Raw genomic sequence first — 125529 nt, forward strand, 5'->3', positions numbered from 1 at the left:
TTCTCCAACTTGTCGTCGCTGGTATGATTGTCATCCTCCTCGATGAGCTCCTACAGAAAGGATATGGTCTTGGCAGTGGTATCTCTCTGTTTATCGCTACCAACATCTGCGAGTCGATCATGTGGAAGGCCTTCTCTCCTACTTCCATCAACACCGGTCGTGGTCCTGAATTTGAGGGTGCTGTTATTGCCTTGTTCCACTTATTAATGACGTGGCCCAACAAGCAGCGTGCTCTACAGGAGGCTTTCTATCGCCAGAACCTCCCCAACATCATGAACCTTCTGGCTACTCTGGCTGTGTTCGCCGCCGTTATCTACCTCCAAGGTTTCCGCGTCGAGATCCCGGTCAAGTCTTCTCGCCAGCGAGGTGCACGTGGTTCCTACCCCGTTCGTCTATTCTACACCTCTAACATGCCCATCATGTTGCAATCCGCCCTTTCCTCCAACATCTTCCTGATTAGCCAAATGCTCTACTCCCGTTTCTCTGAGAACCTCCTCGTCCGCATGTTCGGTGTCTGGGAAGCGAGGGAAGGATCTGCCCAGCTTTCTGCGATCTCCGGTCTTGTTTACTACATGTCTCCCCCGCTCAATTTCCGCGACGCCGTCCTTGACCCTATCCACACCGCTGTATACATCACGTACATGCTTAGCGCCTGTGCTATCTTCTCGAAGACCTGGATTGAGGTCTCTGGTTCCAGCCCTCGCGATGTTGCCAAGCAGTTGAAGGACCAAGGACTCGTCATGGCTGGTCATCGTGATCAGAGCATGTACAAGGAGCTGAAGCGCATCATCCCTACCGCTGCTGCCTTTGGTGGTGCTTGCATTGGTGCGCTCTCCGTCGCCAGTGATCTTATGGGAGCTCTTGGCTCTGGAACCGGCACTCTTCTTGCCGTCACGTAAGTGTCGCTTACATATTCGTATATTTTCTTTACTAATTTGCTTATAGGATCATCTATGGTTACTTCGAAATCGCCGCGAAAGAGGGCGATCTCGCAGGAATGAAAGGAATGATCATGGGATAAGCCTTATGACCATTGATCTGAATTTCTAATCGACCGTTATGACGGCGCAAGGTTCAAAGGTGCTATTCTTTCACGCTGCATGTAATACCAAGGGACAACAAAAGTCATAAGGATTTCCACAAGGGCGGTGATGCTTGGAAAATGCATTAATGGCGGTCATCGGTCGTTTTCGTCGGGGATTTTCCAAACTCCTAAGACGAAAAATGTATTAGCTTACGTAACAATATTAGTCATGAAAAGTACTAAGTGTATATCTTTTATTTGACTTGTTATGGTCTTTGACGATGAATATTTCGTCTTATATTGGTATTTCCATTTGGAAGGCTAATACTACCATCTGAACTTATCCAAAACTTAGCGTATGCTTCCTACTCAGTGAAACAAAGTCACCACGAACTTGGATGGTTAGGGTGCGGAGTGCTACTTGATATTTGATCCATACTGAAAGTCCTATTCAACTACCTACAGTTAGAAGACCTATTATAAATTCTCATCTTGAACTAAAATGTGTCATAGCGAAGTATACTCTTCTGCGTAGCATTGATCAATCGCAGAATAGGTCACTTGTTCGGCCATTCACTACCTAATTAAGTTGTACAATATGTCAAGTGGGTTGTAAAAATACCCCCTTTTTTTTATTATCTATTTTATCGCTTTTCTACTTTTTTTCTTCTTTTCTACAAATTAATTGACGGCAGTGATGGACACAATGTCTCACATATCGTCGAAACTAGCCTCTATTCCAAATACCAAAGTATTTGAGTAGAACTAGACTTTTAAGTGCAGCCCGGGCATCTTGAGTGCCCGCAAAGCGCACATACGGGAATTTCCGACGGACTACGGTTCCCGCATAGACAACATCCCCAGCTGCCGCCTGCATGTAAGGGGGTAGTGGGCTCATGATGTACGAGTCCCTTACCTTGTGTCATAGCTCTACCAGCCATTGTTGATGTAAATAACGAAGTGTAGTTTATGGGAAAACGAAATATGGTTTGTAGGAAGAGGAAGTTACTATCTCTTATGGAAAATACTCTTGAACCGAATAAGTCGTGTGAGGTGTTGTAAACTAACTGCTATGGTTGTGAAGCTAAGAAGATTGTTCTTGTTGGATGATTCGATATCTCTATAGAAATCTTGAATGATTATATAGAATTAATGAGGCAGGTTATTGTTATCTAACACGGAATTTGTAACTACAATGATAGCTTGATCCCGGACAAACTCACATTTTTCTACACAACAAAGAAATTGGGTTCCCCGACTTTTCTTACAACGTTATTCAGCAAGTTCTACACGGATGGAGCTGTCCATATATCGTAAATTCACAATATCGATACGAATACATTCAACTTGTTTCAATCGGTGACCTAAACCTGAGGACACGCACGTGCAGCAAAATCTAGATTCAAACCACGGGCTACCGCCAACAACAAAATGGCCGCTCCAATACAAATTACGAACGACCCGGTGAGGCTCAGTGCAGAGAGGTTTCGTATCATATACGAAGAGAGCTTCAAACTATGGTCTAGCCTATATCATCGTGCCATCAAAGACCCCAGCTTGCCTACCTCTTATCTATCCCTTCCGGACTTATTTCGCCTACATCCCTCTTTTTCAAATAACTTAGTTTTGAAACACACCAAATATACCAGCCATAGCAGAGTATATGCTACCGGGTCTTCCATTTGGGGATCACAGCAGACGACCTGTAATTATGGACTACCATCCTTCCAGCAACAGGTGCAGGTTGATGTTATCACACAAGATCCGATATTATTATCGATCGCTAAGACGTCTAATAATGACTTTAGCTTCGCGCCGTGGTTCATTAATGGTCATCAAAGCTATATCGCCGTCCTTACTTTGGCCTGGGCTTATATTCTATCTGCTCGCTGGGTCGAAATTATGTCGGAACCTTGTTCTCTCGTATATACAAGCAGCAGTGCAGTTAACTATGATGAAGATAGTATGACAAGCTCGGAGGCTAATCAGAACGTAGTCAGTGTGGACATTGGTCATGTTAGCTCGGAGGAGTTCAGATGGTGGACTGCTATTCTGGCCCCGGGGTATGGTTGGCAAGCAACTATGACTCTGGGAGATAGTAAATTCCTGTCCCCTTGGTCAATCCGGCTTCAATCTAACCCGAGGTTTTCGTTGTTATACAAAGCGACGTCGTCAGCTCCTCCACGCCTATCACGCTCAGCCCCATCATTTCGAAGTGCCAGATGTTTTCTTCATAGCTTCTGTGTAAAACATAATATTGCAGATCAGAGCCGTGCTGCGCTCGCTGCTGTCATGCTGTTTCCTTCCATGAAAAGCAGCCAGCCACTACAACTACCAGCTCCCGCCATTAATAGCCGGAACGACCCAATAATAACCACACCGTCCCAAATTTCGCAAGAACGCTTTCACTATGAAAACCAATCAGAACATGAATGGATATACCAGGGAAACCACTTGGACAGACTTTTAACTTTGAGCTGCAATGTTAGGGGTGTACGGTCAATGTTGCTCAGTGTCTTCTATGACGCGGGCGTAGAATGTAACGCTGTAGCCCCTTGGCTTCAAGGAGCGGTAGCTTTTATTGATTCTCTGGCTTTAGACAAGCCTCTTGTTCTTGGGCGGATGTTTATGGACCGATCGCCAGAGCTCTCCTTCTTATGGCTTGGAATTACTATTCTTGGGTTACAGGAAAAAGTCCTGCAAGATGCCCGGTGGGGCCTCATTCCAATAGACCTTCATTCTTCCGTATGGTCAGGGGTAGTTCAATCATTTATGCAACAACCTGTCTCTTACCCTCTAGTGGTGAAAGGTTCTATATCCCGCGCAGATGAGTGCCGTCTGCTCTTCCTTTCTCAGTCTGGGTTTCATAGCAGGGTCCCTCTCTGTCAATGGAAGCCGTTTGGGAACACTCTGCTTGAGGATACTGATTTAGAAGTACGAATCCATGCCGAATGCAAAGGTCATGGGCTTCAATACAATGGCTTTTTCTGGGATTGTACCACTAACGAAGTACCATGTCAACCTATGAGTATTATTAGTACATACACGTCGTCAAGTCGATTGTTCTCACGGAACTATGAGGATACAAGGCACGTTGATGTTGACTACACAAAATTGGATCGTGAAAATGAGGTTATATCAGAAAACGCAACTCGTAATATCTTCGGCTGGCTACGAATTGATGGATATGCATCACATGAGAAGGATATTTGGGAAAGTGAGTGGTTTGAAATCCTAAATTCTGATGATGAAGATGACGAAGAAGATGAGAGCAGGAGCAATTCTTATAGCGTAGGTAGGGCTTCCTCACGTGTAAAGTCATGGATACTCAAGTCATCTATAAATGCACCATCCCTTAATTAATGCAAACTATTATTTTATATTCTCTCTATGCAACTTTCATGATTCCCGTAGCACCTTTCAATTTGCATACGCGATTTATCGTAAAGATAGTCAATTTTGTATTATCTATATTGATGTCTTTATAGGAGTACATATAGTGTAGGTATTATTGTAAGGGACCCTCATCACCTACCTCTGCACCCTAGATATTAGAGTGATTATCTGTCTGGCCAGGCGGGTTTCGGACTTCTTCTGGTGACCTCTAATATCTCAAGTATAATGGAAATCCATAGACTACCTAAGTATCGTCATTGATAATTATATGAGAAATGTTAATTATACCTTGAAGCACAAGCTGACACGAGTGTACTATGAAAGGGATATAGTTGTGAATAACTAGTTATTTCCCCCTCTCACAATTACGAGTACTCTCGAATACTTATAAGCTAGATGATAAATTGAAACAATCGCACTATCACTGTCAGTGCCTCACTGAGTGTATCATTGACTAACCAAGAAACTACCGAGCCTCTTAAGACCCGGGTAACCGGATAGCCCTTGTCAAAATATATGGGCGGCTACTGTCGAATATTCGTATACCACGAGAGCTTAGTGCTTCCGGGTAGGACCGAGGTCAACTCATCCATCGGAGATCTGGCTAATACCATTGGGCTCATACTCCATATTTATAAACATTGTTATTTGAAGATGCAGCAGGGGGTAAGTACGGGAAGTTTACTAACAGACACATTGACACCTGGATCTGCAGTTTGATTTGGAATTGCCGAGCCAGCCACGCAGAACATACCGAACTGCTTACAGCATATGCGAATTTATAGAAAAGCTTAATATTAATGGACTGTAATTGGTAAGATAGGAGTTTTGATGAGCCTGGGATTAGAGTGTCGTATGTGATTCGTGGAACACCGTAGTATCCGCCACCGCCTAAATCTATTAATATAGAAGCAATTCCAGATTAAACAACCAGGATAGCACGCAGCGGCATATGGAAGAAGTAGTTACAGCACCATGTATTTAGGAGTTATATCCCAGGATAACACGCAATAGATCAGCACCTTTCTACTGCAAACTTTCGATCCTCGTAGACAGCAATAACCATTTCGCCCAAGATGCAGTGGAAAGCCCTCGCTCTTGCACTCCTCGTCGAGCATGGCTCCGGCCAAATGTTGGAGATGCTGCGCTTCAGTTGCTCGCAGCTCGTTGTCGATCGTTTGGATCCTTTAGTTTCTCCCGGTTCTATTCCGTCACCGCATCTTCACCAGATCGTCGGAGGTAACTCTTTTAACGCTACCATGGAGCCGATAGCGCACGATCTGCCCTCATCATCTACGTGCACTAGCTGTACTTTCTCGGAAGACTTTTCCAACTACTGGACGGCGGTTCTGTTTTTCAAAGCCCGCAACGGAACGTACAAGCGGGTTCCTCAATTTGCCAGTGAAGGCCTCCGAGCCGACGGCGGTATTACGATTTATTATATCCCGTCGACTAACACGAAGGAAAAGGTTACCGCTTTTAAGCCCGGCTTCCGTATGCTTGTTGGAGACGCCGCATTGCGTTCCCCAGGCGAGGCACGCAAGGTGTGCCACCGCTGTATGCCGGCGACAGGAGACAACAGCAACGTAAACTGCGGAGCTCCGGACAGCCAGGAATTGCCCACAGAGTTCTGTGCCGGTGGTATACGCTCGGTTATCACCTTCCCGACCTGTTGGGATGGGAAGAACCTGGATAGCCCAGACCATAAGAGTCATGTTGCCTATCCCAGCCCGGGATCCGGTGATGTCGGCGTTGGTGCATCTGGCACTTGCCCTGATAGCCACCCTATCAAGATACCCCAAGTGATGTTTGAAGTCATGTGGGACGTAAGTGTTATTAATATATTCTCTCATATACCGTCAAGAATCGTACTTCAGCTGGGGAGTTTCGTTCTATATTGGAGTGCCTGAGTTATGCGCTCAGCTCAACCCTATCATGGATGCTGTATAAGACCCATTTGCTGACATCGTATCCGTCACAGACCCGACCCTTTAACGACAAGAGTATATGGCCAGAGGATGGCTCGCAGCCATTCGTATGGAGCACGAATGACAAGTTAGTCTCCAGCAACACTCTCGTTGGGTAAATTATTCTAATAATAAACTTGTAGGGATGGATATTCGCAACACGGAGACTACGTTTTCGGCTGGAAAGATGATTCTCTCCAACGTGCCATGGATTCCCGATGTAATGGCGCCGTCTGCAACCAGTTAAAGACCCAGTCTTCAGAGGAAGCAATGAAGTGTACCAAGCCGCGCGTTGTCGAAGAGGATGTTGACGGATGTAAGCCATGTCATCTATCTACCTCTTATATAATTTCCCAAAGTTATTGGCTAAGCTAACAACCTTATAGGGTTAACTGAAATCCCGGGCATGTCCATGTAAACTATTATTATAAAACAATAGCTTTACTTTAAATTTACGAAGGGTATACATTGAGTTTACGAACGGTTATTATTGATTTGACAAATTTTCCCATGTAAAATAACCTGACATAATAATAACCTTTTTAAAAGTTGAGCAAAGTATACCTCTATGTTTACAATAATTTAATAATATCTAACAACAACGTACAATATAGCTTCTATTTTTATAATTTAGGGCTAATACCTTACCTTTCCTAACTCTCCGGCCTTTTTTGCATACTAGGCCTTAACGTCCAACGTAAATATTATCAATTCATTAAGCAATACGGCACCGCAACACCATATTTAGAAGCCACAACTACAACTACGTATAAGTTTTCTCTTATCAATGCTAATAATATAGCCTTTTTATATACTAATCCTCGAATTCCGAAAGCGTTGTAGCTAGTATTGTGGGTGATGCAGGTGATAATGCAACCGGTAAGGCAGCCGATCTTATAGGATTGGTCAAAAGGTGGTGTGTGGTTGAAAGGGTAGTTACAACGAAACAAACAATTTCACAGCGAGGCGTAACCTTACTTACCTGGGGTGGGTGACTAAGAAAGGTCTATTAACAAACGATTAACAGGCTTATATGCTTGTTATTTTCGATTGGCCCATATCCATTAAATAATTAAAAGATACTAACCTTGAAGGGCTTATAGTTCAAAGTAGACTAAAGAACCGGTTTTAACGGAGGCCGTCTATCAAGTCGCATATATTAAGCAATGATAATTAGATATTTAAGCCATTACACAATTTCTTTCATGTCAGACACTTACGTTATTTCGACAGGGATTAAGAAGGATGCCAAGTTTGCGGGGGCACCACGTCTTACATAGTACATAAACCAGCACTGTTGGCTAAGGCGGAATGAATCTATCTTATTTCAACGTCAGTGCTACTAACCCTAGCACACAAGGCTCAAGGAACGCTTTAATAACCTTAAACCACAACCAGATCGTCAGGGATATAAGCAATAGGCCCCCCTTTATAGGATCTTGCGATTACAGGTCAGTTCTCATGCTGAAATCGGGATTTTACCCTTATTGCCAAACAATATCACATCTAATAATATCTCGAGTATTTTAGGTAACATAATTATGATTTAGACTGGTTAGTTAGTTGGTAACTGTCTAAACTTAGGGTTACGGTTAGTATAGGCTTGTAAGTAGCGTTGCTAAACAACACCTAAGATTAGTAGAGTCGCTATAGCACACCCGGGATATCAGTCAGGACTATTATTCAAATGAGTGCTGTATTGTAATGATTGTCTAGCTAGAGGAGAGGGCTCTAACGAGCTCTTAAAAGAGCGTATGACCATGACCTGAATGCTAACCCTGCGGCCAGCCCTGATGCCATCCCTGATTCAATCCCTACACTCCATGAGATGTAATGAGCATGTCTACTGAGGTAGATACCTAGTAATATACTGTTGTTAGGAAGGTCGACTTCCTCTGGATCCATGGAGTCCCAAGAAACCGTGTCAATCCCTAGTGGACATAGAATAGACAATTGTTGAGCTATGACGAAGGATCCTCACAGAAAAGTGGCAATTTTGCTCCTCACATTACATTTATCTCCCCCCTTCACGGAATAGTGGACGGGCTTTTCAAAGATCAGAACGATATCCGACCCTCCAAACTGGAAATAAGATATCTCCTGGCCTTTTTCAACTACATCGTTTTCCTTCACCGTCAGAACAACCGACGAAACCTGGGCCATGCCAATTGGCAGCACAGCAACCTTGCCGTGATTCTCCGTCTCAATCACAATCACCCCGCGAGTCTGGCACCACTGGTAGCCGGGTTCATCCGGCGCAGTAATATCATAGAAGTCGTGTCCACGGCCTGCAGTAAGGTCTCCCGGGCGTTTTTTACCTAGGAATGGCTTTTTAACTAAAAGACCACGATCAGGGGCTAAACCAGTATGATTTGGGTCATCAGTGACCTGAAGATAGACAAGCTCTTGGATCACCTTGGCCTCCACAACTCTCCCACTGACTGGTGCATGCTGCCGGTGATAGTCAGTAGGACCGAGGAAGGCATGCATGAAAGATACAACATTGAAATCTACCGATCCCTGTACCAGTTTTTTAATTGTCCAGTAAAATCCTTTGATCGTGACAGTTCCATCCTCCACTGGCAAGTCCTCGCCAAACTTGGAGTCTGCAGCGCTGACAATGACGTTTTCCTTCTGGTCTAGTGGCCGCGCAATGTCGATGTCCTTCCATTTCCGGGAGAAGAACTGATTGAACGACGCCCACTCGTTATTTGGCTCTGGCGGGTCCTGCCACAGCTTACTTTCTTGATTATAAAGAGGGTTCTCGTAGAAAGTCCAAATCTTAGAAGTGGATTCTTTGGTACTCAAGAAGGATCCGAGTGCCCGGGCGTAGACTACCTGCCAATATGAGAGCCACTTGGGATCGCTTCCAGCATTTTCGGGCTTAATACTGGTTTGGTAGTCCGCAACGCTGGGTTGATTAAACACCCAGTAGAAAACCAATAATTTCCGGAGGAGGGCGTCGTCTGTCGTGTCCACTGTCGTGTCCACTGCCGGAACCCATTTCAAGAGGTCGTCACAGAATCGAAAATAATCCTCCAATGTACTGATATTTTCCTGGGACATCTCTCCGTCTCCCCCATTCTTCGGGTCCGTAGCACTCTTGACAGCTTGAGAAAAACTTTGATTTCTATCTTCTGTACGATAGACAAAGTTCACCAAGTCCTGAACGAGTGGGTCGTATTTGGGGGTAGTCATGATTGGGAAGAAGGGTGAGGTGATGGGATGTGAAAATCCAATGTAATAAAGGAATATATCTTTCGAGATAGTATGATATTAACTCATTCTTTTTGATAGCGGGTTAGGATAGGTGCTCACTTCGAGAATGGAACTTAGAGAATATTTATAAGTTTCTGTTGGCATTGACAATGCTGATGCTCACTCCAAAGTCCCGGTCAACACTAGACAATCGCGAAATAGAGAGGGGTAACAGTGATTAGGTGTCGCCAAAAAATGAAACCAACCAACGTGAAGCCGAACGCTGCACATCATAGCTTGCTAAAAGAGCAACAAGTAATTTATCGGGGATCGACGATGCATTCTTAGGACCTCACACCGGAGGACCACCAAGTAATCCGGCACTTGTGAGTCTACTCTACTAAATAATATCAGAAAAGCAAATTTGCGACATCGCCACGATGGTTAGCATGCATTAATCTAGATTGAGACTAAAGCCTAGCTTGCCGCTTGAGCATTTTCGTATCGGCAGTAGCACACGAACGGAAACAAGCTCCGGTCGAGACTTACATAGTGAGTAAGTCAAGCTGAGATTTGCAATTTATGTAAACACGTACCTTGTTAATAGGGTATTGAAATGGCCGGGTTTGATCTGCCATGTTCAAGGTTTCCGGGGATTCATTCGTTCGATGTACGGGGTATGCTTGGTGGCTGGCGATCTAGCCCTTACGGTTACACTGTGTATCCTTGGGATTTCAACGTTCTTCTACTACTTCGAGCTCATGCCGCGATGATTTCAGCAGATAAATGAATTCTAACACATAATGAAGATGTGGGGAAGAATATGCCTCTACATAGTACGGCACACGCGTGATCACATTTTAATGAGTCCTCATTATTACGACGTTACTAGACTCAAAACAAGTTATAGCATCGCCTCACTACCTTCACCTTATGAAACTCCATAGAAATTTTGAAATATATGATGGGAAAGGCCAAGTGGCTTTACAATACCCCAGTTGAGTATATGAAGTACAATACTTAGCATACAATCCTAGTATGAGAATGAGTTTACTCCTAACTCGTAGAGCTAATGTAGGTACTTTAATGACATGGGCCAACAACGTGATGTTGTTACTCCCTTCCCTTCCTCAGCCACCTACGACATGAGTGTAATTCGACTCTTGGCTTTATGCATAAACAAGTGCATACGGCACACTGCGTAAAACTATCTGATCAATATTTCAGCAAACATACGGATACTAGATAATCTTTACTAATAAGAAAGTGCATGCATATCAGAATTGAGGCGGCAAGGAATACTAGTTCCGGATATGATAAAGCCCGTAACCTGATTAAAGATATGTTATCATTTTCAGCTGCATTTGACGACGCCACACGACGCACCCATACCACCAAGGTACATGTGTTACAACGTTTTATCATAACAATATCATCCGATTGGAGTTTTTATACGCACATTCTAGCGAGTACTATCGCTGAATAGCAGTCCCCCTCCCGCCGCCTTTACAAGCCGCCGTTGTAATACAATTATGCGGCACTAAAAGATCTCAAATCCTAGTTTTGCTATATCTACGGGCTGCCAATCTTTATATTGGGTAAGCATTATGGTTGGATTGATAAAATGTTTTAGAAAAGCCAATTCCGGGTGCCTACATAATACGTTATATGCCAACGCATTAACTATATTCGGAGGGGCAGAAGGAAATGTAGTATGACGCTTGAGGAACTTCATGGACGCCGGTCATAATCTTGTTTTGAAAAAGAAATCTTAGCTAGCTACTTGCATTAGGCGTTGCAGGCACTGACTAACTAATAGCAAGGCGCTGATGCATTGCATATGTATGAGGAATATCGAGAGTCGGCGAGCAATAGATTCATTCGACGGTATACTATATCCGTATATAATTTCTCCGATTCTTCTTATAGCCTGGTCCCGAGAGTATGTGGACGAGGGTTCGGAAAACGCAGGCATCCTATATAGAGCGAATGGCTAAATAATATGCAGCCACTCGTTCCAATGCCGCACTATTGTCAAAATGAACAGGTTTAGTATGCATAGACATAGGGCCTCTTAGGTAATGTAGAGTTCCTTGCGGAATAACGAAGTTGTTTCCATGCTGTTCAGTTCCACCTCGTGATAACTATGAAGGTGGAATACTATGAGGAAGCCACCACTCCAACATTAGATTCAAGTACGTGAGATACTAGCAAGTATTGGCAAAACTTTATGAAATAATTCCGTTTACCTCGACAAAAAAGTAGATATCGATATAATGAATGCGTTGAGCCGGAGGGTAAACAGCGAATTAATTAGCTACGCCATCTGCTATACGAGGTGCCTCTCCCGCATGTTGCTCAACATGGGATAAGTGGACAAGCTTGGACACCCTACGTTGGCAATAATAATGGCCTGAGCAGAGACGAACTACGCTTAGTAGAGAGAACCAGATATTAAGCTTGTATCATGAAAAATTTACTAACGATATTGTCATGTTGTGAGGAGCGCCTATATAAGGCGATTTACTCAAGCTCGTTACACTCGCTCCTTATATTCCTTTTAATATAACCTACTATATATTAGGTACACACGATCTTGGCACCACATGACTGAACACCTACAATACGTGATAGATATCATACGTATGAGCAACTGTTAAAATTGACCTTCGGTCCTCGTTTATCTCCTAGGTACGTTTTCCAAACCCTCATAGAAGTTCCCATGCCTCTGAAATATCAGGTATAGTCCGTTGTAACTTGTAGTGAAATTCTTAACTAATTGGAATACTTAGGATCGTTCTTTCCCCTGGCCTGCCCGTTGATCGAATGTAATGAACAATTGATCTCAGGCAGTGTCACAACGTACTATTACATAAGCTCATTGATAAATGTAATCATAAAATCGTTGACTCCTATATGAACTTGCAGTACTAACAGGTAAAGTTCCTATTTTATACTTGTCTAATGCCACTAGATGTACCTAAGTCTTGTGCCGTACCCCTTAAGATCACCAAACGACATGCAGAACTACGGTGATGGTTGTTGGAGTATGCAAAGCTACCTAGATGCTTTATACTAGATTCTATGAATTGTCTCTCTTTTCGCAACATATGCTAAAGTAAAAGCAAACCACATCAGTCCTGCTTCGTGTTGGAGTCTCGTTTGCGCTGCTGCAGGCGTTGTGAATCGGTGTGATGAACTTATACTTACCTACGTACGTTGAAGTATAGTATTTATGGTGTCTTGATTTTAGGTAAACAGTAATAATATGGGTCAATGTAGTAAATAAGTAGCACTGAAATGTTCCTCAAGAAGGCTTGGAGTCTTTCCCCCGAGTATGTGCCAAATTCTAGGCTTGGATTAATAACTGTAGAATGAGTGACTAGATACGTAAGGAGATCCTCCCTTCTTATATTCATTCTATCCTTCATACTAACTTCTTCGAGTCGATTGAATATTATTCTTGGAATGCTATTCATGCTATTGAGTCACGTGGCTCTCCTGGGCTCTAAAGAGAGGGATCGTATTTTGGGCCGTGATAATCAGCCCCGTCATACAGCCGTAAACCACAACCCTCTCCACGTCCAACCCATTCAAGTATTCTTCCAGATCTATATTGATGAAGGTATCGTAGATGTTTTTTTTATAAGATTGGCGGATCATCGCCGGGATCTTCTATCAGTTTTTTTATTAGTGCTTACAACTCCCGGTCCTCGGAGCCGAAGTGGATGCTACCGCCAGGTCTCCACTTTCGGATGAGCTGATTACGGTAGGGCGGACCGGACAGGTAAGCATTGCCGTGACCGTATTACGTGAAGATGACGGGAAGATGCTTAATAATAAATAGAAAATAACTATAATCACGTGACCATATCATATTTAGTAACCCCTTTGAGCAATACCTGTTGAGAGGAATAGTCACGTGCTATCACGTGTGTAGGACTAAGCCTAAAACCCCAATCTTTTCGGGTAACCCACATACACACAATCTTACCAATTACACCACGATAGCCTCATTTCAGTGTTTACTTGTCTTTATTTACTTTCCTTATTTGAGTGTACACCACCAACCACATACCTTGTCAACCGACAATACCACTTGTAAAACATTAAAAAAGGATAAGCAACGCAGGCTTTTGTTATAAAGAGTTGCGTTTCTGGGAGCCATTAGTCTTGTGTTCTTTTAAAGTATCCTTGCGCTATATAGTGAGCCAACCGAATAGTATTTCCCCTTTCATTGATAATGGCTAGCCCAGCACATATCGAGAGAACTAATTGAATCCCTGGGATATTGTCTTTGTCAATTTCTCAGTTACCAACTTCTGCGACAAGCGCATGTTAGATGTCGAAAGTAGTCAATGGCCATTTAGCACAGGTGATCCATGATAGAACCCGGGTCGTGAGATCCTTGAAACCCTCTTCTTGCCCATTTATTCTTTCCATCACCTTCTTATAGGTACTATTAAGAATTTCTATCCTATTTCCTCCCATTTACTGTCCGCCTTGCTTCTGAAAATACTATAGCGCGGTCATAAGCTTCTTGGAAGTTGTCTTCGAGCGAAGAGATCCAAGGTATAGTTGTGCCAATAAGAACCTAAGTAACCATCAGTACCTATCTTATCCAATGCTATTCGAAGTACACCTATATTCCATCGACTGCTTCTGAAATAGTATCTATAATTTCGTCTTTTAGTCCTAGTCTACTAGTAACCAAGGGCGGTAACTGTTTTGCCTTGCTTGTGTCGTCTTCCAACGTCGCATGGTCTTTAAATGTTGCTGTGATATCGGGAGTGAACCTTGATGTAGCTAGGAAGTTCGTCTCGTGCTTGTGTTCGATATTAAAGACATTTGAGATAAGTTTAGGTCGAGTACTACCGGACACCTGGTACTCATCGAGTGTATTATCGCTAACAAATACTCTAGAGTAAGAAGAGACGACTGTTACCAAAGCTCCCAAGACCTCATCATTTCATGGCCGCGTCCTATCCCGTTCATAAAACTTATAGAGGTCCTTTGCTGCATCTGGGAGAGATGATTTCCTTTGCGCAAGCTGCTGGAGTAAACTTAGGGTTATGTTTGTGGTTGTCTATTCAAACTATCGTCGAAATTTACAGTATATATATGCACTGTCAACCCTATTATCATCTTGGATCGAACAGTGTTTGATTCTCCGTATCTACCTATGATCGATACTCTAGCGAGTCAAGAAATCATGTACCCGTGTCTGGCTGTTTTAGGGTGATAAAATCTGCTTGCTGAGCAGCATAGTTTGTTAGTATAAGTCAGTCAAGGATTACACGGCGTTTCTAATTAGCTTGGCTTCTTGTCAGCTTATTGATAGTACGACTGGAGCATTGCTGTTGAAATGAGTCCGGCAATTGAATATTCGAAGTGATTCGGTTTCAAAAGTCGCGAATTTCCCCAGCATCCCACGTAAACCGTTCCCATGCCCTTTTGCTGTCAACACCATGTTGGTTTGATCCCAATTTATTATATTTTGACATTGCTTTTTCGATATCGTCCAGGACGTGTTGAAAGCTACTTGTAATATCATTAAGCTTGCGTTTCTGCTCGTCGCTGAGCTTGTGGTTTGATAGGTCATCGTCAACATCTTGAAGTATGATTGTGAGGCTTCCAATCCTACGAATAATCGGATGCCTTTTCATCATCGGCGCCTAATATTCCGGGAACTAACTCAACCGAAATCTCATGAAATTAACTCGGAGCTACCGCAAATTCTTTTCGGGCTTTGCTAGCTAGCTTAATGATCGCAAGGAAGTCACACCAAAACCGAAACTCATTTTTACAGTAACTTGATTGTAAGGTAGAGATAGGAGTGTAGAAAAGATACAGGTGTGGTCTTCTTAAGGGATGGGTTTTGTGAGAGAGACTGGGTTGGTGGCGGTTTAAGGGGCTTGTTCTAACACAGCCGTACTTATATTAAGTAATTACCTACCTCTTTTAATGAGTTGCAAATGGACAATTTATTTATGAGGAGATAGCCAAGGGAACTGAAGCATTGAAGGACTGTTTAATAAATTTAAATTATATTAAACTTTTAGATATCCGCATTTGTGTATTAATTAACACCAAACCTCGTAACAATACTGAAAAGAAACCCACTACAGTCAATAACTCATTTAAGCTTAGCCATCGTAGTAGAGCTTCTACTCCCCGGTGAGAGTGCTATCTAATTCTTCCCTATAATATCCATCTTCCAGAAAACTATCTCGCTAAAGAATACTTATTAAAATAGGTATTGAGTGTTTCTCTATAATAAAGGTGTACTATACGCTATATCCAATCATAGCAGTACATACGCTAAGTATCTAGTACATTACTCGAACCAATTATATTTATAATTTATTAGGGAATTATACGCGATTCTCGTACGTCGAAAGACAGCATTGGTGCTTAGGGGGTGTAAATACAAAATGAAGTATCTACCTAATTTATAAGAGTCGCATCCCGCTTTACTTCGTGCTTACGAGAGCATCATAAACATCCTTTGAGTATCTCTAATACAATGGACGATGAGATGGTGACGAAGATTACTGGTCTAGCTTATCACAAATTTCCTTTTACGTTTAAAGGCTCTAACCTTCTCATATTACTGGGTAGAAACCAGAGTCCATGTTGAGATTATCAATAGTAAAGTGCCTAGTTGACAATAATTGCTGATATTATTAACATTTTATGTGTTTAACCACTAAGACTGGTAGTATCAATAATCCGTACCTAAGGGTCGTTCTTCAACCAAAGTGAGAGGTATTAACATATGTATTGACCGGCTTAAACATAAGGTAGGGTCTGATGACGCTGGAACTCCGTATCATGCAGCCGGTCTAGATAATGGTGTGAAAAAGATAGGTGAGTATCCGTCAAACATAAGTATGTCGGGGTAGTGGTGGTAAAGAGTGCGGACGTAGATATATGATTTTTTCTTTATCTCTTGTTTCCGACCTTCGGCATAAATACCTAGGTACCTATCTTATTGGATCACCTATTGCGATACATCTATATGTTAGATATGTTAGAGATATATGTATACAAAGGCCTCGAACTTGCATACAACATAGCGAATCATGCCAGAGGAGTTTCAAATCTCAAACCGAGATAGGCAGTCATGTGTAAAGTTGGTGTCACATATCTAATAACTATACTGGAATATAATAAGTCCTCAGGTGCTATAAGTTATCTCCAACCTTTAATCAACATATAATCGACATAATTTGACAAATAAGGCCAATCAAAAGCGTCGATTGTTTAGTCTCATGCATGCAGGCAGTAAGGTAGGACCTGGACTTCATTGACCCCGCATAAATTTTAAACGCGGAACGGAACCGGTGAGGTCGACTGACACCCCCCACTTAACCTGCATATCTGATGCGGCAGGTTCAAACGTTATTTGCTTCCCCAACTCCCTAATACCCCTGTTCATTTTTTGAGTCATTAAGAACATTAATAAGTTTGTCATTGCGACAAAGTGTATATTATGACATAGGTACCCAAGTAGAAAGATTTTACTTCCCCGTTTAAGTATGTAGTTGAAACTGACTAAACCACATTAAAGAATAAGTGTCTGGGGTATTAGTATTTTATGATTTGCTACATGTCTCCCTGCTTAACCTAGGTGCCTGAGGTATTTGGTAAATATTTGGGCCAGTTAAGGCCAATAACTAATATAAGAAATAACATAGATCGAGATAGGTCGCAGATCATCTGGTCGACATAGATTTATGTTCAACGTTACACGAATGAGATAACTAGCCATTCGTAACTTGAGTCAGCACACCTCTAGTATTTACGCCTGGGCAAATTGTAAAGAATGATATCATTTCCGGCAGCGAAACGTTCGAGATCAGGTGGTGGGTACCACAAACATAAAGACATGTGACAAGCTTGAATATATACTTACAGGGCATGTGTAAATTATATTGAGCATAGGTATGTAGTATCGGGAATCTTTTATACATATCACTGCTCGGAAGTTTTAATGACTTACTTTTAATATGATCTACGGTTTCCAAGACAAGCGAATAGAAGCGTGATTACCTACTTACCTATATGCATGTACCGGTATACTGTAATGGGTATAAAATGTCAGTACAATCGTGTAACGTACCTTACCTAAGGTATCTAAGGTAGGTACTTGCATCGACATAATGTAATAAGGTGCTAACTGTATACTGCGAAGGCAACTGCATTCGGAACGTGTTTAAGGTGGGATAGTGGATCTGGTTCGCGTGCTAGCCGAGAGTTAAGGATTCTAAGCTTGGTTTAGTTAGGTCCGTTATCAGGAACGAACCAGTCCAACTCACCGAAAGTCAGTAATATCTCTTCGGATCAAGAAGTTAGATCTTGTATACATACCTACATCTACATAGTGTATCTGCCTTCCCCAGGCCAACTATCGTCACTGCATATATGTACCGGAATGCACCGCGCAAGTGAATAATCACCTGCAATTCCCCATATGCGGAGAACTATACTCACTAAATACCTGACGGATACATACTGTATTATATATGTTTAGAGGTTGCGTTCGGGTATTAGCAAGCGCACTCGGCTCCACTAATATAAAAAGCTACATTAGCTCTAGTGTTAAACTAGCTCCTGTACATTTTATCATCCGTCAATCGCAGCATCTTCTGGACTTTTTTATGCTATCTCCCGCTCCACCCCCCAAAAAGTTTCCCGATTCGCACGCAGCCATCATCTTCTTACCTCTTCATTTCTTCCCGTTCGCGACAAAAACCATAGTTACGTACCGTTGCGAGTAGCTGTGTTGACCATTCTCTTCGATAAGAAGTCAATTGATTATAGGAACCGATAATACTACCATATCAATCTGGTGATATCGTCAAAGTTATCTACCACTTTCTTGAGTGGGGCCGGGGAGACGCAGAGGAAACATGAGCTTTGCCTCGTGTACATGGCCGATATGGCGGACTGATGACTTCACGACATGTTTTCAATCCGAGTTAGTATTCCTTTGTGCTCGTTTCCAAGTTTGATGTGTATTGCGCCTACTAACGGCTTAAAAGCTATCTTCAGATTCTCTTCCCGCTTATACTAATATCTCTCTCTCTCCTTCACCTCCTAATACAGACTATCCACCGCAACGTCAGGTTAAAACGAAGACACGGTTACGACCAGATACCCGATCATCAAGACCACACCGAGGTGCCTCCGGAAGAGGAGGACTGCCTAAGCACCGATGAAGATGAAGGATTGGCTATTAATACAAATGGCGGTGGGCGTCTTGCCCTGGTTAAGACTACCTCTAAAGGCTCTATTGTACAAGCCGATACTCCCCCCGCTCAAGACCTATTAGTAATTGTCGAAGAGGTCGCAATTTGCGGACTGGTAGCTATCAATGTTATCGCCCTCATCACTAATTCTTTTAGTGGCCATGGGCAGTTGGCTGCTATCATGGGCTTGGTCACTTGGGTGTATGTCTTGGTTCTTGCGACGCTTCGATTATTTCTCAGAAACACCAAATGGCGAGTCCCGCGACTATGGAATCATACCGCTTTTATATACGGATTCCAATGGCTCTTTACTATTGTTATATTCCGTTCCGTCCTAATTCATGCCAGCTCTAAACTTGTGCAGGTCCTAATTGTTATCGAGTTTTGCCTAATAACTCTACTATTTGGGATAGCTTTGAACACTAGGAAGGGCAATAAGACAGTTGTCATGGAATGGGAAGGGAACCTCGAGCCGTCTCGCGAACCTCTAGCTTCTGTATTGTCCCTGGTGACCTTTTCTTGGATCGACTCTATGCTATGGCAAGGTTACAAGGAACCTCTCGAGATTAAACACGTGTGGAACCTCTTGCCGCGCGATAAGGCCGCTACGGTACTCGCCAATTATCGCCAAGTTAAGAAGACGACATCTCTCGCCCTACACTTACTCAGGTATTTCAAGGGCCTGGTAATTCTTCAGTGCGTCTGGGCCACGCTAGGTGGTATTCTCACATTTGCTCCGACTCTTCTTCTCAAAGCCATCCTTGAGTACGTGGAACTACCGACGATTGCCCCAAGAAATGTTCTTTGGCTTTACGTTATTTTACTACCCCTATCAGACCTCATCCGCTCCATCGCTGATAATCAGGCCTTGTGGATTGGCCGAAAGATTTGCATCCGGATCCGCGCTATCATTATCGGGGAGATCTATGCTAAAGCCCTTCGGCGCAAGGCGGCAAGCGGCAAAGATGCCGTTCTCGGTGGTAATGATGCGAATGGTGCTAAAGAGACGAAGCTGGAGAGACTAAAGCAATTCTTAAGACTAAAGAAGAAGGCAGATAAAAATAGCAATGCTCAGAATGGTGATGTCTCTAAGAAAGACGGAACTAAGGACGCAGACGAACAAGCAAATCTGGGAACCATCATCAATCTCATGTCAGTCGACAGTTTCAAGATTTCCGAGTGCACTTCCTACCTTCACTTTTTACTGGCCTCTGCTCCCTCGCAGCTTATCGTATCTGTTGCTCTTCTTTACCAGGTCATGGGTTTGAGTGCAATTCCCGGTCTTGTTGTTATGGTCTTCCTCTTGCCAATTAATATCCTGCTTGCCAAAGGTTTCAACTTGACTCAGCGTAAGATTATGGCTGCGACGGATAAGCGAATACACACCACCAACGAAATCCTCCAAAATATTCGGATCATCAAATATTTTGCTTGGGAAAAGCGGTTTAGTGACGTTGTCGACGAGAAGCGACGAAATGAGCTGCGAGCCTTGCGGAACCGTTACATGATTTGGGCACTTGCTGTTGCTATCTGGAATACTGTGCCCGTTCTCATTACGTTTTTCTCCTTTCTAGTCTACACAAAAGTCGAACGAAAGCCCCTGTATCCTTCCATCGCATTTACCGCAATCTCTCTCTTTATGCTCCTAAGAGTGCCTCTAGACCAGCTTGGAGACATGATTGCTCATGTTCAAGAGGCAAAGGTTTCAGTTGATCGAGTCGACGAGTTTTTAAACGAAGATGAGACAGACAAATATAGGCAGCTAGGGCCAGACAACGTAGACGAGAACGGCAACAAAGTCATTGGCTTCAGAAACGCAACATTTATCTGGGGTGGCAAAGACGCAGTTGCGTCAGATGGCTCGATGGCATTCCGACTTCTCGATCTTGATATCGATTTCAGAATCGGCAAGCTCAATATCATTGCCGGCCCTACGGGATCTGGGAAGACCTCAATGCTCATGGCCTTACTCGGTGAAATGACTCTGACAGAGGGAAATATTTATCTTCCCGGTGGCCGTAGTCGTGAGGACGTTCGACCGGACCCCGCGACGGGCTTAACTGAAACTTGCGCTTATGTTGCCCAGACCGCTTGGCTAGTAAATGCGAATATCAAAGAGAATATCCTGTTTTCAGCCCCGTATGACGAGAAAAGGTACAAAGATGTCTTGGTAGCCTGTGCCCTGGAGCGAGATCTCGAAATCTTAGATAACGGTGACGAGACCTTGGTTGGAGAAAATGGCATCACGCTCTCTGGTGGTCAAAAACAACGCATATCTCTCGCCCGTGCAGTATATTCAAATTCCCGACATATCCTCCTCGATGATTGCTTAAGTGCCGTTGACTCGCATACCGCCAAATGGATCTTTACCAAATGTATTAAAGGCGAGCTGATGAAGGACCGTACCTGCATTCTCGTTACCCACAATACAACTCTATGCGCTCCCCAGTCCGAGTATGTTATTCTACTCGACAACGGTAAAGTAGATGCGCAAGGAACAGCAAAAGACGTCATCGCTTCTGGAAAACTCGGCGAAGAGATACGAAATAAATCTCGCCCAGGATCTTCTGATGTTTCACGTGTCCCCTCTAGAGTCCCATCGAGTGTCGGCGATGAGAGCGACCAGACTCTCATTGACAATGGCGGGAATGGAACAGCCAACGCGAAAACTAGTACCAGACAAGAGAAGCCACAGCGGAATGCCATGCAAGAGACCAAGGCTACGGGTGCTGTCAAGTGGTCAGTCATCAGCCTCTATCTGCGAGCAATGGGTACGTGGTGGTTCTGGGCCATAGCTATTGTGGTATTTGGCAGTCAACAGCTTAGCGGTGTCGCTTCGAACCTTTGGATCAAAGAATGGGCCAACCAGTACACCGCAAGCCTCGGAACTGTATCCCTGTCTGGAATACAATCCAGCATGTCTCCTCAACATTCTTCCAGTTCATTTCCATTGCCGGCTTATTTCGCATCTGCTACCAGTTTCGTTAAGAATACATCTTTCCTTACTCCTGCAAGCTACTCACCCGGCGATGTACCGGAAGTTAACGTTGATTACTATCTCGGTGTACTTGCATTGATTGGTATCGCCGGCGCGATCCTAGCATTAATCCGCGATATCTGGCTTTTCTTCGGATCGCTTACCGCATCTTGGAAGCTTCACAACAGACTTATGTCGGCCGTGTCTAGAGCGAAGTTCAAGTTCTTTGACGTAACGCCGCTCGGCCAGCTGATGAACAGGTTTAGCAAGGATCTTGAGGCTATCGATCAAGAAGTTGCACCCGTTGCCATTGGTGTTATGACTTGCGCAGTTGCTATTCTGATTACTGTGGTGCTAATAGCAGCCATTACTCCCGGATTCTTGGTCGCAGGTGTATTCATTACTGGTCTGTATATCTTAGTCGGTATGTTTTATCTTCGAGCATCCAGGGATCTCAAAAGGCTCGAGTCAGTGAATCGGAGCCCACTCTTCCAGCAATTCGGCGAGACCCTGTCAGGTGTCACTACCATTCGTGCCTATGGCGATGAGCGACGATTTATTCGGGAGAACCTGACTAAAATCAACACGCAGTCTCGTCCGTTCATCTACCTTTGGGCTGCTAATAGATGGCTGGCGATTCGAACGGACCTCTTGGGTGACTTTGTGTCGTTCTTTGCCGGTGTCTTTGTCATCCTCAGCTTAGGGAATATTGATGCTGGCTCCGCGGGTGTATCTTTAAGCTATGCTATTGGGTTCTCCGAGAATATCCTTTGGCTCGTACGACTTTACGCCGCGAACGAGCAGAACATGAATTCCGTCGAGCGTGTCAAGGAATACCTCGATGTAGAGCAAGAGGCCGATCTGATTATTGAAAAGAACCGTCCTCCCCAGAACTGGCCCGCACACGGGGCAGTGGAATTCATCGGATATTCCACGAGGTACCGCAAGGAGCTTGACCCAGTATTAAAGAACGTTACTTTTAAGATCAACCCCCGCGAGAAGGTCGGCATTGTTGGACGTACCGGTGCTGGAAAGAGTTCTCTCACACTAGCAATTTTCCGAGCTCTAGAAGCAGAGAGCGGTAAAATACTTATCGATGATATTGATATCAGTTTGATTGGCCTACAGGACCTCCGAGAAGCTATCACTATTGTGCCCCAAGACCCGACTCTTTTTACTGGCACTATCCGAACAAATCTTGATCCATTTGACCTTTATACGGACGAGGAAATTTTTGCAGCTCTTAGAAAGGTTCGACTCGTCGGGCCAAACGAGGCTCTCCCGCCGCTGACCCAAAACGATGGGGCCCAGGACTCCCAGGCTCCAACTACTCCAACTTCTCCGACAACGGCGAACAAGAACATCTTCCTTGATTTGTCTTCATCAGTTGCGGAGTCGGGTACGAATTTGTCTCAGGGCCAGAGGCAACTACTCTGTCTTGCTCGCGCCATGCTGAAGAATCCCAAGGTGCTCGTGATGGACGAGGCCACAGCGTCAATCGACTACGCCACGGATTCTAAGATCCAAGAGACGATCCACGAATTAAAGACGACTATTATTACGATTGCGCATCGTCTCGCTACCATTGTTGATTACGACAAGGTGCTCGTTCTAGACCATGGTGCCGTTGTGGAATACGGCCACCCGTACGAGCTTTTACAAAATGAGGATGGAAACTTTAGAAGCATGTGCGAGATGAGCGGGGATATGGATACACTGGAAAAGTCGGCTAAGAAGGCCTGGGCTGAGAAGAAGCTTGTGGACGACGAGTAGGAAAAGGTCCGCAAACGTACCAACCCAGATCAAGACGGTTTGAGGGCAGTCAGGATTCCTTCCATTAGGATACACCATTAATGTGGTGAAGCGCGTGCTTCCTAGGACACCTTGATTGTTGGCATTGACAGTTGGCAGGCTGTACGACAGAGGGTCTACGCTCGGGCGTGGCGTGTCCATATATATAAGTTAGAGACCGCCAACGATATGTGTTTATATGAAATAAACCCGTTTTGGAATGCATGTATGTTTGTGATTTCATGTTTATCCTTATTGTCGCTACATATTTTTACTAGAGATTGTATATGTACTTGAAAGATATCTACTGAATATATATAATAATCATTGATGCTATGTAACCTTATTTCAGCGTTCGTGTTTCCGTAGAGATGATAGATTTATTTCTCAGTTAGCATGTGGTTATAGCAACACCTACCTACCTTATAACCTGTTATAAGGTAGTCATCGGAAGTAACCTACGTAAACAAGTGTATCAATCAGACTGATCCTGCTATAAGGCACAGGACAGTCTGGGTCATTTATAATCCCCATTCAGGTCTAACCGGTGGCTGTATGAAATATGAACTGTTCATTGAGCTACACCAACTCTATAGCACATGTTATCCCAGGGATTCATATTATAACTATATCATATACATATGTGGCTTTACATTTGCTCTACAATGAGATTATCTATCTCATTAGAAGCTACTTGGACATGCAGCTGGACACGAGTAAAAATATATTAATATTACACACCCCCTACTCATAAAAGTCAAAGAGGCAAAACTCATTACGCAAACTCGGACTTTATACAATAGCATAACACATCAGGTAAGCGGCATTTCAGGGCTCTTAAATGCCAATCCAATTCATGTACATGCAGGCAAGTGAAGACTATACAATACATAACGAGCGTCGCTATAGGCGTATTACAGTCACCAAAGGTACACCCTATATTTTGCTCTACTTTTAACCTTTTCCCAGTGCCGCAACTCGATGAATGCATTTTTTTTTTTTTTCCATTTCCAAGCCCTTGTGATGACGAATGGGTTACCTCCACCCTATTCATTTATCCTAACGCGTACCACATAAAGCCCGCTAACAGGCAGTAGACAACCTTAGTGAAAGGGTCCGCTATGCAGTCGGGTTCTACTCAGAGACCTTGGCCTTGGACTTGCTGCTGGCACCGCTCTTGACACGGCGCGCGGCAGGGCGGTTCAGGTGGTCCGAAGGGATCCAGCTCTCGTCGTAACCCTTGTCGGTACCGGTCGCAGAGCCTTCACCTCCAGATAGGGGCTCCTTCTCGACAACGGGGGCAGGAGTGCGGCCCTTCTTGCTGGGCTTGGTGCTGGGAGTGCGCTTGGCCTGGGGGAAGAGCGCCTCGATGTAGGTCTTGTACACGAAGTAGCTAGTGCCGGCGAAGGCAGCGGTAAGGACGACGTATAGGAAGATACTATACGTGATTGTGTTAGTGGATTTCGGCTATAGGTAGAACGCAGGATGCGAAACAATTGAAGAAAGAAGTTAAGGAAAGAAACTTACATCTGAGGATCGAAAATGCTGGTAGGCGCCTCGACGATGCTGACGGTCTGGTCGTAAACACCAACCTGGAAGATCTGGTTGGCAGAGTTGCTAACGACAGCAACAAGCTGTAGGCGCACATCCTGAGGCAACATATCAAGTACGAAGGAGTAAGGAAGCGACTGCTTCTCGCCGGCGGGGATAGTGGTTTCATAACGGACGGTAGTTAAGTTACGAACAACGGAGGCTGTAGGGTTGTCTTCGGGAGTCAGGGCCTTTGGGCTAAGGAGCTGACCGCCAAGGAAAGCAATCAAGATGGGCTCATCTTCGTTGTTGGTTACATCGATCACAGCTTTGGTCGGGCGGCCATTAACAAGCTTCACTCCGAAGATGTCATCGGCTTCGGGGAAGGTAGCGACAACCTCGGCCTTCAACTCGACCTCGGGAGGACTGCCGGCATTATCGGAAAGTGGCTTCAAAATAAATCATGTTAGCAGCTAGCTTTCTTATAAATTGATAGATTAGAAAGCTGGTTAACTTACCGACTCTGCACCTGCATCAGCAGCAGCGAATACAGAGACGACGCGAAGAGCCAGAGCGGCAAGGATTGAATAACGGAGGGTCACCATGTTGGGCAAAGACAGAGGTAGAATTAGCCGGATGATCAAGAAGAAAAGAAAAGGGGTTATGATGTTGTTGGAAGGAATTAGAAAGGAAAGAAGCTCGGAGGAAGAAAATTGCGAAGGAGCTTCAATTCAGCGTAGCTACCTCTGTTGCGCAATGGGGAAAATTGGTTGTGTGCAATCTGGTCAAATGCAATGTCCATTGAAGGATGGGTCCCTGAATTTGGTTTTGGGCCAATGACGTGACGTTGCGTCAAGACGGTCCTCCTCACCTCCCCTGCACGTACCGACGCATTACCTCATGCCAAATGTGGACGGAGTGGCTGATGTTCCAAATTCTGGGGGACTTGACGTGGCTGCGATTTCACTTAGAACGCATTGCGATTTATAGGTAGTGAGAAGTAATTGACTTATTTTAATTTTGAGTTTACCTAGTCGTTACCTACATGAATGGATTTAAGACTCCGAATCGGCTACCTACTTGATGTATATTCCCGTCTTCCCGTATAATTGATACCAATGGTTTTATCTTGCGAGTTCTATTTAAAGGTCATCACCCAGAAACTAAAAATTATTAATTAGGTAGCTTTAATGATAAGTAAATAAAATATCATTATAAACCTATTCATTCACGTGTATTGTTAAATGCTCTCACCGTAAGGTACCTATGTAAAATTCTGTTTATAAGTCAGGGTCTTGAGATTACAAATTGAATACCTACCTGTCTTGAAGCAGTTCATTATTGCCAATGCAAGACCAGATCCTATTTGACTAATTGATTACATCAAATACTTGTGTAACAAGTACATACCTTCATCGTACCTAGGTATGTAAATAGTTCAATGTGGCTCTCTCTGTCTCTCTCTCTAGACCCCCCCCCCCCCCCCCCCCCCCGGTGGTAGTGGATACCCTCAGTATTAACTTTTCATAATTCAAGCATTACATTATACCCAATCCTCCCACCTCAACCCGTCCCTCAAGCCTTCCCACGTCGGACCCTCAGCATCAGGTAAGAACCCATTAGCGCAATACGCATACTCAACATGAGCAGCACGAGCATGTGCCTCATAAAATTCGTCGTAGTGCGACTCTAGCGCGTCTGCGAGCGTCTGCACGCCGCCCTCGGGGTGCAATTCTGCCCACGGTCGTTGGCACGTTGGGCCTGCGCAAGTTTTGAGAACTAATACTAGGGCGTCAAGGCGTGCGGCAACTTTGTCTATTGGATATCCGGCCGCTGTGGCTGTTGAAGGACTAGTAGATTCCAAAGAGAGGAGGTTATGGAGTTGGCCTGGGTCGACCTATGTATATATAGTTAGCTCAATAACTATTTCAACATGGCAATCATAAGAACCGGGCACTTACATTCAGATCGTACAACTCGTGCTCATTATTACACCAGACAGAGTAGTATAAATTGTAACCTGGCCCTGAGACGCGAAGAGCCTTGTACGTGTTGTGCTCACGGGGATTTCCTAGATGAGAAGGCAGTGTTAGTTAGATCAGATGTCTTAAATGTATGGCTCTCTAAGTAAGTGACAGCAATCTTTTATAAAGAGCAACACGTTAACTTACGATTATAAATCCCCTCACCCATTGCCATACCCCAATACTCAATACCCGCATGTTCCCTCCTCTCCCCCCTACCTTTAACCTCCTCAATCCCCTCCTTCGTCACCGGGATCGCCGCACCGTCGAAGTCGTCCCTTCGCTTAATCCCTAGCAACTCAAAAAACGTCGGCGCGAGATCCGCATGCGTAGTCACCACCCCCTCAGCCGTATAATTAGCCGCAACGCCCGGCCCCCGTACAATGAGCGGCACATTCACGTCCTCCTCGTATCCGCAGCTCTTACCCGGTTGTAGTCGGTGCTGCCCGATGTGATACCCGTTGTCGCTGCTGTACACGAAGTACGTGTTGTCGAGGATATCGTGTGCATCGAGCTGTTGGATGAGTCCATCTACGAGCTCGTCGACGGCTTGGAGAGAGCGCAGACGCTGCCGGTAAAAGTGGTCGTTGTACTCTACATTGGTGCTATTTTGCTGAGGTAGTTGGGAGATCCAGTTTGCGCCGGAAGGCTGTGAAAATATGAGTATGCGCCTAAGAAAACGGACAGGGCTTATTCAGGAATGAAGAAATCCTGGGTGCTAATGCTGGATAAGTTATACATACCTTATTCGGATTAAAATTATCAGTCCGAGGAACCTTTTCGTCTTTGAAAAGATGCTTATGCCGTTCAGCAGGTACCGGCTCGGTGAACTCGAAAGGTAGATTATCGAGATCGCGATGACTACCCGAGGCCGAATCCTTCATCACAACATTGGCGTGAGGAGCAATCGGTGCGGCAACGAGGAAGAAAGGCTTTCCGGCATCAACAGCTTCATCCAGTAGTCCATACGCTTTCTCCGCTAACACATCAGTACTATATTGCCCTTCATAACTACGCGGCTCTTCTCCGTTCCGTTGAAACGTGCTGTTCAGATAGTTATATGTATAGGGGTCAAGTAGGAAGTCCTAAGTCTAAGTTAGCTTCAAATCGGAACACCTAAACAAGAAGTAGGCAGGGGATTATGTGGTAATACCGAGCCCGTAAACCCTCCTGGAGCTGGTGAGTTGTAGTTTTCCACCGTATGCACGTTAAACAACTTTCCCGTATAATATACATTATACCCAACCTCTTGTAGCCAGACTGGGAAATAGTTGTCATTGAAACCTTGCGATATGAATTTAGGATACCCCCCGTACGGCGGGCTCACATCCGTAACATTTGTATTATGCGCAAACTTCCCCGTCCACAACGTGACCCTTGATGGACAGCACACGGCCGTCGTTGCGTAGTGGCTACTAAACCGCGTTCCTTGGTCCAATAGATGCTTCTTGACCAATGGCATATAATCTAGCGACGATAAGTGTACATCCTGATCATCTGTTAAAACAAACACGACATTAGGTTGAGATCGTGACGGTTGTGTCTCTATCTCATGACCAGGACCAAGCGGTTTTTGGTCCGGACCTGAGTTTGACGTAGCTCCAACCAAGCCGGAGCCGGTGGCGCATAACAAAGCGGTTAGAGCTGTGGTCCACATTTCTACCCTTCTATGTATATTCAAGCCTCCCTTCACATGAAGCATGAATTTATTTCGGAAGTAGAATTTCAGTTGAAAATTAGGATTGCAGAACTACAAGAGTTATTATAGGGATAGCTACATCGTATTCCACATAATTTCCAGAATGTAGCTATGATGCTAGTTAGGTAATCGAATATCCTACTTATCTCCAATGACCGCATTACAGGGGTTGGATTGCGTGCTTGGGAATAGAGGCATTGACAAAAAGCATTGGGTTAGGTTGGGTGCTTAAATTTACTAAGAATACCTAGCTAAATTATATCATTATAGGTTGTTATAGCTATTTCTTAGCCAAATCTTACCCAAACAAGGAAGAGTTTTTCCTACTCACGTAAAACGCCTTGCTCACGCCTATGCTTAATCCAATAATAGAAAGGGTATTCATAGCACTGCTCAAGTTAAATCCCAGCTGTCAAGAAGATCAGCACCACCACTACCGCCTCCGAGACCGCTAAACATATCGTCGCTCGATCCAAAGTCGATTCCGCCATGGTGACTAGAGTCACCTGGACCACCGAGATGGCCCATATCATGGCCACCGCTTCCAAGATCTAAATTCATGCTCCCGTCGTTTGCCCCCAAGCTCTCATTTTGGGCGGCTGCAGCTAACGCATCCCCGAGCGCGTGCGCGTTCTCTCCCAGTCCCAAATTAGCCAGGTCGCCTTGCAGTATCGACTCGGTAGGTGGAGGCATGAGCATCTGCGCCTCGACTTTGCGGTACAGGCGAACGATGATCTCAGCCATGCTCGGATCCGACTTCTGAATGGTTTTGCAATCTTCCGCCTCCGCCTTCAAGGCCGCTTGAAGGGAAGTTCGTAATTGTGGAGGTACGTAGGGTCGGTTTGCCGAGTCTAAATGAAGCACCGCTTCCGTTGGTGGCGGCAGATTGGTCACATCGGGAGCGCATATGAGGGCGGTAGCGATATCATGGGCAATACTTCCGTTACCAGCCTCAGTCTGCACCTTGACTTCTTCTAGGACGATGTATAGAAATCGCTTTGCGCCAAGCATTCGTAAAGCAGTTAGAATCTGGCGATGCATATATGAAGTTGGCACCACATTTAGGCCTGGATGAACGCTCCACGATACAAAGCTTTGCACTAAATGCCGAACAAGCGCGGCAAGCCCCCCATTCGCTGTACTACACCATGCCTCGAGCTCATTATTTGCAGCGCTCGCAGTTCGTCGCGAGAGGCGGATATTTTCTCTCATCGCTTTAAGGAGAGGCTCTATCGCCTGGTTCTTGGGTTCCCATCGCTGACATGATCGCAGTGAGTAATCCAGCGGTATAGCAATGATGTTCACAACAGAAGATAGCATCGTTTGGGCCTCAGTTGAGCCTTGTTTAGTTAAGAGGATTAGCTGCAAGATCCTGATAACCGCTTTGTGTTCCTGACCATGGCTAAGCTCCACCCAAAGCAGATTAGACATGTATAGAATTGCCGGCACGAGGGATGGAAGTAGGAACGTATTCACTAAATCTAGATCCAAATTAGTACACAATCTAGGAGAATTTGCTAATTTGAAACCTACATTCGACACCGGTCTTGAGGCTTTCTTCGTCGAGATGGTTTGTGCAATATGCGAGAACAATCTGGTGGAATAGTGTGGGCACAAGTAGATAGAAATCCTGTGGAGGACACGAAGATAACAGTTCGTCTGCTAGCCCACCTGATTCAGTATCAAAAAGGCCGCGTATCCAACCATCCAAATGGCCGTTTTCTCGATCTGTTAACTCCTCTAACGGCCTGTTCAGTTGGTGCACGCTAAGTAATTTGGCTACGAACGAATCAGGTCTAATGCCGAGATCCATGGTCGAAAGATTATAGCGATGAACGAATGCCAATACCAAAAGAAGTACGGACCCGAATTCTTCATAAACTGGTTGATATTCCCCTTGATCTTCTTCGTAACGCCAGTGATTATCTAGTAGTTCGCAGAGAGGGTGTAACATAGTAATTGGCTTGCAGAATAGAAGCATTACATCTAGTAGTAGCGGCTTCTTAGCAAGTTGGCTACAGAGAAGCTTCAAGGTCATAGTTTCTTTGTTATTGCAAAGACGACCGATCACCTAGCGTTCTTCCTTTAGTACTAGAGTCTTAATGTCGGTATGGTTCAGGTGCTTACCTCTGCTAGAGCTTGACAAACTGCTCCGACGTTCCCGTCCATATTGTCCAGTTCGCCAATCAGTCGTTGAATCCTTTCGGGATCGCCCATGCATTCCTCGACTAATTGCTCCTTAACATACCGGCCTGCCTGTGGTAGGGTTTGATAAGTAATCTCCCCGAGTAAACCTTCAATGCTTGACTCTGGGATTAACCCATGTAGACAGCAAGCAAAACAGAAATCCTGACGGACGCTGTCGGTAAAGGTATTGCTGTTGTGTGTATCATCAAACATGGCAGAGAGGGTTGGGAAAGCATTAGTGTCAACATGACTGAGTGCCTCGGTGATACAGAATTGAGCTGACAGCGGAGGGTACATGGACGTCGCTAACGTTGCTAAAAGCAAAGGTAATTTGTTGATCAAGTAAGATCGAAGGAGATAGCTCGCCTGGTGGCCTTCATTACGAAATACTGCGTTTGCGAGAACATCGAAGGAAGCTAGTATTAGATCAATTGTTGTGGACTGTATATCTCCCTACCTTATGTTAACATATTTATTCGAACAGCGTGTCGAGTGTGATTCATACCTGATACCTATTATGCAAATAGTTGAAGAGAGCAGCGTCATCTATCAAGGGTCTCCCAACAAGCTAAACATGATTAGTCCTTACTTCATACAGGTGTATCTTCGGAATCCTACTGAGGCATTCAAGTAAATGTATAAGCCAGCTCGCGAGTTAACATTTGGCAGATCAGGTACGACGAAATTGTCTAGAGCCATGGTCGACTCAATATCGTCGAACCCAGAATTGGTGGTGTCCTTGTTCTTATCAGCCGGCTCGAAAGAAGCAAGAGTCTCGGTGCGGAATAGCTCGAGCCGACTGGCAATCTGCGATGCACTCTGGAGGATAGATGGAATAAAGCTTGCTAGGCTTTCCGATAGGGCCCTTCGCGCATCTATATAATGTCAGACTAATCATACTTATGTTAGGGACGAGAAATACAATGCACAAACACGTACATTTCGCAAACGGGCGGCTGAGAGCGTTTAGAAATGTTTGGCTCTCACAAATAGCTAATAGAAGCATAACAAACGCAGCTCTAGCTGCTTCCATTTCATCCCTGGATTGTGGGCTATGCAATTGGCTCATGACATCGTGCGCAAATGCTGTCGAAGCCGAAGTGAATAATGTCATCCACTGGGCTATCAATTTGCATATTTGTAAGGCATCCCCGGAACTTCCGATACCAGACCCCATAGCGACGGCTTTCGTGAGGCGATAGAAGATAACCTCTTCGGCACTATAAGAGTTACCCCATCTTAGAGGTGTCTTATTCTCTGAATTTTCTAATGAACCATTGCCGGCCTTCGAAGCCTGCGCATGTGATGTCGAATACTTGTATAAAGCCTTGAGTATAGATGGAGTATCTATGAGCTTATATTTGACTAGACCTTGAAAATATCGTGGGACGCGAGGGTCGAGGCTTTCGGGATTCGAAGGTTGGGGTTTCAAGAAAATGTCGGCGATGATAACTGGAGGCAATGGATATCTCGAATGCATCATAGGAATATAGGACTCAAAAGTATCTACGTCAAGACGAGACGACAAGCATCTATTAAGAAACTTATCCCACTCCTCTCTCGGATTGATATGATCTTGTATAAATCCATCTGTCAAGCTGTCCTCCGCCTTTATCATATCCACATCCATCTCCATTTTCAAATAGCGTGTTTAGGTCCTCGAATATCGGATATTGATTGGTACATTGACGGTGCGTGGTTAATAGATTTATGTTTGACCCTGTATTTCGTGTTTTCCTTTATAGTTATCATAGGTTTTATGCGTTGTGTGTTAAGCGTGTGTGTTGTGTTTGTATGTTGTAACTGTAGATTTTGAATTCACGAGGCTGAACTCTCAGAAATCTGGTAGTGACAAATTGACGTCGGTGGTTATCTTAGCGCTACTACCTTGCCCACTATCGGTAGGTACTCCGACTAAGCTACCTAAGTACCTATTTAGTGGCTCTTGTTGCTAATCCAGCCTGGGTTCCAGCCAAGGCCAGGGGCACAATTAGGGCTACAACGTGCTAGCTAGGATATGGAGCTTGGGCCATGCATGCTCTACAAAAGACTCTTCAATGGAATAGATGGCAAAAGCCCCCTTATCTTCATGCCGCGACAAGCGAGCCAAAGATTAAAAACGCCACATCCAATACCACGCATATATGGAATGTAAACAGATTTCGAGTTCAACTTAATGATTATACCTGCCGCCCCATTATATCCTACGCAAGACCAAAGATACATGTAGGTATCTACAAAACTAACAATTCCTAATCAGTTCGAACCAATCCAGTCTTTTATAGAAAATCGCCCGCGTTTTCCCTTCCATCCCGTGGATAAGTATAAGGCGCGCGTAGCGGTACACTCAAGTCGACCAATTATCCTGAGGGTACTTAAAATAAAACCCCTCAGCTTGATGATCTCTAGTTAATCATCTCTGGTGCCGTGAAATGAAACCCTTACGCCTGCCTGATCCCTTCCCCCAGAGCAAACCGCATCCAGTCAACCCCTATACCCTGTCTATCCCATCTAATACCCGGGCATCATGTATCTCGGTTGCCCACTGTCCTCCTAAGGTATGCAGAGACTATATTAGCGATGCCCGCTTCATATATCAGGCATCTTCGCTCTTCACAACTGCCATGTCTCTATCGACATCAGGTGATCTAGGACCGACCATCCAGTCTTGCATTGCCAGCCACTCGCTCCAATTTGCCTCTGCGCTAACAATCTCTTTCTCCGTGACGTTCTGGAGAGGACGTAGGAAAGGAATGGTCTGCTCATCCGGCATGTCGTATTGTGACTTAACCTTCAGCCAGCCGGCACTCTTAGCGGCAAAGAGGAAATTTCTCCGCTCCACTTCATGAAGGTGCCCTATCCCGGCAACCCAGTCGTCTCCAAAGAACCCATGCAATACACCCGGAAGATCTAAACCGGTTGCTACTAGCCGCCGGATGTATGGCGTCAAAGAGATAGACATTGGTGCACGATTCGGTATTGGAAGAATTGGTGACGGAGACGACACGCCCGCCGGCGATCCGGGCAATTGTGACGAGATAACAGGATGCTGCTGTTTCTGAAAAGGTAATTGTATATTTATGAATGCCGCAACGGCCTGTACAGGACCACTGTGCTGGGCGTGATCCAAAAAGTACCTGACACATGACTGAAATTGAGGGTACCACTCGAGAATATCGAACTGTGATTCTCGAAAAGGGATAAAGGGACCCGACGGATCTATCCCAGGCGCCATCCCTCGTGATGAGGAAGCCTGCGGAGGTGACCGGGACTGGGACGAGTGAAACGGCATAGGGAATCCGGGAGGCCCACCTCCCTGAGGACGAAATGGCATGCCGTCAAGCTTACGCCGGTAGCTGTGCCTAGTAGATCTAAAACCCAGAGCGGCGGCCTCTCTGTAAACGAACGAGTTCCGGGAGTGTCTAGTAACACTTAACTGAGCCTTTGAAAAGTCTAGATATAATATCCAGTTCGTACAAGTGACGAAAAGGTAAGATGTGTAGTTTATCGAGTAGTAAGAAAGGAAGCGTACCAATCTAAAGCATCGCGGATGCTCCACATCGAATTGACCCGCGGTACGCCAATCAAGAGAGAGGAAGTTAACCGGATGATAGATTTTGAGACTAGGTAAAGACGGCGGGCCGTTGAAGGTTTTAATACCACTTTCAAGACTTGTAGCTTGTCCTTGCCTTTTTCATCATCTTCGCCCTAGACCAGTCCACTTCGAGTCAAGGGGAAAGGGGAGGCTGTAAGTCACTAGGTACCCGAAATACCAAGGGAAATAAAAAAGAAATAAAAAAGTAAAAGTAAGAACAAATCAATGTGACTAGGTCACAAGAGAGGTCACAGTAACCGGTCCTCGGCAGCTGAACCATGAGAACTATACCAGAGGGTCCGCCACTTGCGGCATGTAAACTCGGTTTAACGACAGGATCTAGATGTAATCATTGTGGGGGGGCGATCACACTTGTGAGGCTTGGTGCTTGTACCGAACAGGGTTGAGCTAGTAACAAGAAGGACGAAAAGAGGCATGGTCCGAGAATAGGAACATGTCAAAGCTGCAGAAGTATACACGTAAGTAGCAAGTCAGGTATTTAACATGACTCGCAATTGGATTCCGACCCGGCCGATATTCTGTAGGTCCGTATATATTTTCCAATCCTGTCGGTCCACTTCGATGGGATCTTCCCAGAAGCAGTATAGGGCGGCTCTAACAGCGATGACGCAAGGAATTGACCTGTCGTCTTACAAAAATTTTGGGTTAGATTCGAATTGGGGGGTCTAGTTGGTGGGTTGGCGGGTTGGCGGGTTGGCGAGGAGCTATAGGCGAAGATCAAAACATAAAATCAGAACTAGACGCGACTTACATGATAGCTCTCTCATCCAACACAATCAAATGCGAGCGGGCGAACAAGGTAAAAGAGATGGATGATCTCTAAAGCTCGACGTCAGTTTGAATAAGCAGAGCAAGGTCTATAAGGATTCGCGAAGCATCTAAGCAGCAGAAAATATGGAACGATGATGACGATGATCTTGATGAATTGGTGAAGATGAGGCTGCAAGAGACATGCCATGCATATGTTCGCGCATGGCGGATAAAGGGCCCTGGCTAGCCTAACGAGGGGGTCTGCAAGGCCCTGCAAGGCCCTGCGAAGCATTCCTCAGGGCTTCCTGGGCTTTCCAAGGGGGTTTTAAGTCCCAGATTTACATAGAGGGTTGAAAAGTCAGGGTCGCTGCCGCAAGTGTCATGTAGGTAAGTAGGAATCCCTGTCCTGCTTGGTCAAAGAAAGGAAGAGATCGGAGAGTAACTAGAGCAAAAATTGAACCATTGGATAGAAAGCCTAGACAGAGTTTTGCGGCGACGACGGGGACGGAACTAAGGGTTGCGCCGGCCCCACTTCCTGCGAACGCCACCAGCTAAATATCTGTAGGTATACATAGAAGTAGGTACTTGTGTGAAAGAAAAACACCCCCTGAATTGCCCTGAATGCCCTATATTCAGGTGGGGGTTGCAGGAACTTACCGCCATATATCCTCGTAACAGCGCACCTAATCTAGTATAATATAGTACACACTTTACCATACTTCAACACACTTACCACACTTACCAATTTAGTGTCGCTAATCCTCCCGTATAGTTACAACATTCCCACATTCCCACACCTATACTCCTTTGGTACACTTATATACACCTTACCTAGGTGGGTAAATGGTGCATACATGTAGGTGCATCTACAGACAACGGAAGCTTCCAACTAAAAACTAAAGGTCATATGTGCATCTCCGACGACCGAACCACTTATGTTCAACTTCTCGACTTCAATTAATAAGTGTACATTTTACATTAAGACCTTCAGGGGAAATAAATGTTCTACTTCATATGCATTGCGTCATTCTACCTTACTCCTAATATGCACAATAGCCGATGAATTGTTTAAGATGATGTACATAGTTAGAACATTAATACTTAAGATTTATTTTATCTAGGTTAGGTAGTCTCTGATCTGATAATCTGCTTTGCCTTCCGAGAATCTGTGCTTCTCGACACCCGGGGCTAATTCTGAGACAGGGTCGTTACCCTGATGTGCATCCCATCTAGCCCTCTCTATCATGTATGGGCTTCATTATTACCTAGGTAGCCTTAGGTGTTTTTAATAGTACATACAATCTAGCCCCTCGGAGGTAACCGAGTTATCATTTAATCCTACATCGAAGATCCGATGAAAGAGGGTCACGCGACAAATACGGAAGACATTAAGCCCCGGGAGTATGGTATAACGCCTCGATAATATATGACCTCCCGAATTATTCCAGGAATATTCCAGGAAGTACCTTGATCTAGATTCCGTAGTTGGGAGCTCAAGCGGCTGCGGAACGGCTTCAATTACCCCATAAAATTGACTTACAAGGAACTCTTCCCTTAGGATATGTCCCCCCCCCCTTGTAGGAGTTTAGTATTCTTACCCTACATTGACTTATACAGGCTTTTCGGAAAAAGAAATTACAGGACGACTTAGGTAGCCAGTAACAGATCAATGTTATTTCGGCTCAGCCCTTATTTATTCTGGTAGCAAATAGAATGTGCTCCGGTCGGTCACGAACACGTTTGAAACAGTGCAGATCCGGAGCCGAGGGGGTCAGGTCCTACGAAAGAAGGGATATATTAGTTACCACCTAAAATCACCTAACCAAGCATATCAAGTTCAGCTTCAGCCAGGCCTAGACACCATTGTTGCCCCCTCTAAAAGCATTTTTAACAATAATAGTAAAAATCGACTATTAGTTCAACAAACTAACCTAGTTATTTGTAATTGTAAACACTACAGCAATCCCACAACTGTGGCGTCGGAATCGGTTTATGTCCGTAAATAGGTAATATCTGTCAGGACCCACCAAGCCACAACGTCCGGAACACAGCATCTCCATCGTCCCGGAACGTTGCAGCACCGAATACCAGGCGGATGGGGCATCGGTGATACAGCGGCCATGCTGTGTGTCAACAGCAATAATGGAGCTAGCTTCCGACTACTGGATTAGAATCAGTGTAGACAATGACTATGACCTTATTTGATACTTGACAAGTAAATTTTTTCAATCTACCTACGTCCACGATATCACCTACTAAGACTATTCGACCGGATGTGCCGTAGTGCTTAAGGCTTAGTCCTCATGCCAGCTGATAATGAGGCCGACTAACACTCTTGATACGACCTAACCTACTTACCTACTTGCCTATCAACTGTACGCATGGACACCACAAGAAAATCGCCACCGCCGCATGAACTTATTACAGAGTTTTTACGGTACCAGTTTACAATCCCTATCACAATACTATATGTGCTCTAGTCTGGTTACAACTCACCACAGCCCTCTTCAGCTACTCGGATGCTTTTAATATATAACTTTCAGCTAGGCAAGAGATTAATCGAATACGTACTGATCTTCTCGCCTAGATCATGGTTTAACCATCGGCCGCTATGTATATGAGCTTTCATTGGAACTAATCATTTTTTAAGCACCTTAGATCGCAGCACAGCCAATGATCTCGTCCGTAAGCAGATATTACTGTATAGCTTCAAAATTTCCGATCTGTAAGTGCTAAAGTGACTTGAATGATCGCTAAAACGGAGCGCCACACGATGTAACAAAAGTGAATCCGTACCTGACAATCCGAACCTACGTACTACAGCTCGCTAGCAACGATAAAAAAAACGTTCATAGTATTACGGCGCAAATCCAAGACATGGAGGAACGTACATTGTTGTGACGCGCCTCGAAATCAATTCTTCCAAGACCTAAGTGTGCTACTATTGGACGGAGCGTGCCCCGGCTCTCCGCATGAACGAGCGCAAACGTGAGCAAACAGCGAATTACGTAGCCCTGTATGCTAGTGAACTCTGTAGATTATCTCGCTAGGCATCACATCCCTGTGAGGCTCGTGAGATCTGCTACTAGGGCTACCGGGGAGCTTCATTAAGGACCATGCGCCTTGTTTCCTAATTTACGCTGAAAGGTTAGTCGGGGACGCGGGTGACACCTGCGATGACCTCTACCAGATACGTATAAGACTAGAAATACCTAGGTACACTCGACCATTCTAGGGGTCTTCGTGTTCCTACGGAAATCATCATGCAGGGACCCCCCCTCCCTCTCCGGGCTCGTCGTTTCTCTTCTGATTGGGGCGATCTGCAGACAAGCAGTTTGCAGGAGTATCGGGGCGTCAATAGCATTGGGTACTTGGTACTGACGCCTCACTTTTCTCCGGGGGGGATGGGAGCAGGGGTTAGGTTGTGGCTCTTCTTCGAAATGACCGTCGGCTCAAGCCATGCGGCCCGAGTCCTTGGACCCGATCCCGTCCGTCCCAGACGTCTGGGTTCGATGCCACAACTTGCTGCACCTGCCACCGCCCGTCGAGCTAATACGGATGTTGATCGGTCGACTGCGGCAAAATTACTTTAAAGGGAGGACGTCTAATTACCACTAGACTCAAAGAAAGTGAGGCAGCCTCAGGGGAACTACATATTAACGATATCATTCGCTTCTACGTGAAGGTTCGTAGGCGAATTGCTCACGTATAGTGGCTAACTAAACCGACAATTCTTAAACGTCTTACTTTTTACTAGCTTCTAAGTAACTACTGATTAAGTATAGGAAAATTCTCGGCATTCTCTAAGTCAGCTTCTAGATACAAATCAGCTTTCGTCACCAGAGGTACCCTGTATACGGCCAGATTACACACGCGTAGTAAGTAGCTTACAATGGTTAATATGACACAACTGTATAGCAGATATTAATATCTCTCTAGGTATCATAGGGCAACTATACAACTATCTGGTCTCAAGAAGTGCATCAAACCAACTTGAACCAAAGCTTTAATAAGTTATAGAAAGGAGAGACAATGATGGAATCACTAAAGGTTTCTTCTTGTTTGAACAATGTTACTAGGTTTATTGAATTGACCAATTGGAGCTTGTCCTGTTACGTTACTGACAGGGGCAGCTTTGAGCTCTTATACCTTGGTACGCAATTTCATTTATCTCGTCGGCCGAGACATTTTCCGTTAGCTGCCTACAATACGGAATAAATAACTACTCGGTAAACTAGATCTCTAACCTAGAAAACTGCTAGAACTCCCTTATTTGCGACCAGTGCAACTTTATGTCTGAGCTTTCACGTCTCGAACAACTAGGTAAACGACACCTTGGGGGCAAGGGGTTCCCGCGATCTGGTCAATTATGTGTTCCCCGACGATCGCAGACGGGGGTCAAGCAAACACACGTCCAGGGTCGTCGCCCATACAGACGCGTTCGAGGCACGCAAGCCCTGCCATGATGCACCCTGTTCGCTGCTGTCAACCGCCACAGCACGGGGGTCAACATGTTCTTTTCGGAGGAGGTGGAAGGCTACCCTAATAAGGCTATCGTAACTCCGACGGCGGAAACAGGACCCCCTAGACAGCCGGAGAGCGGTTCAATGCGCGCACACGCGCACGTACATTGCATTTCATTACAAGTAGCTGGACACTTACATCATCCCGTCGTATGGGGAATAGTCGTGGTAATATCCCGCCTTTCCCGCCCTGCATACGATACCCTTTCTGACTTCCACTTTGGATACTTTTACATGTGTATGTACATGTATACGAGTCTACAACCGTTTGAACCCCGGCCGGCCCCAGTTAACGGGAAGTCCACGAGGTCGCGATGCCGCAACCCGTACTACCTGTTTTGGGTACCCTGGCTACATACGACGTTCATCATACTTCTTTCGCAGCCTGCTTTTGCTAGATATTGGAGTGGGATGCGTGTGGCGTCCGCATATGTTGTGATACCACACCCCCTAGCTCCGCGGCGCGGCTTACTTTTGGAGTTTTTCTCTCTCTTTCTTTTCTTTGTCTATATCCGTCGTACCTATGTATGTATGTAGTGCGCCAAAAGCGGATTTTCCGCGCAAGGCTTACATAGGTTAGGTATCTTCTCGCGATCGCTGGTTCGACCTGCCAGGTACCTGGAACGGTTGCTGATCGACAACTATCCGTCGGTCAGAAATGACAAAGTAGATAGATCTGCGCAGCAGATGGGTACGGTTTCATTACTTCCGGAACGAAACCCATTGCATGAAGCTAAAAGAAGGGGAAGAAAAACACCCAGGTATGTGCGTAGACATCTCGATCCCCCTTCTTCACCACCCATCCTTCTTTGTAAGTGGTGAGGCTGGTGAGCTTACTTTTCGCCTCAGTGGGTCCACGATGAGAGATGCAATGCGTAGCTACCTGACACGATATCATCGCAGCCTCATCATATTGCTGTTGTTGTCAAATATTTACAGGTTTAGATAATTGCCTTCATCGTCGTTTGCATCCTGTCTCGGAATTATCGCCTCAATCGTATGAACGGGAACGTTTTTCCCTGTTCTCATCTATACATAGCAGGGCTGCGGAAAAGGTTTATCGGTATGTGGTATGGTGGTGATGCCGCGCAATGAATGGCGAGAAACAAAAGTTCTACCTCTCCGGGTCATGCCGTTTCTTCTTTCGCCTTAGTATGAGTAGTCGTGCTTGAAAACAAGCACACCCACAACTCATACCCATCATAGAAAATCTTACGTCTACGTAGTACATGATACTTATTACCTATCGCGTTGAGAAAGTGTGCGGTTACATGTCAGGTCGGCTAATCAAAATTATAGGAGTGAATCATACGCCAATCACAACTCTGCTAGTGAAGAGACTTCCTCGTCATAGTCCTCACTTCAGGGGTTGCCGTTTTATTTACATTGCGTACCTACATCGTAGACAGATTTAAGTTGCAAGTACGTGAAGTACCGGTTCTTCATAAATATTATGTAGGTACCTATATGAAAAGAACTTGGTTTCTCATTTATATAATCCCCAGAGAAATTCATATATTATGGAAGAGGAACAATTCCGACACTAGTAAAACATGTATTCATTCAATAATGGCGACAAGAACGCAGGAACTCATGTTGAAGTTCATCTAGAGATATAATGATGAACCATTAAGCGGTTTCGAATTTATCATATCAAGAGTAAGAGTAAAGGCTTAAGGATATGATATGATGTTATACCCTTAGATGGGAATAAACTACAGTATGTACCCCTTTGAACCTGACTGGCCTGGGCCGTTTAAACTGTTTCTTGAAGAATGTGCTAATTCTTCGTTGAGTCTTAATTCGTCGGTTTTAGTGGAGATTGTAAGTGTCCCTGAAGCAACTGATGAAATAGATTTTGCTTAATCATAAGAAACTACCGTAGTCTTTTAGCTGATGATTTATTAATGATGCCTACGTCTGTGATCAGTTCCTAGCTTTGGGATCAATCGGTTTTCTTTTGAAGCTTGGTAGCACTTTTTATTTCCTGCTCTATTTGAATATACCACTTGTTGGCAATCTAATACCTTACTAAACCAACTCTGACGGATGATTCTAATACAAATAGAAATCGGAATAATGGAATAAGAACCATAATAACAATTATATGTTGCACGAATAGCCACATATATCTTGAGTTAGACTGCAGGTATACTTGCGGGTTCGTTGTACTAGTTGTCATAATGATTGCAAGGTTGACATTCTAACAGCAAGTAAAGAAATGTATACTTGACAGTATCATCATATTAGACTTTTCGACCTAAATGTTCTGGCAAGAACGTCTACCACAAGTTGATTAAATATAACAGCCTTTAAAAAATATAAATATAATCAAAATATTAGATTAATATTGAATCAGTTTGACTGCATTTGATCAAACTTCGGGCTCTCGCGTTTTTGTAGTCACCCATTATTAAACCACTACCCTAGATAAAGCTTAGAAAAAAGGGGGGCAATAATTTATTTTTATTTCCCTTCTGCGATTGAATTTTTCAAGGCGCTATAGATAGACACGCCGTTATTGTATCGAGCTGCGTATGTGTTAGAGGTAATTAGGGTGTTTACAAGTACATGCCCAGAAAACATGCGAATAGGGAAACACAAAGGAATGAATATAAAAAACCAGATTAAAAAAAATCACCGTACCCCGGACTCGAACCGAGAATCTTCGGCTATTGACTTGTGCAATAGAAGGCCGACGAGTTGACCATTTCTCTAGTACGGCGTTACAACATGACCACATGTGTGGAAGTTGCAGTTGCTGTCGCAGTTGCTGTTGGTGTTTATTAAAATAGTTTTTGTACTACTTGCCGTGGGAAACTACAGAAGTCTGTATGAGGTAGAAATAAGTTTGAGGCTGTAAACAATACCTCCTAGCAAACCAGGTACCTCCTAACATACACCTGACTTACAAGTACAATGCAAAGTCAATGCATTTAATATCCCCAACAATCTCTATACTTAGAACATTAGGTATATTTAAGTCTCTATTCAAATTTCTATATTAATTGAAATATAGGTACCTCTTATCTCTATTTTATTTTCGCTGACTATTTTCTATTTTCCCCAAAGAGACAACGACATGCACAAAGGCGAGCCTGACCTGACGTCACACAAGCTATCTCCGAAAAAGTACCGGCGCAGCTGCGCAGCTGAATGGTAATTACCAATTCCCACCTGCGATCCAGTACAACCTCAATTTGACCTTTTAAGTTTGCTCCTATATCCAACTCCATATTTTATACAATTGTATTGTTATAAATTTGCTTTGTCTTTATTACATATCCTTGTTGATCAAATTATACATTTGCTACAATGGGGTTATCAAGAACCAGAAGCAAAAGTTTCAGTACCACGACACCAGTTTTCAAAACTGGCTCGGAGTTTGCTGGTGATGGATTCACAATCCCAAAATATGAAGATCACTTACTCGAGTTGGATGGTGAGCAAATATGTTATGGTCCATGGGATGACTGGAACTTGTTTGCTCGTTTGACGAATAACGACGACAACCGCGAACATATTATGGAAGAATATCTTAATTATCTAACCAGCTTGTTTAAAAAGCTCCCTGGAGTATATAAGGTACTTTCTATACTCAATTCTACTGTTTAGTTTTAGGGTAGTCTGACCCCCTATCCAGCCCCCCGGTCGTCCAACAGAACTACGATTATCAGCATGCGGAAATGAGTACGAAACCAAGTGTACATCGCCATGTCCTAGTTTAACGGATGATTCAACACTTTCAGGGACTTCTTCGTATGTTTATAGTGCACTGAATATTTTACGTTGCCACGCTAATTTCACATCTTCAGGCTTGCTAAGTGTCAGAGAAGTCTACCTCGCGATTTGTCTGTCAGGCAGAAGTCGCTGTTCCCATTGACATCAGACCGATTTCTTATACCTAAGAAGACTAAGGGATATACAAACTTCAAAGATTTGCGGGAAATCCCCTCTCAACTACCACATGCAGGCCCCAAATACTCTCTGAACTGGAAGTCAGGGTTTGAGAAATGGCCTAATCACTCCAGCCAGCCAAGACGTGTTGCAGTTAAGATGGTGGTTCCTCCTAAAGTCAGAACTAACATCCAAACACGGTTCGATGAAATGAGCGATTCTGATTCCCTTTATTCCGAAACTTCAACAGACATATCTTCTGATGATGACGAATATGATCCGTTTGAAAATTTAAACAACGCAATCAGACAGGTCTTTTCGTCCAATAAGCAATTGGCGGACAGGGTGATTGACTATTTGGTACAACTTCCACCAGATCGCCGAGCACGGGTCTACGGGTATGGGGCCCTCTCATCGTACGGCGCCGACAACTTTCAGGAGTCAAGCATCATAGTTAGCTACGGAAGCAATTCCAGGCCTACAAAGAGAAAGCGTATAGATGATGCGCCCCCAAGCAATTTGAACCGCGACCAGGCGCTCGGAAGCGACGATCATGACGACCGAGTCCTCGTCGACCGCCATCCTCCAGAAATACCGTCACCTCACAGAAGGTTTGCCTGCGGATACAATATATTCGACAGAGTAACATATAGCCCAAGGAATACTAGAGGGAGGACAGCGACACGGTATAAATCGTGTGCCGGTCCTGGATTCTCATCTCTTAACCATTATAAGTCCGTTTACCTAACTATGTGTAGACATATAAGCTGACTTTAAAAAGGCGACACTTAGAACGTGTTCACACTTTACACCAATGCCCTCGATGTGGACATGTTTTTGACATGCCCGGGAACTTACAAAATCATTTGGCCCAAGATCCGAGATGTAACCGGCTGACATTCGAACAAGAACGCGGTATGTCTCAAGCTACATGGGATAGGGTTAAGGATATTTTTAAGAGGAGACGCAAATCCCAGGGTGAGCCTTCTGACGAAGAACGATGGTTCCTTGCCTGGGATGCTCTCTTTCCCGAGGCACAGAGGCCTCCGACAGCATGTGAGTCGTACCTAGGCACCATTGAACTTTTCGCTAGGACTTATCGAAGACAATCTCCGAAGTGATGTCTACTTATTATGCTGACTATGCAAATATGTAGACTATGAAGAGCCACATATACATGATGCCTACCAGTCTAGGGTTCTGGAAGTCTTTGATTTTCTCTTAGCTGATCGACCTCAACTAGCTCCAGCCCGTAACCATAGAGATGATCTTATGGAGGCATTAAGACACGCTCTTGATGTTGCTGGCCAAGGAATACGATCAGATCAGGAAGTTGGAGAACCCATTATGACCTCACCACCAGTACAAGGGCCTTTACCAAGCACTAGTGCACAGGACCGGATGTCCAATATAGATCAGACAAACATATTAGAGCCTGGTAGGCTCGATACAACCAATACGTACATAGAAGTGCCGAGTCAATTTGAGGAGCCCGGGTATCAAGATAATGGTCCAATGGATAATTTGGATTTACTTGGTGTATCTGGCTCAATCTACCACGACGCGGGTGCCACCAGCGATGGTAAGTGTTTATGATACCTAGAGCACCATGTTGCTAGCTAAGGAAGCTTCTAACAACTCTCGTAGACTATGTCGATGATGTATTATATTTAAACTTTCCCGAATATGCAAATTGGTAGCTGGGCTCTTGTCTTCAAACGGTAACCGATATGTGCGCGAAACCAAAAGATCGCCCAAAAGACTTCGAATTGAGATTGACCTTAAAGATCGTACGTGTAAGGAATTTTAGTATTTGGCAAATCCTTAGCGTTGTGTAGTACTTTTTCGTCTGGAACGAACATAATATATATTAGTTTTTGAGGCTCCAGATCATTGAGTTGTTCGAGTCTTGCGAACAGATCCTCAACGTGGCATATAAGTTACACTGGTATCCAGTATTATATTTAACATGCATCCGACGTAACGTATTAGTGCTCTTAGGATCGAAATCGATCAACATAACGTAGAGTTATGGACGTTAGAGACTCCTTAAGATCCTCCCGGGGCTGAGGTGACGAAGATCATAAGGCGCAATGATTAAGATGTATGCTTCGCTGACGTCAAAGGAATAAACTTGACAAGTTTAAAATAAACAGGAAACTATGCCTTCTATATGGAAGCTTTCATCATATGATGATTCTAAGGACCAACGCGTCTTAAGCCCTCCGGGAAGGACGGATGTGAACCGCAATGAATCCTCAGCTATTCATACTACTCCAGGCAATGCGCATTGATACCTCTAATGGACGTGTTCGATACGAGGGCTTACTAACCTCATCCTATATACGCTGTTGTTTTGATTATGGAAATATCAATGACTTCTAGAACAACATTCTATTTTAAGAGTTGAGGCATCATATCGCGATCCTGTCACTCGTCAATCTTAACTTCGTTCCTACCAACTACCCGTCTTAAATATGATCCAGTGATTCTTTTCATACAAGTATTCCTACGCTCATAACTAATGACTTGCACCGCCGACTTTTATGTACGACGACTAGTGATGAAAGTGGTATGATTAGCTGTTGAGCTGGTTAGATGCTTGGCTCTTACGTCTTATTACACTAGTTATGTTGATCCTTAGTCTGATAGTTTCGTTCCTTATAGTGCGAAGAGATGCGCTAATGGCAGATAGTCAAACGCGACAGATATGTATTATGAAACTGGAGGAATGTTCATTGGTGAGGTTTTCCAGAAGACATGGTTGATTGATCTATGAGGATAGGTACCAAGCAGGTTTGTCATTCAAGATTTCCCACCTGTCAGCACTTGTCTCTTTTGCTATATGAGTTGACAGCTGGCCGCTGGCATCCGGTAAAAGCTGACACATGGCAATTCGGTCCCGATAGCATGGACCGTCATCCATTCCTAAATTTATTCCAAACGCCCAATTCTCAGGGAATGATTATCGGCAGATCGTGCTTTTTTTGATCCTTCAACTTGCGGGGTTGACATAAATCCTTTTTCCTAGTACATAGAATTTCACGCAACTCCACTACTACGTAAGCTATAACTGACCGCGTGGCGTTTATTCGTTATGCAAACGATGAATATTCCTAGCCTTGATCTGATCTGGTAGCTTGGCTGTAAGCCGCTATCCGGTTGAATGATATCTTTGGTTCTGCGTTGCCAGCCGTTAAGCTAAGACACGGAATATCTCCATCCTGTCCTACTATTCCTCTTCTGACAACTTTGCTTATCTCAAAAAAGAAGATGCGGAGATGTCCTTTTTATCGCATCTCCTAAGACATTGCGTACAACACTTAGAAATACTCTTATAAGATAGGAGAGAGGAAATAGAAGAAAGAAAACAACAGACGGGACGAATAACGCAAAATAATCCCATCTATTAAATATTCTTCTCAAGTCCTCGGCGATACTGCACGCGGCCGATTGGCCTATTCGGCTGAATCGATGACTAGATGGTTGGTTGGTCATATATATATGTGATATTGGCTTGCTTACTTACTTGCTTTTCAATGTACTGCCCCAATCTTACGTTGCACCGGTCACCCCCAGGGTCTCATCCAGTAATCCCAGGGTCTCATCAGCCATCTACAGAGGTGGGGATTTCGTCTCAGCTGAAGCCTTACTGGGCAGTTAGATAGCCGGTCCCGGTATGTAAGTCGCCGCACGTTGCATGTTATAAGCGGCTCGTCCGCACCCCCCTTACGGTAGCTCTAGGATTTGTTTCTGCCCTTTTTTTGCCTCTTGAATGGGCAAACCTGCACCAACATGAAATCCGCCCTCAGGCTGGCTACCTTGAGTTATGCGATCACTAATGTTGATGCTAGCTTACTATCTCCCTCTGGTCGTAATGCGGGGAGTTGGGGTCCGGCTAAAGACGTTATTGCCGCCTCTCCAATAGATCCTGTAGGATGGACGCCGAAACCGACTGCGCCGCCGGCGGCCGAGCCGTTCGATTTTGAGCTTCGGAGGAGGCAGGATAGGACTACCACCACAATTATTGCTAGTGTTGCTACATGCGGGTGGCCGGCTGATAATATTAGCGGTAGGTGATGATTTAGATTATAAGTTACTTAACAAAACTACGAAAAGCTCTTGTCTTAACTCTTAGTAGCGCCGGCAATTACGTGCGGCGGGGGAGGTTACTGTTATGAGGCACCGGGATCTTTCGCTGCAGGATGTTGTACCGAGACGATTCGTCGTAATTGCAGAATACCGACGACATGCTTAGAATCAACAAGATCGGGATCTTCTTTAACTGATACTTCTAGGACACTACTCTGGTGAGTTTCAAGACTTATCTATCCTCCCCTGATTCTTATTAACCAAGTCCGGAAAAGTGATGAACCAGCACGACCCCACTGTGTAACTTATTTATACAACGCCAATTTTTTTGAAAACTTCGATGGGGTTAGTTTTCTAGCATGCGGTAAAGAGGCAGGGTCTAGTATAATCGCAACTAGTCCACCGTCGAACTGGGCACCACCGAACGATATCACAACTACTTCTCAATCTTCGTCTGATCCATCTCCAACGGGTACCGATCCTACCAATGTCGTAACTGTCACCGTTTCCCCGAGCTCCAGCCCACCATCCCCAGATGCAGTAGTTGCGGATCAGAGTGATAACGGGTCAAATAGAACTGGGGCTATTGCTGGCGGCGTAGTCGGCGGCGTTGCTGCACTCTCATTGATAGCCGCTGCTCTCTTCTTCTGCCTACGTCGACGTCAGCGTAAGAAGAATGAGTCGGAAGGCAAGGAGATAGAAGGCTCCCCTCCGTTTCGACCGCGAGATTTTCCACGTAATAGTGTATATGGTGGAGGACTACCCGAACCTCAATACCAATCAGACTTCTACGGGGAATTACCGCCGCAGATGGCACAAGCATCAACCCAACATGTTGTAGGCTACCCGCCACCTACTCACTTTGAACCAGCCGCCATGCCTAGAGATCATAGAGATTACAGAAACCACAGGGATCATAGACATTCCCAAGTGCAGGCAATTCCGTCTACCTTTGTCCCAGGGCCACGCAAGCCGAACGAAGATGATATAGTATCACCTATCACTCCTGGTGACCAATTAAACCCTGCCGACGACCCAGCAACGTACACATGGATCTCAAACCCGACACCACCTCCACAATCAGACTACTCTCAGTTCAGCCCACCTCCACCAGCACATTTTCAATCGTACCGACCATATCCCGGAACATAAAGAAGGCTATCGCCCTTAAGCTAGAACTATAGCTATGGTGGCCGAACTTGTCGCTCATTTAAAATACATAAAGTTTTTTAATATTATATATACGTACGTACTGGGCGCGACGTTTTCTTGGATACCGGCGTCTTACAGGTGCGTAATGCATCTCGTAAGACGTAAGATACCCATGGCTTGTCTAATGGAACACAAGGAAGAGGTGAAAACAGGATCTGACTTAGAATATTATTCGGGTGGCACTGGACGGAATGGAGGTCATCTAAAAATATCTATATGACGCTAGGTACGTCAATATGTTGACGAATTTACGAGTAATATTGGAATGTATCTACGATTATTAAATCCTAGTCTAATTAGGACTCGGTCGGATTGGGCCTGGGTTGATCGAGTTCTACATATAGTATTGTATACTATTTGTATTAAAGTATGGATCAATATTTAAGATTGTCGAATTGTACTAAGAATATTGGAGTGTCTAGGTGAGTGTAGTTGTTATCTATTATTTTAGATGATATATCTGGTGTCAATGCAATATACTTAGACTAAGATATTAATGACTACCCAGTCCAATTATACCACCAGGTTTGATAATATAACTCTTATGATTAGTTGGATCTCATACTCACCCGCGGCAGTGGAAGGTTAGAAAGCATGAATGGATATCGTGGGGTACCCCAGACCCGGTCATTTCGGGAAGACATGTGGGGAAGTTGGCGGTGTTAACATGGCTTCTCCACGCCTCGGTTATCATTCCGCCGACTAGTGAAGAGGATTAAATAAAGAGGTATGCTGTTGAATATAAGACGTATTAACTGCTGAAACTATCTGCGAATCTTTGTCTCGCAGTGATACACCCAAAGTGTACAGACTAATATATATTTAAAATAAGTAAGACTAGGTGTCTTATAAACGGAGAAACAAAACAAAGCCGAACTTGGAGAAGAATCCGAATCCGAATAGATCCCCGCAGCAGCTTAATATATTTCCCCCTATCTAAACCCCCCGGAGTAGGCACAGGAAATGGGTAGTGAACAAACTCAAACTGGGAAGGCAATGCGGTCAATAAGTGTGGAGGAGATATCACGGCACAGCTCGCTAAAAGACCTCTGGGTTGTCATTGATGATGTAGTCTACGATCTTAGCAAATTTGCGCTAGAACATCCCGGTGGGATCGCCGTACTCTTGAACTACGCCGGATGCGATGCAACTATCGCCTACTCCGAGGTCCACTCACCATCGTTGATCAAGACCTCGTTGCCAGCATCATCTCGCATTGGCGTCCTGGATCAAGCCACTGTTACTGAGCAATGGGCTAAACCACCACCACGGGCCCGCGGCCCACCACAAAAAGCTTTAGAGAAGCCGCCTCTAGATAGTCTAATCAACGCTAAGGATTTCGAGGTCGCGGCTGAGACTAGTTTTACTCCTAAAGCATGGGCTTTCGTGTCGTCAGCCGCAACAGACTGTCTGACGAAAGAGCGCAATGCATCTGTGTATAGGGATATAGTACTGCGGCCGCGGGTACTAAGGAATGTTAGAGACGTCAATATAAGTACGACTATTCTAGGTAATCACGTTACTGCGCCTATATTCTGCGCCCCAACATCTATGGGCCGTATCTTCCATCCACAAGGAGAGCGTGAGCTAGGTCGGGGGTGTCAGCGCTTAGGTATTCCGCAGTGTGTATCGACGAGTTGTTCATTCCCGTTACCCGAGGTTATGGATGCAGTTGAGGAGGAATCTTTGTCCCAGGGGGAGGGGACCAATGGAACCGTCCCAGTCTTCTTCCAATTGTATGTTGATAAGGACCGCCAAAAATCGGAAGCTTTATTACGTATGGTACGTGACCGCGGTGTTAAGGGTATCTTTCTGACAGTTGACGCACCGGTCATTGGAAAGAGAGAGGCAGATGAACGAGTTAAATCAGATGAGAACTTACGGGCTCCGATGTCTGGCGCGCAGGCTAGGAATGATGCCAAAGGAGGAGCATTGGGAAGACTTATGGGTGGCTTCATAGACGCATCACTTACGTGGGAAGATGTATCATGGGTTCGGCAGCATGCCCCTGGCCTACCAATCGCACTGAAAGGGATCCAGACAGCAGCAGATGCAGTGAAGGCTATGGAAGCAGGTGTTGATGCTATATATATCTCCAATCATGGCGGGCGGAGTTTAGATACATCTCCTGCTACGATACTTGTCCTTCTTGAAATTCAGAAGTGTTGTCCGCAGGTATTTGATAAGATGGAAGTATATGTCGATGGTGGTATCACTAGGGGTACAGATATCTTCAAGGCTTTGTGTCTAGGTGCTAAGGCTGTTGGGGTTGGGCGGGGGTTCCTATTCTCGTTGAATTATGGGAAGGAGGGTATTGAGAAGTTTGTTAGTAGTAAGTTTAAACCTCCTTTATACCCATTACTTCCCGATGTGCTTTATAGCGGGGTAAGAGGCTTGTGCTAATACTATACACATGTAGTTCTTGTTGATGAATTGGTAACGACTATGCAAATGTGTGGCATTACTAGTCTTGACCAAGTCCATCCCGGGCTACTACATACAGGGGCTGTTGACCATCTTGTTCCTGGGTCTGAAGAACATCCATATGCCAGGTGGAAGCCAAGGTTGCGAAGTAGCAAACTATGAAATAGAAATCAATATTATATATGACTTACGTATCTCATGTATCTTATTTGGGTCTGCACCTGTATACTAAAAAAACACACAACACACATGAAAAAATTCAACAAGATTGTTGCCTGGATACATGTAACTACGCTTACTCACTCATTTACTACAAAGGTACAACCATATGTCTTACACTTTTGAAAGCATTGAACTTTTGACAGTCAGTGTTGTCACAATCATACATGACGTCCCTAGCAACTGTCGGCGCTACAGCCAGACAAACCCTCTTTTTCTGTCAAACGCACCTACTAAGAAGGTAGCTTCCATGACAACAAGCATTGTCATTAGACTATTTAAGTTACGTACTCCTTCTAAAACTGCTCTATCTTGAGTCATTGGGGAGGTTGCGGGCTGAAGGTCAAATGTTGGACGGTACGTATACAGTTGCCCCCCTAAGTACTCTCCCCCCTACCCGCCCTTTTTTTTTTATAAATATATATATAAACATATACCCTCCCCGTCTATTTGAGATCTTTAGAGTCGCTTTCTTGCTTCACCACAAAAGAACCCAGACTTCTTTGCTCTTCTTAACTGACTATCTTGTCATCACCCTCTTTCCTTATCTTCACATACTATATACTACACACAACTATTCACAATGGTGAAGTTTAGGGGAGACCGGAAAAGCTGGCGTGCCTATAGTCACCTAGGGGCTCTCTTTGGAATACCACAACTCTATGACCGTGAAGGGAATCGTCTGGACAGCTATACAACAGACCTTCCTCCTAAGGAAGAGCACCAAAGCACCCTCCCAGAGTTACAAATTGAAGGGGACTTCCGCAATAAGTCAATCCAGGTCTTCGATAGCCATCAAGGTAACACTATATGTATCCGATCAAGAGCCGATGCTGCTAGTGAGGTATCAGTTCATACAGAAAAGGTTGTTGTAAAGCACGCTTCAACCAAGAAACATATCCCTCACAAGCAAATTCCAGGTAAGAAATACAAAATAGCCGAGGTTATTCTCCTAATATCGAGGCTAACTTCACTCATGTAGAATCAAATACAGATGATGAAAGCTCGGATCTCGAAGATGCCATTCATGCGAAGCACGCTCGAAGCCGTAAGCCTTCGTCTAAGAAGCACGTTGCCGCTAGGCATATCCCAGGTAAGAAACCATAAAGCGTCTAAATTCGCACCTTTTCTATTCAAAGTAAGGCTAATTCTATTTAAGTTGAATCCGACTCGGAGGAATGTTCGGACCCTGAAGAGGTTGTTGCTAAGAAAAAGCACATTCGCGCCAAGCACGCCTCGGGCAAAGAGCGAAAGAAGGCAAAGAAATTTATTCCCCCTTCCGAGGAAGCTTCGGATACTCTTGTAGAGCCTGACACGGATGACGAAAGTTCTGGATCTGAAGAAGTCGCTGCTCCAAAGCGTACTAAGAACAAACATCGCACTTCGAAGAAGCACGCCCCGATCCGGAAGACGGCTAAGAGAACAGCAAAGCCCGCCCCTCCTCCTAGTAGCGATTCAGATTCTTCACAAGGGGAGTCTAGTACTGAAGAGGATGAAGTCGTTGCCCCTCAACACTCTCGCAACAAGAAGAAAGCTCCAACCAAGCATACTTCAACCAAAAAGAAGGCTTCTAGTAAAAGGATAAGGAAGATATCTAAACATGTATCTCCTCCTTCAAGCGAGTCCGATTCAACTGAAGAAGAATCTGAAGAGGCAGAAGAGGAATCAGAAGAGGATAGCTCCGATGCTGAAGAGGTCGCTGCTGGAAAGGAACTCAGGGGGGACTTGGAAACCATCCAAATGGATGGTTACAGGGACGATGATTGGACCGTCCATGAAGATGGCATAATCTGCTTCATGAAGGCGAAAGGTAGCTCGTAAGTTTTACCCCTTTACCTATTACTAAGCATAGACTGATCGATCCATCACAGTTCACGAAAGATAGCCCAAGAGCTTGAGCGGGAAGTATCAGAGGTCCAAATACGCATACAGGAGATCATGGAACTGGCCGAGGAAGGCGGGCTTACAATCGAGCGTCTTGGTGAGATCTACACTCAGGATGTGAAGAAGAACATGAAAAAGAGAAAGGAAGATGCCAAGTCAAAACATCAAGCCTACGCAGAGACTGTCGTCGATGACTCTGATGATGTGGAGCACAAGACAAATGGTAAAGACAAGGGAAAGGGGTCTGGATCTGTTCACTCTTCATCTTCCTCATCCTCCTCTGAGTCCGACCTTTCCTACGCAACGTTCCCTCCTATAGTCGTGCCAGCACGTGATCGCCCCGATATGATGCACACACTGTCACGTCTGTATCCCAATCAGAAAGTCTTCTACCCAGACAGCAACTTCAGCGTCCAGGACTGCCGCGCCCTCGCCATTGCCGAGGCGCGGTACCGCGGCCAACAGTATGGCTGCATTCAGAATGAATTCGCCAACCTTACAGGGCGGTACTTGGATACCGAGGTGCTGAGGGCCAAGCTTGCTCAGGGTATAAACCCTTACGATGAGACATACATAAACTGGGGTGGTTACCGGCATTATTAGAGGGTGGTCCTTAGATAATGGGAAGGTCCTGGAGAGGAAAGACAGCTAGAGGTTTTGTGCTTGGGTAGTGGCCTTGCTAGGGGGAGTATTGGTTGAGGGGTATAAGAGGTTCTTTAGAGGATTTTAGTTTTTCAGTCGAGGATATAAATGAATTTCATTCCTCGAGTGTACAAGCACAAGAAATGCCCCTCGACGGGCCTGGGTGATGGTGTAGGAAAAGAGGCTTTGGTTGAGCTATAGTTGAGTTAGGCTGGCTCATCTGGGCAAATGACAACCTAGTACATATATTATATTACACTTACTTCCTTTAAAAGTATGACAATATAATCCTCGTTTAATTTTCATAATAACATGGCTTGGTATATTTCTTTATTGAAAAATTCTAGGCTGAGTTTAGCAATAAATTCTTGTAATTGAACACGAGGTACGTATGATAAAAAAAAACAAGACGAATGTAAACGAAGGTGGAAGAAAGTGGAAGTAAATATAAAGGAAAAAAAACGTTAAAGCATTACAAAAAAGTATTTTAAAAATAAAGGCGAAAAACTTGCAAAAAGCTCAGTCCTAGATTCGAATCCCCTCGGATAGGGGCAGGGGATTCGAACCCAAGACCTACGAAAAACCGGCTTCGTTGGGCATCTGCTGTCAAGTCACGATCTTGGGAAGAACGGTCCAGCATAAGACACCACAGTGGGGTTTTCTCTAACCTCAAGTCGCCCGGGCGAGGGGCGTCGGTTGACAGTTGGTTTGCAATTACGATACATAACCTTAACGTCAGGTAGAAAGGTACTTATGGGATGTACTTGGTTATCTCGTTGCCTAGGTTTCTGAATAGCTGCAGGTTGACAGGTGTCTACCTACGTTACGATAAGACTTGTGCCAACCCCTCTATTTTAGGTACCTACTTACGGCGAACCACGAGGGGTTCGTCCGGAATTAAATTAAGTTACTAAAGGCCTATAGATTGTTGCGTTCCAATTATCTAGGCTCTTCTTCTACGTAGCCTTAAGCCAGCCAACACGAAAGCTATAGAGGTGGCGTTCAAAACATCTCGCCTCGCTAAGAAATTTGCAGGTAGAACAAACTCTACTTAAATGTTAAGAACTCAAACAGTTCCTTTCTTAGAAAAGGTAAAATAAATAGCATAAAATATAGTTTAAGGACTTCATATAGCTTCAAGTCCAACTAAATACACATAAGACTCAAGATCAGATCAAGGGTTCCTGGATAAACGTATTAGATCTAGAGCTTAAGGCTGCCTATGTAAAGAAAGCTCAACAATAACGCTTATTATGGAAGATTCTATCCAAGTTAGCCTATTCAAGGATATCCTACTGTATACAATAGAGTTGAACTGTTGTTGGCTTAGGAATTATGGCCGATCTACCAAAGTCTCATAAGTATACTTATTAAATGAGGTTATCATAGTAATTATATTTTAAAAGGACTATACAATGTGCCATAGTGACAGTCATGTACTATAATAATCTAAGCTTCGCATGATTCAAGGGAAAGGGGAATCATGAACGATACCCAAGATCAGGATATTCCCTTAGTCCTTTATTTATTTAACGTGCTGCCTTAACTTTAAGCTATAATCTTAGTTATATAATTTAGTCTGTAATTATTAATATTCCATCATTACATATATCACAATAGAGCAAGCCATTACTATATAAGTACTTGGGTATATAGATGTATAAACATACGCTGTGCAGATATATAGGTATACGCTATATAAGTAGTAGACATGAGGTATATATAGATATGCGCACGTATAATCAGCAGGGTCCCTTCCTTACAGCCCTTCATCACCATACACACAGCGCAAGCTGCTCAGACCAAAACTCGCAGACAACACCTCTAAATAATATGCCGCCAACCGTTATTCATTCGGAGGAGAGTCATATGCCCCACATCATGACCAGCATCAGAAATCCCCTTTTCTATCCGCTCAGCTACCCAGCGAGCCCCTCTAAAGACCAGGACCAGTGTCTATGCCTACGCCCATGGCATCTCGATGGACCCCTTATTTTTTAGTTTCGTGTGCGTGCCGTGTGAAAAAAAAGCCAACCCCTACCCCATCCATTTCTATTTACCAATAGTGGTTGCAAATAGATAAAAACGCCCGTTCCTCTAGTAAACCCTGGGTTATATGTGCGTATGTGCCTCGCGTAGACCCTAACCAGCCAGGTCGCCCTCCTATATCCATGATGCAGTCATGCCTCGTCCGAACCTAGTTATCCGTTTCGCCAATCGTAAAGTAATGATGCTTCTGTAAGAATTGAAATTATAAATATTATTCGACGCTTCATATGCCTCAGCAGTGAGCGCAAGGGACAGTGGGTTTGCCGCGAAGAGTGGAAGGTCCCTTACGCCTCCGACTTCCTAGTGCAGGCATCCCGTCCCCGGGTTGAGAATCATCGCCCGTCTCGAACCGCTCATTGCCGACCATGATGACCTTGATCACATTGCTGAGCCCTACAGCTAAGCAAGAACGACCAACTCGAACCATTGGCCCAAGATTCGTAACAAATAGATGACCGTCATCTTCGATCTTCGAACATAGTGGAAGGGCCTCCCATGTCTCCTGTTTTCCGAAATGGGAAAACATCCATACTTCCCAGTTGTCTTGAGAAATATGGCCGTTTGCAGGTTTAACGGCGTGGTGACGGCGTCTGAGGCCGCTAAGCTGTTGAAGAGGCTGGCGGTCAAGATGACCGTCCGCTCGAGATTTCTCACCATTTTTTCTCCTAACTCCAACCATTATCCCAGAGGGCAAAGCATCCCAGAGTCCGGGATTCTTAATAACCCGTCTCGACTCTTTGGCTCTTTGCCATGGACAGCACGTTTTCCTGGTAGGAGAAGCCGGGTCGCAGAAACACAGGGACTCTCCTTCGTGCTGCGGACTATAGGTTTGTACTATTAGGTCTCGCGTATATGTATTGAGATATGCCAACGTGAGGCTCCATAATGCAAGGGAACCGCATCGCATCCGCCGTGGCCTCGAATGGAAGCATTTCAAGCTTTTCGGTTGGATTGGATCCACCTTGAAAGTATAGATTGCCCTGAGCGTCTGCGCATCTACTAAATCCACAGTCTGGGACCGAACGATAAGGAAGAAGCCTAACTCCGGCAAGGCTTGAATCGAGATAGATCCGCGGTCCTTGGAATTTCCCACCTCAACTATTTCGGTAGTCCAACTGGATCCCTCTTGGGTGGCGAGGCGTACTTGACCCTCACGGGTTGAAGCCATCACTTGAGCAGGGAACCCTGCAAATGTTAGCGGATACAAGTTCATTTCACAAAATTACAAGTTTCACCTACCCTTTTCTGTAAGAAAGCCAACCGAAACGATCGAGCTCTCCTTAGCAAATATGTAGTTATTGGGTACTACTTGGTCGGTCCTAAGCTCTGTAATGACACCGTCGCGTCGGATAAGGATTAAAGGAGGAATGGCCATGGAATCGTCAGCGACAAAGAAGAAGGCTTCCGGTTTATGTCGATCCGGCTCCGCCCTAATAGGAGAGCCCCACCGTAGGTCGACGAGATCCCAGAGTAGAACTTTGTCAGAAGTTAAGAGCGCAAGCCAGTGAGACTCTTCATCGATGCACATAGCTAGGACTGGAAACGGGATGAGGTACGAATCCGCATTTTCACCCAATACATAACTATTACCTCCGGCTTTAATATCCCAGACTCTAACAACTCGGTCTAGCCCTATAGACACAAGGTGACCATCAGAGCAGGCTGAGATCAAAGCGACATCTAAGGAATGGCCTATGTTCAAAGTCTTAACCGAGAGGAGAGTATCCCCATCTGGGCCACCCTGTGAGGAATCTGCCAATTCGTCCCACAGTAGATAATTCATCAGCAGACGAACTGCCGCTGCCACAATAAGTACCGTCAGTAGAAAAGGTGCCGATTGATGGCGCACAAAATCATATACGGCGGGTGTAAACCACGGCTCGTTGGCGGAGAGGCCTCGATCTGATCCCTTAAGCACAAATACTGTCGGGTGAAAGACTCTTGCAATGTAGCTATGGGCATCGGGCTTAACAACATGAATGAGTTCTCGAGCTGTCTCGTGATCTTGAAGACCTAACCACGATGCCGGGCTCCTGCCCTGATGAACTTCAGACAGAGACGAAGCTGGTGATAGATCCTTGTATTTGGGAGAAATGCGAATGATCCGACTGAGCAACTTAACTACACCTTCATTCTCCCAAAAGTGCCATTGAGCGAGGAGTACGAAACCCACCATGACAATAGTCCCAGCAATGCGCGTTGACATAGCGATCTCGCCCTGTAGCATCGCGTCTATCCATGTCGGACGTGAGTGAGAGCCAGGAGCAGAGCGTTGATCTCGAATTGACGCCTTCGCAAGTGCATCACTAAGCTCAGTTCGTCGAACATCTACACTAAGCACTGAGAGGAAAAATGTGGATAGATAGAAGAAGTCGAACATCAATGCGATGGCTGCGAAGGTACAAAATGCCGAAACACCGGGAGACACAATTTTTGAAAAGCCGTATAAGAGGAGTACGTTCTGGGCCACACTGGCCAGTGCGACGTGGCCTGTCTCACCAAAAGCCTGACCAACCCTATTGCTGGTACTATTTTCAGACGGCGTGAGAATGACAGCGTTAATGAGCCGATGGATGTTTTCAAGACTCATACAGAAAATGACGACTGGATATCCCAAACGTGGAAGCCTCGATAGATCAATCTTAAGTATAGCGCATATGGTAAAGCTCGATAGAATGGCGAGAACGATTTGAGCCATAACCGTGACCATCAATCCCATTTTCGACTTAACAGCTCTCAAATTCGTTAAAGTTGCCAAGAAGTAAATGAGAAGGACCGAATAGGGAACTCCTAAAACGATGACGTCTTGAGACGATATGGGACGAAACTTAAATTCATATAATTCGCTGGTCTTGCCGCTCGGAGAATACTCAAAGATATCCCAATAATCAGCCATTTTATATTTAAGAGCCTTTAACCTCTCCTGCCATAGACGACCAACCGGAGAGTCTCGGAGGTGGATGAGGGTAATGACAAGAGCATCAGCAGCGACAAGCCGACGATCCTGAAAGCGCTTCCCACTGAAGACAGTCGAATGCCTCAAGGTTACATTGACCGATGTTGGTTGGGATTTTCTCTCGTTTGCCGTCTCAATGATATCGTCATCCTGTTCTATGTTCTCTGCAGAGCACGACCAATATTGTAGCGGAGACTGGAAGAACCAGGACTCGTTAGTCAGGCCATTTACGATATGATACGTGTCACGTTGACTCGGCGTAAGATCCGTAGTCGTAGCATTTTGAAAGTGAGTATCGGCAGCAATATGGCGTCGCGGATCGAAGTTGACTGTGGGACCAAGGAGTTCGTCTTGAAGTTCTAGAGCGCTAAGCAAAACGTTTCTATTAAGAGCCTGGAAATAGTCGCCATGGACCCATATCGAACGCATAATAACGTCGGGCTCAGCTCTATTCCTATCGTGTAGGGGGAGAGTGTCGGTCCAAGCATGTTCGGGGAGAGAGGACGCGCCATTGATGAAATCGGTGGTATAAAGAAAAGGAAAAGGATATACAAGGACGGCGGCCACGGCAACGGATATCAATAAGGTCGTAACGACATGACTAGCAGCGTATCTTCCGTACCGAGCGAAAGCGCGGCGTAGGGGGTGCGTATCGGTAAGCACGGGGGCTTCGGTAGTTCTAGGGTTACCTTGTCAATTGGGCTGTATGCGAAGCAGACAAACGAGATAAAACATAACATACCCTCTAAAAGGATAGAGAATATACCAAATCATTCTTTCCACACGTGGTGGGCAGTCACCAAATTGCGAGCTGCCCACGATAAATCGGCGCGCAGAAGAACGGTAGGCAAGGGCCTTTCCTGAAGTTGCAGGAGGAGGCGCATTATACTTCTCCAAGTTATGGCATAGGAGGAAAAGCGCTAGATATCTATAGAATTCGACATATACGTATAGTAAGGACAGACAGACAGGTGAGAGGTAGGCAAGTAAGTACTTGTGTCGGGATTTTAGGTATCTAATACAGTAGATGTCTCATCGTCGGGCCCGAAGTCTAAAGGATGGATCTTGGGACGAGGACGAGCGACCAAGGTAGGAATTATTCGATGGAAAAAGCAGGGACAAGTTGAAAGGCGGAAAATCGGACATGGAGGCGCTATCTCGAACTTCGTATTTCATAACAGGGAATTGATTAGTGAATGCCAATAGAAAAGTTACTATAAGAGGACTAGACTACTAGAGCGGCGCCGCCGTGTTAGAGTATTGTCTTACTGTCTCGCCCTTGACTTGACCGAGTTAAGCTCACTCCGTCTGACTTGCGTAATAAGGTGGAAAGGTGGATGCAGGAAGATCGGATCTCGATTGTTATATCTCGGGCGGGCGCTTTGAAGATTTCCAAGTTGCAGAGTTGCAGGGAAGAGGTTTGTACTTACAGTGTACTGAATAATTGTACCAATAGATTAAAAAAGCCAGGTAGGTGCTTTACGTATTGTGATTGTACAGACTGGGTTTTTTTGCTTTGCGACTTCCATCTGTTTTCTCATTGTAGGTGCCAAGTTTGGGACATAGACATGGACTTGGGACTTGGGAGGCGCGCCGGCGGGGCGGATTAGCGGGACTCGCGGACGGCCGGGTAGAGATCCTATTCCTTGGTAACCTGGGAAAACGTCGTTGTAGCCCAGTAGAGCCCCTCCAAGCAAGCCCCTCAGCAGTACAAGGTACCTGGGTACATAAGTACTTCATCATTCCCTCCCTAGAATAACCCCCTACAAGGATGTAGGTACCTAACTGGAACTCCACTCTTACCCCTCATAGCTGGAATTTCCTGCATTTTCGGTCTGGAATGGGCACCTTTGCTTTGTCCTTAGCTTTTTCTTTTTTTTTTCCAACAAAATTGGCTTTGGCTTTTAACAAACGCCTCCCAATATTAGGCAATGTGCCATGTCGAAGAATTCCCAACAAAGAAAAATACCTAAAAGATCATCCGTAAATATATATTATCAGTAGCAAACCACACGCCTATCAATATATCAAGGAAGCTAAGCTATGATGCAACTGTGGCTGTAGCTATAGTTGTAGCTATAGCTGTTTGATGCATCATCGTGACGCCAATAGCTCATGACCGAGGTATTAAAGGGCGGAAGGAAATGCAAGCAGATCTAGTAGATCTAGCAAGGTAGGATCGTGAAGAGTATGCAATAGATATATATATATGTATGTAGACGTCGCAACGGGGACCAGGGGGAGAAACTGCAAAGCTGGGCTCTCCCTATATATTTATATTTATGAAATTCTGTCACTTGTCATCAACCCATGCTGCGCGAGGTAACTGACCGCTTATATTGCTACCTAATAAGAAAATCAACTCCATCCTAATGACGACCAGCGGTCGCGGGCGGGGTTCGTCAAGTGAGAATCAGCTCACTTTTTCTCACGATGCCTTCCATTGGCGTGCCGTTATTGGTGCGTCCCGGGCAGATTAGGCAAGGGTTGGTAATTAGATCTCCCCAAACCAGATTCCCGGGAGCTACTAATCAAAGATCATAAACTGTAAACGTACATAAGGTCCAAAAAAAATTGATAAGAAACAGAGTGAGAGACTTTCCATAGGGCTGCCCGGGTGGTTTCATCCAATACCTATCTTCGTGCGCGGTACCGGTGGATGCATCCCTCAAGCCTTACCTGTAACATATCATATCATATTACCGTCACCCTGACATACCCCCTTTCAGAACGTATGATCCGGCCCCGAATAACGGACACCGCTGTAGAATAGCTCAAATCATTAGAGTCGACCCATGCGGAAAAGATGGAGAAAAACGAAGATCTGAGCGGCGACCCTATCGCGGAACTGATCACTAGCTTTAACGAGCTCAACGCCGGCACAGTCGAGGAGCTAGATGAAGAGCCGAGCCCGCTCGAGTTCATGAGGTACGTAGCGCGGAATACACCTTTCGTCGTACGCAGTGGAGCTTCCGACTGGCCGGCTGTGAAACGCTGGACTGCCTCGTATCTCCGGGAGTCGCTCACCGGCCATCATATCAATGTCGCCGTAACACCGTATGGGAACGCCGATGCTCCCACCGATCAAGACGGCCATTTGATATTTGCCAAGCCGCACGAGGAGGAGCAACTCTTCAGCTCGTTCCTCGACTACTTAACAAATCAAGAGCTATCTCCTTACTCCTCACCTGAAAGTAGAGGGGAAGTTCGATATGCTCAGACGCAAAATGATAACCTGCGCAATGAGTATTCCTCGCTCTACTCCCAAGTACCACCCTCCATCCCCTTCGCACGCATCGCTTTGCAAAATGAGCCCGACGCCGTGAACCTATGGATCGGCTCCTCTGCATCAGTAACCGCATTGCACCGCGACAACTATGAAAACGTTTATGTACAAGTCGCAGGGCGCAAACACTTCGTCTTGCTGCCCGCGCTGTGTCAACCATGCGTCAACGAGCAAGAGCTCGAGCCTGCATCTTATATCCGAGAGGCCCGAGGTTTGCGCTTACAAAAAGAGGAAGGTGATAAAGTCCCCTTTGCAACTTGGGACCCCGATAATCCAACTATACGGAGTACGAAGTATTCGCATCTGGCACGGCCCCTGAGGGTTACCCTAGAACCAGGTGATATGTTATATCTACCAGCTATGTGGTGAGTGCTAGCGTCAGCGTATAAATCCGATACGTCTTAGAGAATATTGGAGTGCTTACAGCCTATCTTAAGGTACCATAAAGTCTCGCAATCATGTTCCGAAGAAGGTATCTGCGTTGCCGTCAACTATTGGTAAGGCTTTGGTCTCTTAAGTCGCATTTTCCTATCTCCCTAAATGCTCATCTACATATATAGGTACGATATGGAGTTCAGCGGATCTCTCTATCCTTTAGTATCGTTAGTCCGGACTCTCGGTAATCAAGCAACAAGATAATATCATCTTCGTAGCCATAAGGAAATATAAAACCGACCTCCTAGCCATACATTCTTAAATTCGTAAGTTTATCTGACTAGCTTATTCTCAATTCCTATGTGTACAGCACTCACTGGAGCTGAGTGTTGAATCCCCTATTAACTAACCCCCGGCAGTTGCACTCGGGTTTACCAGTGCCCATCCAACCGGTACTCCAAACACCTTGCCATTCAGTAATACCAAGAGACATATTCTCTTTGGACCAGCCACATAGAGCATAACCTACTCCAAGCACTAAATATTCACCTTCACACCCAATGGGTGTCTTGCATCTTCGTCTAAAAACCTCCCCTTGTCATCGCCGATCTTCCTTCTAAACAATGCTAAATCCTCCAAGAGGTCGTGCATGTAATCCTGAACATCATTTGCCTTCTCCTCATACACATCGGATCCATATCCATCATCCTCGCCGTAATATGCCTCGTCAACAGGACTAGCCCGGCCCTTGTCTACATTCTCCTTATCCGCTCCATCCCCTTCATTCTTAACAACCACCTCTGGAATAGGGTTCTTAAGGCTATCAAGCGCAAGTTTAAGATGTAGCCTCAAAGCCTCGTTCTCAGTCTGTAGACTGCGGATCTTCCCTTCAGACACCATGCTACGCTCCTCCATCATGCGTTGCATGGCCGCGACACGGTTTTGGTACTCCTCTAGACGCTCTTCGCTTTCCTTGGCATCCTTCTCGCGACGGCGAGAGTCTGATACGGATAGTTGCAATACTCGGATTTCTTCGGCCATGGCTGCAATCTGTGCGTCTCGCTCCGCCGTACTGATGTGGTCCTGGTTGACCACGGCACGAGTACGGATTCTCTTCGCTTGATCCGCGTACCGTAACGTTGATAGCGTTTCCTCATAGTCGGACGGCGCAATGCACGCAATCATCGCCGTCTTACTATTACCTCCTAGGGAGTCCTTCAGTAGCCATGTTAGGATGGAGTCACGGTACGGCACGACATCTCTATGCCGCTTGCCAGGGCGTTGGGCCTTCGGGTCCGCGAGCGCCGCGATGACCCGACCTAGAGTTGTCAGGGATTTGTTGATGTTACTGCCCTCACGCAGCCGAGCGCCAGTCGCCTCGGTGGATTTGGCTCGCTCGCTGCCCGCTAGATCGACCAGCCGGATTCGCGAGCTACGTTCCGTAGTCTCGTCCGTTTCCATATCGTGGTGAATCTGCTTTAACATGATGGTAAATACTGCGTGGCTTCGACTACTCGTGTCGTTCATCTTGGTGCTCGCTGTCGTACGACTTGCATCTCCAGTCTTCATGTACCGAAGAATCTCATTCAGACTTCGCACTGGCACCTCAGTCAGATCCTTCACATACGGTCCCTCAGTTGGCGACTCGCGGATCTTCAAATAGTACGGAGGCTGGTTTGGTACCACAGGAACAAGCAAGTCGCGGACGTGCTCATTGTATACTTCGAAGTAGGAGGCTCGTACGTGATACGAAATATTAGGCGTTTCCTCCTGCGCTGCTTCAATGCGCTGGAACAAGTCTTCACAGGTCCGCGGAATAAGTCCTGGTTGGTCGGGCGTGCCCATCATTGTGTAAGACTTGCCAGAGCCGGTTTGACCATAGGCAAAGATGCAAGTATGATAACCCTCGAAGTTGTGGTCGAGGAATTCCTCGCCTAGACAATTGTATACATCTTCTTGATGTGCGTAATATCTGTCCCTCGTGTTATGACTCCAAAAGGAGTTATCAAATATAAATGACTTCTCCTCAACCACCTTGCGTGACTTGGCTCTGACATTCGCTGGGTCATGATCGTTTGGCACATGAAGTGTAGTCATCTGGGTGTGAGGATCCATGCTAATCAAGCACTCCGCACCCCTTTCGATCTCTATAATACAAGTTAATTATTCTTCAATCGACTTCGTAAATAAACAATTATAGAATTGTAAATAATACATACCTCTAGGCAAAAACGCCCGGACTCTCACGACGACTCTCACATTACCTCCCGCATCCATTCTCATTTGGGGCGGTAGTATGCCATCTCGAGCACGCAGAGACGGTGTTGAAGCAGATGAATGCATGGCTCTCATATTTAACGACGACATAAAACGTGATTCTAGCATTCCAGTTAATGTTATACAAATTTCGTTGATGAGGTCGTTAGTGCGCTGCTGATATGGATATGGAATGCCGTAGACAGGCATCTAGAGAATGGGGAAGTGGACCGGGGGGGTCTCTTTATTTACTTAGGATTGTACAGGGGCGGGCTGGTTGCCAGAGCAGCGACGCGGTAGAACGGCGCCGATTGCCCCGCGTTGTGATAGTGACGTCCACTTGTGGCTTGCGCCTACCATCCTTTGCATAAGAGAGGGGCAATTAATCAAGATTTTGTGATGTTACGTAGTTGATGTTTTCTTTAGTAAATTAGAAAATACGAAGTTGTGAAATTGACAAGCATGAGAAGTGATATGGATTAAAAGTTGCATGCATTGGGCATGTATATTCTATTGAGATATCCTCCCATGTCCATTAAAAATAAAAATAAAAGTAGTCTACATTCTATGCATCCTGACCAGGAAACCAACGCATGTTGTAAAATACCTTAGACAGCTGTCTCCAGGCTACACCAGAACAAAAAAAAGGAGCACCAAATGCCATAGCAACAAGCCTATCTTCTCGCGAGGCCTTTCCCCAGTAACTCACTTCCTACCTCAGTGATGAGAGGTTCTTTCGAGAAGACTTTCTTCTTTCCAAGAATAGTTCCTTCTGCATCCATAATTTTCAGGCAGTTTATGAGGTCGCCTTCTGTAGGTGCACAATAAACTAGGAACCCAAGCGCCAACAACATGCCGTGCAATGCCTCGTTAGAGGATTCTTCTTGAGATATGGCTTCTACTACCGACGCGGCAAGCTCTACTTGGTCATCCTCGGGGAGAACGTCCCCTGACTCCTGTCTCATCTGATAATTCGCGATAGCTACATTGAATAATAGTGATGCCGCAACTACTCGAATATTATCGCGACTGTCGTCTAGGAAGCTTGATGATATGAGCCGCGTGATTTGGCCTCGTAGCGTCTCTTGTCCGAGGATCTGTTCAGCGTATAGGTGACTTGAAAATAAATTGCAGGCCATCTGTAAAGTAACAAGTCTTAGAGCGTAAGGACAGTCGCTCTCTTTATTCACAACGTCAAGGAGGGTGACCACTGTTTTCTGATCATGTTCTTCTGCGAAGTATCCGCTAAACCGTTCGTCCACAAGGGCACAGCGGAAGAGATCCACGACTGTGAACAAGACTTCCTTAGGCAGAGATTCAACCGCAGAACATAAAAATTTAGAGAAGGCGGGCAAGTCAGGTAGTGGAGCTTCTGCAGGACCTTCAGATGACCGAGTTTCAATAAAGTTCTTCACACTCTGAACCGAAGGGTCGTCGGCTTTTGACCCTAGTTTAGACAATAGCTTCGAAAGCGGTGGGACCTTTTCGTACAATACTGGTTTCAACTCGGCGTTCGCGAAACGAGGCAGCCTGAGCATTCGGTGCGGATGGCTCGGAACCGCCATTTGAACTAGTAGTTCGACGGTACTCTTAAGCCGAGAAGCATCTGCGCCCATCCATCGTTCTCCTTCTTTACCATGGACGAACGTAATAAACGTGGGTGTTGCCCTAATGGAGTATCTCTGCGCAACATCAAAGGCTCGAGATATATCAACTTTCACCACCGCGACTTTACTCCCGTGCTCCGCTGCTAGTCCGTCGTAAAGAGGATAAAGGGCTTTACAGGGACCACATGTTGCCGAAGTAAAGAAGATGATGGCACATGATTTCCTAGCTCTTTCTAGCATATCATCGAACTCCCGGATATTAGTAATATTAATTACGCTTAGACGCTGAGGGTGAGTCGATGAACCGGCGCTGTTTGCGGTACCGTTTGTATGCGGTTGGACATTATCCTGGATACCGAGGAGTCCACCTCGCTGGGCTTTTCTCTGCTCGACTATCTGTGAGAGTTGAGGTTGCAGCATTCTTCCGAATGGAGAATCAAGAACAGCTTGTGGCATATTCGCTATGTGGCTTGGCACCCCTTTTCCTAATAGAAACATGGCAAAATCATTGCTGAAATTGTTGCAATTATGTCGAAACAGATCATAGGCCTATTTAGTCAACATATAGTACTCGTCGAGACTGTCTCTTTAACTTACTTCGGGGGTGTATATATGCTTAAGCGAATCGAGATATTCAAGGATTACCTCTATAGGCAGCTCGGTCTTCCCAAGGTGAATTCGTTCCAAAGGTTGACCCAGGTGAGAGGTTCCGGGCCGGATCACATTTATACCACTATCATAGACATATTCCTTGTTGTCTAATTCGATTGAAGTATGATAAATAGCATCAAGCTGAAAGCCTAGTAGTCCAAGGGACAGCTGCTTAGCTAGACCATTTGATAAGTCGTAGACAAGAAGATGGACGTCCATCGCAAATGTTCTTGTGGTAATGGCTAGCGTTATAATTGTTATCGCCGTCTAAATTCTTCTAAGTCCGCTTTATCTTCTCAGCGTCTATTTGTTAATTGAATAGAATAATTAAAACATTAGGTTCAGAATCAAGGATGAAGTGATCTCACGATGGGAAATTATATGGGAGATAATCAAGTGTAGGCAGTTATGACTGAAGGCAACGATATGTACGTCAACTCGATGTCAAACAAGCAGCGTCACAGTACCTTCTAGTAACAAAGCTACATATACATAGGTAGATATGTACCTTCCTACTGGGGATAAATTGCGGCTGACTCTCCCATTCCGATTCGGATGGAGTCAGGTTCGTTCCAACCTTTCCGGTACCTTAGTGTGGCGGTGGTAAGTCGAGGCTTGAAGATGCCAGATGCTAGATTTAGGTAGATGCCAAGGTCTGCCAGGGCTGCTAGGGTACATGTACAGGTCTCTGGGATGAGAGATAGTAGCGCGGCGCTAAGTGGAGACGTTTAGCCAAACATGGCTAGTAGGTATCTTTACATATAAATTTATAAGTAAGGTACAAAACCTTAATAGAAAGATCAACTTTTTATACTTAATCTTTTATCCAGACCCATATATTGATATTCAGGAGCAGCCTTTCAGTTCGAAAAGTATTGATATTCAGTACTGTTATATACAAATTTATACGTAAAGCTACCTGCTAGCCATATTTAGTTAAACATCTCCACTTAGCGCCGCGCTACTATCTCTCATCCCAGAGACCTGTACGGGTACGGGGTTACGTACAAAGATGACAGGGGTATGCAGTAACTAATCCAACCAAGTCACTAGAAATAGTTGCGAAGTGCCTTGGAGTGCCAACTAAATTCAAGTAGCCAAGTCATCTTCAGGGGTCCATCGATAAGGGAACATTAAAAACCGTTGAAATTGGAAAATCTTCGAGATTGCCATTTGCCATTTGGACAAGTTGTGTCGCCTCGTGTTCGTCGCCCCCCTTTTCCACATTATCCTATTTAACGATTCTCATATCCGGCATTGATCCTCGCTCCTGTCTGGTTTAGACTCTCGCATGTCAAGCTGATCCTTCGTTGGCTTTTTCTAGGTTTTCTTTTTTAATTTTTTTGCTCTTTCTTTCACTCTTTCACTACCAATTAAATTCCCTGATCTTCTTGGGGATGCATTGCATGTAAAGGTTATGAGGAGAACATCAGTTTCACTGCCTACGAAGCAAATTAGACACGACCCTCACGAAAAACCTGCACGTTACGACTCGGGCCACCGAGAACCCGGCATCGTGGAGAAACTACAGGCTGCGACCATGAACCAGGCCCAAAGGACGCGATGGCTAAAGACCACGGCCATCGTTGTCTTCTTGGTGTTCCTGTTCTACTACATCTCGCCAAGAGGTGTAGAAGTATATAAGGGTGGTATGTTATCTCGTAACTGAATCCTATAATTCCCTTTAAAATAGCAATCTAATTGATTTTTATAGTGTCGCATTCTGGCGGCCAGGTGCCGTCCGATTCATCATACGGAACCTCAAGATGTACGAAATCGTTTTCTAAGGACAAGCCAATCGTACAATATGTCCTCATGATCGACGCTGGTAGCACTGGATCCCGTATCCATGTTTACAAGTTCAACAACTGTGGCCCGACCCCAGAGTTGGAGAAGGAGGAATTCAAAATGACCGAGAAGAGCGTAGGCGGCTTGAGCAAGTATAAGGACGACCCTGTTGCCGCCGCGAAGACCTTGGATAGTCTCATGCAAGTCGCGATGGAGACCGTTCCCGACAAGTTGAAGGGTTGCAGCCCGGTTGCCGTAAAGGCGACCGCTGGTCTGCGAATGATTGGTCAGGAGGCCAGTGGGAAGATTCTTGAGACCGTTCGGGAGCACCTTGAGAAGGACTACCCCTTCCCCGTTGTCTCCCGAGAAGAGAATGGTGTTGCGATCATGGACGGTTCTGACGAGGGTGTATACGCCTGGATTACTACCAACTACCTTCTAGGAAAGATTGGTGGTCCTGACCAGAGCCCAACCGCTGCTATCTTTGATCTCGGTGGTGGTTCCACGCAAATTGTCTTTGAGCCCACGTTTAAGGGACTTGCTTCTGGTGGCATGCCCGAGAAGCTGGCTGAAGGCGACCACAAGTATGAGCTCTCCTTCGGCGGACGAAACTTTGAGCTCTACCAGCACTCTCACCTTGGATATGGATTGATGGCGGCTCGCAATTCTATCCATTTGAACTTGCTACATGATATCTACAAGAAGGAGAAGAGCAAGGCATTCTTAGAAAAGCCTATTCTTAACCACCCTTGTATCAACGCCGGTCAGACCGATAAGATTACGGTTAAACTTGGCGACGACAGCCCCCTAGGCACCGGCGAGTTGCAACTTAACGTGACCGGCCCCATGAACCCTGCTCCGGCGCAGTGCCGTGCTCTGGCTGAGAGGATTCTATACAAGGACGCCGAGTGCAAGCTTGCACCTTGTTCCTTCAACGGTGTCCACCAGCCCCCACTAGCCAAGACCTTCTCTAAGGAGGATGTCTATATCTTCTCTTTCTTCTACGACCGCACCAAGCCTCTTGGAATGCCCGATTCTTTCACTCTCCGGGAGCTGCACGACCTCGCTAATGCCGTTTGCGGCGGTGAGGATACGTGGGGCACATTCACTAATATTCCAGAGGCCCTAGAGGAGCTACGAGATCGTGGCGAGTACTGCTTGGATCTCAACTTTATGATAGGATTGCTGCACAGCGGTTACGAAATGCCTATTGACCGGGAGGTCAAGATCGCTAAGAAGATCAAGGGCAACGAATTGGGCTGGTGTCTAGGAGCCAGGTAAGCCTATCACGCCCCCTTTCCCTTTTAACTCGATATAAATACTAATATATATTAGTCTACCCTTATTAGCAAAGAACTCCGGCTGGTCCTGCAAGGTCACTCAGACCTTTTAATCCTACTACACGCTACCCTAACAAGATTAGAAATGTGGCTATTGGAAAGTTTAGATAATTAATGATGAGGAGGCATGGACACGGCGGATAACTTAGGTAGTTGCCCTGCGAGGCCGGCGTTTTTCGGATCTGGTTGTAAAAGTGTAGTACGAAATACGGCGCTGGCATTTCCGTCTTCGACGAAGATAAGTATAGGGAATGGGCGAACTATACTATAGGAAGATCACGAATGAAAACATTAGGAGGCAATCAATGTTTAGACCTTATTACTTCTATTATTATATACTATCGAACTATGACTTAACCCTGGGTATCATAACCTATCTATAACGGTGCCTCAACCATACTCAATACATCCTCTATCACATACTCCGCGTCCATACCCTCCAGCAGTGCCTCAATAGCCCCAAGATCACTGCCCCATTGCATGCTACGTTCCTGGCCCGGGGCAGCGATCCGGATGCGATGCGGGTATATCTTCTTAACTGCAAGCCCAACTAGAGACGGGGTAACGTAGTCGAGGCCGTGCAATGCAGCTAGACACTTGGCCAGTTGATCGAGGTGCTTGGTAGCTAAAGGTGTCGCGCCGCCTCCGCCTGGCGCAACGGCTCGATGCATACGTATAAAGGACACGATGTTCATCTGATACCGCAGCACCTCAATTTCCTGGTTGACCTGTCGCGCCTGCAACGCCAGCGTTGCGATATCGGACTCGCTGATAGATGGGAACGAGAATGAAGGTGCGCGTGAGCTAGAGAGGGATATTTGGTCCGTGGCGAGTTGATCTTCCCGGTTTACGTAGGTCGCGCTGCTACGACTTGGACCCGCCCGAGGCGTAGACGTAAGTACGGGAGCGGACATCGAGTCCACGGTGCTCCGCCGAACTACACTCGAAGCACTATCTAGACTAGCCGTCTCTCCTCCTTTTCTATCTTCTTCCTCTTCTAAATGCGCAAAGCCATCCTCGGGATCGTGCCAGTGTGAAACATAAAAGAAGTCATTCAGGTGAGACACGAGCCGTCCCGCACCCGCGGACTCGAGCACGGCCACGAACAGGAACTGCTTAGGTGCTGTCTGCACGCTGGTGCGCGTCAGGATCCGCCTGGTCCGTAGGAGTTCTAGACATTGGATTTGTACATCCTTAGGGGCTCGGTCGAGATTCTTCGCTAGGATTACGTTGGCGATCTGCGGTGATGTCCCGGTAAATGGGTTTTGGTTTCTCGGAGTAGTGGGAGTCGCAGTTCTACCGTGGAAGTAGGATGCATCGGTTCCTCGGCGTCGAAGGGGGGAGGCCGATGGAGTGCGCGGAGTTGGAGGATAGAGCTGCGGTGGTGGTGTAGCTGGGCGAAGCTGGATAGAGGCGGCGAGGTCGTCGAGAGTGGTATGTGGTGTACAATCTACGAGAGCGGATGACAGGTTGAAGGTCTGCGAAACGACGAGTCGTAGTTCTTCAACCAGAGTGTCGAGCTCTTCTGGTTCGGTGCTGACGATGCAGTGTTCGCGACTAACGAGACATAAAAGCGCTGCCAGATCCAAATCCTCCAATCCGTGAATCCTATGCAGGAGATCCTCATCCGCCATCGAATCTCTGTCTAGTATATGCCTCGCTATCCATGGGATCACATCGAAATCATATAGTGAGTTGATCGAAACGCTGTGCTGGCTGGATAAGGAGTTAGGTTAATAAAGTTTAACGAGTATCTAAGTTACCTCTAAATTCGTACAGGGGTTTTTAATTGCTGGGGATAAGCTAGCGGGGCAAGTGCGGACCATTGATGGATTTAGATCCGAGAATCCGAGTCTCAGCTCACATTTATATTTATTCTTCCAAATCAACGTATATAGGTATACATGTTTCTGTTCTCATGCATCACAGACCAACTACTTCACTTAATCACATTAGGTAGGTTCGATGGTACTATGTTAGTATCTAGGTAGATATGACAATAATCATGTCCTTAGCACAATGAGGTTTAACAATAATATAGTTAATCTATATAAAAGGTACATGTTGTACACCTCAAATAGTACATCAGAATGCCTCTCAAGCAAATATAACACGATTCATTCACCTAAGCATTCCAATCCACTCCTCCTTTTCCCTCTCCCTGTTGAAGACCGCCGCTATGTCCATTACAAATCAGTATACCATAGTATATCGAAACGCAGCACCAAACAATAACGCAGAACAGCCACACGCATTACTCACGTCCCTTTCCAGAACTTAGGGTCGACCTTGTCATCTGAGGCGGGTGCCGCCCGGTCGTGACGTTTTTCGAAGTCCTCGTTATGTCTTTCGACTTCCTGTTTTTGTTCGTCACTCAGGCCTTCCTTAACGGCGGGAATCGCCTGGTTATGGATCTTGGGACTAGGTGTGCCCTTGCCCTGAGGACCCTTCAACCCCTCACCTCCATTCTGGCTCGCCGCGTTGGCAATACTCCCGCCAGTGGGACTTCCTCCTGTCTCGGTGGCCTCTTTGGATCTGGATCCCCCGGACTGTGCGCTGGCGTCCTCGGGGGACTTCTGTCCGGATTCATGAGCGGCAGCATTTTTCATACCCTCTGACAAGGCGGCCTTCGTAGGACCGCCTCCTGTCCCCTTACCCACGTCTGGTGGGCTTGGGCCAGGGTGTTCTGATGAATGCTGCGCATCATTTGATGCTGGCTGGTTCTGAGGGTCCTGTCCAACGGGGTCTCCCTCTCCATCACCATAACCTGGTGAGAAGTAACGGGGACTGGCTGAAAAGGTACGGCAAGCTCGAGGAGCGCGTATCCGGGTAGCCCTCAAGGCATTTAAAGAGCTGCTGATACGAATAGCTACCATTGTGAATAACTATAATCCTAATGGCAATGAATACTTTCTTGAACACCAATACAACTTAGGAGAAAATAGACAGAGGTAAGCTTTTGTATAAAAACATTTAATAGCTTAAGATAATAGCAGCCGATTAAAGTAATCATAACTGTGATGCCATAAGGGAGATGATGAAGTATGACATCATGACAAGACTCTGCGATTGAAGATCTACTTGACTCTTGGTAGGGTTTCCTAGAATTTGCCTTCCATACCAGCCATAATGTAGTAGTGGTAGAAATGGAGGCTCTTCGGCTCTAGAAGACCGGGTAGATTAATGTCCATATCGATTTCTTGGGACCAGATACCAAATTCCAGATGATGTTCCGTATTGCTTTATGTATGCGATAGCTTCTAAACTCACACGTCTAACCAAGGTCTATGAAGATAACCATTTGGCTTCTATCAGCTCTTGTCATATGTACCAATGTTTACCTCCTGGTAAGAAAGTCTAGCTCTCTTAAATGTAATAGTCATTTACGATTGAAACAAACCTTAGATGCAACCCGTTAATTTAGAAGACATCATTGAACTTAAATTCATGCACCTATGTGCCTACATGTGGCTTTAATCATTGTTGTTAGGTTAGGGAATGTGGCTGCGACCAGTTAATGTACCTTATGTACCTATTAGCGCCTGATCTCGTGCTCACTAAAGTAACAAGCTACAGCGCCTTATCAGCTAGGATCTGAATCAGGTAGGTATCGGCGCAGGTCCGACCGGCCAGTCGGCCAGCCAGCGCTAATCCATCTAAGCAGCCCCAGGCCTTCAAACAGGTACAATAACATCTGCAACTACCTCGATTCCCGTCTCAACTTCAAACAATACAACACCACGGTCCTATCACGACCTACCATTAACTGTCGCACAAGTTCCGTTACCTCAATCGGAAACCCATTATTCAAACCAGCGCATAAATCCGAGATCTCCAATAATCCCAAATTAAACCCGTGAACAACTTCAATACTGAAGCAACCTACCGAGAGTCTCCAGCTTCACCTCAGATCTCTGCCATGGCTTCTAGGAAAGGGGCTATCTTGAAGGTAACAATAAATACCATTCCGATTGCATACCCATTTCTAGCATGACCTCATAAACTGACACATAATATACTTAGGTTATTGTCCTTGGCGACAGCGGTGTTGGAAAGACGAGTCTGCTGAATCAATATGTATGTTATGATTCCCAACCCGACCAGTTCCCTCCACAGTACCCCGTCTACGATGTCTAAATATCCCGAAACTAATATCCCACGCCGGACAGGTCAACAAGAAATTCAGCGCCAGTTACAAAGCTACCATCGGTGCCGACTTCTTAATTCAGAAGGTTCTCATCGACGACCAACAAGTCACAGTGCAGGTATGATATGGCGGCAAGCTCATCAAAGACGATCGCTGACGAAAAGTAGCTCTGGGATACAGCCGGTCAGGAACGTTTTCAATCTTTAGGCGTTGCGTTCTACCGAGGTGCCGACTGCTGTGTGCTGGTTTTTGATGTCAACAACTCTAAGAGTTTCGATTCGCTAGATAGCTGGAGAGATGAATTCTTAATCCAAGCTTCTCCGAGGGATCCCGAGAACTTCCCTTTCGTAAGAATAATTGTTTTCTCATGATTTAGAACCAGGCTAATCGAACTAAAGGTCGTCCTTGGAAACAAGATCGATGTCGACGAGAGCAAGCGAGTAGTAAGTTAAGATTGATCCGCCATCAGCCGGACCACCCACTCATTATCTATAGGTCTCGAGTAAGAGGGCAGCTACTTTCTGCCAGTCTAAGGGCGATATCCCATATTTTGAGACTAGTGCAAAGGAGGCGGTCAACGTTGAGCAAGCGTTTGATGGTATATCTTACTTCCCTTTTCATCCATGTGCCTATTCTAACCTATATCGTAGTCATTGCACGGCATGCCCTGGCACAAGAGGAGTCCGAAGAGTTCAGTGGAGACTTCCAAGACCCTATCAACATCCACATCGAGAACGACCGCGATGGGTGCGCATGTTAAGGACTGTCAACTAGAATATCAAGGGTATTTTGTCTATTTTATGCGACATCCCACTAATCTTAGAAGTCACTCGGGCTCGGTTGAACCTTAGTCAGCAGCCCGATGCGCTTTCTCAATCATCGTTCAGCTCTTTGTATGGAAGACTTCGGATTTTAGGGGCTTTCATGGACATGTTACAGATGCGGAACAGTGGAATTCTCAGAACCTCGTCCATAATGAGTGTATAGAGAGAGTTGATACATTGCATCTTTGGTTTTTAGTCTCAACAAGGCAGTAAGATACTGCAGAATCGAGGCTTAGGCGTCTTTTCATTATCCAGGTTTACGTATCCAAGTCTCGATTGAGGCATCTCGATATTTGTCAGGCAGCATTCAGAAGTGTTTATTTATTCATATCCTACAGTCTATTTTTCCGATATCGCCTTTAAGTTTGTGACTTTCTTTTTTTTTTTTTGTTGCTGCCTAACCGTGAGTGTTGTGATGATTCGTAGGCCTGCCAGTCACCAGCCAATCTATCATCTATCATCAATCAAGTCAAATGCATGTGCTCCAAATGCATATAGCACGTGCAATTATATGGTAAAATGATCTAATAGGTACCTGAGTACATACTAATCAGTCTTATTAGTGTCCCGCAAGACCTAAAATAACACGCTAGATATGATACGCAGAAGCTCAGGGGTCTTAGTTTTAATATCTCGGCGTCTTGAATGGCCGACGGCGCCGCATCAATAGGATTGAACCCTTCAATGTGCATGTTTCAAACCCTCGAAATTCACCCTCTTTTGGACAGTCTTCGTTCTTTTCTGCTCTCGTGTAGGTGTCTTTATGTCCTTATCGGCCCCTATGTAGACTCGATCCTTGCGACTATCAACGTCGATCCTCTCTTTTTTTTTTGTTCGGATAATAAATGCTTCCGTCTCACGCGACCGTTGTTACACCCCGGCGGGATTCATAGATCACAAAGTGTTTCTACGCCATACTACGCTTGTCAGACGACGATATGGCAGCGCCGGAATCGATAATTACTACGGATGAGAGGCAATCCGGATTTGATGCTCCTAGAAGGAGACTTTCCGAGCCACCAGTACCGTCTGAGAACATGTCCGGGTCATCCGCGTCCTGGGGAAGTATACCAAGCTTGGGAAGAAAGGGAGGGATCAGGAATATGGCCAGGAGGACTCTGGGTATTAGTCTATTACTGGTCACCGTATTCCTGTGGACGGCATCAAATTTCCTCGCCAGCGTGAGTATTCTACGAGTAGCGTTAGGGAGCGCCTCTAGCTAACATAGGTACAAGTATATCTTTTCCGACCACACCTACGATAAGCCATTCTTCCTAGTATATATCAATACGTCCGTATTTGCGCTGTCGATGATCCCTATATCCATAAAACACATAATACAGAATGGCGGCTTTACCCGTGTCAAGAACCAGGCGATGCAGGAGTGGAGAATGAGATACCAAGGGGTAGAGAGGCTAAAGACACAGGAGGAAGAAGAAGCAGTTACAGTAGGCGAGAGGCTATTATCCGATGACGAGGGAAGTTTCGAAATAGTCGATCCGCCGAGGACATCGGACAAGCTCTCGTTTCTGGAGACGGCGCGGTACAGCCTCGAATTCTGCATGATCTGGTTTCTGGGGAACTACTTTGCGTCGGCGTGCCTAGAGTACACGAGCGTGGCGAGCGTTACGATCCTCACATCTACGAGTAGCGTGTGGACGCTGGTATTCTGCGCAGTGATGCGTATCGAGCCATTCTCGATGCGCAAGCTAGTCGGCGTATTGGCTTCGCTCACGGGAATCATCCTTATCTCCACCGTCGACCTCTCGGGCGATAATGACGACAACCGAGGAAACTTCCCGCATAAGAGCCAGCAGCAGATAGCTATCGGCGACGCTATGGCCTTCTTCAGCGCGGTCGTTTATGGGCTGTATGTTGTGGTGATGAAGGTGCGCATCGGAAACGAGGAGCGCGTGAATATGCCCTTATTTTTCGGACTTGTGGGAGTGTTTAATATCCTTTTTCTGTGGCCTCTTTTTTTCATCCTGCATTTTACAGGAATCGAGCCGGTACGTATATTGCCTACAATCATGATAGGGCTTTCGAAAGTCACTAACAACGAACAGTTTGAATTACCTCCAAGCGGGAAAGTCTGGGCAATTATCATACTCAATTCGATATCTTCCTTCATCTCGGACATCTCGTGGGCTTACGCGATGTTACTCACAACGCCATTAGTTGTCACTGTTGGTCTATCCTTAACTATACCACTGTCCTTAATCGGCGAAATGATACAATACGCGCAATACTCCAGCTTCATATACTGGATCGGCGCTGCAATTGTACTAGTCTCATTCATCTTCGTCAACCACGAGAGTCATGACGAAGATGACGATGCGAAAACTAGTCCTGAAAGAGGAACTAGAACGGCAGAGCCGTAGCTTTCTACCCACTAGGTAGCCTTATTAGCCTTGTTTTGTTCTTGAATGGAATTATTAGTAGTAATGCGGCGTCATGGTTATGAGAATTGGGTTTGGCAACTGGTGCATGGATATCAGGCATAACTTAACATATCATAGACAGAATGGATATTCTCGGGCTGTATCATATACGGGACTAAGAGACGGATACCACACGTAACCAACCCACCTAATATGAAGGTTATCTCCGAGTGCGTATGAGTGTTCATAATAAATCATGAAATTCAGCATGTCAACTAAAGTCCGAATAATATATTCCTAAGGCCGTATGAATAGGTGACACTTCTCAAACATTCCCTAACCAGCCTACTTATAACTAGATGAGATTCGATTCATAAGCTAGCCCATGTGAGATATAAGATACTAGTCATAAGACATATTATTAATGAAGTATGGAAGTAGATAACAGTCACGCATCCTATTCCCGTAGGCGAGGTTAAAAGATGTTGTCATCCACTTATACGAAAGCTCTCACGATAATCCAAATTACCTATGACTAACATCCAAAATCCGCCAACAACAAACTCTAGATACCCTAGAGCATAAGGTACCTATTTAACCTATATACGTACCTAGGTAGTATTTGACTCGGCTCGGGGAAACTAACCTAGACTGCAACAGCGCTAGCCTCCGAGGTGATAGTATATTTTCTAAACCAAGCGGTGAATGACATCAGTAGGCTCCCGATCCGAACCATTCATTCGGGGTTTTTAGATCGTTCTAATTTGAAACATGAGTGTTTGTCTCTTATAGTAACCTGCTTAAAGCCAGGGATGCGCCGTAACTACCTAGGTAGGTAGAGACATACACATGTGAGTACATATATGAGGTAAGTAGCCGCTCCCTTCTACGGGATGTCGAGTTCGTTTGAACTATAGACATTGAAGCCTGATGCAAGTATCCTAGTTAGGGTATTGTGGATTGCTTGCGTGGCAACTCAGTGGTTTTTCATGCTCGCTGCCATCGGCGCTGCCACCACTCACTTGGCTTGAGGCATGATTTGTTTGACTGGTTCGGGGTTGTGAATTTTATGTGTGCACGACAGAGCCACAACGTCTCATTTTGGTTTGTCTTTCGCACCGGATTGCCCGAGTTATTTATCACCCACGGTTGCAAAAGCGCGTGGTTGCCTCTCGTTGGATCGTCTCGCCGTCTATATATCCGAGTGTTCTCACCTTGTTTAACAAGACCAGCAACCACCATTCCTACCTTATCCACTAGTCAGTATAGTAGGCACAGCCAGACACTTGCCTTGGTCATATGTAAACGTCGTTAGTTATTTCTTCGGGAAATAATCTTGGTCGTGACTGGGAGTGTGACTTGACTCTTACAAACAACAGTCACCTGCTCAACCACCGAACCAACTACCTTAAGTCAGGCTTCACTTAGTCCTACTCAGCTTTCTCCGACATACCTACATCTATTTAATCTTTAATGTTGCAACTATCAACCTACATAACCTAAAAACCAAAAGTACTATACTCTCTCTAACCTTGATTTTCCATCGCTTATCAATATGCCTTCCAAGACTGAAAACACTACTACCGCTACTCCTACTCTGGGCGAGGAGATCAATATCGCTATACGCCCATTACATACCAAGCTCAACAAGCTAGTTACCCGTCGCTTGCGTCTAGCTCTCCCTCCACATTCTGACGATGCGAAAAACTATGTCACAGGGCTACTGCACATCGCGCCCATCTACCAGGCCTTCGAGAGGGAATGGGACCATATTTTAGAGGACTCCCCTGCTATTGCAAATATAGAGCCTCGGATACGTTCGCTTTTAGCAGACATACGCGTAGAGGGCTTCGCGCGGTCGGGACCACTACAGAAGGACATCGTTACGCTACTCGGGCGGAACGATGATTTTGTACGCTCGCGAACGGAATCGGTATCTCATGCGCCTGTGCTAGTCGAATTTCAGAAGCATATCCGCGAGGCTGTTCAAGCACGTCCCCACATCCTAGTCGCTTATGCTTGGGTCATGTACATGGCGCTCTTTGCCGGGGGACGTTATATTAGAGCGTCGCTCGAGCGAATTGACCAGAGCACCGGGTTCTGGTCAAGTCTAGAATCCTCCTCCGACAAACCCGAGCCCGAGTTTAGAATGCCTGGTGCTTATGACGCCTTTTGCGTCAAAGATGTTCTCCGAAAGCAAAACATGCAACCGCCGCCTCTGAACTTCTTCCTCTTCGACACGCCGGAGAACGGCGAGGATTTAAAGAGGTTATTCAAGGAGGCGCTGGAAACGGCCACCTCGCCTCCGGAGTCAAAGTTGACGGAAGATGAACGCGCCGATGTAAAAAAGGAGGGGCTGACTATTTTCGAGTACATGGTCCGCATCGTGGGCGAGTTAGACGAGATCTGTGGCACGGAGTACGAAGAGCAAGCCGCCGCCGCCGCAGCAAAGTAGGGATCTAAAGGGAGGCCGCCGCCACCGGTGAGCTTGAAGAGTCGCGATAGCGTGGTTATGGAGAGGGAGAAGAGGATGAGGGCGGCTGCGAAGGGGAGAAGAGTTGGAAACGGTGTGAAGAGGGGAGAGACTGCACCTCCGGATTTGGGCGAAGGTAGTAGGGGTGGAAAAGGGACCGTAAGGTTTCGAGAAACCGGACGAAAGAACCAGGATACGGAGGGATACAAAGACTGATTGAATTATGGGTAGGGCTAGGGTGTCCGGGCATTAAGTTGGTGTGAGCATGAGATATCCTAAACTACATTTCCGGGGAATAGACTTGCGTTTCTTTTCATAGACACATTATACATGTTATATTCTAAGAACAACTTGTCAACCCAGCGTTTAACTACGATTTGGTAATAAGTGCAAGACAGTTACACAACGCCGCGGATAAATTTCTACTTATTAGTTGGGCCATCTCTTTCCACGAACCAGTGGATTGAAGGTTTAGTATGTATGATTTTACGAAGTATGAATCTCCTTTAGGTATTATAGAACATACACTTGACCATATGACTGGCTATTCTAAGACAAGCATAGAGAAAAGAGCATTTAATATAAATGCACCAAGAACCATTAACGATTACTCGTATCGGCCAATCTCTTGAACTAAGATATTTGCAACTCATTATTATACTTGACTTTTCTAATATAGTTACTAATTGATAGTATTATAAGTTTGGTAATAGGCAATTTTGGGGTTAAGTCATTTTACAGCATTCAAGTTAATTAGGAGTAGAAACCGTAGTTACTAACCCCTATAAGTTAGACACAAGACTCAACTATGAAGTCATTAGTTATTAAGATTTTGCAAAACTTTTTCTTCTTTAATATTTCAAAACAAGAGCTCTAGCTAAAGCTCTCAAACTACCAAACACGCTGCAGCTATCTGCAACGAGCTATGCTGTCTAATACACATGGTATGTAATGCAATGGTGGGGGCGCGTAGGCCCCCCTCTCTCTATCCGTCTGTCCGCCTCGCAGGGCGGAACTGGGTATCATCAAACGCTTTTATGAACGAGAAAATAAAGTGCTGGGAAGTGGTTATTAGCTGTCTCTTGGTGAGTATGAGACATGGTAAGGCGCGTGTATGTATGCATGAGGTATGTAGGTAGGTAGGGCAAAATCCCCTTTTTTAGTTAATAATTCCGAACACCTGGGATGTACTGGTCGTGTATGTCTTGGATAGGGTATAGCTGAGTTAATTACAAGGAATACGGCATTGGTATTAATCGTTATAAGTGTATAGGTATAAATTATGACCATTCGTGGAGGTTATTTGTGGTATGGTGTGGAAATCCTGTTTCTGGGATCCTTATTAGTTGAGATATAGTCGTGATTTGGCCGCATACGGCTTATGCTTCGGTTGGAACTTCGTTGGCACGGATCCAAAACTGTTCGCTCGTTTATATTCTGTAGGAAGTACAGACCAACAGCATGGAGCCGGGACGCGTAGCCGCCTTATCGAATATCGTCGGTACCCAAAAGTTTGTCGCACGAATTCCAAACTCGACCTTATATCGGATTCTCCATGCCGATGGGCGGAACAGGCGGTACAACCGTCGCACTACTCTCGCCGCTCTGGGAAACAGCGGTGGCTTGCGTCACGCTAGGACTTGGTCTTCCGCCGCTCCGCGAGCTTCCCGCTCCTAGGCCGCGCTTCATCATCTTGCCGAGCACAGTCACAAGTTCGCACGCGTCATCGTACATATCGTCATCCAGGCCCTCAGTCGCTTCGTACACCTCCGTGATCGTCTGCTTCGCTAATCGTCGGCTTCCCTCTCGGTCGTGAACGCAATCGTATAGGAATGCCGCATACTCTGTTTTTACAGAGAGCCGTAGCGAGTGCGATCCCCATAGTAAATTGTCTGCTAACGAGATGGCTTCTCGGAAGTACTGGTGCGCTGTTGGTAAGTAGTCTACGGATGGTAGTAGAAAAGCGGCCGCCGCTTCTGGAGTGAAGTTCGGCATCTGCACTTGTCCTTCGAAACCGGGAGGCGGTGCTGGTATGCCTTGCTCGTACGGATGAGTTGGTTGTACCGACGATCGCATGTACTCGGGCGGTAAGAATGCTGCCGGATTACTCCTATCCACGCCCTTCCCCTTATCAACTCGTAACGGTTCTGGCGTCATCTCCGCGGCAAGAGCCTGAGGTGTCGTCGCAATTCCCATTGGCGAAACCGGGGGATTATTATGGAATAGGACGAAGATGTGATAAAAGGATGCGCGTAATTTGTACGCGAGAACCTTGAGCTCAACGTAGTCACCAACCATTGGTAAAACATACTGCTCGAGCATCACGAGGCCTTCACGCGAGAGCCATAATATGTGAAAGTAGAGCTCGAGAGACTGAGTCACGCGCGTGGTATCGAGGCGGCGCTGTTTGCGCGCTTTTACTAACTGTCCGGCTACATTGATTGAAAGTCCTAATATCTTAAACAGCATCGATGCGAGTAGCGCATTATTGGGCTCGACAGATTTTGCGAGGCGTCCGAGGAACTTCTGGTCCACCTCGGAGGACGCCATCGAAAAGATCGTCGGAAAGGGGGTGGATACCGGGGTCCTATGGTTATGTGAGAAACTTGCTTAAGCCTGTTATACCATGTAAGAGGGTTGAATGATAATTGCGAGCATAGAGGTTATAGGAACGACTGAAATGAAATATGGTCTTAATATTTGCAAGGTTCTTCGTTGTACAGGTAACACAGGTGGATGAGGATATCTCCATGGATACTAGAAAACGTATGATAGAAGGACCTATAGGGGCAATGATTTTATACAGGATTAACATACCTTACAAAACCTGCTGCTTTCCAAGAAAAACTTCCTTCCCTAAGAGGCGTGCTGGTCGACAAGCCCAAACTGAATTGCTTCCACTAGCTGCAAACGACTTCGATAACGAATGACTGGCAACGCGACTCAATCCCAATATGAGCATGAGAAGCAGTCGTTGCTGGAAGAGTCGAAAACACGCGAGTGGACTTAAAGCGTCGTCCCAATTCCGTAGTTCGTGTTGGTCCTTTTTCCTGTTTAATGTAGACAAACTCCAAGTCTGATAAAGACGACTGACTTCCTACACAAAACCTGGTCCAAGAAGTACAACGCAACCAAAATTAAACATTCGAAAATATTACAGTAGACTAGCGTCGCGAAGTATTAGCTGGCGCAATCTCATCGGCCACAGCTACCCTAGTAAGGGCTGCGCTGGCACTGCTATTGGAGGGGGGGAATACTGACCAATATGATACAGCGAAAGTAATACAAGGTGACAGACCCAAGTCGCAAGTCCAGAATTGGGTCAAAATGGGCACAAAAAATAAATAAATTTAGACAGATGTAAAACAAAAAGGAGGAAATGGGTTTAGGGTAAGTGAGGACAGAGGCTGAGGTAGGGCTGCGGCGGCGGCGACGATGGTGGTGGCAGGTGTTCTAAGACTTATTCGACCGTGAAGCATTTCGACGTCAGTAGCGCGCGCACCCCTTCCGCTGATCAAGCGAGCGTGCGTGCGAGCGAATAGTACAACCACAACAACGGCTAGCCGGGATAAGTCATATACATATAGGTAGGTAGTGTATGTATGTAGGTACCTAACCTAGGAGATCTACGCCGGACAGGGGGGGCAAGTTGGCAGAAAACCTGGGAAAGCAAGCTGGTCGCCTTTTCGTGATCCCAAGGAACCAAGTGAATGGTGGCGGTGTGAGGTCAACAAGGGCCTTCCTCGATTGGCGAGTTTCCAGGCTTTTGGAACGGATGTGGAGTTTTGGTCCGCTACAAGACTGGTCTGGTATATTATAATGTCGAATAATGTCGAAAAACTCTTGGCCCCCGCGAACTTCTTTTCTAAGCGGCTCCAGAAGTCGACATTAGCGTTGGGCGTTCTCATAGGTCGTCTTTTACAGTGAGATGTGTGTAGTAAGTGGTGTGGTTGGGCGATGATGATGATAATGATAATGATGCACGAGCCTCGAGCGTTTCTCTGCTGTTCAATAGGAGGCACGCGGCGTATGTAGATAATGTTTTATGTGCTCGTGCTTATGCATGTATCTGCATATGTAGGAATATACGTCCTGGCTAAAGATTCGCGTGGGAACAGAATAATAAAATAACTAATTATTCAGGAGAACTGCAGGATGAACGAATATTCTTTGCAGCAAGCAACAGACTGAGCTTCCGAGGTCGTCTCGCCGTACGGTTGCATATACACGCGTCCGCGTCGGATCGCTATAAGCGCTCGCCTTCTGGATGCGACGCTAGACTGGGGAAGCGCGAGGCTAAGGGGCAAGGGGAAGTTAGGTAGAGGGAAAGGAGATAAAAGAAGATATCGTGTCAAGAAGCCATATCCAAATAACCACGAGCCTTGTGTAGTACTGGTTACCGGGTGCAGACAGTTTAGTTTCCGATCTCTAAATAAGAGAACGTGCTGCGGGTGACAAGCGAATGAGAGGCCGTTTATCGTGCAGCAGCTTTAATGCAAGATGAGTTGTCCACTTTGCCGGGGGACTTGCTAGTAGTAGTAGCAGAGCTTAGAGAGCCTAAAGCCTTAGAGCTGTGGTCAACAAAGACCGGACGGGAGGTCTAGTTTTGACTCCAACAAGCTTCCTAGGATTCGGGTCCGAGATGGAGTTTCGAGTCTTGGACGCTGTGGAACTTGGAAGCATATAATATAATAGTTAGGCTCTTGAGACTTTATGATACTATTATCGGCCGGCTCTATCGAAGTCCCCAAGTATGGTCTCGGTAGAGTTGATGCGAGAAAAAAGAAAAGGAGTAATTAAAAGTTCGGCTTGACGATCCTAGAAATTACATACATGAATACTTTTTTTTTTGGACTTTTATGACGGGTCCAGCCGCCACGCGCGCAAACACGTCCCAAAGAGTGATATTTTCCAGGAACGACAGGGTTCAGGGGACTTATTATCAACGTCTTTATCTCCAGCTTCCCCCATCCCAGACTTTTTTATTTTAAGTCTGGTCACTTGAGTCAACTTAACGACGATGGTTATTACGATATCAAGCCTATTGGACAGTGGCTTCGTCATCGAGACAATGGTCTATATATGACGGTTTCATTTCTCGACTTTCGAGTCTACTGTCTTTAGTGCTTAAAGTTCTTTATATATAATTCGAGTTTTAAAGCATGGGTGAAACCTCGTACCCCCGTACTAACAAGCTCTTAGGTGTCGTTACATACTACCTCGGCTCTCTACATCATCATTCGAGTTTCTTTTCTCAAGTTGTTCTCGTACTTAGAGTTACCAAGACGATATTCTTGTGCCAGTGTCCATCCCGTAGCTACGGGTTTTTAGTCTACGGGCTAATGCCACGATACACTGTCTAAGACACTTGAAGCACACTCATGTGGCATAACCCGTGGGGCGCAAAGTCAAATTAGTGGTTTGGCTTAAGGCCAAGCAACGGAGAGACTGTACGATTTCGTCTCGTAGCCCACGGCTAGCGACGACCGTGCTACGGGAACACGCTCGGGTTATCCATGTGATGTATTCCCAAGATACAACCGGCTGGGAGTTTATCGAATTCTACTCTTTTCGCCCAAGCACGACGATATTCTTCGGTTCAAAACCGTAGATAATAGCGCTGATACGCGTGCGTCGCATTACCATAGTTTGCTATGTCGCGGATGCTAACAGGGGAGCCTGGCCGGAGGAAAGCCATTGACCAATAGCCAACAAGGAGAATCAGATCCCGATCCCCCAGCCACCCGATTTTCTAATTCGGCGTAGGCTGTAGCTAATAAGTAACGCGTTACTATTAATAATGACAAGCTGGCTCTCTCGATTTACGCATATAGAAGCATGGTTAGATGACCTCACGAATCGCTATAAAACAAGAGAGTAAGAATAAGAGAATAAGAAAATAGTGTATTGGTTTGCTCCGCTTCGGGTCTTCAAATATGCGGCCTATCGAGTTATCCGTCCACTCAGCGGCGCCCGTCAATCTATTTGCCAGGCTACGGAACCTGCGGCCATCGTCACAATCCTAACTACGTAGATGCGGGAAGCTCCACAGCGACTGTCGACACGCGCAACAAACGGGTTGTATAAACTGGCGGTGAGGAATAACGCAGCAACGCGTTTTCTTCTCTCTTCCTCCTCCCTTCTCCCATGCAAGTGCTGCAGTAGGATCGTTCAGCTGCAGTTGGTAACCGGTTCTGGAATTTTGCTGTCCTCGGTAATGATGATGTGATCTCGCTGGAAGAGGAGGATCGGGTAAGCTTAGCTACATATCAAAGGGCAAAACATACCTTAGATACATACATATAGGAGGACTTGGCCAAGTTGTTTCAGTATGTCTAACCGGCAGTTCGTCAGCTGCACGCATATAATCAGCGTCGTTCTGATTCGGTAGCTGCATGTCACAGCAGCTTAAAGTATGTCTGCATGCAGCCCTACAAGCAGAATGTAATTACAAGCAGCATGCTAAGGGCTTGATTGGATCAAGTAGAGTGCCCATGATTGACCGAATTTTATTGACCTAGCCTTTGATTTGTTCATCTGATATGAGATTGCATCGTAGTTCGACGTATAAGATAAGGCATTTCTTGCTTGTAGTTTAATAACGAGAGCTTTACTCAACTGATGGAGGTAGACATACATCGACTAACCTCCAACTATAGCATGGGCGTAGGTAGGCTGATTGGGGCATACTTTTTTAGTGCAATGTGTTGACACTTAAAGGGCCGGCTTACAAAAGGGGTATACTTTAGGTAGGCTTTGGGCTTGCATTTGTGTAATCAGCCTTGAACTACTCTTCTGTAGGTATGTAGCATAACGCTTGAAGATTCTCCGACAATTTCGAGGTCAACCTATTTTCTGGAAAGGTATTTCGTTATTGTTTTAATTCCCTGATTACTATTTGAGTAATCCTAGTGTACATTACATACATTCATGACTTATATGCTCCACAGGAAATATACATTATAACGCAGACAAAGCGTTGGTCAGAAGGCTACAAGACACCAAACATCAAAATCATAAAAGCTGTACCGAGAAAACTCATTAAATCTGAACTCATGCGCAGAAGGGAGCTTATTCTCCAAGCTCTAAAGCAAATATAGGGGTATAATCCAGAGCCTGTAATGCTCAATGCTGAATACTAGTTCCGACCCGACGCCATGCTGTAACCTTAACCTTACTTTCATTTACTCGTCGTCATCGAGCTGATCCCAGTCGTCTCCAACATCTGCCCAGCCGCATCCCCAACGTCGACCACCTGTCTCGCCACCTGTCCTCAGGTCCGCCGCCTCTTCTCTCCCCTCGCTCCAGCATCGAATCAAGTAGTCGTCGCCCACCGTTACGAGTTTACCCTCGCTTGTCCAAGTCAATGCGCCAACCTCACTTTCGTGTCCTCGAACGAGTGGCGCCCCCATTCGAACAATAGGTATATCATCGTTAAGTCTGGCCGAGAGATTGGCAGTACTATTGGTCCGGAAAAGCGGCCTACGCACCGTATTCGAGTCCGTAGATGAGAAGCTTGAGTTCAATACCGTTTGTTTCTGAGAAACACCTATCGTAGAATCTTCTAGACTTAGAGAGCCCATTGCACCAAGAAGGTCATCCCTGAAATATCGCTCCTGTGTAGGGAACAACATAGCACAAGAGTCGCTGCTCCCCACAGCTAAAAGCTCGCTCTTGCCATCACGGGCTGGCCTGACGGCGGCTTTGACGTAAAAGCTAGTCGCATGAAACGACGGATGTCGGAACCCGTACAGCGGCCCTAGGCCTTGGTGAGGTACCGCATTGTGTCGTCGTCGGGGAGGTTCGCCGTTTCGTGTTGAGAGTTCCGGAGCGTGTCCTAACATGAGATGGGCAGTTGAATAAGCATATACAGTATTGTCCTTGCACACCGCATATAGTCGAGAGGCATCGGTATTGAGTGCTAGGGATGAGATCCCAAAGGGTCTCCAATGCTGATGCGAAGAGGGTGGGGCGGTTACAGACAGTGGGGAGGGAACCTTCTGGCGAGATGAATGTATGGCGCGGATATCCCAAAGTTTGATAGAAGCATCCGCCTCACATGCAGTAAGTAGCAGGTGCTCTTGTCCTGAGGGTAGAAATTGGAGTGCCGTAACAGATACATCACCTACCCGGTTTGGTAGCTCACGGTGCGATGGAATATCCCCAGGTCCAAGGTTTGATGCTTGCTGAGCTTGGCGTGATGTGCGTACATGAGCGTGATATAGACTATTGATAGCACAGCCTTGCTTGGGTGCTGGGCGCCGGTATCGTAAAGCGACTTCACGTTCCTCGGGTGCTAAGATATCCCGCACTGGTTTCCCTGCGCAACGAAGATCCCATATTTGAACACTTCCGTCGCGGGAAGACGTTGCGAGGACATTGCCATTAGATTTGCCCGGTTGGAAACGAACTTGCTTCAGGGAGGCGGTATGATGTTGAAGAATCGCAATTGGAGTCTGTGTCATCATATCTATAACTCTTCCGGTTTGATCGCCAGATGCAGTAGCCAGACGGTAATCGTCATCAGAGAAAGACAAGTCGATAATGGCATTTGTGTGGGCCTGGAAACATAGATGAATCTTGCGGAATGGTTCAGATGAACCACCAGACGACTCCAGTAGACGAACTCGACCTTCCTCATCTCCTACTGCTGTCAAACTGTTCTTGTGACAGGCGGCAGCACAAAATGGTATGCATCGGCCTTGACCGTCGTGACTATTGCAGGAATGAACATCGTCGGGCTTGCTGTAAAAGTCGGCAGCATCTATTCTCCAGTCCGAGGCTGGGCATGACATGAAAGAACGTCCGGCCTGAGGCATCCCCCCTAATTGTCTTTGCGCAAGTTGGCCGGCAAACCCGCGACTCGTCAAAGGTACGAGTCGTCTCATTGGCATTGACCATGATGGGAGTTCGTCCTCGCTAACATCATCATCCAAATCGATATCCTCCTGACTAGAACGAATAGATCTAATTGGGCTGAGCAAGGCTAGCCTAGTATCCGGTGACGCTTCAAATCCAACATGGTTCGATTGGAAGATTAAAGGGGGTCGACAAGGTGAAGAATCGGGAGTATGGTTGAACTTTCGTCTTTTAGGTGTTGGAGCATCCACGGCATTGGCATTCTCGTCTCGGATATTTTGCTCCGAACGAGGTCTTAATGGACTAGAGGGAGCGGGCGTCTGATAACGATTGTTCATCTCAGGGGCGGCGAGATCCTTTAGAGCTTTTCTTGCCGGGCTGATACGTGTAGGTACTCGAGAGCGAGGAGTGAAAAACCGTCGGAACTTCCTGGGAGTAATAGATGGGTTTCTTCTCTCCTTGCCATTCATGACCCTGGGCGGGGAGAGGAGCCTTGAGTTTGATGCATCGTCGGCCATTATAGCTTTTGCTTCTGCTTCTGCTTCTGCTTCTACTTTTGCTAGGTCCACAACTTGCCTCCACAGGAAGGACAGATGCCGCCGATGACCTTAAACCCTTGGAACCAGATATCTAACCTAGTATCAAGAGGATAGATGGGGACAATTTAACATAATAGACAATAAAGTAACTAAGATAAGCTTGAATTGACTTGAAGAGGATAACAAATTGAATAGTAATGGTGGGGAATAAGATGGTAGGTAAGGATTCTAGCCGGTTCGGAGGTAAGAAGTTTGAACAGTATCCATAGACACGCCCGCGAAAAGACGCGAGAACACGAAAAACCACTTACACGACCCAAAAAGGCAATGACGTTTTTTAGAGACCAGGGTTTAACGCGTGGGTCTTAGTATTGGTACTGTGTCAAAACCTAAAATTGAGATGATTGTGGCGGGTGCTAGGACCGTCTATTACCTAAAACCGTAACCGACAGTCCTAAGATAGCCAATAAACGCCATTTTCTTTTGCCTTGTGCATCTAGCACAGTATGAGACTAAAACTTCACACGAATAATCACTAATCAATGCGCCACTGATAAATCTGCCAAGAGTTTTTATCGACATTCCCGATCCACTGATAAGCTTATCGAAGAAATAATTCCTCGAAAATTTCCAAAGATTGATGCGGGACACATGAACTAATTGCGCCAGCGACAATTATTCACAGTCGACTCATTATAAGCCGTGTTCATTTGGTCAATTCGTGGCCACTTGAAACAAAATGGCCATTCAGAAGAAACACGGAAAGGGGCGTCTCGATAAGTGGTATAGATTAGCCAAGGAGAAAGGATATCGAGCCCGAGCTGCTTTCAAGTTAATCCAACTAAACAAGAAATATGGTTTTCTCGAAAAGAGTAAGGTCCTTCTGGATCTCTGTGCTGCTCCTGGAGTAAGTTATATCCATATATAAGACGAGATAATTATCAATTAACTGTGTGTTATAGTCATGGTGTCAGGTAGCGGCAGAGGCTATGCCAGCGAACAGTCTTATTGTTGGAGTCGATCTCTCCCCGATTAAACCTATTCCAAAGGTTATAACCTTCCAGAGCGATATTACTACCGAAAAGTGTCGTGCGACAATTAGACAACATTTGAAGACGTGGAAAGCCGATACCGTACTTCACGATGGTGCTCCCAACGTTGGAACTGCTTGGGTCCAGGACTCCTTCAACCAGGCAGAGCTTGTCCTCCAGTCTATGAAGTTAGCAACAGAGTTTCTTGTTGAGGGCGGTACATTCGTCACCAAGGTTTTTAGGTCGAAAGAGTACAATAAACTCCTTTGGGTCTTCAACCAACTATTTACCAAAGTCGAATCGACAAAACCCCCGTCTTCGAGAAATGTCTCCGCTGAAATCTTCGTCGTATGTCGTGGCTTCAAGGCTCCTAAACATCTCGACCCAAGGTTCCTCGACCCACGGGCAGTGTTCGCCGAACTGGCAGAGCAGGCCCCGAATAATGAGGCTAAGGTCTTTAAACCTGAGGTGAAGAAGCGGAAGAGAGGAGGTTATGAAGAGGGCGACTATACCCAGTTCAAGGAGATTCCTGCAAGCCAGTTCATTGAGACTATTGATCCTATAGCGATACTCGGTAGCTATAATAAGCTCTCCTTTGAGCAGCCACGCAACGGTGATGTGGCGCTCGCCGCGCTGGACAAGATGCCCGATACTACGGAAGAAATTAGAATAAGCTGTGCAGACTTGAAGGTTCTAGGCAGGAGAGAATTCAAGCTTCTACTGAAATGGAGATTAAAAGCCCGCGAGGCTTTCGGTTTGCCGACTAAGAAGACCTCGAAACCCGCCGAGTCCGAAGAGGAGGTTGCGGAAGTCGAACCTATGGACGAGGAATTAAAGATTCAGGAAGAGTTGCAGGCATTGAAAGATAAGGACAGCTCCAAGAAGAAGCGTGAACGACGGAGAGAGAATGAGAAGAAGCAGAAGGAGATCGTACGGATGCAATTGCACATGGTTGCCCCTATGGATATCGGTATGGAACAAGTTGGTCCTGCTGGTCCCGACTCTATGTTTGCTCTTAAGCCCATCGACAAACACGGAGCTGTCAATAAAATCGTAAAAGGAAAAATGGCCATCCTTAGTGAGTCAGAGGCTAGGAAAGACAGAGACAGTGGTATTGGATCTTCAGGTGAAACGGATGACGAAGAGGATGAAGAGGAAGACCGTCTGGAACGCGAACTCGATAGCATGTACGATCAATACAGGGAACGGAAATCAGAGTCAGACGCGAAATACCGGGCGAAAAAGGCCAGGCAAGAGCACGACGATGAGGAATGGGAAGGTGTGTCAGCCGATGAACAACAGTCCAGCGACGATGGCGAGCTAGATGAGGATAGCAGTGACGACTCCGACGATGATGACTCGGAGCCCTCAAAACCGCTCCTCACTGATTTAGATAACCAGCCAGAGGGATCCAGCGGGCTTTCTAAACGAGCTGCGAATTTCTTCAGTCAGGATATCTTCAAAGATATACCAGGTATCCTCGATGATGAAATGGACATAGACGAGGATGAGTCCTCCAAAGTTCAGAAACCGGTAACTATAGCAAAGGAGAAGACGAAGGCCAAAAAGGAAAAGTCAAAGAGAGCCAAGGTTGAGGTGCCATCCGAATCTGAGGATGATCAGGATGGATTTGAAGTTGTCAAACAAGATCAAGATATGGAAGAACGCTGGGAAGACGAAGACAAACGCCGAGCTGATGGGACACTGGGTAAGAATGACGTATCCTCTATACCTCGCAACATTATATGCTAATAAGTATAATAGATATCGACATCATCACCGCCGAAGCTATGACGCTCGCGCATCAACTCGCCACAGGCCAAAAGACTAACTACGACGTAATAGACGACGGCTTTAACAAACGCGCCTTCCGGGATCGCGACGGTCTACCCGACTGGTTTATAGACGACGAGGGCAAACATGACAGGCCACAGAAGCCCATCACGAAGGCCGCAGCGGCCGCCATCAAAGAGAAGACGCGTGCATTGAACGCGCGACCCATCAAGAAGGTCCGCGAAGCTAAGGCGCGCAAGAAGTTTAAGGCGGCGCAGCGCCTCGAGAAGATCAAGAAGAAGTCGGATCTGCTAGCCAGTGAGGAGGGCATGACGGAGAAGGAGAAGGCCGATAGTATCTCCAAGCTGCTGTCCAAGGCTGCCAAGAAGAAGCCTAACAGACAGCCTGCTAAGCTGGTCGTTGCTAGGGGTCTAAATAGGGGTATTAAGGGCCGGCCCAAGGGTGTTAAGGGCAGGTATAAGATTGTGGATGCTAGGATGAAGAAGGAGCTTAGGGCGCAGAAGAGGATTTCTAAGCGCAAGTAGATGGATGTCATGTAAGATCTTGGAGGACTCGTATATATTGAAAAGAGTGTCGTTCTGCGGATTACTAATTGTAACACTGGGTTTTACATATGGTATAGACTTGCAAGAGACAACATATTGAGACAGTGTATGATGCACATTCATACAGTTAATCAAGTAAAAAACAGCATCTTCAATGCAGATCAAGACATATTCTCTTTCCCTAGACATAACTCCTTGATTTGTGAGGCTACTTTGGTATCTCTACGACAATTATGCTTTTATCCCAAGTCCGAAATCTGACTGCTTTACGAACTTCTCCTTATTCCTTGCCACAGACAGCTCAACCCCTTCTATTTATACACTACCGCTTACCAGCGCCTGCGTTCCTCCGATTCTTGCCTAGACGCGGCTTAACCGGCTTTCCACCCCTTGAGCCACCGGACTTCATCTTGCGAGCGTTGAAGGAGCTCAGGTCACCGGAGCTGACGGCGTCACCAGACTTGGCGTGGCGCTTCTTGCCGCCGAAGCCGTATTTTTCGTTCTTCTTTTGGCGCTTGGGACCGGCGCGCTCACCGTCCTTACCACGCGAGAAGGCACGCTGGGCATTGTGCTTGCCTATCTCGTTGTCGACGCCGACGTCGAAGAGATCTGCTTCGGTAGTGCCGAGGTCGCCAGAGGTTTCTTGGCGTTCTAGGGGACGTTGTTAGTATAATAGAACATAACATAGTAAACAGCAATGAAATTCATAGAGGCACTTACTCCTCTTGAGCGTCTTGATCTTCTCAAGCGTCTCGCGCTTTTCCTTCTGCCGTTCCTGGAGCTTGGCGACTTGGACCTGCTTGCCGAACTTCTTGAGGTCGCGCTGCTTGCGGGCCTCGGCGGAGGCCTTCTTGGCGCTCGCATCTTCGACTAATTTTGCCTTGACCTTCTCCATGTGTCCGTCGTCCTTGACCATCTCGGCGAAGTAGTCGGTTGGTCGCGAGAACGGGACCCCTTCGGCCTTGAGTAGTGCGCGCGCACGCTTTGCGGCGTCGAGACTTTGCGCGTAGAAGGCGAGTTCGCGTTTTAGGTCATCCTGGATGTCCTCGATGCTGCCGGCGGTGGGCTCAGCGCTGACTATGCATTGATGTGTTGCGAAGGGGACTGATTTGTCGGTGGGTATGGATATGCGGCTTAGAGAGGCGAGGAGTGCGGTGGTGTTGTTGATGGTGAGGCGTGAGTGTGGGACTAGGTCTTCCTTCTCGTCGTCAGGTAAATCTTCCAGATCGGACATTGGTATATCTTCGTCATCTTCTTCTTCTTCATCCTCTTCTTCATCTTCGTCGACATTTTTCTTTCCATTTGCCTTTGCGTTCTTCGCTTTTAATACAGATTTTCGCGGGCGCTCTATCTTGTCCTCGAGATCTATCGACGAGTCGGAGCTATCGCTTTCATCCAAGGCGGCGAGGTCGATATGTTCGTCCTCATCATCATCTTCTTCGGCCTCGTCATCTATGAGTCCTGCGCCACCTTCAATCTCATCCTCATCTTCATTGACACCCTCCCAGTCGCTATCGTCTTCATCGGCAGCCCCACCATTCTTAGGTTCTTTCTCCTGTCTCTTCTTAACTCTTTCCTTATGCTTCTTCTTTTCCTTCAATTTCTTGAAGTCAACTCCTTTCTCTGCCGCAAGGGCAACTTTCAGCTTGCTTTTACCCATAGTTGTGGTTTCAATTGGGAATTGTTGTATTTTGGTTGGTTGATGGCTGATTGCGATTGAACGTGAACTTTTCCGACTGATAACTTTAATCTTCAGAACTTTTTTTTTCTGCCGATAAGCTAGGAAGCTGTGGCTAATCTAACCGGTGGCTAATGAAGGCGGTGTGGTGGACTGGAGACTGCCCCGTAATTTAAAAATGGGACCAGTTCACCTCACTTCAACCTTGAGGCTCAACTCAAAAGTCTACCGCCTAACACTTACAATATGTGCTTCTAGCAATTATAAATTTAAAATCTACCTATTATGTGACTCTAGTATTTAAGAAACTACTATGCAATTGGAAGTTCTACTCAAGTTTATTTGATTAGGCCTATTTATGTGCTATTAAATTTCCTGCGACGATTTACCCGCCACGATTACGTAAGATAGGGGCATACACAATATTATCGAAGCAAGACGAGTTGTAGAGATATAGTTATTAAAATATTAGGTATGTTAAGTATGAAGAAGGGTGAGTAGGGGGGGATACTCTATATAACAGGGGCGTTACGTCAAACTAAGGGACTATCACCCGCAGCCAGTGAGCCCACGCTAAAAAAAAATTGTTCTAATGACGAAGGATATCCAAAGGAAGCTCTTAACAGGTATCTTATACGTAATAATTCTACAATATAACCTACATTAATACATGTCACTTCACATTGGATCACACAGTGTTTATGGAATAGGACTGTATAATGAGAGGGGAGTTGATTTATATGGTGAGGATTGTCTGATGTGTAAAGTAACACGAAAATAACCTCAACCACCAAGGAAGGAAATATAGTATCGGAGTGCCACAGTCAAGAACATAGCAGTGATGTCCGACTTATCCCGATTTCTGTCTCCGCACAGCCTTCATGCCCTCGATCCGCCGCCAAGAAAACAAAGCACCGTAATACCACTGACCACCGATTCCTGCCGATAGTTGGGTTGAGCCAACTAGTCCCAAGGTTCATCTGTAGAGTTAGTATTTGAATTATTAATAAGTATTGTATGGTTAATTGCTTACCTGTTGAGATGTCCCGCATCACCTGAAGACCTTGCGTCTCAAGGCCCTTCATTACATCCACTTTGACCACATGGACTTTCCCTTCTTCTTAGCGGGCTTCTCAAGTTCAGACTCAGAGTCTGTAGCCCGAGAATGGTGCTTGCTACCCTTCTTCTTCTTCGAAGGTCTCTCGACTTCGGAGTCTTCAGCCTGAGCAAACTGTTTCATAGCCTCCCGATGTGCCTTTGCCTCCCGACGCTCGAGTCTCTCCAGAGCCTGTTTGTTGGCCTCTTCTTCCATGGCCTTCTTAGCCTTCTTGGCTTTCTTGACCTTGTCGGAGTCTGATTCGGATTCATCCTTGATGCTGACTCCTGCTACGTTCACCATAAGGTGATCCATGGCGCGAGGTTTGTACTTGAGTACGCCGTTATCTCTAAGCTCTCGTTGGGTAGGTTTGTAGAACTCGGAGTCGGAATCAGACTCATCCGAGTCATAGTCCTGTGCGGACTTCTTGGAGTACTTCCGTGACTTTCCTACACCCTCTGTAAAATATTATTAGAAACCCGACAATTCGAATCGTGGGGAACAAATGTACATACTTCGGCTCCCCTGTGAAGGGGCAAAGACGTCGTCGCCATCTGGCGAAATCGGTTTCACCGATGAGCCCTTCTTAAGATCGCGAGGCATGATGATGGGTGCTCGTTGATCTCTTGGGAGATAGTGAGAGTAATAGAGTAGAAAGGGTTACTGGATAGGTAGGCGTGGCTTTGTGATGATGGAGTAGTATGTCAGTTGGATGGTTGAGGCACCAGTGAAGAAGAAGCAGGTTGTCCTTGTTCTGTGATGAGAGAGAAAGATTGGAATTAAGCTACTGGTTGGGAGATGCCCCATGTTTATATAGATTTCTAATGGCCTGTACGTACCACCTATCAGTATGATTGTACCGTACGTGCCTACATAGATACGTACGAACCTAACACCTAGGCTAGTGGATACCATGACATGTATACTACCCATTGCTATGACAAGCAAGAAGTTTGTTACGAGTTATCCAGCTCAATGCATGTGCATGGACCAGACCAGCTGTTGACTCGACAACAAAATCGTATATAGAGGGGGCAAACATAATGAATCAGGAAACTTATTAGAAGACTATTAGATGTAGTGGGTCAGGAAGGTCTCTAGGAGGTGGCACTGACCATATCAAACGATTGTCAGAAGGCGAAAATGAGTTTGGTAAAGGGGTATGTACCTAAGTACTATATTGGTACGTCATGAGCTTGCAAATATAAGTTTTTAGGTGGCTATAATGAAGGTTCGTACCTATGGTACTATCGTCAGTGATTCTATGCAATCAATACTAGTAGCTATCCGACTTAAACAACTCACGATCACGAACGTCGTACCTAAGTACCTACTTCTCTAGAATATTTTAGACGCGTACAGGATTCCAAGGGATCATTTAGCTGACTATGAATAAGATGACTTGTTCAGTATACAGTAGTGATAATACGTACTAGGCACTGTTATTCATACGAAGGTGGTTATATCTAAGCGGCTGTACCTAAGTCTAAGCTACAGTACTCAGGTACGTAAAGTAAAATATCACCTTACGGATGTTGAGTTGACTACCTAAGTAGCGCAGTAAGCCAGGCCACTTATTAGGGATAGACCTGTGATTAAAGAGTAGGAGTTGCCGTGAGTAATAAAAAAAGAAAATACCGAAATGCCAAAACTTAGTAATAGTCAATGCTGTTATTCAGTGTTTGACCCTTGTAGGAGTGTGATTATTCCCTATTCTCGTGCTATCGACAAGCTCAGCACGTGGTAATATATCGGCGAAAATAAATTGCAGTCTACAAGTAGGTACCTCTTTCTCTAGTAATATACTGAGCAACGGTCACTCTATATGGAGTCGGTTTCGATACCATTTATCTTGTGCTATTTGGGAGTGCAGAATGATATCTTTGATATTTTATATTGACCGTAGTTTGGAAGATTGGATCAAATTTAGTTTCTTTGGTTAGATATGTACAGGGGGTTGTTCAGGACATAGTTTATAGGATAAGCCTTAGACCTAGGGTTATAATTATCGGCGATATCCGAGTTGAAGAAAAGAATGAAGTTAGAACGGAACTTTCGTTAGTAAATGTCCCAAAAAGGCACTTGGACTTGGAACCTTTTAAACCTGAAAAGTATACCTCTTGGCTTAATAGTCATATTGCTAGACCAGTGGTGTATTTGTCTCAAGTTTATACCTGTTTGCCGGTGAAGGATTGTTTATACATTGGATAGTAGTAATATGCGAAAGGGATAAATCTTACTGAGGTTCTTGAGTAAAGGTATTGAAAGAGCAACTTCTGACACCTATCATATTATTAATTACCATATGTCGAAAAATAGCTATTATTTATTGCTACATTATTTAATATGTCGTCAATAGTCAAGTGGGCATAGGTTTAGTGGTATAGGCTCTTTCTTCCAGGTTCGTGTAAGCGAGATTTACTTAACATGTAAGTATTTTATTCCGCAAGCATGATTTTCGTAAAATCGTTTGTTTAAGGTATGGCATTTTTACTATCTAAATAGTTGTCTGTTTGTAGAGGGGGGATTTAAAAGTAAGTGTAACCAATTGGTAAAAAAACATGACTTAACTCCTTCTCATGGTTTTAGTCTGAATTTGTGACATGCTATTGTGATAGTCCCAACAGGGAGGTTCATTATGGGAATAAATCAGTTGTTTGAGTTAGCAAATGATCTCTGATCACCCAATCACGATATACGGTCATTAAACTCCTGTATGAGAAGCCTGGCAACCTATGGGAATATCATTGTTCCTCATAGCGTTTGCTAGAATTGAAAAATCTTTGAAATTAGCATTAAAAAACCTCACCCGGACGGAAACAGGTGCATCGTGCTACCTTAGCTCTATAGCTACCTAGGTATACTACGTCAACGGTCCAAGGATTCGAAAGACTTAGGAGGACTTGTGTAGAAAATCTTCGACACCTTAGTGAGCTGGTCAGCGATCTCCAAATCTCCCACTACTACCAGTGGGTCCATAATAGGTCGCATGTCTATGAACATTAGAGGAAGTCGACCTGGAGCTTGATTCATAGCCACCATAGCTAGGTCTTCATGAGAATTAGGCTTATTACGTTTGACAAAGTCTCCAAGTACTTTGAGCATCAGTGCTGAGGAAAATGCGCATAATGATGAACCCGAATGAATCTTAGCCTGCTGTAGGAGAAGGCAAGCATAAATAGAAGCATCTTCAGTTAAGGTTTTAGAGGTTCCCATTAGTTTCATGCTCAACTATGAGAAACTTGCTGCATTGAGAATTTCTTAGATCCTAAGACTACAAAGCCCTATTAACTATCGTCACTACGATAGGCTGTCAGAATAGGGGTTAGAATAGGGGGCGCGGTACCAGGAGGGGGGTGTAGTAATAGCGTGTGGGTATAATGCTGGTTGTTCAAATATTACCTACTTCAATTTCTAGTGATTATATACTTTGAAACCTGGTTTTATCACATACAGAACTGCTTAAATTAGTAAATATAATTATTACGAACTTTAAAAGGTACAAATTTCACTTTTGAATAGTGACATTTGAAGCTTATCGATTGTCATAATTATCATAGCTACCTAGGTACCTAAGCTACGCCTATCTAATTGTATCATCTCCATTCGCGTCTAGTCTTCGAATATTTTCTGCAACGTCTATTTTTGTCTTCCTCCGTGCGATCGTCTCTATCCTAAATATGTCATGTTCTAGATATCTTGTCTAGAATTCTAACAGTTTGTTCGTAATTAACTGCATTGTTATGGAATAAACCATAGTTTGTAGTGACAGGGTCATATTGCTTTGATAATTCATGCCTAGCAACACGTCTTTTCCGTGGTTCACTATTGTGGCGTTTGGTGGTGATAATGGCTTTGAAGGAAAGGTAACCAACCATGGTGTTAACGATAGAACCCATGATAACCTGGTGCTGACACAACAATAGATTGAGTTGCAACTATTTTCTTGATCGTTCCAGACATGATATTAACAGCACCCCTAGTAAGATTGAATCCAAGATCTGTTATGTAGTAGTCCCCTAAAAGTAAGCAAATTGTTAGCCGGCAACCTATACACAGATAGCAATAGTATAGTAACTTGCCTAGGTTAATAGACATACCTTAATCCATAATAGAAAATAAATTTAGGATAAAATGGATTATAAAAGTAGTTGCAATAGTGATAAGCAGTATTTGTTGATTGAATAGAATAATGATGGTTTTAAAGGTGGAGGAGGAAAGGAGTCAACTGGATGAAATAAAGCTTCTATAACCCGTCTTGATGTGTAGAAGTTAAAATCTAGACCATTCTTGTATAATACTGTAGGACTTCGGCTTGAACGTGGTCGTGAACAATAGGATATTTGGGAAGGTGGCGTAAATATTGGCTTGTTCAAGAGAACGTCATTCTTTTGGATAGGCTGGTTGTGGGTTATAATATTAATGTTTTGATTGAATTAAAATTCGGTATTTAGCTGTTGCTATCATTTGTCAATATAAATTAGGGTTTGATGTATTGCTTTCACTAGGTGTAGTACGTACTGTTCACCTCTCAGTCGCGACGACCGCCGTGGCTCGAGGTGGGGATAGAGAAGGCCTCGCCTATAGAGACATTGAGGGCTGTCAGGTTGGGATTAAGCCTTATGAAGGACTTCAAATGATGATAGAAACTAATTGATGTAAGTTTATTTGCCGGTTGTAATGTATTTAGGATGTGTTTGGTTGTTAGTGAAGCCTTAAGGATTCTTGTATGAGGCTGTCGGGTGCTTTGACTGTTTGAATAATGTGATACATTATACTAAGGGAGTAGAAATAAACTTGAAATGAAATATATAATGTTAGAAGTAGAAGTCATTTAGTAGAGGACATGTTGATGTTTTATGTTAATGTTGGTTATGTGATGAAGAAATAAAAAAGAAATTAAGAAGACGGAAGTCTGAAAAGATCAGGAGGGCTAGATATTTATACGGGAGTAAAGTAAAGGTTTGATACAAATTCAAAGGAAGGAACGCTCTTCAGCGGTGCACGCGCCAGCACGGTTCAAAATATTGTCCTAGTAACAAACATATTTTGTACTGTTAAAACAGGTGATTAAGGCAGTTACGGGAAGGTAACTACGTAGAGGTAGTTGCGACAAGGTAGTCACGGTGACTTTCCGAGGAAAGTACGCGTAATAAGATAAACATCCCCGGCCTATTCGCCCTCCTTATAGACTAGAAAGGCCTACGGGGCAGTTTTGTTAGGAATTAGATAACAGGTAGGTGCCTGTTTATTAAATGGAACAGCTAGGAGATGTAATTCTAGATGACACGCGTTATCTTTCTAAGCAATAATCAATGTTTCCTTACCCAGGTACCTTAGGTAGGTATGTAAGGTGGTGTAGAAAGAGCCCCCTTAACAGTATTCACATTGCTTTGGGTACCTAAATCATTATGACATTTTTATGGTATGAACAATTTATATTGTACCACGACTCCTTTGTCGGGTATTGCTTATAGCTCTACTAACAATATGTAGACCCATGCCTAATGCTCACACCTCTATGACTCTCCGAGATATTCTCAAAGCCCCTCTTTTCACTTGCTTGAACCATCCCGTTGGCTCTTATCCGTCACTCGAGCCATCAGATGGTCCATTGCTTTGGAGCTGCTAACTTTGGGCTCCCGAGCAGGCTTCCATCGTTTCTGAACTGGTCCCTTCTGTTTCTTTCCCCGTTTTTTGGGCTTAATATCTTCATCCGAATCACTTTCGATACCCACCATCCAGTCTTCGTCTTCTGAAACGTCTAGGGGGTGCTTTTCTTCTTTGGCCTCGGAACCATTGCGTATCTTTTGGCGTAGAAGGTATGCGCCATAATTGTCGCTACCTTGTAGCCGAGCTTCTGGGGCGAAGAACTCTTCGTCAGATGGGCCGTTTCTCCAAGCTGATAGATCGTCAACTTCCTATTCGTTTAGATAGTATTGTAACATAAAAGACTTACGTTCATTGCGAGTTCCGAAAACCGAAGTAGACTGTTTCTTTTGAGGATTGCTAGTAGAAACCGTTGATTTTCCCTTGCCTCGGCCCTGTTGAGAGTTGGTAGCTGACTGCTTGGAATCTGCGCTAGTGCGACTCTGCTCATGTTGGCGTTGGTACGAGGTATTCACGACAGGATCATCGTCAAGGCAAATAGGGTTCTGGCGAGATCCCTTATTATAACCTGCGGAGCTTTTGTTCGCCATCTTTTAGAATAGAGCTAACGTTCTCTCCGGCGACAATAGTGATAAATCCGTAGGTGTAGATCGCTGGTTGATGGCAAAGCGTGATGTTAAATAAGGTAGGTGATTATCAAGACTAGTGCTTATGATAGTAACAGAAGAAAGAGTTGTCTGATGGACTGCTCATTTGTACTGCAGAATGTAAGTAGGAAAGAATGAAAAGGCTGAAGTAACAGGCATAAGGTGTTTATATATCCTTGGGGGGAAGGGAAAGGGGGGTCAATGCATACGGATAATAGTGATGACTACCCTAGGAGTCATTGGTACAACTGTAGGTACGAATATAATATATACATAGGTACGATTAAGGCGCGAAAGGGCCTAACCTAGTGATGGTGATGATAACTATTTTGTTTGTGTCCAGTGGGCCCGCCCGGACTACCCGCCCAAAGGTACGTTACTGTGTAGTGACGTCCCTTAGTCACTCTGAGTAGGTCTTATTAATGTGTTAGCTAAGATGTGGAGGGCTATTTCGATGGCGTTGACAGCTGATAGCTAAGAAGGTTTGCAACTGTCACGTACTATGTATGATCAGTCATATAAGAGAGCAAAGATCTGGGTGTATGTAACAGTGTATGATCAAGGTTATAAGTCCGAATCATGACATGTATAGCTACTTGATAGACCACCCTAGATGGTAGGTAGGTAGATTATTAGATCATAGAGATGTAGGTAGTGCAGTGAGCTCACTCAGTAGAACTGGATCCGTGACACATGCACTGGATACCTAGGAACAGGTGAAGGAGGTACTTGAACCCCCACCCCCTCCAAGCCATTACCCCTAAACCTGCGATATGAAGTATATCCAACAGTATAGCTATTTCGGAGAGGCCGATATACTTAATATACTATCTATGCTGGCGAGAATAAGCGGCTCGTCACTGTGAATGGCGTATATTATAAAGATGCAACAAAATCTATGTGTTCTAAAACGGAAGAAGATTTGAAATACAAGTAGACTACGAAAGAGATTAATATACCCCTTGTACTAATCAAAGTTTGGAGACATGGAAGCATGAAAACAGATCCCGTCTGCAAACTGGAAGTGCTTGACATAACTATAGTAAATACCGTGCTTACTTATTAAGATGATGTTATTGATATTAGTTTTGATAGTTACGAACAAGGCTGTTATACTCTCTAAGTTCTTAATCATCTCATACTCGAAACTACTGAGAAGGTATTTTGTTGGGTTATTTTTATTTAGCAATCTTATGCATTGAGTTTAGTTTCTTTAGTTTATGATTATTTTTAAAGGACTAGTTACCTAAAGCGGCATTAAGATGCTAATGACTTGTATGCGATTGAACATCTTTATGGTTAGAATGATGGAGTGTTTATAGTTAGGTTTTGAGATATTCTATTTACTAAGCCCTATTATACTCCTATTAATATGATAGATTAAGTGGTAATTGCTCTCGAAAACTTAAAAAAAAAAACTTCTAAATTTTCTACTTATGATGAATCTGCTCACATATATGCAGGATTAACCGTACCGGAATAACCAAAAGACAATATCGGAAACAGTTATCGGGATGTAGCTGTGGTCTCAGATACAATATAACCTGGGAAAAGGTTATTGGGAATAAAAACAAGCCTCTAAAATAATTAAATCATATTTGTAGTTGTATCACCTTTTAGCCAATGATCACAGTTACCAAATTATGAAGCTCCAAGACTAACGATGCAAACGGGAAATGTCTCTTGGGTTTAAATTATGCACTGTGGCTTAGAGATAAGACATGGGAATTGCAATGCGCGGTTTAAGAAATCTATTGCTATCAACTATGAATACCTCATGGAAAATTCATCGCATTTGCCATATGTGCAAAATAGTGCCCCTGGGAACAGTGGCAACTGCCTGCAAGTACAAGAATGGCTGAATAACAAGAAAATGAAAAGCATCGCAAGCTCTTGAATATCAAACATTAGTTATCTTCTTCCCCAGGTGATCATTTCATTCGGCACCGCTTGCCAAATAACTCTGTAGGAAGAAGAGAGCTTCATAAAGCCCAGGAAAGAAAGTAGTAAAGAGAAAACAAATTGATAAAGCATAGCCACTGTTGCTTTATGCAACATCATGCGGTGATTTACCGTCCGTCCGTCAGTCATCCAGCTATCTCTTCCCGTGATCTTGTCTTAAGATCAATTTCATAGACATGACGCAAACCAAGCATGAAGAAATCGAAATACTCCCCCCATCGCAACGTTCCTGGCGTATGTAACCCTTCTCATACTATTCACAGCACGTCCCTCAAATATTCTCAACATTTATTCCTTAAGGACTAGAAGCCTTGGCCTTCTTGCTCGGTTGCTCTTGGCTTTGAGGAGATAGGCTCATTTGGGTTTGGTTGTAGCTGGGACTGTTAACCACCGGTTCGGTGTGGGGGGTCTTGGAACCAAGGTGCTGAGAAATAAACTCCTTTACTGTTTGTCCGTACTGAGTTGCAGGAACCCTATCGAAGTAGAAACTTTCGTACTTGCGCTTCTGAACAGAAGTGTTCGGAAGGGGAATGGTAGGTGCTACAATGGGGTCGGGGCGCAAGCGGAAGGCGCGCGAGCTATCTCCTTCCAATGGCTGGGGTTGGGGCTGGAATACTGCTTCCGTATAGGGCATAGGCTCCGGGGGAGATGCGGATCCTGGATAAGAGATCGGCTCCGGATAAGAGACTGGCCCCACATAAGATACGGATTCTGGATAAGACACGGGTGCCGGATGAGATACCGATTCCGGATGAGATACCGGTTTAGGACAAGAGACCGGGTTCATAGATTGTGTATTGGATGTCAGGTTTGTGAAGGATGTTAGTCCTGTATAGGATGTCGGTTCTGTAGGGGATGCTGGCTTTGTGCAAGGCACTGGTGTTACAGCTGGTGCTACATAGGAAACCCAAGACTGCTGGGCTAACAAAGGCTCTGCATGGTCATTAGCTACTCTGGACGAAAGTATAATGTAATAAATTAATAATTTACCCATGGCTTGGATGCTCTGAAGGAGTCCCGAGGTGCTTGATTGCGGCACCGATGATAGATTAGGACCCTTATCTGCCTGTTCGGTGCAGACCCAAAAGGCCGGATCGTACATGAGAAGGCGCGGGTCAATGCAAGCCTCTGGGTACTGACTTCCCTCCGGTTCCTGCACGGGTTCCGGCACAGAGTCCTCGGAATCGGGCTCGGAGTTCATACCGAAGAATTTAGCATGGTACCGCTCGTAATCCGATGTGTTGCCAACCTGTGTATGGTCGGGGTTGTGAACAGGGGAAGCAAGATTGGAGCGATTGGTGTGTGAAAGTATCTCTAGGCTCTTGCAAGTCTCTGAAACGATGTGCTTGTTAAGCATGTGCTCCGGGTAGGCAATGTCGATTTCATTGGGGGTCTGATGGGTGAAATCGATAACCTGGTCATACATTCCAATGGACATGGATGGCTCATTGTCCAACGGGATGCCCAATTCTCCTACATCAAAGTTAAGAGTATAGTCCTCGCCGGTAGGCTCTTTCAGCTGATTATACGACGCCATTTTCTCTGTTCTGGAGTTCTCCAAATAATTGGGATGGGTTGTGTCGAAACAGAAAGAAGATCTGGACGATGAGGTTTTGTGAAAACTAGAGGTAGAATATTAGAAATTGTTGCCTAGATAGACAGACGGCGCGTTTTGAAATCACGACACGAGAAAAAAAATAAAGGCCTTCAAAGAGATGCTTACAACTCCACGGTCCACAAAGTGTTTACGCGTTATGGTATAGTATAGTTTCAGGATGATGCGGGCTTTCAGGTTTGAGGATTAATGGCAAACCTTCCTAAGATGAAAGGCTGTGGTTGTGATAGAATTGAGTTGGATGTGTTGTCTGGGAAGAAGTTTCGGTAGGTATGAAGGGGAGTCGTGTATGAGGGAGTGTTATGTAGGCAAAGGTTGTACACAGGAAAAAATTGTTGACTTGAAGAGTCAAACACAGAGACGTGTTTGTATATGTTGAAAGATGCACGTACAGAGTTTCTCGGGGTGTGTGTGCGTACCTTCGACGTACTAATTTTTTTCGACAGACGTGTTGAAGGAAAAGAATAGGCCACCGGCTCAAGCTACTACCACCTGAAGCTCATTCAACTAATGACTGCAGTGACCAAGTGGTTGGAATCCTATATCAGTGCTTATTTTATGTTTGGTAGTTTACTGACTCAATAGTTAGTGTTAGAATTTCCGAGGTGCATATCTCGAAAGAATCTTAGCATGATAACCTAGGTCATACGGATTGATTAGGGCTATTGCACTTTCACTTTTTACCTTTTGCATATCGACGACGACGACGACATAATCATGTTTGCTCAAATATACTTACCTGTTATGTAAAATGTTGTCCTTGATAGGTATTGCTTAGTTCAATAAATATCATCTTATGTCTCTACAAAGTGTACTAGTAATAAAACTACCAAGATATAAGAGATAGCATGCGGGTATCAGAGGATATCGACAATCTATATCAAATTCCTCATTTAATTGAAGATTTAATAACCTTTGAAATGTGTACATAATTCAATTGTTAAAAATCTTGATTTATTTAGGTATAACTACTCTTTGTGTAGGAACTGTGTTTGGCTCTTATTAACCATGTGACTGGGAATCCCCAAAGCACAGTTGGCATCAAATAGACCCATTATAATACACGGTCCATATGAGTAGGTAGTAAATGCTGTAAACGAGTTGAAATTTTGGTAATATTGCTCAGCCCTTTAGATATTTCTATAGATGACCAACGCACTTAAGGGGTTCCTCCGAACACCAAAGCTAATAGTACACACTTATTTTCCACCACAGAACTCCCAATCGTATATGCTAACCTATTATACAAACCCTAGGTATTATTATATCCATTATTCACTTCCTGTTAAATATGCCATTTCCCATAATCTTCGTTTTGTTGAGCGTATTCTTCATCCCGTTCCCAAAGAAAGATGACCGCTGCGGCTTGAGCTGCGGGCGACCTTGTTCCCAATCGGAGCCGTCGTACGCATTACCGGTGTATTGCTGGTTTTGAGCATTCCCGTAATACCCCTGATATTGTTGTTGCCAGTCTTGTGGCTGGTAAGCCTGTCCTTGATATGCCTGGATTGGGTTGCTTGGGTTGTAAGACTGTTGTGGCGCTGATCCCTGCTGTGGCGGGCTATGAGTGCCTGGATTATACGCAGCGTAAGTAGGCTGTTGGGCAGGATACTGAGTTGTTGGTGGTTGAGATTGAGTTGCATCAACTTGATTTGTGTTCTCATATAGAGAGTTATTAGGCTGGTACGGGGCCGAACTCTGATATTGTGCCGCTATTTGAGCAGACTGGCTTTGTGTGTATGCATGGGTATGCTGATAAGATACGGACGATTCTGGTTGTATGGTCTGACTCTGTGGGTTCTGATACGAAGGAATTTCATGGGGCTGCTGAGAGGCGGCGACTGGATCAGGCCGGTATGCGGTGATGGTCTGGTCGTACGTCCTAGTCTCTACAGATGCCTGGATTTGGCTGGCTGATGACTGGGACTGCCCTGGGGAGTGTGATTGGCTATATGTAGCTTGATTATCATAAGGGACAGTTGGTGCTGGCTTCCTCTTAATGTACTCGTGGGCAGGTAGTTCGATCGGCAACGTATCTGGCATAATCGGATCTGAGGTCGTCTGTTGGGGCCCCTGCTCGACTTCTATGCGATGAGGGATATTTTCCTCGGTTTGGCCGTTAGGCTGGTAAGCTTCTATATTCTCTTGCCTATTAGGTTGATAGGCGGGCTGTCCAACCTCTGTAGGTGTTGTAGACCGGGTGGTTGTAAATTCGTTCCATAGCGCTGCCTGATTGGCTATAGCAGATTTAAGCCGTTCAGAGATCTGGTCAAATGAAGACTGTTCCTCAGAAGTACCTGCATCCTGGGTATCATTTTCGGCTGCGTGATCGTCGTCGTCGGGCAATGGCGCTTCGTTAGAATAAATAGAACTTCTGATATCATTTTCATCTGGAATAACGGGGACTTCTTCGACCGTTTCCTCGTGTTGTCTATCCGCGACATCACTGACCGACGTTTTAGGCGACTCAACATTCTTTGGAGTTACTTGAGGTTCGTCATCGTAGCTGAGTTCTTGCTCCTTGTTAAACGCACCTCGTACAACACTAGTAACTGCGTTGTTACCAGAGTCCATGGCATTTTTGAGAGCGCTTAACAATACCGAAACACGATCGACAAGAACTTTCAAGCATTCCTCATTATCAGTAGCTAATGCCATCTGTAGGGCATTCTCACCATCTTCGTTTGAATGCATAATGTCAGCGCCGTTATTTATCAAGAATGAAACAGCCTCTTCATCGCCTCTAGATGCAGCTGCAATAAGAGCAGTATCCCCGTCTTCATCCGGGAGGTTGATGTCGGCACCTGCGTCAAGTAACAGCTGGAGCGACGATAGAGGCATGTAGGCGGCAGCCAAGCTAAGCGGTGTTGATGGGCAACCTCCGCTACCATGCACATCTAAATGCGCTTTGGCCTTGACTAAAAGCTCGAGAATATCCTCTTCGGCGCGAAGGGCGGCTGCAATGATTGGCGGTGCATCACGACCTCCCCCGAGGTTGGGATCTGCATTGTGTTCAAGGAGTAGAGAAACAATATCCGTCTTGCCTGCTTCACACGCCCCTTGAATTGCAGTACCCGATTCGAAATATGAGCTGTCAGTGAAGGCGTTCACGTCGGCACCGCGCTTTAGAAGCTCTACAACGACATCGTAATGGCCCTCTGTAGCGGCCGTTTGAAGGGCCCACCCCTCTGGCGCATTGACATTGGCACCAGCATTAAGAAGCATTTCGATAATCTCCATCGTACCATCGTAAGCGGCAGCGGTTAGGGCATTTCCATATCTTTATCTATGTCAGCAACTTGAACTTCGTACGATAATAAATGATAGCTTACTCGTCGCCGGTAGCATTGGGGTCTGCTTTAAACTTCTCGAGAAGTAACCTCACGGTGGACTCCTTTTCTCTATCGGTAGCATCGTAGAGACAATTGTTGAGTGTATCCGGCCCAATTGTACCATTAGAATAATTCCAGAATACGTCAAGGAGTTTGTCTTGCTGCTCAGTACCCGTGGCCGCTTGGTAGAATGCTCCGTCAACGTCAAGCCCTTGGCATTTTTCTAGAATAATAGTAACAATGTCCCAATTCCCTTCATCAACGGCCGAGCCGAGAGCAAGCTGGAAATATTCTTGGGTATGCTCATACTCAAGCATCCTATTAAAAACTTCAAGCCGACCTGCCTCCGCGGCCTTGACAAATGCCTTGCTGTACTCTTCGGGTGGCAACTTATCCGCGTATCTCTCAATTAGATACTCGAACATAGAGAAGTCAGACAATAATGCGGCTAGTGCAAGAGGCGCGTCGATGTCTGCGCGGTCAACGGTTAACGAGACATTGCGCTCGATAAGTAGTTCAACACATGCTCGATTGCCTGAGGATATTGCCGCATTTACTACCGGGCCAATATCGTTAGACATTGCATTAGCATTTGCCCCTCTTAAGAGCAGCTTCTTCATAACTTCGACATGGCCTCCGAAAGCAGCCATGTGCAAGGGTGTCTGTTCTTGGATTTCGTCTCCGTCATCAATTGCGGCACCTCTGTTTAGGAGCTCCTCGACGATTTTAGGGCGTCCGAAGTAAGCCGCAAAGTGCAACTAAACACAAAATTAGCAAACATTAAACTGAAGACCTAGTCTATACTAACCGGAGAGTTAACCAATGAATCGCGGATCTTAATCTGATCTTCGTAGCCATTTCGAATTAAAGCTGCGACGAGTTCTCTAAATCCGACAGAAGCAGCAATATCTATGGAATCTGAAGTCAGCAATTATTACTGATAGCGAATGGGTATAAGTTAAGAGATCTTGCTGATCTAGATCCGCATGCACACAAACAAACACCATCTTTGATAGGAGTAAATAGGGAGGCTAGGAGAATACATACGTAACCCTGTCAACGTCTTGTAGTCAAAGCCATCAAAAGTGCTAGTCATGCGCCAGTATTCTACAAGCCAGCGATGTCGTATCTTTGAATCGGACTTCCAGAAATCTTCTTCTAAACTCAAGTCCTCGGCAATTTCACGTGTAGCTTTACTAGCATGGCGTAGCCAATATTTGACTGTATATGGCACTGTGATGGTAAAAGTCAGCGGTTATTCGTTCGGACGAAACTTTGTTTAAGCTATGTCGACCCTTCAAATCACTTATCTACAGAAGTGAGCAATGGTGTAGGGCTGGGGGTTTGGACTTACGGGCTAGATCGCGAAGAATATCGGCCTCGGGATCCACTTCATCCTGGCTATCTGGTTCACTCTCGCTATCATACTCATCGTCATCGTCATCCTCGTCGTCGTCTTCCTCGTCATCATCCTCTTCTTCGTCCTCCTCTGCTTCCTCATTTTCATCTTCGTCTTGATCATCCTTAGCCGAATTACCATCTTCGCCGCTGTCAGGGGTTTCCTCTTGACCAGGAAAATTGAAGCTCTCATTTACATGCGAGAACGACCTGAGTGCAAGAACGCCATGTTGCCATTTTTTCTCTTCGTCCGACATGCCGAGGAGTTGCTTGGCGTTCTCTAGGAGATGTGTTTTAACCACTACATTCATGAAGGAAATGGTATTATTTGCTCGCTTGATAGCTAGCAGTGGCTTACACATCTCCACGAACTTACGGAGTTCAGATTTCTCCTCTTCGCTTGAGGAGAAACCAGCAAGTACACCAAGCTCTTCCTCTGTAGGGTCTTCGTATGTGAGAACAAGGGCACGTAACATCTCCTTAATCTTCTCAACCTCAGCTTCATTAGCTTTGAATATCTGAAGCCATGAATTATTCAGGAGCGTCGTTAGATCCTGTGGCATTCTTTCAAGTATTCGGCGGACTTTGAGGTCGCTCTCGGCTTCCGGAAGCTCTTGAAGTTGAACACATGTGATATCAATCCACTGGGTATTTTGGGCACGTTTGCCGATAAGACTGCTTGCGAAATACGCAAGCGCCTTATTGTAGTTCTTCTCTTTCTCGAGAGTGGTGACTCGTTCTTTAGCTCGCTTTCGTAATGCCGTCTGAACCTGGTTCCCATATTTCTCATCTTCAAGATCAACGAGACGGACACCCTCAATTTTAAGTGCTTCCTCAATGTTGTGGGCTTCTCTGCTGGTGATCATCCATCTTGTTGGCACCCGCTTCGTATCCGTATGGTTAATGCCTTGGAGCTCGGCGTTCAAGTACTTCATCAACTTGATAGTAGAATCTGAGTCTTCGGGAAGCACGTGCAGGTTATTGAGTACGAATATAACCTTACTGCCGATGAACTCATCTATGAGCATATCCTGAATAGTCTGCCATAAGTTCTCTACAGTCACTTGCGGCTTGTTTCCTTCGCCTCGCTTCTTAGCAAATAACTTGGCATAAGAAGCGAGCATCTCCTGTTGGTCGATTAATTGGGTCACGATGCTCTTGAGAACGTCCTCGGCGGTGCAATAATCTGTTGTCGACTCGCAAAAAAAGTAGGCAAGCAAGACCGGTCCCTTGTTCGAATCTGTATCCTTGATCCTGTCGATCTCGTCAACGGTTGCCAAAGATGCACTGGTTTTCCCTCGACCCTCTGGTCCTCGGATCCATAGGCAGTCAGCAGCGCGAGGTGTATTAGCCTCATCACCGGTCTTAATCTCATCAGATAGCCATTGTTTATACTCTTCTTCCTTCGTTATCCAAGAAGATGACGCAAATGTTTGCGCTAGGGCCCTGCGTTTCTTGGATACCTGTGCGCCATCTAAAGCTTCCATGATGTTGTTAATCATTTTCCGGTCGATATCGCGAACAGAATTCAGACGATTCTTGACTGCCAATTGGGCACCGTGGATTATCCTCTTCAAAGGATCTTTCACAAATTGGTTCCATTGGTCATCTTTCGGGCCGTCGAATTTGACAAGATCTCGATGGTTGCGTGCCAAGCCTTGTTCTTCGACACCTGGAAGCGTCGCAGAGTCGCGACTCACAAAATCGGCATATGATTTTGGGATGACGAGCTTGCTTATGCCAAAGAGGTCAGGCAAGCCAGCCATCTTGCCAAAATCGGTCGGCTGCTCCTCATAGAAACATAATAGGTCGATCTTAGGGCTTAGCTTTCCCACAAGGCGCATGAATTCATGCTTAAGCTCACGAAGGCCCTCGTCGCCAGGCTTCATTAAATCTAATAGCTTGGAAGTAGACGCTGTACCGGCCTTCTCGGCGAGGTATGCGTACATGGCGGCGACAGAAGCAACGGGTGCTCCATTGAAAGGTGCACCGAAGAAAATGGCGGCCGCGATAGCCTCAAACATGACAGGAAATTTATCTCTTCGAGAGTCTGCTATGGTTATCGCTTTCGCAACTACCAGGCCTCCCATACTATGGCCAATAAACACGATTGGACGTCGTTGTACAGCACCCTGCCAACCACAAAATGGCCATGTAAGCTAGAGTGTGCAGGTAAAATATACGGGGATTGATTTACCTCTCTCTTACTCCTCAACCCATTAAGCAAAGTCATGGCAACATTGCTCATAAACTGCTTCACCTTTAGAGACCCGGTCCATGCTGACTCGTACATATATAGCAGGATACGAGCCCGCGGAAAATCTCTGACTAGCCCATCGGTAGTCCAGTTAAAGCCGGTGCTTTCTGATTTCCAACTGTCTTCCGGATGTGCACCGAGGCCGGGCACGAAGACGATACTAAAGAGAATTAGAAAAAAGCGAAATTCGGTATATATTTTCTCCAACTTACTCAATTTCTGGTTCGACATCAGATTTATCAAGCGGGTAAAGCTCCTTGATACCCTGCTGTACGATATCGTAGTCCTTCTTCCGTCTGGCAGGTCCTGCGGCAGCCTTCCGCGTCGCGGAGCGTTGCAGAGACATGGCGAAACAACTATAAATCCCGAAATACTTCAACGAGATTCAAGTCGGGGCCTCTCACGGATGGGATGGGGCGACGGGAGTTATAGGCCAAGCCAGACAACAGGTGACTCCAATCTCTAGACTCAAGGATTACGGAACGGTCCATAGACCCAAAGTCCTTTTGGACCCGGTAGCATGAGAAAGTACATGTCTAGCGAATTATGTGATGGCGTGAGCATGGTCTTTTCCGTGCGGCTGATAGATTCCGTCTCAAATCGTGCTTCATGGGCTAGTCCGTCAGCACTAAAATGCTGCTTATATCATCTAAGCCCTGTCAGGGCCAGTCTAGCCTTGTCCTAGGCTGGAATAATCTGGTTGCTCGCTATCTCCCATTAGGCACGCGATGTTACTGATTAATCACTTCTTGGATGGATTATGAAAGACTCGGGTGTCTATGTAAGGTAAGCTTCTCTTGGCTAATACTATTTTTGTATACCGATAAATGCGACTTCTAGTGGCGCTTTTTACTACGCATATCCCATATCTCCTTGTGTTGATTAAGGTAAAATGCTACTGTACCTAAGGCAGAAAAGAAAAGAAGCGTTAATTTCAAATTTGGTGCGATCCCCGACCCTAAAATCCAGACACTGGGGAAGGGGGCGGGACGTAGCCAATGTTAGAATTTTACCCATGTCGACCCGCGATGGGCTGAATGCTGATCATTTTAACCCCTGCTTACTTCTTTTAAAATAGACACCCGATTAGAGCCAGAGCGCGTATGCCACATAAAATAGTTTGATTACCCTATATGTATATGAGTAGACGATTTGTCATATTAGTGTGCTATAGCCCTTCGTAGGTCATCCTACGGTAAAAAGAAATATTTTTCAATTTCAAGTGTATACCGACATCTTCAAGACTGGCTGCTAAGTAATAATCGTTAATGATGGGTACATCGCCTATCCCCTTCACAACTCAAGTGCTTAAGTCACGAGAGGATTCTAGCGCATCGCAACAGACATCAGACTTCAATGCTCTCCTTCCGGCTTCGCATCGTACAGAACGTGATCATATAGCTATCCCCGATCTAGACTCGGGCTTCCTTAAGCGGGAACTCCTTGTCGAAAGGTTGAATAATGTACAAGATTGGCTTTGGATATGTGGTCGCCCAATGCCTCCTCGGCCATTACATCACCAAATTCTCCTCTCAAGAGAGATCGCCATCAGCGAAAATCCAGAACTTCATCTCGTATGGTCAAAGAACCGCATATTCTTAAAACCTATTCCGCCATATCTCTTTGAACCTGATTTCTGGGCCGCTCACATTATCCAAGACGACGAACTAACTAAATGCGCTCGCGGCTACCTTTTCTCTTATACCGCTCTCATCGCGTACCAGAGTGACTTCCGCATCGCGAAAGAGAATGGGTTGCTGCCTTATTATATCGAATGGGAAGCATGGAAGGATTTCGCTAAGGAGATCCTACAAGGCCACGACTATGCATCTGTCAACCCACGGTACTGGTACGGCGAGCTCCGGTTGAGCCGGCTGAACAAGGTCTACCGAATACGGAAAGGCTTCATCTTACGCGGCTACTCCAAGATCGCAGCCCATACTGTTTACGGCGATTTAATTCGCGATAACTTCGCTGCCCTAGCAACTATTCTCGGGTACGTCGTCATTGTGTTAACGGCGATGCAAGTCGGCCTGGGAGTAGAAAGGCTACAGGAAGACGAGACGTTCCAGAACGCCAGCTACGGATTTACAGTATTTTCGATTATCGCACCGTTAGCAGCAGGCATGGGCATCTTTTTATTGGTTCTAGTTGTATTCATTAGCAACTGGGTCGTCACGAAGGACTACGAAGTGAAGAGGTTCCATGAGATGGGAGTGGAGCCATTCTGGAGAGAAGAATATAAGAAAGAGAAGACATCATCCACGAACAGGAATCCAACCATTTCTAATGAGCGGGAAGTCTAACGCTGACTTCCCGATATGAACAATGTATTCAGCGAGAAGTGTGTTTACTAGTTCACGAAATTGTTTCAATATACCCCTTATTTGGATATCAAGAACATCCTTAACCCCGCCTTCATGGTTTCTTCCGAGTGCCAAAGCCCTAAGCCCCAAGCCCCTTTATTCAATTACCCCAAGATCGTTCGTTAAAGGGTATGAAGATAAAGAAATACGTAGTCTAATATAAGTAATCAATTGTATGATGCGACTATACTCTAAATAAGATCGAATGTATGTATGGATGGCAAAGTTAAACCGCCACCAAATGCATCATTAAATTAGAATCGAGTAAACGGTAGCCTGTACAATGTAAGCTACTTCCTTGGAACGATAAGTATAACTTATGCTAAACGCAGAATCACTTACCATTTTCCTCGGAGCGTAATGTTAACCCAACTGTATCCCAGGTTAGTTTTCTATATGTATCATTTTCGTTAGTACACGGGACACTCACGCGACTCCATCGCCGTCAACCTCCTTCTCAACCTTAGAAGAGAATGCAATAGCGCTCATGATACCGTCGCCAAATTTCTCGTTTATAACAGCCTTAAAGGCATACCCATAGTTTTGTACAATCTCGTACAATCTGTAAATGAGCGGCTCTACGGGAGGCATTGGTCCCGCACGTCCCCGATTAGGGAAACCGAGTGACAGCGAGTGTAAGTCCCCATTTTGGAGGTCAAGAGCTTCTGTCAACTTCTCGATATCTTCATCGGATGCCTGGGCTTGGCCATAGAATAAAGCAGCAACCGCAACCTCGCTGCGACCTAATTTCTGTGCAAGCTCCTCGAACGTATATCCATGTCTGGCTTTGGCTTGGAAGAGAGTCTTCGAAACACTTGGTAGACCATCAACGAGTGTTTCCTTAAGAACCAATTAGTAATCCCGAATTAATAGGGGATTCTGAGAACTTACGTCAAGGACGCTGATTCTTGGGTGGTCGCTCATCTTCACGGTAGGTCTTTGAAATACTTCTTAGAAAGACAATGAGAATACTGTGCTATTTGACAGGTACCTAGGTAGTTAGAAGAAAAAGAAGTTCGAGGGTAAATCGATTATTTATAAAAAGGTGAGGAGTCGCAAAAGATGAGGGCCGATACGTAATGAATTGCGCACTTACAAACAACCCCGCGCAAGCTCTAGCTCGAGATCTAGACACCATCTTGCTACCGACGGCTCGGCACGGGGATAAACCGGGATTTCGGTGTCTCAGTCAGAATAGGATCCCGCTCATAATAAATCCGCCGACTCGGTATTCCCGTGCTCCCGATTGAAGTTCAAACACCGTTGAGTTAATTACTATGTCGGACGGGACCCGGAGTGATCCGGTTTGGCGCTGACTAAGTCCGAGGAGAATTGATATTCGAGTCTACTAAATATAGTGTAGCTGTGTAATTGAAGTACGATAGCATAGGTGAGGTAGTTAAGAATAATTTATAATCATAATATAAGATATGCCACATAAAACAGAACCCAAATCAACCAAAAATTGTGTATATAACTAGTACAATGGTATCCGCACAAGCCTTTCGAAAGAGAAAGTGCCTAATCCTAAATGATAAAAAAAAATTGCGTCAAGACATGCTAAAAATTTCCCAATTCTTGAGGTAGAAATCACCACTCCCCGCCACCCCAATCACCACCCGAATAATCCACCGTACTCGTATCCATATAACTCGCACTAGCATCCATGCTAAAATTCTCCTCTGTCGTCATCATAGACATCTCGTCGCCCATATACGTCGTCTGGTTGATATCTACGTTCATGTCGACGTTGACATCGATGTACGTCGCGTTCGCGTCCATGTACGCTGTGTCTGTATACGATGCATCTGCATACGCCGTTGTGTCCGTGTACGCCGTCATATCTGCGTTCATATCCATGTTCGTGTTTGAGGAGTCCATGTACGTTGTTTCTGCGAACGCGGTTGCTTCCGTGCTGGTATTGTTATTCGTCGTGTCCATATACGCTGTGTCTGTAAATGAAGTCGTTTCTGTGTTCATCATATCCATGTTTGCCGTATTCTCCATCTGTGAATTATCCGTGTAGTTCATATTCATCTGGTTCGTGTCTGATATTTGAGTGTTATCTGTGTAGTTCACGTTCGTCTGCGTTGATTCGGCCATTGCGGTATTCTCGATGTTGTTGATCGTTGTGTTATTAATAATGGTACTCTCCGGTTGTGGCGCGTAATACGCCTCTGATGTCGAGTGAGATTCAGCAGGAGCTGGTTCGGAATATGTTTGGCGATCTTCGTTGGTGTACCCGTTGTTTTGCTGTTCACCATGACTTGTATAGTTTTGCTCGGCGTGGGTCTGTTGATATGATTCGTTATTGGCTTCTTGATGTTGTCCAGAGTAAGACTCATGGTTTTGCTCTGACTGGTTTGTATATTGCTGTTCAGAGTAACTTCCATGGTTCTGTTCAGACTGTTCTGCATGATGCTGTCCGGATTGTCCCCCATGTTGTTGCTCAGAATATGATTCGTGCTGCGGCTCGGAATGTTGAGTATGATTCTGCTCAGGATTTGCAGCTTGATGCTGCTGAGCTGTAGAAGCCGGTGTATCAGTTTTACTTCCAGTTAAAGCAGTAAGAGCGCCTCCGATTGTGGCGCCTATGGCTGCGTAAGGATCTGCAACTCCTTGCCCTTGATACCCAGGCTGACCAGGCGGCATTTGGTAGGCGGCCTGATTAGGGCGGACTTGGTAGAGAGGCTGACCGGGAGGCCCCTGGAATACCGATTGCCCAAAAGCTGCAGATTGTTGCATCTGCTGTTGTAGTTGCTGTTGTAGTTGCTGCTGCTGTTGCTGTTGCATCTGAGATAACGGCGGTCGTCCAACTGGAGGCCGTGGGATTTGATAAGGGGCTTGTTGGTTTATCATATTTGGTTGTGCTGCATTATAATTCACCGGAGTTCCTGCCATCCCTGGGTTCTGTACTATAGGGGGCCGCCCTGGCATCTGAACACCGGCAGGTTGTAAGCCCTGCTGTAATTGAGGTCGGTTGATGGCCTGCATTTGTGGAGATGTGATACCTCCACCTTGAAGTATCTGTGTCTGTGGTGGCGTAGTATAAGCATGCTGTAGACCTGGCGGCCGTTGTTGCTGACCGCCTTGAAGTTGCACCTGAGCTTGGCCCTGAGCTTGGCCTTGAGGCTTGCCTTGCATACTATTATATATATTATTTCCCAATGAAGCCCCAGCTAACCCATTCATTCCCATTGACTCGGCAATAATTGCGCCCCCTATCGCCGCCGATGACTGTTTTAAAGCAGGATTCTGCCAGGTCTTTTTGGCCCATTTCTTCATTTTCTTGCCTGCATCAGACAGTGCAGCGGCTGCCTGAGTCGAAGTGAAAGGTTTATTCTGTCCAGGTATTTGTGGGAAATTAGAATTAAGCGCAGGAGGTTGGGTAAGTTGTTGCTGCCCCTGTACTATCGACTGACCGGCGAATTGTTGCGTAGTTGGGGATTGGATCCCATGAGATATCTGTGACTGACTGGTCGCACCATGTATTATGCCACCGACTGCTTGCCCGTTTTGCCCACTTGGTGATTGATTAATATTACCCATGCTTTGTTGCATATAGGTTGAAATATTTTGTCCATTTGCGGACGATTGTATAAGGGTCTGTTGCTGACCCGGTGCCCCCTGTATAGTCGGTCGAGGCTGTCCATTATGTGCTGTTAATTGAGTCGGCTGTCCAGTAATTGTGTTTCCGGAATGTTGTACATGGTTTCCATTCATGGTTTGCTGCTGAGGCGGTCTTTGCGCTGCTACATGCACCATCTGTTGACTTCCGGATTGCTGCTGGGTAGGCTTCACTGATACCGCCTGTCCCTGCGCATATTGGAATTGTGCTGTAGTAGTGGGCGTTTGCTGATTCTGTGCGAGAATATGGGGCGATCCGACTTGGGAAGGCAATGGCTTTACCTGCCCCGGAAGCATGGGGAATGGATTTGAACCACCAGTGATAGGAGGACTCGGTGACTGAGTAATATGTTGATTCGCTTGAATTTGAGATGCTTGCGCCACCGTTGGTCGTATGACATGAGAAGAATTTTGATGAGGAGTCATATTTGGCGGTCGGTTTTGACCTGCAATATTCTGCGCAGTACCATACGTATGTGACGATGCGGAGGATGGCGGTCGATGGAGAGAGACAATTGAAGGAGCCGGTGAAGAAACCTGACTCTGTAATGGAGAGACAGGTTGGGCTATAGGAGATGGAGATTGTGGTTTGTGTTGCCCTATAGTTATCCCAGTCGGCATGTTCTGGTCTGGTTGATGGTTACTTTGGGGCCTTGGACTAGGGGAAGAATTTGATGGTGGTCTCTGTTGATTAAATGCAATAGCTTGTGGAGTCATTGGTTGACTCGAAACATTAGCTGAAAAACTACCAGAGGCCTGAATTGTAGTTGGTACACCATGGTTGGGTCTTTGAACAGGCGCCTGTGAATTATATGTATTATTTATAACTGTCTGGCCTTGTGAGTGAGCACTACCTAAAGAGACATGTGCTGCCGACGAGCTCTGCGAAACTTGAGGAGAGTGTTGTGGTGAACCCGATATTGATGGCTTTTGGTAATTATGCGCTTGGGCAGGCTGTCCAGGTGGCTTCCCAGGAGACACTTGAGGTACCGTGGAATAAGGCCGAGTCTGTGATATGGAACCAGGTCTAGGGGGTCCTATAGATGATTGAAGTCCTTGTTGAGACGCAGGATGAGGTCGTATTGGAATATTAGTTGAACCCATCATAGGGTTTCCAGAAATAGGGCTAGCATTTCCGGTGCTCTGTGAAGCCAAAGGCTTTCTCTGTGGTTTATTCGGCAAGACAGGAGAGCTAGACATTGATCCTTGGGCGCTCATATTCGAAATTCTGTCTGGACTTGCTGGTTTCTGAGGTCTAGATAAGGAAAGCGGAGCAACTACAGGGAGTGGCTCATTCATGATAGGATGGAAGGTTTCTGTAGGCTGGTGAGGCTTCTGGGAAGATGCACCTTGGCTGCTAGAGTCATGCATGGCTGTGGCAGGGCCGTAAGGCTTGTTCTGTTCAGCTATAGATTCTGTCGCTGTTGGTATTTCCTGAAAGATATATATTCCGGGCCCCCCTATTTTTGGCGGTGATGATATATGAGATGATAGATGATTTGGTAGGGTGTTGACCCGATGAGTACCTGGACGAATAATTTCTCCGTGCGTCTGTGGCGGGCGTTGGTCCCCCGAAGTACCATTCAAGTCATGGGCAGGCCTGAGTACTGATGGGATACGAGCTAGACCAGGACCAACACTAGAAACCCCCGAGCCATAAGAGATACTCTCATGTCTCGCTCCAGAACCTGGTATAGCTGGGACGCTAGGCTGCGGTTGAGAATCATCTTGTGTTACTTTCGTTGGTGGCACTGCGGGTTGGAGGACGGTTGGAATGGGTGAAGTTTCAACTTTTGGGGAAGGGGTGGATACGATTGCCGATGTCCTAGGATCTGACGGTTGCCTCAAGACTCCAGGGAGGTTATGATTCTCTCCCGAGGATTCAACAGGCCCTGAAAGCGAATGCCGCTTCTGGTTGATGGGACCAAGCTCTGTGTTTTGAGACTGAAGAACTGATATACTAGACAACATCATAGAATTTCTATATGGGTTCTTCGGTTCCTCATTGGAGATTCCATGTGTAGGTTTCCATGTCTCATATTCATTCTGCTCTATCGTAGTCGCCGGTGGCCGTTGAGAAGCGATGACTTTCTGCTCCACCCGCGGGCTTTCCGCTTCCACGCCATCCACGGGCTTGACAGTCGTTTTTAGCGGAGGATAGGCAAATGATGCCGAAACTAGCGGATACTCTTCAACAGGTTTCATAGTCTCTCGAACTGGATGTTGTACCGGCGCTTTCTCTTCTACTTGACTCCTTTCCGTCGGCAATTCTGCAATACTATTTTGATTGGTTTGTAAGGGTGCTTGAGCGATCTGCGTTGCATCCATTTCGATGGGAGCCAACTCTTCTGCACACTTTACTGTGTCGCCGCTGGCAAGCTCAGAAACGAATCCTACGGGTGACCATCTTTGCGTCGATTCAAGTTCTGCTAGTAGTGGGTTGCTCTTACTGTTCACTGGCGATGCTGATATTGCGGTATTGGTTTTGATACTGCTCTCATTGCCGACCGGGCTTACATCGTTAAGTCCAAAGTACATAAAGTTGTCTGGGTCAAAATAACCCGTAGCCCCCATTTCATCTTTTCCATCAGCCAGCGCCGTCTTTCCGCCATTTCTGGTTATATTAGGAGCGTCTTCCGGAGTAACTTTATATTCGGTACCGAATTTATTTCCTGGAGCAAGGTCGAGTGGCCCAAAACCGATGCCTACCAATTCGGGAAACTCGTCGCCTGGCCGCGGGAAGTGGTATTGTGTAAGGCCAGTGGTTTTAAAGCGGTAGAGCCACCGACAACCGTCGTAATCGGACTCCCATCCTTCGGGAAGATGTGCCATCGTCAATAAATGCGAGCCTAGGACAACGACTACCCTCTAGGAGGGGTAAAGAGGGCCAAATGTATACGCGATATAGTTGAATCGTCGTCAGGATGGTAGAGGGGTTCGAAAAGCTCAAAATAAAACTCAGTACCAACTAGATTAGGCTAAGCAGGATTAGAATGAGAATAAATGGTGTCTCCAACGAATAGTTCGGGGAAGTAAATTCAGAATAACCTTCAGTATATGATAAGAGCGAAGGACGCCTTTCCTAGAGGAAAGTATGAAAGCCTGAGCTGACTTGTTGCCCGAAGGGGTCGAGACCAGGTCACACACGGCAAATTGCCTGGCTGGCTTCTTTCTAAGAGGGCGTATTGCCTTCCAATCCCAACGGTCTAGCATGATGTCTAACCATTCTGGATATTGGTCCGTCGAATGGTGGCGTATAGCGTGCAGCAGCTGAACTTCGAAACCACCATTTTCGTAGTAGTTTGCCTGTTTGCCAAGCAAACCACTAATCCACAATTAATTCTCCACGAGCATTAAAGCTCATAATCAAGTCTACCAGTAGACTATATAAAGCTTCTAAAAAACTTGTAATCATGCCAATATAATAGGTTGAAAGGAGAATTCATATAGCAAGTTAATAATATCGAACGAGATATTCAGAACATCCACTAATGTCCTCTCGGTGTTCTAGATCTAGATCTACGTTATAGTAGCATCAGCATTTCAGCTCGAGCAGGGGTCCCCCGGTCAGTCATCCAAAGCTTAGGACAAACGCATTCGCATACTTCAACCGAATTCTCAACTTAGCTCTAAGTCATTATTACAAATAGATTCTAGAGTCTCTTATAGTAATGGTAAGCGAAATTTTGACAAATCACGAACTTCCTTCACGGAAACATCATACCTTAATCGATGTTGAAGAAGCTTTATACCTAGGTACTTAGTGCTACATAAGCCCCATTCAACGCTCAAATCGGGCTCTTGTCTTACCCCAAATTAGCGTACGAAGTACATAGCTGCAAATTCTCCGTCTCCGAATACAAGCCCTCGGAGCAATGAGAGTCATCACAAAGGAAATGCTTCTTCTTTAAGCTATGTCCCGAATATAATATAACTAATCAAGTTTAGTAAAATATACTACGCTCGGGCCTAGTGCAGCTATAGTCTACTTTTATACGCATTTCTCTATCCAGCCATGTTATTCAACTTAAGAACGACTTACATGTCAGAATAGGTTGAGTTCGACACTGACAAGTATTGGCGTACTATACTGCTTCACGTACACGTAGCATATTTGAAATAGAAAATAAATTAATAGCTAACTATGGTCATGACTATGACTATACCTAGGTAAGTTTACCAATATCTACACACCCAATCACCCTGAGGTGTGACTTTAGTCCGTAGGACATCCAGAGCACCTCCTTTAGGAGGGCAGAGATAGAGGTTCGGAGACATGAAATCCTCCGCTTCCGGTCTCCGTCTTACTCCAAGGATAAACGAGGTTATTCAGACACCGGCAACCGTATAAACTTATACCCTCATGCCGGCCTAGCTTTATTCTGAGTAAAATCCCTAAAGTTGAATGAATAGCCATTATATTAATATGTACCTATCAAATCGATACTTTAGCTTCGACTCCTTATTTTCAATCATAGCCAAAAGTGGTTCCATCTATTCTCAAGATGCTAACTAGGAGGGTTTTTAGACTCCTGAACCCACTGGACAAGAAGTTCCGGATGAAGAGCTTTCCCTTTAAGCTTTTCAAGTAACTCATCCGGCGGACAAGTATTTATAGTATACCTAATGTCTGTCGAGCTCATGCGTATCGCGCCATCGTCAGCCGGGATAAAGCGAACCCACAATCTATTGTTATCCTTGTTCGAGCAGATTCGCATTCCGGTTACCATCCTAATATATTCTCGCTGTAATTCCTCGATCGATCCAGTATCAGATTCTAGTTGTAGAATATAGTTTAGCTCATGTCGATACCAATAAAACTCTTCGAAATCTCAACTTACTTTCTCTTGACATTATAAGTGATAGTGAACTAAGAAGCCAAGGTGCCATTTCCCTGACAGTCTCCCAAGGATGTGGTCTATTTTGATAGAGAATCTGCCTCCAGTTCCCGTGGCGCTCAATACGAATCAAAGTGTTATCTTCACGCACAAAATCTGCCTCTCTCCCGACGTCACTGACAATCATGTTATCGCAGCCCCATGGGCCGCGTTGCACATGAGATCTCCCAATGTGATCTGGCCCGCCCAGATAGATAAATTCGAGAGAAAAGCCATCATTCGCAGTCGCATATTCAAGACTGGAACGAAAATTCTCCCACATCTTTGTACCTTGGTCATAGACCCAGAGCCAATCGTTAGGTTCATTATCTCCTCTCCATAACCGGGCCCTCTGGGCCGTTGTAAGCCATACGTCCCCAAATCTCTTCAACGAGCTCCTCGACGAGTTAACGGCGCCCACGGGGAGGACTATCGCAGCGATGACATCGATATCTTGAGAGCACAAAAAGGCGCAGTTAACCAGGGCTTGATGGGCGCAGTGCGGAGGGTTGAAGCATCCAGGATATAGAATGATTCGATTCACTCGGTCTTGTTTGAGCTGCGGTCCATAATGTCCGACCTCTTGATTAAATATCGGGTGTCTCTCGGAAGGGACTGTTTCTTCGCCGTAGTAGCAAGACTCGATATACTCTCCTAAATCTGCAACAATCATCTCTTCAGATGAAGTTATAGAGGAAGCCCTCGCTGATAGTTGGTCGCTTGGGGTCTTCATTAACGGTATCCGGAATAGTTGTACAGTTTTTTGTACACTCGAAGGGCTCCAGACTGTACCTCTGGTAAATATTTGTGAGTTTTGCTGATCTAATTCAAGATAGTAGACATATATTTGCTAGAGACTCTTACTTACTGGGCCGACATCGTTGAGGCATCTAAACGAAACAAATTACAAAATAAATATCTACATGACGAGTTTAATTATTAATGCCGTTATCTGTATAAAATTTTCTCCACAGTGTAGAAAAATTCGGTATGCAGTCAGTGCCTAGAAATCGAAACGATTGGATGTAAGTTGTCTAAGTCAAAGTGATAGCTCAGTTCTATAGGTTTTAATTGTTATTGTTTTGCATTTGCATATTGTTGTCACACAACTTTTAGGCAACACTGGCGGCTTCGCAACAGATACTAAGAGCAAGGTACTTTTATCTTAGATGTTTATTGCTTTTTTAAGACATAACTTAAAGTAACTATACTTTAAATTCAAGGCTTAATTTTTATATAAAATAAAATTTGGCATATTTATAAATTATATTTAAGTAGCATAATTAAGCAACGGGGTGTTATTTTAGTTAAAATATAATTTACATATTTAAATTTTATTAATAAAAATAAATAAAATTTATAAGTTTTTAACATTAACATTTAATTATTATAAAATAATAATATATAATATTTAAATATTAATTTATTTATGGTTAATAAATTTTTAAAGTTATATTAATAAAAAAAAATTATAAATGTTATAAATTTAATATAAAAAATGTTTTAATTAATTTTTATTAAATTTATAATTAAATAAAAACTTTATAATATATATAAATTATATAAGTTTAAAGTTTTATAATTATAAAAATTATAAATTAAATATTTATTATAATATAATTTTTATTAAAAAATATAAAAAGTTTTATAATATAAAATGTTTTAATATTAATTAAAAAATATTAATTACCATTGAACAAAAATAAGATAACTCTTAAAGTAAAACTATATACTTAACATATTAAGTCTTTATAAAAAGTATTTTTAATAGTTAAAGATAGTATTTTATTTTCGAATATAAAATGGGATTATATTGATTAAAGATAAGGTTTAAGTTTAAAAGAAAAGAATAAATAT

General features: G+C 45.2%; 29 protein-coding genes across 32 annotated transcripts in view; 11 read left to right on the forward strand and 18 right to left on the reverse strand.

Annotated features, from left to right (window-relative positions):
* Positions 1 to 1021, forward strand: part of GL218_06526 (Protein transport protein SEC61 subunit alpha) — a gene marked incomplete at both ends in the record, with an annotated part of 1616 nt that extends 595 nt beyond the window's left edge. Inside the window, 2 exons of the mRNA XM_033583243.1 lie at positions 1 to 895; positions 946 to 1021. The exon at positions 1 to 895 is cut by the window's left edge and continues 450 nt beyond it. Of these exons, the coding sequence (XP_033433574.1) occupies positions 1 to 895; positions 946 to 1021 (971 nt within the window). The remainder of the gene's footprint in view (positions 896 to 945) is intronic.
* Positions 1022 to 5496: 4475 nt separating this feature from the next.
* Positions 5497 to 6805, forward strand: GL218_06527 (uncharacterized protein; the record flags this gene model as incomplete). Its single annotated transcript, XM_033583244.1, has 4 exons — positions 5497 to 6246; positions 6402 to 6475; positions 6531 to 6703; positions 6774 to 6805. 4 exons carry the CDS (start codon positions 5497 to 5499, stop codon positions 6803 to 6805), a joined length of 1029 nt encoding a protein of 342 aa, XP_033433573.1.
* Positions 6806 to 8364: 1559 nt separating this feature from the next.
* On the reverse strand, positions 8365 to 9585 carry GL218_06528 (Phosphatidylserine decarboxylase proenzyme 2; the record flags this gene model as incomplete). The annotated part of the gene is made up of 1 exon (XM_033583245.1): positions 8365 to 9585. One exon carries the CDS (start codon positions 9583 to 9585, stop codon positions 8365 to 8367), a length of 1221 nt encoding a protein of 406 aa, XP_033433641.1.
* An 8915-nt stretch (positions 9586 to 18500) lies between these two features.
* GL218_06529 (ATP-dependent bile acid permease) lies at positions 18501 to 23589 on the forward strand (the record flags this gene model as incomplete). 2 transcript variants are annotated; one of them, XM_033583247.1, is made up of 2 exons in its annotated part: positions 18501 to 18568; positions 18633 to 23589. In XM_033583247.1, 2 exons carry the CDS (start codon positions 18501 to 18503, stop codon positions 23587 to 23589), a joined length of 5025 nt encoding a protein of 1674 aa, XP_033433640.1. The 2 variants fall into 2 exon arrangements, with proteins under 2 accessions (XP_033433640.1, XP_033433639.1); XM_033583246.1 differs by lacking the exon at positions 18501 to 18568 and having other exon boundaries at positions 19288 to 23589.
* Positions 23590 to 24741: 1152 nt separating this feature from the next.
* Positions 24742 to 25742, reverse strand: GL218_06530 (Increased recombination centers protein 22-2; the record flags this gene model as incomplete). Its single annotated transcript, XM_033583248.1, has 3 exons — positions 24742 to 25045; positions 25135 to 25586; positions 25656 to 25742. 3 exons carry the CDS (start codon positions 25740 to 25742, stop codon positions 24742 to 24744), a joined length of 843 nt encoding a protein of 280 aa, XP_033433617.1.
* Positions 25743 to 26680: 938 nt separating this feature from the next.
* Positions 26681 to 28818, reverse strand: GL218_06531 (Arylsulfatase; the record flags this gene model as incomplete). The annotated part of the gene is made up of 5 exons (XM_033583249.1): positions 26681 to 27034; positions 27099 to 27208; positions 27309 to 27810; positions 27905 to 28246; positions 28315 to 28818. 5 exons carry the CDS (start codon positions 28816 to 28818, stop codon positions 26681 to 26683), a joined length of 1812 nt encoding a protein of 603 aa, XP_033433618.1.
* Positions 28819 to 29253: 435 nt separating this feature from the next.
* Positions 29254 to 32527, reverse strand: GL218_06532 (Mediator of RNA polymerase II transcription subunit 5; the record flags this gene model as incomplete). Its single annotated transcript, XM_033583250.1, has 6 exons — positions 29254 to 30341; positions 30394 to 30931; positions 30988 to 31500; positions 31553 to 31615; positions 31666 to 31922; positions 31987 to 32527. The coding sequence occupies 6 exons, from the start codon at positions 32525 to 32527 to the stop codon at positions 29254 to 29256; spliced, it is 3000 nt and encodes a 999-aa protein (XP_033433615.1).
* A 1116-nt stretch (positions 32528 to 33643) lies between these two features.
* Positions 33644 to 34381, reverse strand: GL218_06533 (putative ilp is an apoptosis inhibitor protein; the record flags this gene model as incomplete). Its single annotated transcript, XM_033583251.1, has 1 exon — positions 33644 to 34381. One exon carries the CDS (start codon positions 34379 to 34381, stop codon positions 33644 to 33646), a length of 738 nt encoding a protein of 245 aa, XP_033433616.1.
* A 15752-nt stretch (positions 34382 to 50133) lies between these two features.
* Positions 50134 to 51723, forward strand: GL218_06534 (Cytochrome b2, mitochondrial; the record flags this gene model as incomplete). The annotated part of the gene is made up of 2 exons (XM_033583252.1): positions 50134 to 51469; positions 51557 to 51723. The coding sequence occupies 2 exons, from the start codon at positions 50134 to 50136 to the stop codon at positions 51721 to 51723; spliced, it is 1503 nt and encodes a 500-aa protein (XP_033433622.1).
* Positions 51724 to 52363: 640 nt separating this feature from the next.
* Positions 52364 to 54267, forward strand: GL218_06535 (uncharacterized protein; the record flags this gene model as incomplete). 2 transcript variants are annotated; one of them, XM_033583254.1, is made up of 5 exons in its annotated part: positions 52364 to 52580; positions 52632 to 52700; positions 52763 to 52873; positions 52940 to 53597; positions 53652 to 54267. In XM_033583254.1, 5 exons carry the CDS (start codon positions 52364 to 52366, stop codon positions 54265 to 54267), a joined length of 1671 nt encoding a protein of 556 aa, XP_033433624.1. The 2 variants fall into 2 exon arrangements, with proteins under 2 accessions (XP_033433624.1, XP_033433623.1); XM_033583253.1 differs by lacking the exons at positions 52364 to 52580; positions 52632 to 52700; positions 52763 to 52873; positions 52940 to 53597 and having other exon boundaries at positions 53719 to 54267.
* Positions 54268 to 56587: 2320 nt separating this feature from the next.
* Positions 56588 to 60085, reverse strand: GL218_06536 (Sterol regulatory element-binding protein cleavage-activating protein; the record flags this gene model as incomplete). Its single annotated transcript, XM_033583255.1, has 3 exons — positions 56588 to 57540; positions 57595 to 59990; positions 60054 to 60085. 3 exons carry the CDS (start codon positions 60083 to 60085, stop codon positions 56588 to 56590), a joined length of 3381 nt encoding a protein of 1126 aa, XP_033433619.1.
* A 2032-nt stretch (positions 60086 to 62117) lies between these two features.
* On the forward strand, positions 62118 to 63236 carry GL218_06537 (JmjC domain-containing protein 7; the record flags this gene model as incomplete). Of its 2 annotated transcripts, XM_033583256.1 has the most annotated exons (3): positions 62118 to 62962; positions 63035 to 63094; positions 63158 to 63236. In XM_033583256.1, 3 exons carry the CDS (start codon positions 62118 to 62120, stop codon positions 63234 to 63236), a joined length of 984 nt encoding a protein of 327 aa, XP_033433620.1. The 2 variants fall into 2 exon arrangements, with proteins under 2 accessions (XP_033433620.1, XP_033433621.1); XM_033583257.1 differs by lacking the exons at positions 63035 to 63094; positions 63158 to 63236 and having other exon boundaries at positions 62118 to 62966.
* A 273-nt stretch (positions 63237 to 63509) lies between these two features.
* On the reverse strand, positions 63510 to 65339 carry GL218_06538 (Kinesin-like protein KIF1C; the record flags this gene model as incomplete). Its single annotated transcript, XM_033583258.1, has 2 exons — positions 63510 to 65119; positions 65192 to 65339. The coding sequence occupies 2 exons, from the start codon at positions 65337 to 65339 to the stop codon at positions 63510 to 63512; spliced, it is 1758 nt and encodes a 585-aa protein (XP_033433391.1).
* Positions 65340 to 65902: 563 nt separating this feature from the next.
* Positions 65903 to 67705, reverse strand: GL218_06539 (Desumoylating isopeptidase 1; the record flags this gene model as incomplete). The annotated part of the gene is made up of 2 exons (XM_033583259.1): positions 65903 to 67384; positions 67433 to 67705. The coding sequence occupies 2 exons, from the start codon at positions 67703 to 67705 to the stop codon at positions 65903 to 65905; spliced, it is 1755 nt and encodes a 584-aa protein (XP_033433392.1).
* Positions 67706 to 68903: 1198 nt separating this feature from the next.
* On the forward strand, positions 68904 to 70667 carry GL218_06540 (putative guanosine-diphosphatase; the record flags this gene model as incomplete). The annotated part of the gene is made up of 3 exons (XM_033583260.1): positions 68904 to 69135; positions 69201 to 70551; positions 70610 to 70667. The coding sequence occupies 3 exons, from the start codon at positions 68904 to 68906 to the stop codon at positions 70665 to 70667; spliced, it is 1641 nt and encodes a 546-aa protein (XP_033433728.1).
* Positions 70668 to 70991: 324 nt separating this feature from the next.
* GL218_06541 (uncharacterized protein) lies at positions 70992 to 73490 on the reverse strand (the record flags this gene model as incomplete). Its single annotated transcript, XM_033583261.1, has 2 exons — positions 70992 to 72330; positions 72877 to 73490. The coding sequence occupies 2 exons, from the start codon at positions 73488 to 73490 to the stop codon at positions 70992 to 70994; spliced, it is 1953 nt and encodes a 650-aa protein (XP_033433687.1).
* Positions 73491 to 74533: 1043 nt separating this feature from the next.
* On the forward strand, positions 74534 to 77966 carry GL218_06542 (putative Ras-related protein Rab7; the record flags this gene model as incomplete). The annotated part of the gene is made up of 10 exons (XM_033583262.1): positions 74534 to 74563; positions 74638 to 74691; positions 74784 to 74879; positions 74929 to 75108; positions 75160 to 75204; positions 75257 to 75359; positions 75412 to 75516; positions 76516 to 76766; positions 76821 to 77594; positions 77652 to 77966. The coding sequence occupies 10 exons, from the start codon at positions 74534 to 74536 to the stop codon at positions 77964 to 77966; spliced, it is 1953 nt and encodes a 650-aa protein (XP_033433686.1).
* Positions 77967 to 79521: 1555 nt separating this feature from the next.
* On the forward strand, positions 79522 to 80421 carry GL218_06543 (Heme-binding protein HMX1; the record flags this gene model as incomplete). Its single annotated transcript, XM_033583263.1, has 1 exon — positions 79522 to 80421. The coding sequence occupies one exon, from the start codon at positions 79522 to 79524 to the stop codon at positions 80419 to 80421; it is 900 nt and encodes a 299-aa protein (XP_033433685.1).
* Positions 80422 to 81978: 1557 nt separating this feature from the next.
* Positions 81979 to 82989, reverse strand: GL218_06544 (uncharacterized protein; the record flags this gene model as incomplete). The annotated part of the gene is made up of 1 exon (XM_033583264.1): positions 81979 to 82989. One exon carries the CDS (start codon positions 82987 to 82989, stop codon positions 81979 to 81981), a length of 1011 nt encoding a protein of 336 aa, XP_033433691.1.
* Positions 82990 to 87623: 4634 nt separating this feature from the next.
* On the reverse strand, positions 87624 to 89816 carry GL218_06545 (Cell division cycle protein cdt2; the record flags this gene model as incomplete). The annotated part of the gene is made up of 1 exon (XM_033583265.1): positions 87624 to 89816. One exon carries the CDS (start codon positions 89814 to 89816, stop codon positions 87624 to 87626), a length of 2193 nt encoding a protein of 730 aa, XP_033433690.1.
* A 760-nt stretch (positions 89817 to 90576) lies between these two features.
* Positions 90577 to 93186, forward strand: GL218_06546 (AdoMet-dependent rRNA methyltransferase SPB1; the record flags this gene model as incomplete). The annotated part of the gene is made up of 3 exons (XM_033583266.1): positions 90577 to 90744; positions 90800 to 92576; positions 92633 to 93186. 3 exons carry the CDS (start codon positions 90577 to 90579, stop codon positions 93184 to 93186), a joined length of 2499 nt encoding a protein of 832 aa, XP_033433689.1.
* A 343-nt stretch (positions 93187 to 93529) lies between these two features.
* Positions 93530 to 94867, reverse strand: GL218_06547 (rRNA-processing protein EBP2; the record flags this gene model as incomplete). Its single annotated transcript, XM_033583267.1, has 2 exons — positions 93530 to 93858; positions 93928 to 94867. The coding sequence occupies 2 exons, from the start codon at positions 94865 to 94867 to the stop codon at positions 93530 to 93532; spliced, it is 1269 nt and encodes a 422-aa protein (XP_033433688.1).
* A 1102-nt stretch (positions 94868 to 95969) lies between these two features.
* GL218_06548 (uncharacterized protein) lies at positions 95970 to 96584 on the reverse strand (the record flags this gene model as incomplete). Its single annotated transcript, XM_033583268.1, has 2 exons — positions 95970 to 96439; positions 96497 to 96584. The coding sequence occupies 2 exons, from the start codon at positions 96582 to 96584 to the stop codon at positions 95970 to 95972; spliced, it is 558 nt and encodes a 185-aa protein (XP_033433684.1).
* Positions 96585 to 101536: 4952 nt separating this feature from the next.
* GL218_06549 (uncharacterized protein) lies at positions 101537 to 102181 on the reverse strand (the record flags this gene model as incomplete). Its single annotated transcript, XM_033583269.1, has 2 exons — positions 101537 to 101883; positions 101941 to 102181. The coding sequence occupies 2 exons, from the start codon at positions 102179 to 102181 to the stop codon at positions 101537 to 101539; spliced, it is 588 nt and encodes a 195-aa protein (XP_033433683.1).
* A 2314-nt stretch (positions 102182 to 104495) lies between these two features.
* On the reverse strand, positions 104496 to 105737 carry GL218_06550 (uncharacterized protein; the record flags this gene model as incomplete). Its single annotated transcript, XM_033583270.1, has 2 exons — positions 104496 to 105133; positions 105191 to 105737. 2 exons carry the CDS (start codon positions 105735 to 105737, stop codon positions 104496 to 104498), a joined length of 1185 nt encoding a protein of 394 aa, XP_033433446.1.
* Positions 105738 to 107090: 1353 nt separating this feature from the next.
* GL218_06551 (Ankyrin-2) lies at positions 107091 to 113148 on the reverse strand (the record flags this gene model as incomplete). Its single annotated transcript, XM_033583271.1, has 7 exons — positions 107091 to 109095; positions 109148 to 109905; positions 109956 to 110056; positions 110195 to 110380; positions 110502 to 112677; positions 112743 to 112962; positions 113015 to 113148. The coding sequence occupies 7 exons, from the start codon at positions 113146 to 113148 to the stop codon at positions 107091 to 107093; spliced, it is 5580 nt and encodes a 1859-aa protein (XP_033433447.1).
* A 925-nt stretch (positions 113149 to 114073) lies between these two features.
* On the forward strand, positions 114074 to 115108 carry GL218_06552 (uncharacterized protein; the record flags this gene model as incomplete). Its single annotated transcript, XM_033583272.1, has 1 exon — positions 114074 to 115108. One exon carries the CDS (start codon positions 114074 to 114076, stop codon positions 115106 to 115108), a length of 1035 nt encoding a protein of 344 aa, XP_033433448.1.
* Positions 115109 to 115422: 314 nt separating this feature from the next.
* GL218_06553 (Cyanate hydratase) lies at positions 115423 to 116092 on the reverse strand (the record flags this gene model as incomplete). The annotated part of the gene is made up of 4 exons (XM_033583273.1): positions 115423 to 115444; positions 115511 to 115540; positions 115599 to 116008; positions 116060 to 116092. 4 exons carry the CDS (start codon positions 116090 to 116092, stop codon positions 115423 to 115425), a joined length of 495 nt encoding a protein of 164 aa, XP_033433449.1.
* A 666-nt stretch (positions 116093 to 116758) lies between these two features.
* On the reverse strand, positions 116759 to 121627 carry GL218_06554 (uncharacterized protein; the record flags this gene model as incomplete). Its single annotated transcript, XM_033583274.1, has 2 exons — positions 116759 to 117874; positions 120500 to 121627. The coding sequence occupies 2 exons, from the start codon at positions 121625 to 121627 to the stop codon at positions 116759 to 116761; spliced, it is 2244 nt and encodes a 747-aa protein (XP_033433441.1).
* Between the last annotated feature and the right edge of the window lie 3902 nt (positions 121628 to 125529).

The sequence above is a fragment of the Daldinia childiae genome (assembly GCF_008694065.1).
Source record: "Daldinia childiae strain JS-1345 chromosome Unknown Scaffold7, whole genome shotgun sequence".
NCBI classification, from domain to species: Eukaryota; Fungi; Ascomycota; class Sordariomycetes; order Xylariales; family Hypoxylaceae; genus Daldinia; species Daldinia childiae.